The sequence below is a fragment of the Sinocyclocheilus rhinocerous genome, unplaced genomic scaffold, assembly GCF_001515625.1.
Source record: "Sinocyclocheilus rhinocerous isolate Xijiao unplaced genomic scaffold, SAMN03320098_v1.1 scaffold1164, whole genome shotgun sequence".
Classification (NCBI taxonomy): domain Eukaryota; kingdom Metazoa; phylum Chordata; class Actinopteri; order Cypriniformes; family Cyprinidae; genus Sinocyclocheilus; species Sinocyclocheilus rhinocerous.
Window position 1 is genome coordinate 1425678 of NW_015643253.1, and position 113294 is coordinate 1538971.

Here is a 113294-nt window from a genome sequence, read left to right on the forward strand (position 1 = left end):
ACTTACAAATGAGGACAATAGAAGCAATCAAAACCAACAAAAGAGCAATAATTTACAAGTGCTATAGGCCTATTAGTATATTATTATAGTGTTATATTTCAATTTCACAAAGAAACGTACAGTATTTTGTCCAAGCAATAATAAAAGGACACATTTAATTTATAATTTGTCTTGAATCTCATTTTGTAAAAAAAAAAAAAATTGTGAATCGAATCGTGAAATCAAAATCATGAATCGAATCGTGAGTTGAGTAAATAGTTACATCCCTATATTTAAGGATAATATATATGAGCAATTTCACAGGAAGAGGACAGGGAAAATCACCCACCAGTTATTGCACACCACCTCAGCACTAGAAAATTAAAATTGTCAGTTTATTCATAACATAACTTGCTTAAATTTAGTTTTCAAATTTGATCTTTAGGACTGAGTTACTACACTGTCATCTTACAAGCGATAAGATCTGATCCATTTATACCATGAAGTCAATAGTGGATCTACATTGGCTGCTATAGTAATGATGTAAGAGTTACAGTAGCATGATGGCAAGAGACTTTCATACAGAGTAGCTGTCAGTGTGGAAAGACAGTGTGTTAATTTTACTTCTGCCCACATCCATCATGATATCTGAACCAAATAAGGCACATGAGAGAATGTAAAGTGACAAAAATATTTAGAATTCATGCATGCACGTCACATTTTCACTCAATCTTTACTCACATAGCAAAATAAATGTAGACAGACACATTCCAGGCCATACTGCACACTAGGGCTGCACGATAAATCGAAATGGAATCGAGATCGCGATTCGACAGAAGCTGCGATTGTCATGCATATCTTTCAGTGAAGCACGGTTCTGTGATCAGCAGTAAATCTCCATCCAAAGGCCAGAGGGTGCTCTCGCGCTGAAACTCCAAATACGCCTCACAGAAGAAACCCAGAAAATGCCTATCGCTGCAGCTAAATAAACAGAAGATTCAACTGCTTTCATTGATTCAACGTGACTAATAAACACACGACTACGGCAAGATACGGTTTATCTGATTTCTTCTTATTATAATTTTCATTAAAATAAAGTATATTTATAATGCAATGCCTTTATCACTGCTTAAAGGGATAGTTCACCCAAAAATGAAAATTTGATGTTTATCTGCTTACCCCCAGGGCATCCAAGATGTGACTGCACACCTTGTATTTCGACTGACCAATTGCTTGGTGAAATCTAAAATTTATGACTAAGATGACGACAACCAAATTTCAAACCTCACATGGATGTTTAGATCAGGGTTTGTGAACATTGGATTTTATGGTGGTTTATGCTGTTCAGATTAAAAAACTAAATGGATTTGAGTTGGATATGCTTGGGAGTGCATTTCTTTTTGACCACTTTTTATTGAGAGGAATAGAGTAGTAAGAGGACAGGTAATGACAGGAAAAAGATGAAAGGAGCAGGACCAAGAAAAGTAGCAAGCCAGACGCAATCTTGCATCAGCCACACAACAAGGATTACATTTGTTGTAGTATGTGCACTAAGCTAAACTAAGCACAACTGCTAAGCTAGCTCCAACAGGGAAGTTAGCAGTTAACTAAATTTCTAAACACAGAAATACGTACTTACAATAATAACAGCTGGTTCTAAGTAAAACTATTACCAGTTTAAAAAAATAAAACAAAAAGTTGTTTGCAAACAAAGGCTTCTCCTGAGGTTTCCATCTTTTTAAAAAAAAAAACACTCTCTGGCATGTCAAAAAGCACCTTCTAAATGTCTTTGATAAAATATGAAACAAGTACAATGATAACAGTGGAACTGCTATTTTGAGTTTATTTGTGCGTGTCTCTTTACAATGATGGTGGTGGATGAGGAGATACCCCTGACAATGTAAAGCGCTTTGAGTGCCTAGAAAAGCGCTATATAAATGTAATGAATTATTATTATTATTATTATTATTTACTGATTTCATTAAGATTTGAAAATAACTTATTTTTATTCTAAAAACTAGGAAGGTCATTTAATTGCAATTTAGCTATAATTACACATCAACAATGTTACCATGTAAAACATCTATTTTTTTTGTCTTTATTTTATTTATTTATTTGTCTTTGATCATACTTGGTTTCTCCATTTTATACAAGTTTAAATTTATATTTGTCCTCGGCAGACACTTTTGTTAAAATAGTGTATGCCTAATGTTTTATGCAACAAGGCTGGCAGCAAAACCCAATACTGTGCACTACCTAAACTCTGGATTCCTTCAGCATTACTCTGCAAATAAAAAGCAAACTTTAAACATGATCTCACACAGCTATAATTAAAATTGATTGAAAATTGATAGACCCTTAATATAATTGTTCTGCCAATAACCCTCTGTAGAAGCACCTTTAAAGATTCCACCAGAGAGACAAATATTTAAACCTTTATTAGGTGCTACATAGAAACTCCTACACACCTGCACTGAAAAGATTAAGTTATGGGTAATTCATCACTTTACGAGTAACTGCCTTTCATTGAAATATATGTAATAGTAAAACCCAAACCATCCCTCCCACAAGCGACAAAAATTGGCATATGACTCCCCATATTTCCTCTTGCTCTCTGATACATACTCAGCAAAGCGCAGAAACCCGTAATATTCAGGTATGACAGATACAAAATTGAACTGAAGTGCGAATCTGACTCAGAGATACATTTAGAGAGTGCCTACCTAGAAGGAAATCACTTCAACCACGCCTGACGAAAGGAGTTTATATGGTTGTCTTTGAACATGAAGGCTGTTTAAAGGGATAGTTCATCCTAAGAATTAAAATTGGGTCATTATTCATTCACTCCAGTTGCATTTCACTTCAATCAGCTTGGTCGCATCCACAAGCTCAAGTTTACACAGACGAGCTTGTCCATGTCATCCATCCACAGTGAGATGACTGGTCTGTAACTACATAAAATCAACCGGCATTACATGGGGTCTGTAAACCCTCCATTAAAAACCACTGAGTCCGTAATGAGTGCTTCATTTGTGATTCGCAGCCAATGAGGTGATGCTACACGCTTTGTAATGAAGTTAAATACTCTGTAAACACTGAGAGGCTCCCTCTCTCTCATGGCCAGAAGGCAATCACAAACAGTTTAATGGTAGAAAATAAATCATCTACACATAATTCATCACCACTATTAACAAAATTGAACATTTTATTTGCTGCTAACTGATTGTATGCAGTGATTATTACTCTTTGGCTCATTGAATAATAAGCATAAGCATTTAATACTGCCGCATAATACAGTAACTGAGGACTTCAGGTCATCAGATTTTACTTCAGGGGACTGACTAAACCTAAACCAAAAGAAATAAAAGAGGCTACATCCAACAGAGTGAATATTTGGGATCGGCATCCATATTTAGATGTGACTCTCAAACTGCCTGAACACAACAGCAGTCAGGAGCAAGTCAAATATTGTCTCTGAACAATTAACTGAAGTCCCACAATAGCCATGAATAATGCCTGTGATCATAGTGACAGGAATTAAAAATCAAAGATGGTGTCTTTCATAACGCTAGAAAGTCTTATCACAATTGACAACATTTAATAAATGCTCAAATCAATGTGAAATCTATAAACTCAGTAAAATCTTAAGTATACAGTATATTTTGTTTGTTTGTCTGTTTTATTAGAACTAGCCTAAATGAAAAAGTACTAAAAGCAAGCACTGCATGTGGGTTGCGTCTCGACCACAAAATTGATCAGAGCAGCTCTGGTGGGAAGTCAGTGATTAGATCTAAAACCTTTAGATGACACATCACTTGTATCCTGTAGAATTACTAGATCACCACAAAGGAGATAAAAAGCACAGGTCACTCAAATTTACTCTCAAAAATCAGATATTACATATTCTGGCATAGTTTTATTTAGTTTCATCCTTTTTACTTTGATATTTAATGTAAAAAAAAATAAACTTCGAAAACTAAAAATATTATATAACGGAGTATATTCAGTTTGTTCTCTAGAGGATGACAATAATCTCAATGATTAGTTTTCTAAGGTATTCAGCACTTCCTTTCACTGACCCTTTGAATAAGAATTGTTAGTTTCAGGTCCTATTTTGTATCTCAATTGTGCAAAGCACCATTCTAAAACAGGAATGAAAGTGAAAAACAAATTCTGCTGCTGTGAGAAAGCCAGATTTACCACCTCTTTAATCATAGTGTACATTCTAAAGACAGGAGGGAGGATAAGAATGGAGAAAAAGAAACTGCTGTTCTCTTTCATTACTCCATGGCTCTGGCTGACCCACTGATTATAATGGCAGTGAATGAATGAATGAATGAATGAATGGCCAAAGGTGCAACAACAAAAGTAACACCGATCCCTTCTGTAATCCTGCTGAAAGAAAATCTCCCAACAAATAAACAATTGCATCTTGGTAATGCTCAATAAGGTGAAATCTCTTTGGTTTGAACCTACTCCGGGGATATCTACCCACCAGCATCCTCCTGCTTGGGAATTGTACTAAAGGTACCGTTTCATGCAACATGTTCCTGCGCCCCACTGGTCTGGTTAATGAGCATTAGCAATAAGTCTAGAATTTTCTGCGCAGACATTTATTCAGTTCTACCTGCTAAATGACCATCTTAATTATGCTGAATTAGAAATTGCATTTTTAAAACTGCCACTAATGATATAAACACTAGCGGGTGGGAAAAAAGTGCACATGGGAAGCTGATATTATTCAGTGTTTCCATCTCCTCCGGCTCAGAAAAATTAATTGAACAAGCAAAACTATCAGTATAATGATCTTTGGCTGTCATTCTTGTCTGTATGAGCTGATATTAATTAAAATATATTTGTACAATTCCTAAGTCTACAAAAATATCTACTGTAACATATTGGTAAGAAGATGCCAAAGGGGACTTTATTAACTATTTTTGTCCTAATTATAGGGACATTTCTCATATTGATAAAAGCAATTAATTGCTATTAGCTTTAATTACTGAGCATATCAGGATAAATATTTTTTATATCACTTGAAAGCCCCCCCAAAAAAATTTGCAATTCAAAAACCCATGAAAAGCCTTTTATATTTCTGTCATTGCAAATTATACTATCTAAGCACCTACAACCATAAATATCCAACCAAACATTACTTTGAGCTGTAATCCATTAAATGATGAGGGAGTGGATGAAGGTAACTGGAGAAGTGTGAGCATAAGCATACAAATTCATATCTAAAATGAGTATTAAGTCATTTCATCCAATGTCCTGCAGCTTTGAAGCTTTGATCTCATGAGCCTCTTCTTTAATGGACCAGGTGACTTCAGCTGCTTTAAAAGCACACGATTACACCACTGCTGTTAAAACCTACGTCAGTCTCTTAATTTCCAAAATTGCCTCCACTATACCAGATGAGCCAAACGACTTCAGCGCAGTGTTTTCACATTTCGCTATAACTTTGCAATAATTGCCCCAGTCTGCATTAACATCAAGTTACATTCTTGCTTTACTTTAGTCCATACCTCTGGAATATAAAGAGCTCACTACAGGACCACAGCATAACCAGTTACTGCAAAAGCAGGCAACAGAATTCAAGAATATATATGCTCTCAAAACAAGACAAGATCTTTGTTTGTGAATTACTGATTATTCACCCGTGTGCAACTTATGTGTACAACACTTACTTACTAGAAGTAAAGTGCACTTAATCACACTAATGCCTTGTTCAAGGGCTCAATATTGATAAGGTAACACCGCTATCGGGCCTTTTCCACTTCTATCAAGTCAATTAATTTCTTCTCATGTCATTCTACAGATTTCTTTATAGATTTCACAGATAAAAACTAGTTTCATTTCATTCACCACCGAGTCACCCTTAAGAGTGACAGTCCAGTCTTCAGTTGAAATTTCTTTTCTAGGTTCTGTTAAAACACTTATCACAAGAATAAGGATTCTCATTTTCAAACTGTCAAACTGTCACTCTACTCAGACTCTACTCAAAAATGTGCTTCACTGTCACTTCTCACTTACATGAAACCAAATATTAACCTTTCACAAAATTAGTAGTAGTAGTAAATCAATAAATAGTATTAATCATCAACTGAAAAAGCAGATGAAAGGAGATAAAAAGGCTTAAAGCTATTATAATTAAATTGAAACTAAACTTTCTGATTTCATATGAGAGTTTCTTTAAATCATACTAGAAGACAATATCTTCATATCAATCAACAAATACTAGCGTTATTTCAAATTATTTCACCTTGTGAACATTGGTGACATAACCGTGCCCTTTAAGCCATTATCTTGAAGAGGGGGAAGCTATTTCAAGGGGATTATATTCCCTTCCAAGAGCCCTATAGAAGATTTCAGCGCAAACACTGATCAGAATACGACATCATCTATATGCCAGCTGTCGTCTGGCTGATGCATTCTTCCCTGTCAGAGATGGCCGGGCCCGAGTAAGTTTCTGTCAGCACACGAGAAAAAACAAACAAACAAACCTGTCAAAGCAATGTCTGGAAGAAAACATAGTTTGGAATAAAAAGCCTGCTTACAGCTGACATTTGCCTCAAAGCTGATATCACACATCAGTGCCTGTACAGGGAAAATATACCCTTTGTTTTTGCAAAAGTGCAGTAAAATGTCACTCTGACATACGCTTGGAAGAGCAATCTCCAAATGCTAGCTTAAAAGTGTTTATCTCCAAAGCGAGATATGAAGCCTAAATTCCACTCAGAGTAATCTGGAGTGATTTTTGTGCGGAGAGGCAAAGCTAGTGAGGCCCAAATGAGACTGAACGGGCAAAAAAATTACTTCAAAAGATATAAACAGTTTTAAAAGCCTGCATGGTATTTAAACAGATCTGTGAGGCAAACAACATGCCCCTCACAACTACCAATCTATCAGCGTCTCTTTGACAGTGCATCCAGGGAGACAACACGATTAATGCATAATCCCCCCTACACTCTGTAATGGTATCTCCCAGTCAAATCATAATGGAACTACATGGGTCGTTCCAAAGAACTATAAAAGGGGTAACCGCACTCCTATAGTCACTGTAAACACCTCCCAGGGTCAGACTTCATTTAATCTTTCCCAGTTTTAATGCCCTCTGCCAAGTTGTCTGTGGCTGCTTGAGACAGGATTTCACAAGCCACTGTTAGTTTGGGAGTAAAGGTTTCAATTAGGGTGATATTTGTGCAGTGCCGTGGAGGGCAGAGGGACACTTATAACCTCAGTATTGTCTGCTTTCTTGTGCAAAGCTGCTGGAGGTGGTTGAGCATAAAAGGATCAAAAGGTTTTAGGACGCCAGCAGCACTTAGAGAAAAACACACAAGAGAGATCCAACTCGTTGCACAGTACATAAAGGGACGGAAGATGGAAAAAACAGCCGTGCAAACAAAGTGGGAGGGATTTTTGATGAGGAAATCATATATGGAAAGAAAACAATTCACAATCTTCACTTACTGTATGCATTCGAACAAGCTCATGAAGGAGGAAAAACGGGAAACACCCTAAAGGGCTGTTCACACTGAAAGTGACTTGCAACGACAAAAATGTAATTCATTTTCAATGAGACATGGGGTTTAAAGGCAACACAGGCTGTTGAGAGAATGCAAGAAAGTTGCAGTTCTGATGTGATGCGATGGAGCTATGCAATGGTAGCGCAGTGAAGTTCACATACAGCAATCAAGCAACCACTCACAACAAGTTCAGCAACCCTAATCTATTTTCTGTCAGTGTCAACGCAAGTATCCATATACATTTAGGGGTATTTCAAAGGATCTCACAGGCTTAAATTGAGATTTTGGAGGTAGGGAACACTTGGTAACATAACATAAAAAATACATACAAACACATACATGTGGATAAATATACAAAAATAGATTCGTATACATACAAACTAAAGCTGGACTAGATATATGCATCGAACAAACAAGATAAACTATACATTTACCTCAACAGAAGCATTTACACCTTGAGACAGACTTGCTTCAAGCCAGCAGTGTTTCAGCATACGTCTATGGTTGAAGGAGCAGCAAACAGATTTCTCTGAGTAATTAGTCTATGAGTCAGAGACCCGATTCAATCTGCTCCTTTTGCCCATCCTGTCTTTCAAAGACAAAGTAATTGACACGCTTGCGAGCATCTGAAACAAGTGTGAAGCCTTGGAGGAGACTACACCACTATACCTACTTGTACACACAGATGAGGGCTGTCAGTGGGAGTCTTGGCCCACACTGACGACAAACTGGCCCCTGGCGACACCTACACCCTGTGCACTATTGTCAGCTTCTGAACCTCTGTCAGACTGCTGGATTTTCAACTTCCAGTTGCATTTGTAACAGCTCTTACAGTATTAGGACTATGTAATGCATAGTACTTATTTAAAGCATAACACCAGAATTCAATATAATTCTGCAGGATTAGCTAGTGGGGTATTGGTGACCAGGCTAGAGGAGAAGGTAAAAGAGAGATCGAAAGAAGGGTAAAGAGAAATTGGTGGGGGGAGAAATACAATGAGAGAGTGTGAAAGGGAGAGGAAATGAAGGATTGGGGAAATGTGGGTGTTGAAATATATATTTTAGGCAGGCCCTACAGACATTCTGACTCTTCCAGTTAGCTTCAAAAGGTTCAAAGGAGTAAAAGAACCAGAAATGTAAGTAATCCTCACACTGTATTCCCCCTCAGGCACATTTAACCTCGGAAAAGAGGGTGAAATTCTTTTAGACTTTAGTGTAACAACCCATTAAATTACAATTTTTTTAACAAGATGTCTAGTACAAACATACAGCTGTGGAGACAGTAACCTGAAGTTGTCCGCAGGAGCCACACACGCAGTCTGCAGTTCAATTCTAAGCCTAGAATACTCATCACTTCTGGTGTTATGAACAGCCTAGAGTACAATTCTCAAGACTTGTGAGCTTCACAAAACAACATCTGACTAAAAGACTAAAAGCAGATTTAATGGTGAAAAGAATCGGACTCTGAGTTTTATTTCTTACTAAAGTGTATAAATGAACTGTGAAGCAGTTAAAGCTACACGGTAGATGAGAAAATCTAAAATTATGCAGAACAAACTACCATTTGCAAATATAATGTGCAATATTTTGTGGCGCTTGTTTTACCTGACTTATCGCTCGTGTTTAGGGACACTTTGGTGCTGTTTGTAAACATAACTGATACCTTAAATTGTGTGGCTTGTTGAGGAAAGGCATGCTATGACAGAACTGATGATAAAAATGTGCGAAAAAATTGCCATTTCTGAAACAAAAATATCAGAGACTTGAGGAAGGGCTCCTTTGATTGAACTTTTCAGCAATAATCCAGAACACATTGGCTATGTAATGGTGAATTTTAGAAAATCCACTTCTAATAAGTCCAATCGTTAAATCACATTATAACTAGTGCTGGGCGGTATACCGGTTCATACCGAATACACCCGTTATGTTTATGTTTATTTTTGTTATGATATGAATTTTTTAAATACCACAATACCGGTGTATGTCGCTTAAACAACGTTCGGAACGCGACACTGTTTGAACGCGGTGTTGCACTGTGGTGAGGGAACAGCTGTATGTGTTACTAAGCGTGAAAGTTCCGAAACTGAAGCTGTAGAACTAATAGAACGTGATGATTAGTGTAGATGCATGTTGATTTTATCAGACGATGCTGTGATTATAAATGAGAGTGACTCCTGGTTAACATGTATTAAAAGGGGTCGTGTTTAGTCACTATTTAGTGTGGTATTTTTTGACAATATTCACTCATCATGACAGTAAAATAGGGCATTCTAAGTCAATATACTGCAGTATTTCCTCTCTCAATCAGTAGAAAATATGGTTAACACCCAGTCATGCATGAAAAAAAAAATACCGTCATGTACCGTGAAACCGGTATAATTTTGAAAAATACCGTGACATAAATTTTTGGTCATACCGCCCAGCACTAATTATAACCTATAAATTACCATGTATTTACTTTTTTAAAAATATGATTTATTTTTCATATGATTAAAAAAAAACAAATACATAACCCTGTGTTGTCACAACTGACACAGCAATATTACTACTGGCTCAAGTGTGGAGTCTGATCAATAAACTTCAATGGATACTGGTCACCTTGGCAAATACAGAACATAGCACACCACTTGGGTTGATGCAGTAATCAATATTTCTAAACACTGGCATTTACTATTATTTTATCAGCCATTTGCATCAGACAGCTCAGATTTCATAGTATATGCATATCTGTATAAATCCTAATAAACAAGGGGTCTTATAGGGTGAAGATTATGCTAGCGCCAATATGTGTTTCTGGGTCACTTTTCCATTCCAGCTTAGTTGCAGGCTTATCCAACAAGTTTTATAGTGTATACATGCCCATGTTATGAAGTGAGGCATGTAATGGTCAATTAAAGAGGATTTAAACAATTAAATCTACTGAAAAAAAAAAACACTCAAAACTGATCCTGGTTCTTTTGTGCATTGTGACCAATGAGCATAAGCCAAACAAATGGAGTGACATAATGCTCCAATCAGGAGTCATATCTCATTGGGAAGTGTGCACATATTTAAATTATCCTTTTATCCTAGTCCCATCATACCACAGAGGCCATGGTTTCACTACAGATGGTGGATTGCCGTTCCCACTTAGCCCAACCATAAATATTAGATATGATAGTGAACTGAGATGTAGTAGCCTATGATTTACTTTCATGAGACACCGAGTAAGCAGCACAAAGGTAACATTTTACCCTTTCTGGAGGAAAGTTAATAATCCTGTTCTGAGATTTGTATTAAAAACATTACTGATTATCCACAATCAAACTAAAATCATTTATCAGTATTTGTTATGTTATATTGAACATCTACACATCATTACAGCTATAATTCAGGAAACAAAAATGCATAAAATATTTTTAGAGATTATAACTTATTAAACTGCACTTCAGAGTGCAAAGAAAAAAATTTGCAAATAGACTAAAAAAAATAAAAGTCTTAATATCTTACACTATTTAGTTTCGAGGCTATTTAGTTATCTACTGCAAAACAAAGCAGGATTAACAAATGTGTTGGAAAGATAGTGATATGAAATGCATCTGGGGAGAGGAAAAAAATGGTTTAAACAGGCACTTTATTTCCATTAGGTGTCTTTACAAGTTCATTCTCTTGCTTGAGCATTTGTGAATTTACAGCAGAGCAATAGAGGCTTCTGTCAGCGTTTTCTCTCCTGGTGAATAATTAGACACAAAGAACTGTGGTCCTGAAATCCCCCATCAGCTGCCAGACATCACTCATTCTCCCTGGGCAATAAGCAAGCCACCGTAAACAGTCTTTAGTAGGAGAATTTGTCATTTGTGGTGAAGGCATGGAGCGATGTACATGTACTGTATGTGAATCCATGTGAGTGCTGTAATTAAATATGGATGTATTCATGCATGTGGGCTTGAGTCACCATGAGCAAAGCTGTATGATGGGGCAACAGTGTAATTAGCACAAAGGTCCAAATATAATGGGCATACGCACAAACAGAGATACACGCACTCAAAAAGGAGATGCGCAAAGCAAAGTCTGAGTCTTAGTAATCCGGTGGCAGGAACGTGCTAAATCCTGACATCAGCATATCTCAAAGGACTGCATGCTAGCATACAGAACAGTGCAGGGGGAAAGGGGGTGGAAGAGCCCAGCGCAGAGAGTTAGCAGAGGTCAGCTGACATTGCAGTGTGCAGATGAGGAGGAGACGGCTTTGTTAACGTTCCAGGATACCGTGTGCATCTCATGCGGAACCATAACAGAACGTAAAGTGTCGCCGGGCTCAAAAGCACACAGCATGGTTTGATTAATGAGCAATCAGAGCATCTGCCAGAGACAGCTAACTACTAAGCTAATTCCAAATGCAAAGCTAAGTATTAAAAAAGAACAACTACAAGAGGGTTTTTTTTTCAATGTGTAGTATGATGTTAGCATGCTACTTAAGCACCAATGCTAAATTATCTAAACTAAATAAAACTAGTCAACACTTGACATGATGCATCAATCATTGCAACATATCCCTAGTGTCACTGTGCAACAAGAATTGTCCATAGCTTACAGAAAAGGTAATGACTCACTCTAGTGAGGCCACAGGAACCTCAATGTCACATTAACACAGCAAAGGCAGGCAGCCCCCTACAATCTCAGTGGACCATTATTGTTTCGACTAAGCCATGTAAACCTTGAGTCATCACCTGGGAGAGGCAACATTAGTGCAAGCTAAGTTGCTTTTAGTGCTTCCACATGCATGACACACAGCTGGTGTACTATGCAAACTCTTTGTCCTGTACTTGTATTTGCATACTTACAAAAGAAAACAGGTGAATGTCAGTAGGCTAAATCTAAAATGAGCTACTACTACACCAAACAGAATTACACAAATACTTTTCAAACACAGAATCAGAATCAGAAAGAGCTTTATTGTCAGGTATGTTTACACATATGAGGAATGTGTTTTGGTGACAGAAGCTTCCACAGCACAAACAGATTGCAGTGGCAAGACACAAGATAGTAAAAATAGAATAAGTAAATAGGAAATAATAATATACAACAAATATTTTATAAAAATACACAATATACAAAAATAGACAATAAGTTGTATTTGTGTGTACAGGTATGATATGTACACATGCAAGGGAATGTAAATATGAAGTATGATGTGTTAAATAAATAAATGTATAAATAGTGTTGTGCATTACATGTTTATTGTCAAGTTAACTGTTCATGAGATGGACTGCTGCCTGAGGGAAGAAACTGTTCTTATGCCTGGCTGTTTTGGTGCTCATTGCTCTGTAGCACCGACCAGATGGCAACAGTTCAAAGAGGAAGTGGCCTGGACATGAGGGGTCCAGAATGATTTTGTCAGCTCTTTTACTCACTCTGGATAAGTGCAGTTCTTGGAGAGTGGGGAGGGTTGTACCAGTGTTTCGCTGAACCAGACAGTTATTGAAGTGCAGAGGACGGATTCAATGACTGCAGAGTAGAACTATATCAGCAGCTCCTGTGGCAGGTTGAACTTCCTCAGCTGGGGAAGGAAGTACAGCCTCTGCTGGGCATTTTTGACAATAAAGTCTATGCGGAACTCCCACTTCAGGTCCTGAGAGATGGTGGTTCCCAGGAACTTGAATGACTCCACTGTTGCCACAGTGCTGTGTATGATGGTGAGTGGGGGGAGTGCAGGGGGGTTTCTACTGAAGTCCACTATCATCTCCACTGCTTTGAGCGTGTTCAGCTCCAGGTTGTTATAACTGTACCAGAAAGCCATCTCTTTAACCTCCTTTCTGTAAGCAGACTCGTCACTGTCCTGGATGAGCTGAAGTACACAATCAAGATCCTCATATAAGTCTGGTCTGTCCAAATGTTGCAGGATGTAGTGCAGTTTCATGTTGACTGCATCATCTATAGACCTGTTTGCTAGGTAAGCAAACTGCAGGGGGTCCAGTGATGTCCTTCAGGTGGGCCGGCACCAGTCTTTCAAATGACTTCATGACCACAGATGTTAAAGCAACAGATCTGTAGTCATTCAGTCCTGTGATTTTGGGTTTCTTTGGAAGGGGGATGATGATGGAGTGTTTGAAGCAGGAAGGGACTTTGCACAGCTCCAGTGATCTGTTGAAGATCTGTGTGAAGAAAGGGGCCAGCTGGTCAGCACAGGATTTCAGACAGGCTGGTGTAACTGTTTCCAGAAGACCTGATGCACATCCCTTTTACAAACCTGAAGTGCAGGAAGGGGGGAGAGGGGGTTGCTGGAGGCGTTAATAGATCCAAGGAGAGAAGGTCAGAATGGCTGTGGGGTGTGAGACAGGGTTTTTCAAACGTGCAATAGAACTCACTCAAATTGTTGGCCAGTTGTTGATTCAGCATAGTGCTGGGGGATGGGATCTTGTAATTGGTGATGTCTTTCAGTCCTTTCCACACTGTTGCAGGTTCACTGGCTGAAAACTGGTTTCTCAGTTTTTCAAAGTAGTTTCTCTTTGCCATTCTGATCTCCTGTCTTTCATTGCTAAGACTGTAGCTCAAACAGTAGAGCAAATGCCAAGGTCATGGGTTCGATTCTCAAGGAAAGCAAGAACTGATAAAATGTAAATGTGTACATTGAATGCATTGTAAGTCATTTTGGATAAAAGTGTCTTGCCAAAGGCATAAATGTAAATGAAGAGACTGTATGAATTAACACAATGTCACAAAACTGGTCTTTGCAACTTGACTATGATGCATTTTGAAACATTTTAGCATTTAAAACTGACCCTGATTCCTCTGTCAGCTGCTGTCCACCGCAATTTTTAAAACTAAAGCAGTGCTGTTGCACAGGAAGAAAAACTAACATCAGCTATCGCAGCACAAAGTTGATGTCGGCGATATCTGATGATCAATATTGAGCAGTCTGTTCTTGGCAGGCCAGCAAGCGTCACAAGGCTCTTCATCTCTCCCATGCCTTGCTGACAGCATCTCCTGGCATCCTTACACTTCCAGCACCGGGGCCAGTGTGCACTAAAACTACGATGCTCTGCGCCTCATAAACATCCATCATAATAAATAAAAGACTGATCCCACGAGTGTGGTTAATGCAAGAGGAGGAGGAAAAAACTGAAAAAGGCAGCAGCAAAACAACAGGCCAATGCTGATTGACCCCAACCTTACGCCGTGATGTCAAATCTATTATACGGTTGTTATAAGGGCAGTGACCACCAATCAAAAGCCACCATAATTATGCTGTTTATCAAACTGCACTAAGCACAACATGCATGTTACTAGCAGACACAAGGGCGGATGCACTGCTTTATTTTGGAAACCTGGGTAATTCAGTAGCCAGAGGGCTTGTTTAAGTGCAATGTGATTTGGGTGCATTTGCATGCAAGGTGTGTGCTCATAAAATGGAAGTGATTTTGTTAAATGCATGCATATGGGAAAGCCTGGGAGGAAAACACAAATATGCACACAATTTTTAATGTTCAAGATGTTACATAGCTCTAAAATTGGATGCACCTTGAGAATATTTTAAATCTTTGCACCAAAAAAACACTTTGAAATCATCAATGCATTAAAATGCGCAAACTGGACTCATCCTCCACTCCTTTCTGATCTACATTTGTTTCCTCTAAAAGACAGCTGCAACCTCTGGGTCACAAGCTGTCCCCTCATGTTACCATCTTGCTTGGAGTCAAGAGACAACTGCCTGTGTTCAGCTGCGTGCCGAGTCACCTTCTAGACATAAAAAGATGCAGGTTGAAAAGCCATTATGCTCTGCAGCTGGAATAAATGAGAATTCATGACAATTGAGAACAATTGCTAGTTGTACATGCATGAGAGAAATAAAATTAGATCAAGAGGGACTGAAATATTAGGTGCATTTGGCCCAGACTGCTATCAGAGTGCAAATGCAGATCTTCTTTGCTTCAAGAGGAGGTATTCCAAAGGCTTGTTAAGACCTTCAGTCACTTTTATCACTTCTTCCTTTCCCACAGTAATTTCCTTCCCTTCTAGTTAGCAGACATGCCAATATGTATTACTACTTAGTAGTACATGACAGCTTTATCTGCTTCACTTAGCAAAGACCTTCCACACTCTGACTCAAAATGTAGTGAAAACCCAAGGAAAAAAAGGGAAGGGGGAAGAAACCAAATATCAGGGACAAAACCAACAAGAAACAAATGACCTGGGTTGAGCTTTGCTATCAGGGGAAATTCTAGGACTTTCGTTGTGATTTCACTGGAATGGAGAGTGTTCGGATGAGAAATAGAGGGCAAGGAACAGCGAGAGAGGAACAGCACCCATGCCAAACACTGCCACCCTATAAAGTGTGCTTCTCAAACTGAAGGCTGGATCCTACCGAGGCTGCATCCTTCCTAGTTCTACTCTGCATTAAACGCTAGAATGAGACAATCTAGTAAATGCGCGTGGCTACATCACATATGTTCCCGCCCTCAACTCACCGGCACGAAAATACGAATAAAACTTAATTTCAGAAAAATATATTGAATTACAAATCTTTATATTATTTGGCTTTCTATTAATGCAAAACCATGAATCACAGCCATCTACAGTCAGGGCCGTCCTAAGGTGACACAGGGCCTGGTTCGAGGTAGGGAGCAGGGTGTCCCCCTCGGTCCGTTCGCAATCGGTTTCCGGGGGGGGTTCCCCCTTGGTCCTTTCGCAATCGGCGTTCCGGGGTGGGGGTCCCCCTCGGTGCGTTCGCTGTGGGGCCCCCTCAAGCGCGGGGCCTGGTACGACCGCACCAGTTGCACCCCACTAAGGACGGCCCTGTCTACAGTCTCCCTGTGGCTTACATTATTGGCAGCTTAGAGTTAAGTGAGTAATTTAGACCAAAACAAAAGATAACATATATGCTTTTATGTCCGAAAACATTATTTTTGTCTTACATTTCATAATAAATTCAGACAAGCTCAGTACTGGCTCGTTTTTCCTTTTTCAATTTTCATGTGTACGATTGTGGGTGAATGAAGGTCGCAAAGGATATATCCCAGGCATCCTTAAAAATTAGATGAATGAAGGATGCGAAACTAATGCTGCCTTCCAAGAATCCTTCCAATTGAGACGGCCTTCAGCGACATTTGATGACGTGGCAACCGAGATATGCAGCCTTCTTAGGATGCAGCCTTTCGTTTGAGAAGCACCACAGTCTATGTTGTATCCTGCACTGACTAGAAAGGAGGATAATAGTTTACATAAGGTTGGTAAGGATAGGATTCAGAATGAAATAGCCTCAGACAGCTATTACAGCCACTGTTTTTAGCAAACTTGAAGAGGTGTAAATTACCAATTTTTAAGGGGGCTGACAACTGAGTGCATTTGAGATTTTGAGGTGGACTAAGATTAAAGCAATAACTGTGTGTGCTATTCATGAAATGAAGATGCATATACTTGTATTTTCAAATGTTTGGTTCAACAACTACCACTGATAATAAACTCTTGAAAAGGGACATTATTTTTTTCCCATTTTCCCAGGCAAGTGTGAAAATGAATCTCAAGCTGGAGGACTCAAAATCACCCTTCATTTTGTCATACTCTCCTGACGGTTCAAAGAGCCCCCAGTTTCTAAGATGCCACTTCCGTATTGTGCCAGAAATGAAAGCCCCTTCCATCTGGAGAAGAGTTGATGACAATACAGACAACAGCGGCCGTCACATTCGAGTTCAACCTGTAATTAGCAATACCCACGCAAGGATCTGTGTGTGCCTCTGTGCTCCAGCTGAATCATTACCGTTTGATAACCTCAAAAGTTCAGGATGTAATTCTACCACATCTGACGTGTAGAGGTGCGGCTGCTAAAGGTGGAGAAAATAACGGCGCTGCTCAATATGAACAACGCAGTGGGGAGCGGCGGTATGATTTGAGCCTCCTGTTGGGCCTTCGTTCTCCTTCGGTTTTCTATTGTCTCACAAGTAAGCGTGGTAAAAATGGATTGAAGAGAAAGGATGGTGACATGAGAGAACAGAGCTAGTAACGAGTGATGGACAGGCTGCATCCTGCTTCAATGCGCTTTGATGCAGAACGCCCTTTCAGAAATCGACAGTCTGTGTGGAAAACTAGTCCTTCAGTGGGAACAGGTCACGGATTCTCTTTTTGCACACGAATTAATGAATTGACTCAGGGGAGCTTGACTTCAAAAGGATAATTCAGGTTCCTTGGAGGCATGCAAATGCGCAATATTAAAGGAAGAAATCCGATGAGATTTCAGAATATTAGCACATATAATTGTATGTATTTTCTGAGGTTAAACAAGCCGCATTTTAAATTCTGCCCTTAAAAATCAAATTAAAGGATACGCTTGCGGAAACCCATCTAGCCTTCCAGATTTGGAAATACTTGCAAATTTGGTATTCATTTCTCTTTCTCCCCCATCTCAAGACACTGATTGATCTCTGTCCAATTTGTTCTGGGTGGTACGGCACCACATGTGAAAGGCTTTTCACTGCAAGCAATTACTTGAGTCTCCTCAGTACTTGAGAGCAATGGACTTGGTACACACAGAAAAGGACAAGATGACAAACCCCTCCCATCTCAACAGTCAGAAGTCCAGTACAAAATCAATAGCCGTTTGAACTGACAATTGTGACAGTACAAAAGAGTTTCTACTTGCTGTTCTGACACTGAGGGAAGTAAAAAGAGGAGAGAGTGTCTACCTTTATGTGTGCCACTCCTCCCACATATATACAGGGTCAGACGAGTAAAATTAACCCACTACTGAGGAGTGAAGCAGAGTTGTGTGTAGTTACAAGAGGCTGATATGAGGGCATAAAACTCCCAGTGAGCTCTTAACCCAAAGTGCGGGATTCATTTGAAGGTGAAGTGTGTAATTTTTTCTATGTTAAGAATCTTCTATGCCAATGCATAGTGCACTGGGTGGGATATTCAAATAAGTTCTCCTGAAAAGTCAACTTCTGGCTCAAACGATGCAAAATTTAGGACAGGATTGACGCGTGATGTGTTTGAAAACCTGTTTGAAAAAATAAAAAGGTATATAATTCTACTATACGCCACTTGAGGCACAAAAATGGCACACTTTAAGGATACAAAATAAAAATAAAAGTTGTCATGTTTCTTGTGAAGTTGCATTGTAACAGATATAGAAACAGATCATTATTCTATATAGTGGAGTACATCTGAATGAAATGGATTATCAAAAAAAAACAGGGCAAGGGCGAGGACTGGTTCTACCCAACTGTTGTGGATTGGATGGAGGCAGACCTGAATGTGAGCTTGTAGTTGACTGTAAGAAAGAAGCTGGGTTTAAGTGGACTAAATGACCGGAGAAGTCGTTTCACCGGAAGATCTGAAGTTATGATATCTCCGTTAATAATTATGGTTTAAAAATGGGATGAATCATTCCCAGTAAGGTAACATATATTTAGAAAATAGATAGGGTGAAATTTCCTTTTTATGCCGTTTAAGGGACCCTTTATTCCATCCCTTTTCCAACAAGCCAAATTACGATTATTTATGCTTATTTATTGGCAATTTGTGCAAAGGCCATCAAGGCATCGTTGCATTTTAACAAGCTTTACCCACTCAAACACACAAGAACTCAGGTTGAGTTCATCTTTAATAAGACAGTAAAGAAGAAAACAATCAGCGAGTCACCTACCTTTGCCTCTTCCTTTCTTGATGATTTGGTATTGAGATAAATAGCTTACCCTGGGGTGCAACACCTGATTGCAGCATCCAGCTCTGTCATTCTGTGCTCACAATCACAACGGAGGGAACAACTCATTATCTCACCTGCACTGATAAATCAAACCGGTTATCTAATGCTCCAAAAGTGTGCCGAACAACATTTTCTGCTAATCAAATCAAAGGTCATCAGCAAAACATGTTCATCCACCCTGCAAGACTTAAGACTAATGCTAGAATAAATCATACAATCAAAGGTTATTTTTTAAATATGAATAAAAGGCCAGTATGTTTCTGTACAAATATATGCAAAAAAAAAGACAAGAAATCTTTATTTAATATTTTTTTTAAACTAAAGAAAAGTAACAAATTTATGCAAGTAGATTGGATCATGAAAGGTGTGTTTTTTATTACACTGCAGAATCTGAACAAAATCTCACCACTGTTCTTCATCGATATGATTAGGAAGGAAAAACAATAAAAATCAAGTCTTCTGTTTATTCCATGTTGCATGCTGACACATCCCACCATTAATCTCCAACTATTGATCCTACATCGGGGAGGAACGCTGGGGTCCAATTACAATCGGTTGATTGTGCTTTTGCATATTCCTCATGATGGCAACCTTTTCAAACTACCGTAATGAGTGGAGGAGGAGTTTGTTTTAAAGGTTGGTGGTCAATGAAAATTGACAGTTGATGTATTGATGACTAGCAGAGTATGTGAGCGGAGTGGAGTGGCATGTGGCAATAATTTCACCTCCGCACTCCAAGTATTCAACAATCACCAGCTCCTCGCTCCACTCCTCGCTCAACTGATCAGAAACACCGCTCTGCCTTCGCTCCATGACGAAATTAGTGGCTAAAGTATTTCAGTATGTTTTGAAATATCACAAAGTTCTGTTCAGAACTTATATTAAATGAAAAATAAATAGATAATACTCTCTACTATGGCGAAGCTGAGGGTTGTAGTTACTTCAGAAACAGAAAGAATATGCTGTAACTTTTCCGTTTTTAAGCTGATAGATCACAGGACAGTGTTGACAATTTTTTGCACTCCTGAATGTTTCTATGTGCGCACGATCTGTGCGTTGTGCGAGCTTGTATGTTGTGTGCGCACGTGCAGCAATGTAGCAGCACATTAGTTTAGAGCAGAGATTAACTACCTGTACAATAAAAACGTGAATTCACCCAATCAATATTGAGTATCCACATGCTACAAACAAACATGCTTGAGCTATAACCTCCCGTACTCGTCCATTGCCGTCATTATTATTTGAGTGATCCACATATCTGTCAAGCTAGCTAACGATGTTTAATGTGTGAATTCTTGATAAAAAGCAGTTATAGTATGGGCTGTTGGCATTAATTGTGCTCGTGATGCGCTCTCGGAGAAAGTGAAAACCACAGCGCTCAGTCTTTCAAAAAAATCCACTCCTCTCTCCAGTCAAAAATCACGCCATTCCACTCCGCTCACATACTCTGATGGCTAGACCCTTTTGGTGTAAACCCAAACACCTGAAGACCGAGGTCTGCTGGATGTCGCAAACACGCACACAAACACACACAAAATAAATTACACATAAAACTTGACCTCATATGTCACAGAAATATAATCCCCACGGGAACAATGTTAGTACCGTCCTAATCAGGAAAGTCGACCCTCGACAGGTCAGAGATGAAGTGCATGTTCCACAGCAGCTGAATCACACTCCAGCAAATCACTGCTGAATGTCAAAGCATTGCGGTTAATGTGTTCTCATGGTTACTTGGTCTCTAGTGTTTCTGGACACAACTAGACAGAGATAGTTGCAAAATTAATTGAGTATAATCAGGGCTTAACAAAAACAATTTGCTCTGCTGTCACAGCTGGGCCAGTAGTTCAGATTTTACTTGCCCTGCAAATATTAGCACTGATCTCAAACACTCACACAAAAAAACATGTATTTGAATGCAGCACTGGCCCAATGCAGCTAGCAGGCCCTTAACGCTCTTACACTGGCTTGGGGCCATCCTTATTGTTGAGCCCTGAAAATGTTTGCAAAGACCTCTGTGAGCGAAAAATCCACTTGACATTGTTTCAATAGAACCTCCTAGTTTTTCAACAAAATCCATATGAAACTTGCACACCTTTTTCGCCCAGAGCTATAGGGATCTTACATCCCACACGCCATATTATCTTTGTGAATTGAGACATGTTTGTACTTGCTGCTACCACAAATGACATCTGAGCTGAACAGCAGTTCTAGAGGAAAAAATAAAAACAAAAAGCAATTTCTCTTTTTCTGAAAGCAATCATTCAAAAACTTGACTTGGCCATGTTATGTTTCCATCATGACCTGAGAGGCTACTACCCCATACTGCTGACAGTGACAAACCTCTGGGAAACTTCTGATTTTGACAAAATAAAATAAGCACAAAAGGAATGGGCTGCTTTGAGAAATTTTGAAGGTACTGTAGCTGTATTTTTTATGCAAGTGAACAGAAATAAGGGAGACGTTGCATGGCTGCAGTTTCTCAGTGACGCCACAGTGAGGCTACTCACATCATTAACAGTCGGGTAATTTATCGCGGAGGAGACAGAGTCAATGTTGTCATGTTAGGCTGGTCAGGATACTTAAAGAAACAGAGAAATATTTATAGCACCACAGTCTGTGTTTACACTTTTCAAATGGCATTTCTATTATTATTTTTTACTTACAGTTGTCTCTAGATATGAAGCTGGGATAGTAGAATTTTAATATCAAAACAAATGACAAAAAAAATAATCTTTAAAACTATTTAGTCTATATAACCTCAAAAACACATACTTGTTTCTGTCAAAGGACTACCTGAATATAATACTAAAATGTCCATATCAAAGCTCATGTGGGTTGACCAGCATACATCTGATTGCAGCAAGATGGGGGCACTGAATCACCCTGTTTCAATTCCAATTCCACTCTCTCATTTCAGTGTTTCCAACACTGGTATATTGACTTTACTTGGTATATTAACGGCCGCCCAAGTAACATTTTTGCTTTTATTATTTTTATCCTCTTATATATTATTTGTATCCGCCCGAAAGAATGAAACCATCCGCGATCAACTAGTGGAAAATCTCCCCTTGCCCTACATGTTTGTATCTGCTCGTTCTGTGCACGAGAACCGTTTACTTCTGCTGACATTCCCTTGTGCGCTGCAGTGACGCGGTGGATATTTCACAGACAAAGAAAGGGCTCGACAGTGTGGACGCTTCAGTCACATTTGTGACTAAAATAGATGTGTCCAAACTGTAAAATGTATTTAGGAGCATGTGTGTGAATAAAGCCAAATCCCTCCGGGTGAGTTTTCTTAAATTTAATGTCATAAAAAGTCTTCAATACATGAAATGGTAAAACAAACATCTTAATGATCATTTTAAGATGGCTTATATTTTGGGGATGGAAAAACATAAATTGCGATACAGTTTATTGATTATAAAATTTTAAAAGGCTATGATTTCACACTAAAAAAAAAAAAAAGCGGGTCGGCATTGTTGCGCGTTCTACAGGCTCGCACAACAGCGCTTCAGACTGCTTCAAAATGATTATGCCAAGCGATTGCTTATGAACTCGAGTTGATGAATTATGACAATAATGTCTACTTTTGACCTTTATATAGCTAATGTTTTAAATGGTTGTAAGAATGTATAGTTTATCTCTCATCTGAAGGATCAACCCGCAATAATACAGATATTTCAAAATAAGAGTCATGCTGTATTTCGGGCTTCTTTATAATTAAGTCACACGTTATGGGGTTTTTTTTGGTGGGGGGGGGTAATCAATACATTATTGGTATTTTGGTTACACAATAGGGCTGCACGATAAATCACATGCGATATTTAACGCGCATCTTATCAGTAAAGCCGTTCTGTAATCAGCGGTAAATCTCCATCGGTAGTGTCTGGCTGGAATGCTTCCCCACAGGAAGAAAAGTGAAAGAACACTATTTGACATATTCAATATATAGATTTTACTAGTATCAGTAAAATCTGTGTCCCATTCACTGAGAGAGACACTATATGACAAAGCAAGGAGAACTCTACCATTTAAATGCTGTCATTTAGCATAATTTACAGTGCATAATGTGTGTATGTAATTAAATGTAATAGTAGCCTACGTTATTAAAATTAATTTAAAAATAAAAATATTGTAAAAAAAAAAAATCACACATTATTTGTTATTTGTCACATCTAGAAGACCATTTTTGTGCCATGGGTAATAGGAGGATTTTCCACCCGGCTACCACATTTCAAAACACAAGCATATTTCAAACCTGTGGGAAGCACTGCATTTTGCTTTCTCATTCTAGCCAGAGGAAATCACAAGTACGAAATAATGGTGAGGCAGTGATAAGCACGTATGAATGCACAAATATGATGCCTCCATTCCTCCCTACACACTTCTATAAAAATCCACAATTACCGATTTCAAGAGGCAAATATCATCATTCGGCTTCAGGTGCGGAACTGACATTAATCTGTTGTTCTAGCGGCTCAGCTGCTTCAAAACAGATCAGACAGCAAAACAAGTCTGTGCTTTAGTGAATGACTACAGGCCATTCCCCATTCATAACTAAGAGAGATAATGAAACAATATAACACGTCACCATCCCGTTTTTGCTTCGTGTTTATACGATCTTGATTACGGACTCATTTGTTTAATGCAACACATATGGACATTCAGCTCCAAATGCTGAAAGGCAAGCAGAGTTTTATCATGACACAAATAACAGCACTGGAGTCTTTCAATTGCTAGGGAAAAAAAACAAAAACAAAAAAAACAGCAGACACATTTTCCAAATTGCAAAGACACAATATAAGCTAAATAAAAAAATTTAAATAACAAAAATCAGTGCAAAATAGAAAAATCAAGTGGTCTAATATTGAAACCAACCTTCAGAGAGAATATTTTTTCCACACTGACTGAGACACAGTGCTGATGTTCAATATAAACACAATAAAATAAATGGTTACAGATATACATAAATATATATAACTGAATGTGCAAAAGCAAACAAGGTGGTTGTATTTTGAACAATTATGAAAATTATCTTCTCTGTTATGGTGAAAGGTTATGCGCTTTCCTGGGGATTAAAATTGTATCTCAAGTTTGCAGCAAGTAGACACCTTTACCAAATTCAAAATAACCTGAAGGTAGCATAAACTGCTTGATAAATGTCCTTTTTTATGTAAACTACAGTATCTCTGTAAAATGATAAGCATGCTTATAATCAATATGTTGAGGCAGACACTGCAAGAAGATCTGACTTGTGCCGCATCATTCAAACCTGCTCATATATCATATTTTAGGTACTTCTGACTGCTATTATAAATTGAATACTCTCATTCGATCCATCACCAAGTCCTGAAATCTGGTTAAATGATCTTATTAGCTCAGATGATGAATTGCATCTTTACCAAATGTTAGGATGGATACATTGCCTAGGTGCACAAACAAGCACACCTGTACGCTCAAGACCCAAGCATTAAATACAGCTAGATATCCTTAAATTAAATTATGGAAAGAATGATAAAAACGTAAACCTATTTGTTCCAACAACTGCAGTCCTGCAGCACACAGGAGAAGCAGCATCTAAGAGACATACAAAGCTTTACACTCCATGCCCTAGATCTCCCTACCCGTTCAATACAAAGACACAGAGGAGGAGGTGGAGGAGGTTTGCAAGCCATAGCAATTCTGCACCGATCCAAGGACACAGCATCATCCACAGCTTTCTGCAATATCCCTGTTTTATATGAGGGGGCTCATTCAGCCCCTGCTGTTTCCCCTCAAACCCAATTATAAGCCACATTGCCAGGCAGCAGGGCACCAGATCACAAGTGCCAGCGTGCCGAAGATGGCACTAATGCCATGCAAAATTTGCTTTTGCATGTGGATCTGCAGCATTCAGCAGCATTCCAATGAAGTCTAAATACTTAGCATTAAAAGTAAATATACACCTATTTAAACCATACTGACTCACACTGTGGCAGCTACATGTATGTTTTGTTGTTTGACTGCGAGTGGCTTAAAATAACCTTGTCTAATAAAATAAGCCTTTACGTTAGCATTCCAAACAGACTCTATAAAAAGGATGTAAATGCTTTTACACAGTCTCAAGGAAGCATGGCTCATGCACAAGCAGTTCTGAGGTGAAATCATCCATGACAACGGTGAAATGAAATTCATCAGTCCTGAGTCATGATGACAATGACCGAACGTTTACATTCAACACCTGAGAGAGCCATTTAAGTCATCTAAGAGATGCACTGCACACATGATCTCAAATACTTCTCTCCACACAAGATTTATTTATACCAGTCTCCAAGAACCACGTGTCAATGAAAATGCAAAGAATATGAACATCAGAGAATCCCCGCCATTCACAATTGCATAAAAAGACACAACCCATCCAGAACCTTTCCATTTTCTGATTAAAGTGCATATTTTGGTTAATCCTATAATTTGAGTGAATAAAAAAAATTCAATTATATTTATATATTAATTTTTCCGTGTTAATTTATTCAACCCATTACTGTTGCAACTGTTGCAATGAATTGCAATTTTTTTTTTCATGTTTGGAGGGAAATTCTCCTTGCTCCAAATCTTTGACTTTCAATAACAGCCTGTATCACACTGCACAATGCATAATGACATCTGCATGGATATAAATAATATGGATATTGCAAATAAGGTGTTTACATCACCCAGAATTGTGATTAATACAAGAACATACCAACAATCTAATTCAGATTTCTTGTAAACAAAATCGTATTTCTTGTAATCAGATTAACATGCTAACAATCATATTCCAATCTTAAGAAGAATGTTCTTGAGCGTATAAACACTGTCAACTGACAACTGTACTGCTTTAGAGAACACAGCCCTTTCCAAAGATGTACCTATTATTATCTAAATTAAAAAAAATAAATGAAAAAAAAACACTGCATCAATATTTGCCCTAAGTGCTGCTCCATATGTATAACAAACAATCTTTACACCGACAAACCACGTGTGCAAAGTGCAAACATATTTAACTGTCCTCTGAAACATGATCATTCCACTCTGCTTTGATTTGATTCATTATAAGCCCGTGCTCGGTGTACTCTGCCTGTTTGCTGTGGGCAAGTGCAAGACTTCTTCCCCTGACCATTCAGACCCCTTCCACTCGACATGCATGGCTGTGATGGATAAGATTTCATTAGGTTCTGAACAGTGAAATTCTGTCGCCGAATTCTAACGCAAAATCACCTGTGCGTGAGGAAAAATCTAAACCATTAGCGAACATTTCTATTTACACACCTTAAACGTTAAATAACAACGGCTACAGGCAGCAACGAGCTGCAATTCATGCCCTACGGCTATGGAGACTTTTAAAGCGAAAGGATAAGCCCATATGACAGACATACAATTACAGGACTAGTACAATCACACGATTCCATTGGTGTGTATTATACATTCGGTTTACGAATAGGAAATTAACTGTCACATACCGCATACACATGGTTATCAGCCAAGCCAAGTGGAAGCGACAGAAATGGCATGACCGTAGAGGCAACATTTTTAAAACGGAGTACTATGAACATATACTATCTATAGGCTACTATCAATATGGGCGGTGCATTGGCAACAACAGAGGTCCAAATGTATTCTACCAAAAATAAAGGAAGCAATAAAAGAGGAAAGTAAGCGTAAACAGCCTTTAAAATTTCGATTTAAGGAAAGAAACCGGTCGAGCAAGTGCATTACTACGGAATTCCTCACGGCGGGCGCGGTATTATCTCTCAATCCACTGATCACCAGGAAAAAAGTTGATACAACGTAGCGCCGAACGTTCCAAACATTTCGCGCCAAACATCAACAGTTATAGTGTAACAAACAAACCGCTAGACCATAACAATAAGCAGAACGCGCCCCTGAAACAACGCTCGTGCAAAAGCAAAACTATTAAAGCACTGCTTTTCATACCTCCTTCTTGGTCGGCTTGCAGGCAAGCGGGGATATTTTTCTTCCAGCCCGGCATTTCGGTGGCGTCGTGTGCATTCAGGGGCTAAATCTCAGGCGCATTTCACTGACGGCACAGGCGTGCATTTCCCCGCGCCTCGTCCCTTCTATTCACTGGCGACCGGTGTAATTGAACGCCGTGTCTCCCTCAGCCTCGTTGTGGAGCTGAGCTGGGGGTGTGAGCAGACACACGAACGTGAAGGTGCCCACTACAACCCACTACAATAAAGTCTTTCCCTTTCCTACCTTCCCCAAACCTAGAATTTTCTCATTATTTTGTCGCGTTAAAGCTTCACATTGCAGCCCTAGTAGGCTGCAAATGTAACCGTCACCCCACAACGCGTTTCTGTTGGTCTGTAGTCTAAATGAAGTGTAATTGTGTGCACTGGGGCTAATGGTCTATTCCACTGTTTTAAAAGTGTGTGTGTGGTCTTATTCATTCACATCTTAATGGGGTGGGTTGTTGATGTGGGTTTGAGGCAGTGTCAGAAATGAACTTGTTTATATTTGGAGACAATATTTGCCCCCTGGAATGGATTTTCTTTGCCTTTGTGAAGGTTTATTACTTTTCTAGTCACGTAAAACATAGTATGCTGTTCATTTAGGTCAAATGTTTCAACAGGATCAATTTAATGTAATACATTTTTCATCTGGACCATTAAGGCTGTTAATTATAAAATCAAATAAACAGCGAATGGGTCAATAACATTATTAAATTCATTTTTTGTCTGGATGTAGTATGCAATTCAAAAAAATACATTAAAATGCCATTCATAACATGACTTGATCTACTATGATGTTGCTTTCAGTTTCTGAATTAAAAGTCATTTTGATATGTGATAACTTAAAAAGAAAAAAATTGTCATTGGATATTCTTTTCTGAAATTCTTGAAAAATTTGTGTTGTTTTTGTAAAAGTAATTTTATTATTATGAAAAACATTTTGTTTTAAAATATTACCAATATTTGAAAACCTTCTGTCTGACATTTCAAAGTAAATGCCACTTGTTTTGACACAAGTGTTCAAGTGTTTGTATTCAAGATTCAAAGTATTTTAGTACTTTTTTACTTGATATTTTTACATTCAATAAATCAAAGTGTAGAAGTGGCACAAGAGTTATTCAAAAGTGTATTCTTATAACCCTCTGTAACTGTAAATGGTTCTGGATGGCTGTTCATTGCAAAGCATTATGTTCTCTTGCAGAAGTGTATAGCTTTAATGGAGTGCTTTTAGACAAGTGTTTAGTTTAACCTTACTTAAGTGTGTTTCATTCTAAACCCATGGCCAGATAGGCAAATACCACCACTAATGAATGATGTTCAGTAACATTAAATTCATTAAAGTGGCCTTTTTACACATTTTAAATATCTTTTTTCCATCACTCTTTATCCACCTGTGTGAACTAAAAAATTAGGAACATGATTTATATCTCAGTGTTTCCAGCATCTATTTGTAATTTATGAAAGCTGCATTAATCTTTCTACCAAACTGTTGTCCGTTGCATGCAGTAAGCATCAGCCCACCTTCAGTAATTGTGCAGCAGTTTACAGTTTCAACCTTTAACTATCTCCTGGTGAGTGGGTTTCGAGAGCCTATAATGTGCTGAACTCAAACTTTAATTAACCGTTTATTTCAGTGGGCTGGTAATTTAATTATATCTGCTTATGTAACATTTTCAGCCTCATAGAGGTTTTAGATGTTACTGGATTAAGGACTAAATATATGCACAGTAAAGAGAAAAACAAATACTTCAGTTAATGCAATCAGTTAAATATTTAGTTTTATATGAGTAAATATTCACATCTGATCCCAATCACATCTGCTGTTATTTTTAATTAAGTTCAACAGCACTAGATGAACAAACACTGGAAATACAATTATTAGTATTAGATTTTTACAAAAACAGTTGTATGAAAAACAATTTCCGGCATATTGTGCTTTTTTTTAGTTCTCTTTAGGGAGCACTCCTTGCATTTAACCCTACTGCCCTAAACAGCGAGTTGCTGTCTATGTTGGTGGTCTCCATTACCGCTGGCATAAAGCATCATGGCGCTTCATGCTTCTGCCAGCATGTACACATCTAATACACAGCCACTGAGAAAAAAGCATCCAGATAAATGTAGGTTAGGTGACGCTGCTTCTAAGTGGGCATTGTGACACATCATCATCGGCCTACTTTTTCTCAGACCCTGCTGTTTTTTTTATTCCTTATGTGTTCCCTCCCCCTTCTCATTACCTGTCCATCCATCCACCGGGGTGCCCTGGCGGCTTCATGCACGCCGGAGCGTAGACTACGGGGCAAGGCCAGTCTGTAATGAGTCGGGTCGGGCAGAGCTCATCCTCATTCTGAGTCCTTTCTTCCATTCTTCCTTTTATGCCATCCATCCATTCGTCCCTCGGGCTGCATACCGAGTAGCACATCATCCTCTGACATGATACAGCAGACAGGAAGTGGAAGGGGGAAGGGGGGTTAGCATGAGGGAATGCGATGCCCTTACTTAGTGGCTCCCAAGGCCTAATGGTTTTCACTGGTTGGTGTAGAGGTGAAGATGTTGAGAAGCAGGGCAGAAGTGAGGATGGTATTTTATTACAATTGGGAAGGATTCTACTTGGAGATTATATATTCAAGTGAAGGCCAAGCTTGATGTTCCTTATAGTTCCTATTAATATGTGTAGGTTTCTACTGTTGTTAAGCACATCGCACCAGAGGATGACTACTCAAGGCTGCATGTAAAATGCTGTTTTGTGACCCCAGTCTTTAAGGGGTGGTGAGGGGAGTCCAGAAAACTACATTTAGAGGTCTCGTCAAGGACGTTTTTTGTTTTCAGCACCTGTTTTTGCACTATATTTTCCAATACAGCACTTCAACATAAATGTAAGATTTTTTTTAGCTTACACTATAGGTTAGTGTTTGAACAAATGCCTCCTCAAGACAATAGAGAGTTAAGGAATTTCTGGATAAAAATGATGGTTTGCTTAGAGTTTTCACCTTGAGAGATTCATGCGCATCCAATGTTTAGATTGGTTAGTCATACCTAATCTGTTCCGTTAATGACGCATGATGCAAAATGTGGCACTTTTTGGGCCTTCATATGGTGGCTTTATAAAATTAATGAGGCGTAGCAGTTATTTGACTCATCCTATCTCTCATTACAAACCAGTTTTCATTATTGTATCGGACAAAACCCTAAAATTATTATCAAGGAATAGCAATTCAATAACACAGCAGTTCATAACAAAATACAGTTTTATGCATTGATTCTTAAACATTGCCATTTTATATTAGAATAGTAATAATGAGAAAGTCATAACTGCAAAGGGAATATCTGTTCTCTTTAGAAATAGCTTCATAATTGAACAGTGTTTCTCGTTCTTCAGAAGCACAGTGCTGACGACACGTCCTGAATAACGATTTCCAAAAAATGGCAAACATTTCACAGTTTTTCCATCATGGTCCAAACATTCCAGCTTTTACCTTCCAGGCAATTGAAATTGTCATCCACCTTGTCCATTATACGCTTTCATTTAACTGCAGAGGAAGACAGCAAAACAATTATTGTCATATTTTGATGGATATTAATGCAAAAATGTTTCTCAGAGACTTTAATGTGATGAATCACAGAGCGATGTTGCAGAGCTGCTACAAGAAGTGTGTATTTTAAATAAACTTTCGCTATTCAACCTGTCCACTGGAGAGACTTTAATGTGATGAATCACAGAGCGATGTTGCAGAGCTGCTACAACAAGTGTGTATTTTAAATAAACTTTCGCTATTCAACCTGTCCACTGTGGTTGTACATAATTGACCATGTTTAGCAATTATTAGAACACTCTGTAATTACCATGCAGTTGTTATGAAATAACAATCAGCAGGCATTGATCTTGACGTCTTGTCTAAGTATTGGCATGCTTGCATACCGAATGATGGACTGCCTCATTTGAAGGTGTAATCAAAAGACAAGCAGGCCGCCATTACTGCTCTTAACTGTCAATGTTAATAACAGTCATTCACCCAACTGTGATTCATGAGATGAACTTTCAGGCAGGACACACGGTTATACCCAACTTTAAATACACACCCAGCATGTCTTGAGTTGAATTCCCATTCACTCTCAGCAGCGTGCAAGGCCAGTGAAGCTCTCTGTACTGTACGTCTGTAGAGTTGAGCAGTCTAAAGAGAGGGGGCATAAATAAAGAATACAGGAAAGATGGTGAATGTACAGATGGGAAAAAAAGCGAATTTCTTTGCTCCTGAGGAGGTACCCGAGGGTCTGCCGAGGAAACTGAAATCGCAAATTCGCATGCAGGTCTTGCAGTAGAGACCGGCTCCCGCTGCTGCTGAGAAAGGCCAGGCTTCGCACCATGGCTGCCTGTGCACAATTTAATTCACGGCCCTGTGGCAGCTCTTTAAGTCTCACGGGGCAGTCAAAGGCAATATGATTTCTGCTTCAATCAGAGCGCTTTAGTGCCCATTACACTTCTTGTATGCATGGGCAAATAAAAATCCAGTGGCGGTGTACTTCCTCTTAGCAGCCAATAAGCTGCTGAGGGACAGATATTGAAAAGCCAAGATGAAGCCAAGGAGAAAATCAAGAGAAAGTGAAAAACAACTACTCAGGGAGAAATTAAGAACAAAATATTCAAAAGAAATTCAGCATCACCATGACTAGACAAGGCTATTGACTTTGTGTGACAGTCCTTGGAGTTTTTTATGAACAATATTGAAGCTCCTGGAAGACGTCCCTGCCTCATATACCATTTCTGCCTTAGTAGGAACAAAAGCAAAGAAGCTCGAGGTCCTCTGTCCTACAAACAGATTAATTCTTGTGGTTTCTGAAGCACTTTCTATCAAGGTGAAGCGTGATGTTGGGTTTTTTATAGCATAGACCCTTTCTAGTGGGCTAGCAAGAAGCTAATAATTGTCAATTATAACATTATATAAAAGAAATCCTAGAAAGGCATTAAAATACTGTCAAATTTTGTAATGAGAGAAGTTCTGTCAACATTGACATGTTCACAAAGATATATAAAATAGTCAGTACTATTTTCACACTTGTTTGGCACTGCTGGAGTGTAGAGAACAGTCCCTATGAGACCCACCGCTCTAGACAGTATAGTCACGCATCCTCTGCAGTGTCAGAAATGGCCGGCAATAATTTTGTCTTTATTTGCCTTCCCCATCTAAGGCTTGTCAAGTACCCTGATGTTCAATGTATCAAAATGACAACTAGCAGCAACTGCAAAACTTGAAGGCACAGTAGGGTTTTGTGCTGTGTTCTGCTGTAAGGCCTAGAAACGTCCAATGAAGAGTCAGCCGCTAATCCAAATGTATCATGACAACTCATGACATCATTGTGTGCTTCTGTACCTTTTAACCTCTGAAAGTTTTAAATGTACTGTCTGTGATGACTCAAAGTAATCTCCCCAAGGCCTTAAATCCATTAATGAATGCTCCATTATGAATCATGTTTGGTAGGATGAAATCACCTGAAAATGAAATTCTGTCATCATTTACTCACCCTCTTTTCGTTCCAAACTTGTATGGCTTCTTTTGTAAAGAAATTTTGTTAGGTCTTTTTCATGCAATTACTATGAAATGGGACTAACCTTAAAATAGGATGTAAAGACCCCTAAAAGCATTAGAAAATTCATAAGCCTCATCAGTCTTATGATAGCTTTGTGTGAAGAACAGACCAAAATCACAGAGTTACTGAGTTGAGAATGAAAAGTGGATCAGTTTAAGATACAAATCATTCTGACGGGTCTTGTGAACTGATTCATTTAAATAATCTAATTTAAAAGAATGATTCATACATTATTCTCATGAAATACTAGAATGGCTGTCAAGATTTTCAGCTAATTATTTAAATCAGCATTTTTTCAAGACTTAATGATTTAAGTCTGTTTGTCACACAAACCTATTGCATGACATGGAATATAGCGTTCAAGTCATATATACACTTTTTTGACGCTGATGTGATGGTGACATTTTGTCATTTTGGGGCTTGAAATCCCCAGTCCACATGCATTTGTATTATTTAAAAAAAGTGACCAGGATGTTCAATAACTCACCTCAAGTTATCATACGAATCATAAGTTCACAGAACTCCTTGCACAAAGAACACAAAGGCCCCAAGCATCTGAATCACTAGACGAGGAGATCAATAAATGTACCAGTACAACCTCTGAAAGACAGGAGACAAAGACCTGATGTTACGCAAGAACAGTGCAGCATTTCATTCACTGAATAAGCAATTGTTGAGAAAAAAAACATTATGTACTCAAACTGTCCTCATTCTCATCTCATTTTAATCAAGGCAACTATAAATTTCTTGATCAATTATCAATGCATTTATCATTTCTCTGTCTCATATATGGTTTTAAATGATTCTTTTTATTAATTAAACTTTGGAAAAACTCCTTGCCTTTTGATCTTCGTGGCTTCTTGATGCAAAAAAAATCTTTCAAATAAACTTATAAGTACCAGATAATTCAATAGCCTTTATTTACTGCTCAAACAAAAAACCCACAGCGCTCTTTGATATTCTTTACAGATGAATCCTTTGTGGATCTCTTATATGCTCTGTGTGACTTTGTGTGAGTATGTGATTGTTTTAGCAAACAAGGGATAGAGAGAGAGCACTTTTTAATAAGACAGTTGTTATGCAAGCACTACAAACATCAATTCTCAGAAGACCACCTGAATACAAAATGGTTGTTTCTGTCCCTGTGACAAAACAGTATTGGACAGTATTGTTCTTTAAAATAAGAAAAATGTTAAACAGTACAGTCACATATTGCTTTGATTCTTAGATATTTCATTGAGAATTTCTCTGCATTATTAAACTGGTTCATCTTAGTACAGAATGTCTTTCTGCCTCACAAACAGAATAAATATCCACTTCAACATATATTTCCAACTCAAATAGCTGTTAGCCAACAGAGACATTGCTATCAGTTTTAGAGACACTAAAGACCAAATTATGAAATAAAATATGATCACACGTGGCCTGCGGTCCTTACATTTCAAACCCAATTAAATCACCAGCTTTCGAAAACAGCTTTCTCCGAGGTCTTGCTGTCAACATTAAGGCTTCATTGGGTTCTTGTTTAATCAAATGTGAATTAGATTAAGCTCTTTAATTAGCTAAATGTGTTGAGAATAAGAGTGGGTTGGCCAAGAATGAGTCTAATTAGGCAAGGCCAAAATCTGCTGGAAAGAACATGACAATGTCAAGTGATGAATTACAGAGAACATGATTTTCTACCACCTCTGTTTACTGGATGACACTAAATTCATGGAGGTTTCTTAAATCAGGAAACATAAATTATTATACTACCCCATAAGGCCACGGGAGAGGATTTGTAAATAGTGAAGTGAAGCTGATAGGTCACGTGACAATGACAACATGGCGAATGTAGTATGTCCAGATTACATTCATACTACACAGATTCATACTATATAGAACATACTTTTTTAGCGGCCGCAAAGTAATTACTTATTTAGAATAAGTACCTACTCATGAGAGTATGCGATTTCGGACGCAGCCTAACACTTGATTTGTTCCCTTGATTCGTTCCTGAATGAACCAATGTTTTTGAACAAATAGTTTGAATGAATGATTCAATGTCTCAATCACAAAAACAGTCAATTACTGCCACCTACTGGCATAGCAATGTAACCTGCAGAAAGTGTCACTGACAAACACAACAAACAAGCAAGTCCCAGTGATATTGTACTCTTATATGACCACTCGACCATATGAAACGCTGCTTGACCAATTAGATCGGTGAACCAGAAATAACTTTTGCATGATTGTATTTATCCGACATAATAAATTCAGGAACGCCAATAAATGAGTGCCATTATTAGTTTTAGCCTTATTTTTTATAGCAACAGTGGAACAAATTTAAGTGTTGGGTAGGGAATAGGACCTGTTTCATCCACATAAGGACCACAGTTGGAGTTTTTGAATGTAGGGAACTAAATGTAATTAATAAAATACCCATATCAGTATAGAGCAAATCTGAATATTGGGAAGAACCTGTCTCCCTCCATGTCTATGGTTGTCTTGTCCCTGCATTGACCACTAAGCCATTGCCTCAAGGTTTAACTGAAAGTCACGTAAATTATATGGTAAACCCTTTCAGAATCAGTGTATATTTAGGTATCTTACCCTTGTTCAGGGGTCTGTACTTGTTGAAGATCGTTAATCGGTGACATGTATATGTTCACCATCAACCTGAGGTCTCGGAGCAGGTGGTGAGGTCAAAGAGGTTGTGCTGGAAGGTGCTTTATACCTTGCATTACATCCCCTTTGGGAGCCTTTGGGCTATTCCGTTGTGCTCTGTGTTTAAGGCATTGATTAATCAGAGAGCATGCCTGCAATGAGGCCACACACTCATACACCTATACACTTGCACTCGCTCCTTCGGGCTACCTCCCTTGAGGGCTCTGAGCTATTTCTCACTGTGAATCAGGAGGCAGAGAGAGAGGCCGTAAAGAGAGCAGCGGTGATGAAGAGCTAGATCAGACACTGTGATAGACAGACTCAAGGAGGATGATGGATGAGTGCAGAGACACTGTCTAAGAATACATGCGCACTCGCTCCTTCGGGCTACCTCCCTTGAGGGCTCTGAGCTATTTCTCGCTGTGAATCAGGAGGCAGAGAGAGAGGCCGTAAAGAGAGCAGCGGTGATGAAGAGCTAGATCAGACACTGTGATAGACAGACTCAAGGAGGATGATGGATGAGTGCAGAGACACTGTCTAAGAATACATGACCTTGTATAATTGCCCCTTGCATTTAATTTAGCTGCTGTTGACCAATCATAAACTGAGAGGCTCTTGACAAGTATGTGGTGATGGGTCAAACACTGAGGACATACGCCACATGTAGCGTCTGTAAAGGCTTTGTAAACGCTGTTGGAATGAGTATTTTAGGTCAGTGCCATATTTCAGTCTGATTAATGCTGCTGTAACAATGACTCTAATTAAGATAGTAATTCAGATGTGGATATAAAATACTTTGACTAAGCAGCTGTCGGAAGCAACATGGTGTCCATATTAAAAAGCAGAGTTTGAAGCTGTGAGTAATTTTACTTGAAACTGGAGAGGAAATATGAAGACAAACACTTCTGATGAGTCAATGTAGCACCGTGCGAATTGTCTCTCTCTCTTGCTGTGTCTCTTTGTCTCTGTCTGTCTTTCCTTAATCAAGTCAGCTGAGGTAAACAGTTTGATAAAGGTGAAGTGTGTAATAATGTGGATGTTACACATTCTCTTTAGCCCAGCTTAAATGAATAGTTAAACAAAAAAATGATGATGAAAATAACCACTTAAATTTCAGTTTCTTCCTCAATGTGAAATCACACACTTCACATTTAATAAAACAGAACAGGGGGTGATGAAATGAGCCATGTTGCTATTTCACAGTCATCCGTGTGCTTCTTTGAGATAGTGAGGATGAAGTAGAAGATCATGTTTGTATGTATAGGAGCCTGTAGTAATGAAGTGCTCTCCTGAGACTTTGCCTTGAGGCTCTTTATATTGAACAAATAACCTATTTTCTATTACCATGTATTCACAGCTGACATCCAATGTGGCCCATGAATTCCTTTTTTTTCTTCTTCAGGTTAATGCGTCTGTTACTTGACTAGCAATTTAAGTTGAGTGTTGGGCCAGGAAATTAATTTTAATTTTAATGTTAAGTGCAACAAGGGGTGGCCATTGCTTGAGTAGAACGCAATTACCTCAATTGAATAAATCATTAATGGTCCATAGATTGCAGTCCTTTCAAAACAAGAGGTAATTTGTAATTTCCAGATTGCATGTAGCAGAGAATTGGGGGGAAAGTTTGAGAAAGCAATTGAGAGCAGAAAAGGGGAGAGAGTTTATGCTGTAGGACAGAATGCTGGCTGACTTTTTAATATTGAAAATAAAAAGAAAGGACAATTACAACTTGATAATCGATTAAGGCTCCCCTGGGTTCATTGTAAACAGGTTCATCATTGAATTCCCTTTATGCCTTTTCAATCTTGTTGTCATTAAACTCCACAGAGCCATTGCTGCCTACATAATTAAATGATTTTTAAGACTCAAATTGCTATTAACCCACTTTTAGGGACATATTTTATCTAACCTTCATTTATTTATTAAAATCCATAATGAAATCACTTTTTTGTGTTTTTAGTCTATGTGTAGGTTTGATTGAACCTATTTGTAAAAGCATTGCTAGCAAATACAAATATTTAAAATGTAAAATTTTTGTTTCATGTGAAATCAGATTAAACTTTTTATGGCAAGTAATGCATTATGTTACTTTTGTGTTTCTTTTTGCCACCTGGGCTGGGCTTGATTATTTGTTTTTTTTAATAACAAAAAAACCTAAAAGTTATGTTTTTGGCAACTGTAAAGGTCCTTTCACACTAAAAGTGAAATTGATAAGCCTCAGCCTGAAGGACGTGCCTCTGCACCTCACTCCCATTTTCTCTCAACACAGGGACAGTCATGTGAAATCAGATTAAACTTTTTATGGTAATTAATGCATTATGTTACTTTTGTGTTTCTTTTGTCACCTGGGCTGGGCTTGATTATTTGTTTTTTTTTAATAACAAAAAAACCTAAAAGTTATGTTTTTGGCAACTGTAAAGGTCCTTTCACACTAAAAGTGAAATTGATAAGCCTCAGCCTGAAGGACGTGCCTCTGCACCTCACTCCCATTTTCTCTCAACACAGGGACAGGAGAGGTATCAGTGAATAAATGGGAAAACAAAGTAACTTACGTTACTAATTTGAAAAAGTAACTCAGAAATTTTGTCAAAAAATGTTACTCGAAAAAGTAATCTGATTACATAACTGTTACTTGTAATGGATTCACAGACAGCATCAACAGAGTGGATATTCCCTGTCCCAACTTCCTGTGTGAATAAGAAATACATCAACAGGGCTCTGTGCTTGTCAACATTTTTATGAAGTCTTCAGCATGCATGAAAAAGTCACATATTCATCAACGTATTTGCTTTTTGTAATCCATTTTATGTCACAATAGAAACTTTTTACGCACAGACTTGGAAATAAGGCCACAACAGTCTTTTCTTCCCCTTGCCCCTGTTTTGCTAGAAGCATCTGAGCGTTAATGCCCACAGAAAGAGGCATGCCAGAGCTATGGGCATGCTTTTCTGCTTCCATCACACATCAGTGCCTATATGAGGTAACATAATTGGGACATAATTTCCTGAAAAAGCCTTGGATAATCTTAGGCAATAGCATAAAGATTTATTTCAGTGCAAGGAGATGTTTCTCCACAATGGCAGGAGGTCTCTCTCTATCATTTCAGTTCAATGTCTTTCCAAAACACACACAAACACACATGCTCATGCTCCCGCTCTCATGACACCTACTGGAGCCTTGTCCCACTGCAACAGAGATCAATCAAAAGGCAGTTTGAATTCCGTACATACTCCAAAAAATTATATCTTATAATTCTTAAAGAAAACTAACAACAAATTCAACATCTCGATATGACAGGTTTCTCATAGAATTCAGTTTTCTGCATAGTAATTATGTATCACTGACATGTTTAAAATCTCAATATAGTGTGCTATTTAAAAGAAATGAAAAAGAAATTCACTCACTTAATGAGTCCTGAATGAAATTGCTTTATTTCGCCTATCATCTGTGCTTTTGCATGCAGACACACACTTTCTATCTTCTTTTTATTTCCTTTCTATGCCTTTGCCACCTGGTGTCGATCCAAGAGCCATTTTCCACACAGCTGTTGAGGGTATTCTGAGAAATCATAACTGATTTCATGGTAAATTGATTTGATGTTGTGCTTCAAAATAAACTGACGGATTGACAAGCATGAAATCAAAGCCAGATATTTATATATAATTTTCCTTTAGTCAGTGAAAATGTATATCATTACATTTACATTACACACAATAACTATTTCTACTGCTTTTTTATCTTCAGTTATTCTATGATTCATATATTTGCATGCATATGGAGGCGCAAGGGTGCATTTCACTGCATGACCGCGCTCTGCACCGCCAACAGTGCGAGGACTGTAATCCTAATTATACTTGACCTGTCTCCTACTGAGTCAAAAACAATGTGTAGTGCATCTACGGCTGGACGATATGGCCAAAATTGATATCACGGTATATTTCTTAATTTCGGTCGATACGATATAATTCCGATATCGATATGAACACTATTTATCTGAAATAGAAATCTTTTGTAACATTATAAATGCCTTTATCATCACTTTTGATACATTTTAAGCATCCTTGCTAAATAAAAGTATTAACTTCTATAATTTCTTTCCCAAAAAATCGCGATACATATTGATATTGAATTATTGTCCAGCCCTAAGTGCATCTAACCATACCATATATCGATCTCAGAGACAAATTAAGAAAGACATTGTAATGCTGAATGCATATTTTGGGACTGTAAGAGTGGGTCAGACAATGCTGAAAAGCAGTCTTCTGCAAAGACATCATGCAAATACACAAAATGCATCACAGAAAAACACATAATGTATCTCTGTAACATTCAGCCCCTTATAATCCAAGAACCACTAATCTAAGAAATTAAAGAATGTCTTGTAAGTGTTAAATTCACATTAGGGTCCAAAGGCAAAAGTCTTTTTTGCATAAAAAAGGCATAAGATTTGCTTTACCCCTCTGTTTTGGTATAATAATAACAGATGTGATCTCAGATTTTTGGATCACTGTAAAAAAATATGCATTTATATGTTATAGAAAAGACATAAAACACACAACAACAAAAAAACTAGAAAAAAAATAAATAAAATAAAGTGGAAAGAAGAATATTGCATGGGACAAAATGATGACAATTGCATAAATATATTCCTTCCTATTTCACTGTCTTACTAAAAGCATTTCAGAGCAGAAAACGAGGGAGGTGTGCTTACATTCCTCTTTGGGACTAGGGTAGGCTTTGAACAGTGACTCTGAATGAAGACATACATTGAAGGACAGGATGAATGTATCATAGAGGGTACACCTAACACTCGGTCCAGAAGTCAAACCTGTCTTAGGGAGTACAGAGTAAAGGATAATTGCTAGTGATTTCCCTCTTCTCTCTCTCTCTCTCTCTCTCATTTCATGTGTCACTATAGAGGTAGACAATATCATTTGAAAGCTTTTTGGAGTACCTAGTTATCAAGTGACCTCTCATTACTGATCCAAATAGTCAAGGATGGATCTGATTTCAATATAGTTTCCATATTGACTGTTATAAAAACTAACAAACAAACAACAACAACAACAACAACTGAATTTTAATGAAAAAGTGTTGTTTAATAAAAACATACTATAATGTTAGATAAAATACTGAAATTGTTTAGATCTCTGCATTTATATAAAGATACTGTATTGTTAGATAAAATAAAAGGCAATTGTTTTATATATATATCTCCAGTCAACAAATGTACAAATGTACCATATAATATAACTTGCGACCCTTCACAAACAAAGCAAACATTTGGCCAACAAGTTATATTAATTGTTGACTTTCTAATCTATATATTTACCCACTAACCTACAGAATTCTGGGACAGATAACAGCACATGTATGATTAATTTTGAGCACAAAACAATAAAGGGTTGTGTTAAATGATTTGTGTACAATCAAATAATATTTATAAGAACACCTTTACCTGTCATTACCACGAAAATGATGCCCAAAAGATGGAGTTCTCATGCTATCCAAGTAGGCAGCTCACAAGGTTTTGAAACACAGCCCCATTCTCACCCTGTCTTCTCACAGACAGCAGCGCCTGTGGATGCCAACCGCCGTTAAACTGGAAAGAAGAAGAAGAAGAAGAAGAAGAAGAAGAAGAAGACAGCAGCGCCTTTCTAGTCTGAGCTCCTCCCTCCTGTAGAAGCCGAGCCGAGCAGCACCTCCATTCAAACCCATCCAAACTCAAGGCATGAGAGTCTGCTCTTCCCCGCACAGCTGCTGCTGATCACCTACCTGCACAACAAACTCTGGATATTCGTCTTGTAATTTACAACCCCCTCAAACCTCCAAAAAGAGGCCAACTAAATCATTCTGGCCCTAAACTTACACACAAGTGGTTTTCCAGACTGCAAACATGGCGAGTGCCTCTTACCACATCTCTAACCTTTTGGAGAAAATGACATCCAGCGACAAGGATTTCAGGTCAGTCGTAGTGCAGATGCCTAGATAGAGTGTTAAGGAGTATGCATGTGTATTTATGGGGCTTGTAATGAGGTTTAAATGTCTTAATAAATAACGAATCGATCGCAGAAAGTTTTAGGCCGCGAATAGCGCGACTGTTGTTTAGATATAGCTGCTTAGCTTAGCATGTCAAACTCGTACTATGCGGGGCTCCATTTTTTATTTTTGTAGTTTGAAATTGTGCATGGGTAATATATTTATGGCTACAATTGACTATTTGAATTGTTAATTTGACATTGCTTGCTGGAACTGATGCTGTCAAAAAGTGTGGGTTTTAGTATGGATGGTAGCCAGCTATCCGCTAGTATTAGCCGATTAGCTTTAGCATTTCGTTTTGATGGCACTCCACACAAACTGTCATATCATTCGTAACGAGTAAGTTACAATAATTTACACCAAACCATGGGCGGAATGTCCAGAGAGTTGTAAAGTCAGTCCAATATGTCGTAATTGATGTGATTTATTCCCCTCGGGTTCATATAAGTCGGCTAATGTTAGCATAAGTGCACGTCCATGATATGTGCAAGGAATTAAACTACATACGCTACTTTTTGGAGAAGTTTGTACGATGTGAATTGCAGATCTTGAATTTAGGGGTTATTCTTTTTATTACGATCTCTGGATTCAGTGTTTCAGAAAACCTTCTCATTTTTACATTTGCGTACTGACATGTAGACTGACATAAATGCAGTGGTTGACTCTTGTCTTTGATAAGTCAGACTGTGTTAAATGATTTGTTTCAAATGATTACATTTGAAGAAGAAATTCTTTTTAAAAATGAATAATGATAGATAGTTTACTTAAATGCAATATCAATAAGCAAATCTTGCATGATAGTTACTTGTAGACTTTGTTCTGAGATTACTTGCCTGGTCAGAAATGCTGTCAAGGCCAGAAGCATGTAAATATGTTGATAACAGTTAAAAAGCATAATGATTATCAGGAAGTTTAATACAGTTACGATTAGGTCTATACAGTTACAATTTGTATTTTAGGCTGTCTTGCTGTTGGGGGATTCCCTTTTAATGATGTCAGTATATTCAGCAGTGACCACCAGGAGGTTAATGGTTTGTGAGTTTTATACATATCTGACAGGCCTTCTCAAATGAATTCTAATGCAGTCAGTCATCATATCATATTCCCAGAATCGTTCCTGCCTGTCATCTCCATCAAACCGTTTGCTGTTCTCATTCCAGCTCTTTCTGAATTTCACAAGATTTCACCCCCTGGGAACATTTTGCTTACACACCATTCTAGGTCTCCACTGCTGGTGTGTGCTGGCGTTCCCTCTCTCACCCTGCTGTTGGAGCGTGTGCGTCTCATGCATTATTCATTCTTTCTTAGGCTCTTGCTGGAATAAGAGATTCCATGCCATCAAATATATGCCAAAGCAGAAGCACTTAGGTCTGTATGTGTGTGTGTGTTTGTGTGAGAGAGAGAGAGAAAGAGAGATGGCATGTAATAGGGTATGCAGAAGGTTTTCACTCACATCACATGAGGTTCAATGCTGAGGCTTTGATGTTGGCACCCAAAGACAAGATTTCATTTTAATCCACTCCAGTTTCAGCTTAGAAGTGGATTATAAATTTAGCAAACCATGACAAGTGAGATGAAAAGGTGAAAATGCTTCAGTCAGCCCATTTGTTTTGAGACAATGCCAGCAGCCTCACCATACAGGTTGGTCTCACTTTACGGCCATGTGGGTGACTTTACATTAACCATTCTGTTAGTGCTGAAGTCAAATGAAACCCTCTAAGTGTGTCAGTGTGTCTGGACAATTGGGAACCCCTCTGGGGGAAAAAAACCTTGCAACTGCTAGTCATTGCTTGTGTAAAATGTTGGTTTTTATGAGTGAAACGGGATATGCAATGGAAGAAAATGTTGATGATTGATTTTTATCTATTGGCAATTGGTTGGATAATGAAAACACGTCTTTTTATGACGTTGTTGGATGGTAGGGATTGGTCACAAGTTATTAAATTTTGGTAGAAGAAACGTCTTTTTCTTCATAATAAAATGAACTGATAAGTCATTCACAATAAGTTTTTGTTTATTCCCTCAGATTCATGGCCACCAATGATTTGATGTCCGAATTGCAGAAGGATTCGATAAAGCTGGATGATGATAGTGAACGGAAGGTGGTCAAAATGATCTTAAAACTCCTGGAGGACAAGAATGGAGAAGTTCAGAATCTGGCTGTAAAATGGTAAGAATTTTGCCATTGTTGATTTGTTTCTGTGATTGCATGAACTTGAAAGTTTCTCTTAGTTCGATATTTTCAGCGTGTCCTTCATGAATTGGCTTCAGTTTGTCCTCTGAAAATGTTTTAATGTGAAATTGATTCATGCCACAGTGATTTAGTGAGAGGTATTGCTGTCTTTTACTTTGATTTATCTCTGTTATTAGCCTCTAAGATGATTTTTTCCCTAGATATTTTTGAAGGGATTGCATGAATAAGTCAGTAATCTCTCTTCATTTCATTCTGTTTTTTTCTGATGAAAAACAGGTTCGCTTATAGCGACTCTTTTTAAACCTTATGGAAGATAAAGCCATCTTGTAAATGGATTAACACTGAATGCTAAACAGAAATAACTTGCAATGTACCATTTTGTAGCAGTAAAAGTAGACGTTTTATGCAAGCAGTAGACAAATAGGAAGCATTTCAGAGGTTGTACTAAAAGTCCTTATTTCTTGCAGTTTGGGCCCACTTGTCAGCAAAGTGAAGGAGTACCAGGTCGAAACCATTGTTGATACATTGTGTACAAACATGTTATCAGATAAGGAGCAGCTTCGTGATATTTCCAGCATTGGCCTCAAGACGGTGATTGGAGAGCTCCCGCCAGCGTCCAGCGGTAAAACAACATGTTTTCTCTGTGTAACCTTATTAATGCAATCGTTTCCAGAGTTGTCCGACAAACATTTTTTTTCCCCCTCTATCATGTGCTAAAAAGACAGAATTCATTCACATGTGTTTGGCTATATTTAGTAGGGCTGTGTATCACCAGCAAAGTCACGATACGATACAGAGGCCACGATACGATGCGTATCACGATACGGGACTGTATTGAATTTCACCTCAGAAGAGTTTAGTAAAACAGCTGTTTATTAAACACTGCATACTATAGTGCCATTTCTAACTATTGGCAGAGCAGGCAGTTGACCTCTGCATTATGAAGGGCCTCCATAACTGTACCACAGTACAATATAGGTAATGGCATATGTTTCATGTTTACATTGGGCACTTCTAATATATTTAAAAATCATATTTACATTGCTGGTAGGTTATCATTGCACAAATTAACACTCTCTACGTTTAAAAAACGAAAAATTAGAAGAGTTCTAAACTAATGCGCTGTCTTCACTGTATCTAGCGCACACACGCTCAGTCACTCACACAGATCACGTTGCCGCACTCAGACATTCAAGAACAAACTTTTTAGCGCTGCCCCACAATTTTATCAACTAAATAGCTTAATCGCTCAAGAGCTACATTATCTTTCTCAACTGACGATACATCATCGTATCGATGTATCGAACACAGTACTAATATTTAGTTGTTTTCCTTCACCAGCTTGCCTGCTAAGTCCATTTCTCTATGGTTTAGGCTCTGCTCTTGCTGCTAGCGTTTGCAAAAAGATTACAGGCCGCCTCACAAGTGCCATTGCCAAGCAGGAGGACGTCTCAGTTCAGCTGGAAGCATTGGACATCATGGCAGACATGCTGTGCAGGTATGTCAGACGAGCCATGTGATGACTGCTGCTTTTGTTTAGATCAATTGTGCTTTTGAGTGCACATGGGTTCCTGCCAGGTAATTTCTGGATGTGTTTGTGCACATGCAATCTCCCCTCTGTGACCGTTCTCAGTTCACTGAGCAGAATATTGTTGTAAATCTTTCGGTTTAGAGGCCGACTCTCATCTCTGTTGTATGGTAACTAATGGCAGACTTTGAATTTGTCTTGAGTGATTGCATTTTTCATTTATATTTACATTCATGCATTAGGAAGAAGCTTTTATCCTGCTTGTGTGTTCCTTGGGAAATTGAATACACAAGCGTGCCATTGCTGAGGTCCTAAACTACCAATTAAAATGCATCGTGGGATAAAATGTGCACTTTTTTTATAATGTAAATAAAAGAAATTTGCTCTATATGTTATATGCTTTAGAAATAGTAAGAGTATTATTTTAGTATTCCATATTTCCTGTCTAATAAAGAGGCAAAATTTGTGGTCATTATGTGGTCTTTGCAACAAATTCTTCCTCTTTTTCTTACTTTGTTTGTGTTCATTCATCCAGACAAGGTGGCCTCTTAGTGAATTTCCATCCTTCCATTCTGAGCTGTCTGCTGCCTCAATTGACAAGCCCTCGCCTGGCAGTGAGAAAGAGGACCATCATAGCCCTGGGACATCTGGTCATGAGCTGTGGAAACCTGGTCTTTGTGGACCTCATCGAGCACTTACTATCCGAGCTCTCACGCAACGAATCTATGTCAACCACGCGCACTTACATCCAGTGTATTGCTGCCATCAGCAGACAAGCTGGCCACAGAATTGGTGAGGCTCCCCCTTTGTTACAGACCTCAGTTAACTTAATGTCTTCAGGGTTCAAGACCTCATCTCAGTTACTCTTTAAGTGCTGAAAGCAATTTTACTGTGCACTTATTGAAGCCATCAACTGTGATCTTCTCATACAGCTATTAGTTTCACCACTGATGCTGTAATTTAGCCTTCGCTGGAATGAGCTAAAGCAAACCAAAGCTGTCCTCAAAGATCTTTAAATGGTGTAATTATTACAATAGTTTTTTTTTTTTTTTGCAGAAAGCATAGAGTAAATACATTTGTGTAATGATATCTTCCACTCCTAATATTGCCTTTTTTTAGCACAGTTCTCCATGGCTTGATCTTGAAGGCTGGAGTCCTTTCTTATGATAGAAAATGTTTCGCTCAAAATTAATTAAATAATATAACACATTAAAGTTGTCCTTAATTATTCAAAATTTTGACTATTTTATACAATTCCACCCTCAAAGCACAGTTGTATAGGGAGTATAAGCTTGAAGGCAACTCTCCTTGGAATTTGACCGAACAAATTGCCAGAATTTTATTTTGTGACGAGATGGAACAATCTCCAGTACGGTCATTATTACACTTCACCTTGTCATCAACATTGTTCCATTGGTGTGCTGCTAAGGCAGGCCATTTGACACAAATGAAATGAAGCGAAAAGTCATTTAGGTTTGCTGCTGTGGTGCACCATTTCCCCCATCATCCAATTACCGCCGTTTGATGAAACAAAGACAGCTGCGATTAAGATGCGTAAGATTACTTCAGTGGAATGCACTCAAAGTTGTTTTGTAGCTATCTCTTGTGCTACTGTTTTAATTAAGTCTTTGTCATCTTAAGATTGTTTCTTTGATTGTGCTGAACACAGCAAGGCCTTTATCTGGCAGCTTTCCGAACTCATTCATATTTCTCAATGAATTATTGCAGTTTGATGTTAAGTTTTGTAACCCAGCAGATCTGTCTGATGTGTGTGTAATGATGGTAAATGACAACTTGTTGGTTTTATCTTGCAGGTGAGTACTTGGAAAAGATCATTCCGTTGGTGGTGAAGTTCTGCAATGTTGATGACGATGAACTGAGGGAATATTGCATACAAGCTTTCGAGTCTTTCGTAAGGAGGTCTGTCTACATCTCCATATAACTGTTGATACCAGATGATATTAAATTGATTCACATGATATTATAATGTATGAGTTATTTCATAATGACTACACTATTTTGTTATTTTTTTTGTGAGTAGTAGTATAGATTATAAGATTACCAACAAAAATATAGCAGATGATAAACCAAGTTTCACTTTTGCATGACTTGATGGGAACTGATATTTTGTGTAATAAGAAAAAACTCTTATTGACTATGATTCTCAGGTGTCCGAAGGAAGTCTACCCACATGTCCCTACAGTCATTAGCATCTGTCTTAAGTATCTGACCTATGACCCCAACTACAACTATGATGACGAGGATGAAGATGAGAATGCAATGGATGCCGACGGTGTAGACGAAGATTATCAAGGTATGAGGCGGGGCTCATTTCTCTTCTCTGTCTGAGGGAAGAAGGATTTATTCTCTCTCCTGAACCAAAAGTCTGTTTAGCTGTAAGTTACCAGCTCAGTTCATTAGTTCTGGTGTGTGGTAGCCTCTGCTGGTGGCATAACAATAATAAAAACCCTTGGGTTTATTTCTCCACGTTTTTGGGGAAAACCATTAGTGACTTTGAAAGCAGCATCTTGATAATGCAGCAGTCGGAGAGGCAGTCTGTCCCTGTATGAGGACTGAAAAGTTGGACATCTGTAGAGACTGTTTGCCAGACAGTCAGAAATTAGCTTGTTATTGGAATGAATGGACGATGGCGACTTGTCCGGTCTAGCAGCTTTGAATAATGCTTAAGCCTTCATAGCCGGTGAAATTGGCTCTGAGATTGGGGTTGGGGGGTACTGATTGTCCTGTAATGTCCAGACAGGCTTAAACGTTTGCCACCATTCCTCTGTTACCTTAGAGATTGTCAAGCAGGCACCTTTTGACTCTCCTAAATGCTTGTGCTTAGCATGTCATGCCACCTTCTGTGACACAGGTTGTGCATTTTCTGAATGAAAATGCTTTTATAACCATTAGTGCTCTGAAGCACAGCTGAGTTTGGATGTGCTCAGTGTTGCATGTTGAAAGTCTTGGAATGAAGTAGGGCTGCGTATCGATTCAGATGTTCCAATTCGATTCGATTTCGATTTTCAAGCTCTCAATTCGATTCGATATTCGATTTCGATTCGATTTTTTTCTTGTCCACAGTATCTTTGTCATCGTACTTGCGAAATCTAAAATGCTTCCATACCTCTGACTTTTTGTGTGAAGGCAGGGCTCTACGCTTACTTTTCTTTTTACCACATTTTAAAAAACGATATATCGAAAAATCAACTTTTTTGCCCAGCCCTAGAATGAAGTGTTTCATGTGGAAGTATGGTTGAAAAAATGCAGGTTGCAGGAGCAGTCCGTAATGACAAGCCCTGTCCAAAAGCTTGAGTTTGACATCCACTGCCTTCATGAATGCCTTTGTTATACTTGATCTTTTCTGGCATCAAAAATGTTTAATCTCAGCCAGTACTGGAGTGTTGTTTTCATCCATAAATCATATTCATACCTATTTGTTGTTTTCTTTTCAATAACTGATTGGGCTGACTGCGCACTAGCATGTAAGCAGCCTTAGGAGGCTCATACAGTTTGGCAGCAGATATGAGGGTACATTTGTTTTCCTCTCAGAAGCCCACGCTCTTTGTGTTGCTGAAGTAGGGATGTAACGGTATGAAAATTTCTTATCACGGTTATAGTGACCAAAATTATCACGGTATTGTTAAAATGTGTTGGAGATGTTCATAAAGTACTGACACATAAATCACTTAAAGTTTAAATGTGTAGAATCCACATAAGCTTGTTTTTCATCAACCGGTCAAAATTTACAGCAGGGCATGCAAATTCGGTCAGTTTTTGGCCAGACAGAAACTGCACACAGGCTGAATGTAAATATAAGTCTCTGTAAATCCACTCGCTGACAGCAGGTGGCGTTTGAGGAAAAGCTGAATTAGAGCTGTTTCCCGTAACCTCCGTGGACAAAGCAGTATTGCGATTAAGATCACTTCCTTTATGTATTACATAATCAAATCGTTTCTGAAGACAGCTAGAACCTTCAGAGGTACATTCATATAATTAATTCATATATGCATTTGTACGGGTTTTTGTGCTTTTACGGGGCCCTTAGCACTCTTTTAAAACCTCCCAGCTTTTCCGCCCTGTTTTCACTCAAAACGAAACTACTCTGTGTGCTGTGCGCACGTGAGACTGTTACTTAAAACTGTGCTTTATGCTGGACAGTATTTATTTATCGCGAGTTGTTCAAATTGCGGTAATCTAATACTGTTTTAATTATAATTAAAAGATGAAATGGTAATACTAACCGTGGGGAATTGTATCATGATTTATCGTCAAACCGGTAATCGTTACATCCCTATGCTGAAGCAGAGGGTTCAGGGGACAAACTTGTTGGCCTGTATGTTCAACAATGTCTGAGTGTTAACAGAAATTATTTTCAGGGCTGCTAGCTTGGAACTGAAGTACCCATGCCATCTATTGTGAACAATATGGATTGTAGAAGTTTATTCAAATAAACGACTGTGATTATGATATCATCTAACTCATGTGATCCAAACAGGAAGTGATGATGAGTACAGTGACGATGACGACATGAGTTGGAAAGTGAGGAGAGCAGCAGCAAAGTGCTTGGATGCCGTGGTGAGCACACGACATGAGATGTTACCGGAGTTCTACCGCACTGTTTCTCCAGCGCTCATTGCCCGCTTTAAAGAGCGGGAAGAAAACGTCAAGGCAGATGTTTTCCATGCCTACCTGTCCTTACTCAAGCAAACACGCCCTGCCCAGAGCTGGCTCTGTGATCCGGATGCCATGGAACAGGGAGAAACTCCTCTTACAATGCTTCAAAGTCAGGTAGGGAGAGATATACTTGTTTTTAATCTAGTTTATACAGACACCGATACATTCCTTTGTATCATTGCAATATACTGTGAAGAGTATTTGTAGACAGTAACAACATTACTTCATACTCTTGGGCTTTCTAATTATGTAAGTTTATTTATAAGGGTGATATTTTGTGTGCCTTTGCAGGTGTCCATGATAGTAAAAGCACTGCACAAACAGATGAAGGAGAAAAGTGTTAAGACCCGGCAGTGCTGCTTCAACATGCTGACAGAACTAGTGAACGTGCTGCCAGGGGCCCTGACGCAGCATATTCCTGTTCTCATCCCAGGTATGTGCCGCAGGCAAGCTACTAAATGTTAAAGGGGTCATATGATGCTTTTTTTAAAGATCATTATTTTGTGTATTTGGTGTAACCGAATATGTTGACATGCTTTAATGTTCAAAAAACACATTATTTTTCAAATACTGTACATTATTGTAGGTCCTCTATGCCCCGCCTCTGTCAAACGCTTAGTTTTCTACAAAGTCCCTCCTTCCAAAAAGCGCAGTTTGCTCTGATTGGCCAGCTGACCCAGTGCATTGTGATTGGCCGAACACCGCAAGCACTCGTCGGAAATGTAACGCCCCTTACCATAATCGCGAGCTTCATCTTTCAAAATAAATGTAAAGACATGATAAAGTATATCTCTTTGGTTTTGAGACTTTAGTCTTTGCAACTTCAGGGATCTTATCTATGCACAATCAGCTTGTAACACTCCAAAGAGAAAGGATAACTTGAAATCGCATCATATGACCCCTTTAAAGAGAGTAGAGTCATTCCATCCATTATCATATGCTTAATTCTTGACAAGGTTGATCAGCATTTTACCTGTGACATTTTTAAAAGCTCAATGGTGTAAACCTTAGAATGATAAAGATTTTTGTTTTGGTTGGAAATTGCATGTAGCCATTATGTTGTGCATTTGGAGTGACTTTGTAAATTTTATTCCATCTAGGAATCATATTTTCTCTCAACGATAAGTCAAGCTCTTCAAATCTGAAGATAGATGCCCTGTCTTGCTTGTATGTGATCCTGTGCAACCATCAGCCTCAAGTCTTCCACCCCCATGTTCAGGCTATAGTGCCTCCTGTAGTTGCTTGTGTGGGTGATCCCTTTTATAAGATCACCTCTGAAGCACTGCTGGTCACCCAGCAGTTGGTCAAAGTCATTAGGCCCCTGGATCAAACAGATGTTTTTGATGCCTCGCCATACATTTCTGACCTTTTTGCTTGCACCATTAAAAGGCTGAAGGCAGCAGATATCGACCAGGAAGTTAAAGAGCGAGCTATTTCTTGTATGGGGCAAATTATCTGCAACCTTGGTGATAGCCTTGGTGCAGACCTACCAGGCACTCTCCACATCTTCCTAGAGCGACTAAAGAATGAGATAACAAGGCTGACCACCGTCAAAGCTCTCACACTTATCGCAGGGTCACCGCTGAAGATCAACCTTAGGCCCATCTTGGGTGAGGCTGTTCCCATTCTTGCCTCCTTCCTACGAAAGAACCAACGAGCGTTGAAACTAAGCACACTGGCTGCACTGGACATTCTGGTCAAGAACTACAGCGATAGTGTAACACCGGCCATGATTGACGCTGTACTGGCTGAGCTGCCACCTCTTATCAATGAAAGCGATATGCATGTCTCCCAGATGGCTATCAGCTTCCTCACCACCCTTGCACGAGTCCACCCCGACTCGCTGTCTAAGATAAGTGGCTCTATTTTGGCTGAACTCATAGCTTTGGTTCGTTCACCGTTGCTGCAAGGTGGCGCTCTTAGCGCCATGCTGGAATTCTTCCAGGCTCTTGTAGCTACGGGAACTGCCAGCTTGGGCTACATGGACCTGCTACGTATGCTAACAGGTCCTGTGTATGCCCAGAGTACAGCGCTCACCCATAAGCAATCCTACTACTCCATTGCAAAGTGCGTGGCTGCTCTTACCCGCGCTTGTCCTAAAGAGGGCCCTGCAGTGGTGGGACAGTTCATTCAAGATGTGAAGAACTCACGCTCCACTGACTCCATCCGACTGCTGGCTCTGCTTTCCCTTGGAGAGGTCGGCCATCACGTTGATCTGAGCTGTCAGCCTGAGCTGAAAACAGTCATTCTGGATGCCTTCTCTTCAGCCAGCGAAGAGGTCAAATCAGCAGCTTCATATGCGTTAGGCAGCATCAGCGTGGGGAACCTCCCGGAGTACCTACCCTTTGTCCTGCAAGAGATCTCTGGCCAACCCAAGCGACAGTACCTGCTGTTGCACTCTCTCAAGGAAATCATCAGCTCTGCCTCGGTGGCAGGGATTAAACCGTATGTTGAAAATGTGTGGGCGCTGTTGCTCAAACACTGCGAGTGTACAGAAGAAGGCACAAGGAACGTGGTAGCTGAATGTCTGGGAAAGTTAACACTCATCGACCCAGAGACTCTTCTGCCCAGGCTAAAAGGCTATCTCTTATCAGGTGATTGTCAAACTCTGCCTGTTATTTCTGTATCAAAAAGACTTTGTTAAATTAAAATTGAATTACTATTTAGATGGTTTTTATATCACAAATTGTTTCTCATAAATCTCAGAGTTTTGATCGAAGTGTTCTCTTTTTCCCCAGGATCATCTTATGCCAGGAGCTCTGTAGTCACAGCTGTTAAATTCACAATTTCTGATCACCCACAGACAATTGACCCCCTTCTTAAAAACTGCATAGGCAAGTGCTGTTATCAGTTGGTTTTCTCCTTTTGGAAATATATATTTTTTGTCTCACTCCAAGTTCAAATTTTGAATTTTGTCCAGAACACATTTTAGAACTGGTTTTAATTTTAGTGTTTTTTTTTTTTAATACTTCTAGGGGATTTCTTGAAAACATTGGAAGATCCAGACCTCAATGTACGAAGAGTGGCTCTAGTTACCTTCAACTCTGCAGCTCATAACAAACCTTCTCTTATTCGAGACCTGTTGGATACAGTTCTCCCTCATTTGTACAATGAGACCAAAGTGCGCAAGGATTTAATCAGAGAGGTAATCTGCCCTTTGTCCACAGCCTTTTGCTTTACTGTCTTTTTAAAACCTCAAAGCTCAGTGACACCTGTCTCTTTCTAGGTTGAGATGGGTCCGTTCAAACACACAGTGGACGATGGTTTGGACATCCGGAAGGCTGCATTTGAATGCATGTACACTCTATTAGACAGTTGCCTTGATAGACTTGACATCTTTGAATTCTTAAATCATGTTGAAGACGGACTTAAGGACCATTACGATATCAAGGTAAGCCATCAAACTCGACCCATGAATCTTTCATGAGACACAGGCTTTTTGCCATGCAGATCATTTAGCGAGCACAGATGATGAAAGAGTGACTTGATTAACAGAGATTCAGTGTGCGGTCATCAAAGGCATAAATGCATAATGCAACAGGCATGGTCCAACTTTATTTTAAATGTACTTATTACCAGGTGTACTTGCATCATAATGAAGTGGGAGCATTAACTACTATTTTAATGCAATTGAGGACTTTGTGCTAGAAAATAAGTAGTTTTATACGATTCATTTGTTTACCTATACACTTTTAACAGGAATTATCAAATTATCATGTATTTACCTAGCAAGCCATGGGTATTTGATAGTTACAAGGAACTTTAGTGGGACCAAACGTATGTGCGTAGATTCATGATTCACAAAGGTTTATAGCTCTTTTTGCTCTATTAATGTGTTTACAGATGCTGACGTTCCTCATGCTGGCCAGATTATCTAGTCTGTGTCCCAGTGCAGTGTTACAGAGGTTGGACAGACTTGTAGAGCCGCTTAGGGCGACATGCACCACAAAGGTAAGCAAAATATTCCGCAAACACCAAAATCAGACATAGTGCAGTTTCTTTGTATGACATTAGAGGAAATCTGAATTGAGCTGCATCTGTGGTTTCCATAGTGGGTGAAAGTTTGAATTCAGTTTGCAATATTTGCCAATCCTGTTCCCCCTTTTTCTCAACAGTTCCTCTTTTTCTCAGTAATCACAGACTACTGGAAAGGTCATCAAATAGTGATGGCAATTCATTGGTCAAAAAAGTGAGAGTCCTTTGATTTCTAACTATGTTCTTTCTCAGGTAAAAGCCAACTCTGTGAAGCAGGAGTTTGAGAAGCAGGACGAGCTCAAACGATCTGCCATGCGGGCAGTAGTGGCCTTGCTAACCATCCCAGAGGCAGAGAAGAGCCCCCTAATGAGCGAGTTCCAATCTCAGATCAGCTCCAACCCTGAGCTAGCTGCCATCTTTGACAGCATCCAGAGGGACTCCTCCAGCGCCAACATGGAATCCATGGACACCAGTTAAACGACTAAGACAACGTATCCGTTACCGTCGCTCTTGAGAAAATCCACAAAGAAAACCAACCCTGGGGGACCCTTGTATTGTTCCATGCATTGCACTGAATCAAAAATAGGAGGAAAACAAAATCTAAAATTAAGAAAAGAAAAAAACTAATGAAAAGAGAGACATTCGTTCTCTTAAGCTTCAAAGCTTATTACCACATTCTTTGTTTTTCTATAAACAACAGGAAATCGCTTCAGTTGTTCATTGTTCTCCATTTTTTAAATTTTTTTCTTGTTCATTTTCATAATTCCAGAGGTTCTGTAGGTACCTCCACTCACAGAGGTGCAGAGGGACTTACTAGGTTACCTGAAAATGAATTGACCACAGTATTTGTGTTACCATGGGAGATTTGTTCTTTACATTCTAGGCTGCTGATGACTGAAATCGGGATCTACAGGGGTAAACAATAGCACTCAGTGAGTTTGAATCATTTCAGGACCATGTTTTTTTCCCGTCATGTTTCTTATCAGACAAGTTTTATTAGGTTTTTGTACGATTTGAATGTCATCTCCTCTTTTTACTGTTGACAACTTAAGTACAGAGCGAGATAAGTCTTCGAAATATTATCCTGAAGAGGTGTGGCATAGTTAGGGTATTTCATTGGATGAGTGACTGCTTATTTTTCCTTCACTGCATTTCATTACATTCCCACTGTCCGCAGAATTGCCAGTCATCTGCATGTGTCACACATCCAGAGAAATGAGCATTCAGCTGCACACGATTTGCATAATATTTTTCTTTTTCTATTTGATGACAGTTTTGTTTAGCTCCAGCATATAGAGGTGAAAAATAACATCAAACATTGTTATGAGAAAATATTGCCCTGTATGGAACGCACATATGTGAATAAAATGAGTGGAGAATATTCTCTCAGGTGCTCGACTGTATTCTAAAACCATAAGGGTGTTGTTCTCGCTCTTTAGATCCACTATTATGTTGCCTTGTTTGAACTTCTCACCTGTGAAATCATACACCCCCCCCGTTTAATTTTCCACAATACTCTTGTGTTTAGTGTGCAGGTCTCTTTTTAAGGATATCTGTATGTTGGGGAAAGGAACACCATCATAGATCTCCCCGTATAGGTGACCAATGGGTGACTGAACTTTGAATCTGATGCCCTGGAAAGCAGTGTGTAGAATACACACGGTCTAGGTTTATTTGTATAGTCATGTATGGACCGCATTCTACATCCATTAAAGTATGACCGTATGGCAATGTTGCTCCATAAGAATTCAATAAAAGGTCCATTGCCTGCATCTAAATGTCATTTTATGGTCCTTCAAGTTCAGTTAAGAACCATAATAATGGCTGATGCCTATTACGCACAAAAATGACAAGAGCTGTCTGAAATGGCCAGTTCCAATTTGCTTTACTGACTTTATAGGTGTTCTTGTTACATTGAGCACTTTTGAAGAAGAACTACTCTGGATTTGAAAAAGGTTAGTAGCATCACTTTTGTTTGAGGCTCTTTGTACCTCATCTACATTTCATTTAAGTTGTCTCTGAAATAATACATTTGGTTGCAGATAAATTCCGATCACAAGTCCATACACGTTTTCCATTATCTTTCATATTATTAATCTTTCATAAATGATTTTTTTAAAGGAACTGTTGTACCAAAAATTACATTCCATTCTCTAACAAAATCCAGCGTTAGAACATTTTCTGATGTGTTACTATGGACATATGACCCCCAACCCCCCTCCAGGCAATTTTATGAGCCGATAATGCATACTGCTATTGTTATTACTTCATTAATTCACAAGTTCTCAAAAACAACAACGAGCACATATGGGGCAAGATACGCCCAGTATGTATGCCCTCTACATGTTCGTTTTATTGAGAACTTTTGAAATAAAGTTATGACACGCCCAGTATGCTTTGTCGGCACAAACAGTTGCTTTGGAGGGCATGTTCTGTGGGTCATATTTCCATAACAACACAACAGAAAATGTTCTAATGCAGGACCTAGTCAGCTCTGCCGTCTGCCCTCACTCATTCCATATTGCTCATTAGAAAAACAAAGCAACACTGCAAAGGTCATCGACTCTACCTATGCGTGGTGAAGAAGCCCAGGCAATTCTTTTCTATAAGCTTACAAAAACTAAAATATCAGCATTGCAACATGCCATGGTGGACAAACAGGCTAACCTGTGAGCAGAAGAGTCAAAAACAGGGTTTTGAACTGCTTCTACCAGGGTGCTGGAAGCATGAAAGTACATTAGCAGTTTGTCGTCGCTTAAATTAACCCACTTCCAATTTGCACGCTAATGAGTCACGCAAATGCTATTAAAGGCCAATTTACAGTGGCCTGATTTGCATCAGAGGTGTGAGGGCTAATGCACAGCTGTGATAATTCGCTCATCAGGACAGATGTAGGCCAAAGTGTCCTCCATGTTAATGTTAATTTTAGATATTTCCATGAAATTTTGTATCACAGAAAGTTGTCGACATTTCAACCAATTCTACGTTTAAAAAGCTTGCTTTATAAATAAATAAAAAAAGACAATAAAAAGCCTATGGCACACAGCCTCCCTCTTCCAAACTGTGTATATGTGATCATTATCATTTTGAGCAAGCCAAAAAAGGCTAATCTTCATTATAGATGAAATGTGTTTTGTAATGATGACGAAGTGTTTGTCTGCACTGCCCTATGGGAGATCACAGCAGGAGGCCGTAAAAAGCACACTGCAGATTAATGCTTCCCTACTGCTGACAGATCCTTCATGGCCTGCTGAGCAGCTGCTTGTAGCTGCTTTAAAGCCTGAAGCTTAATGTTTCACCTCTAAGTCAGATTTAAACAATGCAAGGAGACCTCATCCCCTAAAGAGGAATATAACTCATATCATCTCACTAATGACACTTACACTAGCTACATGCAGAGTAAAGCCTCATGGCAAATGTCTGTATTTTGAGGCAGTTTCTCAGAATTGGAGAGCATGATTATTGTTGCTTTTTGGGGGTATGTCATGAGCTGATTCTGTGGCCAGGAAACCAACGTCAAAAGTTAAGTGAGTCCTCGTCTTTTACTGTGTTGTATAATAATCTGTATTATTTTGAGTCACTGTTTGTTTTGTTTGCTCTGATATTAATGGCCCTTTGCAAATCATTTCACAAAAAGGGGTTGTTCTCAACTCTGTGTGGGCTTCCAGGACAGAACCAGCCAATCAGCAGCTGAGAGCTTTGTTGTCTTTGATTTTGACTGGTCTGTTAGGGTGGTCATGGTAATGTCCTGATTTCAGTCGTTTTGACTGTCCTTAGTATGAGGCGGCAGCCAGCCTTTCCACTGAGCAGTCTTGATATTCTGCATGTCTGTGGTAAGTTTTACAAGATTTATCTTTAACAGATGTTTTTCGAAAGTCATCCTGACACCAAAACAGGATATTTGGCTTACTCTAAGGTACTTTTGTTGCACTTTCAAGAACTTCAAATGTTCAAATAAGTGTTTTTATCAGAACTGTGAGGTGCACATGACGGTGTTGCAAATCTGTGCTAAATGGTGTGTATTTTATTACAATATTATATTGTTTTATCTGTTGTTGGCTGCAATGCTAGAATACACTAATTTCTTTAGTTTCCATGCTAAATCATCTTTAATCTGTCACTGACAAATATCAAATGGAGAAAAAGGAAATTTGAGGTTTAGGGAAATGGGCAGGCAACACGCTTTATATTTCATGGTGGATTGTGTGTTTGATTGATATCTGAAAGCATGAGATTGATTTAAAACAATCCTGATGTATCAGTAGATGAATTATCTCCACTGTGGCCGAAAATATATTTTCAATGCACATGCATTGAATTTCTGCAATGAATCACCTATTTATATGTTAATAGACTTCTTGAAGACTTAATGGATTTCTTGAAATCCTGTTGGTAAAGATAAGAGCTGAATTATTGGTCAAGAATATCTTTAATTAAACAATTATTTATTGGAGGGAGAGGTTTAGTAGTATTGATTAAAGTTTATTTGGTAATTATGAATCTTGGATTTTTGTCTTTGTCATCTAACAACTTGTTCTCTTTAAGGGTAAATAAGAATCAGGATGGGCTTTTCTGTCAAAGGCTTTCCTATGGATGGGAATGGAGACTGGTAATATTTTCTGTGCTGTTAATATGCAACAAGAATGCAAATATTTAAAAAATAATATTTATGTTGCAATACATTCCCGTATATGGTTATAGAAACATTTAGTATGTTACAAACAGAACAAACAGTAAAATAACCATTTATATAGCTAACATCACAGTTGAGGTTACTTTCAAAGTAAATACATCAAATCGTATTTATATCACTTGCTCTGTCAACAGGCCCTCCAAAAAATTTAGGAAACACAGAAGTCAGTCACCTTTTCGTGATGTTTCACCTGTACCATCGCATTTCTCAGAACCGGCCTCATGCTTGCAACACAGGGTAAAACTACAGAATCATTAAGACCACTGACCATTAAACTCCATATTTGACAACTGTCCCTGGTAGCCATCACCCATAATAAAGCAATTTCAACGTATGTCCATTTACTTGGAAAGTATGCATGTAATAAATGGGATAATGTCACAAAATAAACACCTTGGTACATAATGAACCTATTCAACCTGTCATGATTTATTTTGCAATAATGACCTGCTGACTGTACATTATATCACACATGATATGGCAGCTAGAACATCCTATGGACATATGAGCCAATTCTGCTTGTTTTGCATAGGATGTTATTGCCAGCCTTCCCTGTCTCCCTGGTGTAAAGGGGCCACTCAGGGATGAAGATGACGATGACGATGTTCGGAGTCACAAGAGCTTGCCAGCGGTAATGACAGGATTAACCCTCCAACCCAGAGAAAAGAGGTCATACAGACAATCTAAGAATCACATCACATCCGGTTTACCCCCTCTCATAAGCGCCAGGTACTAAATACAGTTCATTCCATGTATATAACTGGTTCCTTTTGTAAGCAACATATTAACAAAATAATTCACCCTCAAGTTCTAAATCGGAATTATTCCTGTAATACAGACACCACTAATTGATTACCAGTGTCAATACTCAATGGCATAATATGCTCAAGTGCTGGTATAAACACATGATTACCAGGTGCAGTTTGATTGTGAGAGGCACTGGATGCAAAACTGTCCCCAAACTCCCACCAATCACTAAATCCAGGAATACTTGGAAGGAAACAGACCCCCCAAGACCACCTTGTAGGTCTGGATGCAGGTATTGCCACCTTTTTCCCTTAAAATGCTAGCGTATGCTAGTACATTTCAAGTACATTTTATTTTACTTTATAAAAATTAAAGTCACACCACTGTGGACTTAAAACCGTGAGCTCATAGATCAAATCAACCATCTATTGACTGGCCATCTAAATCCTGGCGATAAGAACAGGACTTTGCAGCAGAATTCAATGCCCTTAGCTTTTGGGCTGGAGGAATGATAAGTTCTTTCACACTTGTCACTGTGTAGGCAGGAGACTCTTTTTTCATGGTTTGACTTCATTCTGCATTTAGGGCGCTGTTAAATTCACAGAACAAAAATGAAAAGGCACAGTCGATATCTTGCCCGGCAGATATGTGCAGAGTCATTTTCTGCTTATTAATGATTTAAAGCCTGGTTAGTCTTGGCGTCACGTGGGCAAGTATTTTTCTGCTTTGCTCATTTATTTGAGGCTGTGAGGTGTGAGGGAGAGAGAGCAGAGTTCAGCGCTGAGAACTGAGGGAGAGCGAGGGCATTTAGATTTCTATTTACTACTATCAGCCCCCACAGCTGGGCTAATAAACTGAAATTAAAGTGTCCCAATAAAGTGGAATTACACAGAGCAACCAACAGCTCAGTCAGGTCTGCTCGTAAAGTGCAAAGAGTATGTTTAAATGCCTCACTTTGGTAGATATGGGACTTAAGAGCAATAAGGTTCAGATGTCTCTGCTTGCCCGGGCCATTACTGATAAATATGTTTAGTAACTGAAATGGTAATTGAATTTGGATCTTAATGTGATTGAAATCCTGATAACCTTTCCTGTAGTGGAACTTTCTGTGGTGCACCCATAGCCAACTGCAGACAAGGATTTGCAATATATAGTGATAATATGGTGATATCATTTCAGAAAAAAATAGAACGCTTTAGCTAAATATGTGATGGATGATTCTGGACCATTTTCATTCATTTCCTCTTGAAGCTATAGACTTTGTGTTTGTGTTATAGATTTGTGTCGCTTGCATCTGACCCAAGTTTCTGACATTCATACTAAAAAGGCAAACTCTAAACCTTTCTCTCTTTAATCTGTAAATTTCCAAGTTTTTTAGTGCATTGCTATGATGTTGTTAAAGTGTTATGGTTAGTTGTTCGAATGTTTCTAAGCCGGTACTAGAGGCATTGTTAGGTGTTCTGCAGGTTGCCAGGTAGTTGCATACTGGCCCCTCAAGTCTGTATGTTATTCCGGTCATTAGATATAAGACATTAGATACAAGTCTTTGGGATTTTTTCTCCTTATTTATTGTCCACCGGGCAAAAGTATGTTTGCTTAGAAAAGTAATAGCACAACTTCTTGAGCCACTCAATTTGAGTTATCATTCTTCTTTGTAGAACAACATAAATGATGAGCACATGAAACATACCTAAAGTTTTGCAAGAAACTAAGCAAGCGTCACTAATTACATAGCTGGTGCCAATCAAAGTGTGCATGCCTGTTAGTTTTATACTGTTTTTAAAAGATTGTAGTATTTAAATGTCTAATTATTCTTATTCTCTTATGAAAAAGGCCGGACAAAATGGAATTCAGTTCAGCTAAACCTATTCATGCAAAAATTGTACCTGTCAGGCAGACATCTCTCTCTGTCAAGGTGCACAGTGTTCAAGGAAATGGGCCCTGCTTGCTTCCTGCCAAAGCCTCTGGAGTGTCCCCGAGATCTCGACTCACTTTCCAAAGTCCTGTAGTGCAGGCAGTGTACCCTATCAGTCCTGACACCATGCAACAGATGAGGCAGACTGACAGAGCGTGCCAACCCCTGAGGTCTGTGATGAAAAAAGCACCAAACAGAGGAGTATTTCACTGCCCACTGGCGGCCCGCATGCTGGAGCCATTTTCTGGGTTCCAGGAGCATCTGTGCCGCCAGATCCTACACTCTCCACTACCTTATCGTGCAGCTCTGCCACAGGTCCACATTCCTTGTCACCAGGACCAGGTAGATCTGTTACCTGCACACAGGGGCCCATACGGTTCCCTGAGGGAACGCACTGTGGAGCTGTGCAACTCTCAAGGACAGAAACTTCCCAAAATCACCATGACTTGCCCGACACCTTCTCCAAAATACCTGTGCCGCACAGAATTTCAGATGCAGCTTGAAGGATGAACCAAGATGGCTGCAGAGTAAACTGACATGCTTAAAGGGACTTTAGTGCTGCTCAGTCCAGTTTAAAGTTAATATTGCTCTGTGCACAAAGGATTACAAAAAGATCACCAAAGTTCACCAAGATCACCAATTCATTTTGTTCACGTTAAGAGACAATAAAGCCAAAACAGATGCCTGTGCAATCTCTTGGCACTTTTCCTGATTGCTCAGCGATGGTTGGACTCATGGTCATAATGCTCTCCTGTGCACAGCTCAAGTTATTGCTGTATAACCAATCATCTTTCATCTAGTTGCCATGGAAGCCCTAAGGATCATTAAACCGTCGGAACTGGACCCTGGAGGCTGCACTGTTCTACAGGTACAAGAAGTGCCTCAGAGGAGCTTTATAAAGTCATGCCATACAATTTCCTGGGTGTTAGGATCCCCAGGTGTAGGAATCATAAGTCTGTCTTACTGAGGAGGAATGTAATAATTTTTCTTTCCCCCTCTTTCCATGGCCTTTCATTTCTTCTTTAAAATCAATACAATTTTCTCAGTTGAGTAGAATCTACTGTGAAATAGGGGGCCAAAGGCTATTTTTACATTTTCCATCATAGCCTGCTACAGATGTATCTGCCATCCTTTGGTATAAGAATGTGTATTTGTGTGTATGTGTACATGTGTATCTGCTAGAAGTAACTGTACCATTAATAGACCTATGAGAGAGTAATATTGACTTATTCAAAGAAGTCACCCTCATTACATCACCTATCATAGCAGAGGTTGGGGATAATTGCAACACTTTTACAACAACTTTGTAATCTTTCGAGAGTAGTACATGTTTAAAGCAAAATAATATATTACATTATAAGTAACATAAAATAAAATTATTTTATATTGATTAGATTATAGTCTGGAGATTCATACTTTGATGATATAATGTTCATTGCACATTTGATCAGAATTTTAATTCAATTAAATAATGATTTTTATTTTAAAAAGTGTTACTATTGGCCCCAACCTCATTGCCATCTATATTGTATAGTGAATATCAAGGAGGTAGAAAGCAATTGGTTTGTCTTGAAAATTTCTTAGCAGTGAATTGATTTCACTCTTTCTAAGGCTTAAAGAGAATTTAACTGAGGATATGTTGAATTTGTGTCATTGCTACCGCATATTTGCGATCTAAAGACATTTTGTGTCTCGGCCCAACCCTCTAATTATTTACCATGTAAAGCTGCCATGTCATTTAAAAGTCAGTTCTAACCAGAACGCTTTCATGATTCTAATATTTTACTTTTATTCAGACTCGTACTTTTGAAGAGGAGAGTGTGTAAGTGATTTCTAATGATTATCTTAGCGACAAGTTCTAAATTCAGTGGATAAATTCTAATTGTGCATTTAATAAAAGATTAAAGGGATAGGGGAACTTTACTTGTTCACATTATTGCTTAAAACAATGGTCCAATGACCAGCTTCAGTTTTTGACCCAGCACTGTGTTGTCATGCAGAAATAAAACACATATATGGGATGGTTAACCCAAAAATGAAAATTACCCCATGATTTACTCAGCCTAAAGCCATCCTATAGGTGTATATAACTTTCTTCTTTCAGACGAATACAACTGGAGTTACATTAATAAATGTCTTGGCTCTTCCAAGCTTTATAATGGCAGTGAGAATACAATCGGAGTTGTATTAAAAAATGTCCTGGCTCTTCCATGCTTTATAATGGCAGTGAATGGGGGTCGAGATTTTGAAGCTCAAAAAAGCGCATCCATCCATCATAAAAGTACTCCAGTCCACACAGCTCCAGGGGGTTAATAAAGTTATTAATAAATTAATACATTTTTGGGTGAACTATCCCTTTAAGTTAAATGTGTTTTTATATATGGTCCTTGTTGTTAATGCCAATATCAATAATGATAAAGTTAAAGTTATAGATAACTTATAAATTTGATTCAAACCACTTCATACAGCATCAAAATATTTTTTGATACGTGTATATATTTGCAGATTTACAGTGCCTTCTTAAACTCTGCCAACCTGTCAATAACAGTATCAATAAAAATATAAATAAAATTGAAAAATTGAATAAGTTTATGTTTATAACTAATCATTGCTGATTGTTTCTAAAATGCCCATATTTGAACTATTGTGTTGTAAATTTAAATGAGGTTAAGCTGAAATATGTTTGCATTCCTCCATCCTTGTGGTCAGCCCAGGGTGGGCCAAGCTCAAGATTGGGTGGACCACGCCCCCCTGTAGAGCCGAGTCTGTCTCACAGCGCTGTCAGGATGGCTTCCAAGTCTGGAACATCAAGGCAAAAAATGTCACAACGGTGAATTGCAAAGCATGCTTGTGATCTCCACTGCTACTTCACCAATGAGGTCAGAGCAGAATTGTCACATTCTTCGTTCTTCAGTCATAGCACATGAAATAGAGTGGCTCTGAGGTGTTACGAGGTGAGGGATGTATCCTTGATATTGAAAAGGATAGAAGTGCTTTCCAACGGCAGGAACATGTGTAACAACCTTAGCATGCTCATCTCTTTTCCCAGTAGTAAGCAAACCCGTCACACAACCTAGGAAATCAGCGGCCCAGGCTTAGCTTCATTGCTGAGTCAGTGTGTGTTTGTGTGTGTGTGTGTGTGTGTGAGTGAGCAAGCATGTGGCCTGTTTCGCAGGTCCTATTTCTCCTGCTGTGCTCGTGTATGGGAGTAACAGCTCCCTGGCTTCACGCTCCGATTATCTGGTCAGACATTACCCACAGCTCCGTCCCCCCCACAGCCTTGTCCCAGTACTGCCTGACCTTTTTCTCTCCAACTGAACGGCATTCTTCTCATTCCTAGGGAATAATGCCGGATGGGCCCTATGTTGAACACACTGACCCAACTGCCAAATGACCATATAAAAAGTTGGTACAATAATAACACTTTCTCAGGAAATCTATAAGCAAATATGATTAGTCTACTCCAATGGGAAAGTCTCACTAGGGGAAAATATGAGTAAATAAATAAACCTGTTAGCGACCATGTGTTGGAATAGATTTACCACTAGAGGGCATAACAAGCTTTTTCCTGGCAAACCTCAAGGTTATATTGTGCAATGTTACTTGTTAACCACATGATGACAGCATACATCTTGTATTTAATTAGCATATCAAAATAATAATAATAATAAATCTATACCTTCAGAATAACTCCTTGGCGTAATTACTAATCAAATATATGATTAACCAAATCAGCAGTGCTGTTGTGCCTGAGACAAATCCTTATTTTTCAGTAGAGGGGTTTGTGTCTCTCTATGTGAACTGATTTCATGTATTAAGGACCTTCTTAGTTTCAAGAGTAATTGGTAACACTTTACAATAAGGTTCAGTTTGTTAACATTTGTTGCATTAGGTATCACGGACATTTAAACAATTAAAATTTTTTACAGCATTTGTTAATCTAGATTAATTTATAAATATACTAGTTTTCTTTGTTAATTCATAATACTTTAATGTTAAATTATATACAACTTGCATTAGTATATGTAGAAATTAATATTAACTTAATTTTGTAGAAGTATTTTCCATTTTAGTTTATGACAATGCGTGAACTAATGTTTAAAAATTGGACCTTATTGTAAAGTATATTACTGAGTAACTTAAATACATCTGGTATATCTAACGAAGCAGCTTTGCGATATCGAATAGTTCATTATCAATAATTACTACTTTGGGCTACAGTTTAAGGATTGTCGATATAGATAAGCAAATGTCGATAACAGACATTGGATTAACCCATTCTTAAAACTTTTTTATTAAATTCCAAACTAAATACTTTCATAAAAACATTAATTTCTAAATCTTCTGATCTTTGTAAGATATGTTCGGCTGTAAGAAAAACTGCCTCTGCACCCTTAGATGAGTATTAAACAGCCCTGATAAATAAGCCCTTATTTAGGACACAACCAAAGAGACGATTATCCATGCTTGTTACTTCTGACGCAAATGACAGCTTGCCTCAATAGTTTCAGATAAGCTACCCAAAAGTTCTCTTGAAACATAAAAGGAAAGGACAAACAAGTTACAGCCCTCAGATAACGTTAAATGTTGATGTAAAGATAATGCTTATGGAGGAAGCACAAAGGAGTTAAAGCAAAACAGGAGGAGGAGTAAGTTAAACCAAAACAAATAGTCTGATGTGTACTTCATAAATTATCTTCTGAAAATGGACAGTTCTAACTCTAAATTTTGACTGTATGAGCTGTGTTTTAAAGTTGCTGGTAAAATGCTGCATTGCTGCTATATTGCTTAGCAGTCACAAACTCCCTACATTACTTTTTTGTGTCATTTAATGTTTTTCTCTGATTATTAATTATTGATCTTTGGTGTATTTTATTATATTGGTATTGGAATTTATAAAAAGATACTCAGTTCAGTGTGTTAAAGTGATTTTTTAGGCACAGTGCACTTACCTGGTAAAATCACTGTAGGCCCTTAACTGGGAGGAAGCACAAAGGAGTTAAAGCAAAACAGGAGGAGGAGGAAGTTAAACCAAAACAAATGGTCTGATGTGTACTTCATAAATTATCTTCTGAAAATGGACAGTTCTAACTCTAAATTTTGACTGTGTGAGCTGTGTTTTAAAGTTGCTTGTAAAATGCTGCATTGCTGCTATATTGCTTAGCAGTCATAAACTCCCTACATTACTTTTTTGTGTCATTTAATGTTTTTCTCTGATTATTAATTATTGATCTTTGGTGTATTTTATTATATTGGTATTGGAATTTATAAAAAGATACTCAGTTCAGTGTGTTAAAGTGATTTTTTAGGCACAGTGCACTTACCTGGTAAAATCACTGTAGGCCCTTAACTGGCTTATTTTTGTACTAAACAGACATTGTGAGTATCTAATGAAATATTAAAAATCATCTGGTTTGATTGTTACTGTGAGAAAGAAACATGTATGGGCAACAGCTGCAGAGCATTTACAGACATCTCAGTTATGTGGAGGTCATTCATCTGCCTATCAGATTTCTACTGAAATCTTAGGCTTACAGCCGCAGTTGCTACTTCAGCATCAGACCCCCCTCCAAAACTGGAAGGCCACTGGTATAGTTACTAGGGCACACGTTCCAATTCACTTACAACGAGGTGTCAATCCTGTGCGTATGTAAGCCGTTTGCTCAATGTCATATGATCTCAACCAAAGCATGTGTGTATGTGTTTATACACTAACTCCTACAGATTATTGCCTGTCTAAGATTATCTAAGGCCATAGTGAAGCTTTCACCACTAGTCTGTTTTTGCTCTGCTGTTTGCAATCTATAGTTTGAGCTCCTCCTCTGTCCCATCCAAAAGTGACATGCAGCCGCGTGCAGGAACAACACCTGTTCATGAAATACTGCATCATGCGATCTTTATCTCTCAGAGGGACCAGCACCTTCTTTTTGTGCATAGTGAGATTTTGCACTGTGCCAATATGTCCAAGTAACTTTCTATATTTGACTGCAAGCACAGCAGTGCCACAAATTACCACCTCGGCAGTCGGTATCAATTCGTGAAGATTACGACAGTGTCAAATCTGTTACCAGAAGACCTCTCATCAGCAATAACCAGAGAAAAGGTTACAGATGTTTCTAAAAGTAGCTGTTCTTCTTTCAATTAATTTTTTTTTTCAAAATGGAAAACGGAGATGAAAACAGAGGTGTTTATTTGATTAACATTAGATAAAGCATCAGGTATCATGGCACACACCTAACAATGAACAATGTCATTGTATTTAATGTCCATCAATAGCCCTTTCTATTGAACATGGCCTAACCTGAATGTGGCAAATGCTTTGCATCAGTCCAAAACTGTAAATGACAGTATGAATGTGCTTTTAATATTTTATAGGCCACAGAACAAATGGATGGAACCAGATAACCTCTCGCATCAATATACTACTCGGTACTATATGTAGTAATGTGGATGCATTTGTAGTAATTTAACATGTATTGTGTTACTTGTAGTAAAACCATATAAACTCCAAACTCATCAAAGTTTGGCACGGGAAACCTGATTCCCATTAAAAATAAAATCATTACACAAAAACAGAAAGTGTCGTCTATGCAAATCTGCTTGTTGCTGATAAGGTTTGTTTGCATCATAAAAATTAATGGATCATAAATTGAGGTCATAAATGTATATTGTTGGTTCACTATTCCTGTTTTGACAGGCACGGGATCACTTTGGTGGCTTAGAGAGTGCAAGTCTGGGTGAATGGGTTCATTTGGATCGCTCTGTGGATAGGGCCTGTTTTTGGAATCGCATCATTCAATAAGTTTCATAAAAGCTTTTGCCAAGACTGCCAAAGCAGATCCCCCCGTGTCTGTCAGCACATGCCAGGCGCTTGTCTTTAAACAGCTGCGTCCTCTATGACTTCCGCAGGGGCCTGATGCTCTGCGGGCCATAGAGAGCTGACCAAGCCATTTATTTAAGGACTCTATTTAAACGCATCTCCAAGTGAGCGTGCTAGTTAATTTCCACCATATGAATTTAACATAGGACTTTGGAGGGTTCACTGGGCAGTGGAAGTCTAATCATTGGCAGTGTAAGGTGAGAAATCACATGGACTAATCATTGGCAGTGTAAGGTGAGAAATCACATGGACTTGGCAAGACAAACAGCAATAATGTACAGCAGATGTCCTTTACGACCTCTCTTAAACAAAGGGCTTGATTTTATGTACATTACTAGATCTATTTTGACTGTAGTATGCTATATACTAATAAAGACATTATGTAAAGTGAGGTCTCGAGTAGTACCCCTCTGTAAATTCTTTATGGAGGAATCACTTGTCTTATAATGTTGATTATTACATAGTGAGGAACCATTGTGCATCCATAATTTTCGCTTTCAGTTTACCTTGTTTACAAATGGCAAGGATTCCTTTCACTCTTGACATCTGTGGCAGATTAAAATTGTTGACGACTTCCTTATTGTATCTATTTGATATTGACCCCCCAAAAAACAGAGTTAGGGTCTTTTAAAGCTGTTGTGTGATGTTCTTCTAAAATACATTCTTCTATTTCACTGTAATGTGTAGACTATAAGTAAGCCATTTGTAGGTTGATAGCCATAAAAAGTGTGAACACCATGGCCCTTTTAATATTTCTGTGTTTGTTCCAGCAGTCTGACATAGCAGCACTGTCTTAACCAGTGGCGTGAATTTGGAGCCAGACTTTCTGTTTGTCCAAACTGAATGACAGGGAGAGTATTAGTGAAAACACTTTGAAAGTCATTACTTTTGCAATTCCATTTGGCAACTAGTTTTACAGAAGCGACATTGCTGCTTTAGAGAGTATATGGCTTCAGCTTACACAATGTCTTCTTATAGCTCAAAAGTTCCAGCAAAATGTCTTGTACAAATCATAAGATCCATTGAATCTATCTGCAGAACTTCTTTCACATGCAACAGATCTTGTCTATGACAATTAGTTAGACTGTATTGAGAACACAGCTATACATCTGTCAAGGATTCAAAGCTGCGTGTGACGTTATTGTATCAACAGCTCACATATGAAGTCACTGCACTGCAGACTCAAAGCCCCTTGAGAGTCAGCATAACTAATTTAATTATTCACCAAGCCTCAGGATAAACAAACATTAAAGAACAGTGATAGAATGAGCGGGAAAGAGAGTGGAATACAGATTAGCCACCTACTGGGTAAAGCCTGCTGACTAAAAGAAGACACAATGTCCATGAAGGTCATGAAAATACATTTTATGTAACTAATTACCTGATATTTGTATGAGATACTCAACATTGTCATGACATCATCACCAGTGTTGGGCAAGTTACTCTGAAAATGTAATCAAATTACTGATTACTGATTACTCCTTTTAAAAATCATCACTGCAGAGTGAGTAAGCTCTACAAATTCTGTGGTTCATGAGCAAAGATGCCAAGAAAACCAGCACTGAGATGAAGCAGAGAGTGTTTCTATATAGCTTACTGATTGGATAAAAACTGTGGCCCATCCCACTTTCCTGTTAAAGACAGTGACGGCAAAAACCCTGTTTCAGTGATATCTGTTAGGGAGTATAGGGACAAGTGTATATTTCAATTAAAAATGCTTATAGAGTCTTGAAATCATTTCATCATAGAAAATCATGATAATGCATGCTAATTCAAGTCCAACTGAAACACTTGGTAACTTCATAACAGCCCTATTTTGTGGGTAAGTTCTTTGAGCAATTCAAAGAGTCGTAAACGACCACAGGGCTGTTGCATCATCAACAAAAGGTGTTTGCCCTGAAGGGCTATTTCAGGACGGGCAGTATTCAGAGAATGGCTGCACTGTTGATTCACCTGCATCTATACTGTGAGTCAGCTTTATAAAGGCCAATGAGGAGCCCCGAACCCCGTACAGCCTCTCAACCTGTCACTCTCCTTGAGTGTGTGTATGTGTGTGTGAGATCACTCCTGCAGAGGTAAACTAATCCTGCCCTAAAGAAAGCCTTGCACCCAGAGTAAAGAGCAGAGGGGACAGCTGGACGCAGGGTTAGTGAGTGTCTCACCGTGCCACGAAATGACTGCCAAAAATAAAATGATTTGTTTCTGGAGGTTAAGTTAGCTAGCTTTCTCCTTTAAGGCTGTTAATAGACGTGCAGTGGAGCAGAAGGATAGTTTGTCGGCTAAAAAGGCAGGTGAAAAATTATCTTCTTTTTTAAATTCTCCCTTTAACTTTCCGAAGCAGCTCAGGGGGACAAAGATAAAAGGTTTCTGGGAATTGCATGGTATTTGTGGGGCAGGGCATGGGAGGGGACAGTACAATGTAGCTGGAGGTATTTCTCAGCTGATCTGTACTGTCCGGGAAACAGGTCACGGTTACAACCTCTGACCTCTTAAGGGTGGACACCCAACCTGTCAATCAAAAAGGAAACACCACAACCTAAGCATATTAGTCTTAAATAAATAAACAAAACACAATGAACAAACATAGCTAAGCACTAAGAAGGCAAACCATACGCTTTGCATGTAGCTAAGCAACAAAACAGTGGGTGCTCATGGGAGAACATGTCGCACAGGAGAACAGTTTGGTGAAAATAGGCTGTGTAATCTTTAAATGTGAGACACTTCTCATTTGACTACATTGTGCAGTTTGTGATCAGTGTAATGAGTGTAACCGTATAATTGCTCTTTGTGACTCAGTTATTTTAAGCCTAGGGACACACCTGAGGTTAGTGTGACAGCTCGTATGTCAGTACTTCATGATACTGTTAGGTCAACACATGGTTGGGGCACAGAGGGTGTCTTAAAGGTGGATTACTTTTAAGCTGAATTACTGGACTCCTCACTGTTCAGGGAACAGGAAAACATTGGCCTGAGGTTCACGGAGGGTATCCATCTGTGCCCTGAGAATGACGTGCTACTATATACACGTCGTTTTACAGACACCATGCCCCCATAATCACACTGTGCCATCAAGCTAGAGATCATCAGCCTTTATGATTTCATAGTAACGACAGCACAGATGGTCACAGATGGCACGGTGGCATGGAAAGACACAGACCCTACCAACTTTCAGATTATTTTTTGCTTTGGACATCACACACTGTACATATGTGCACATTTTCACTTGGTACTTCATGATACTGTGAGGTCAACACATGGTTGGGGCACAGAGAGTGTCTTAAAGGTGGATTACTTTTAAGCTGAATTACTGGACTCCTCACTGTTCAGGGAACAGGAAAACATTGGCCTGAGGTTCACGGAGGGTATCCATCTGTGCCCTGAGAATGACGTGCTACTATATACACGTCGTTTTACAGACACCATGCCCCCATAATCACACTGTGCCATCAAGCTAGAGATCATCAGCCTTTATGATTTCATAGTAACGACAGCACAGATGGTCACAGATGGCACGGTGGCATGGAAAGACACAGACCCTACCAACTTTCAGATTATTTTTTGCTTTGGACATCACACACTGTACATATGTGCACATTTTCACTTGGTTTCCTTTTGTAGTTTTGAGATTAATTTTGAATGTCAGACAAATTGAAGATTATTTTAGGAATCAGTATTGTTTTAGTGGTGCTTGTTACATCCCCAGACTGTGCTGTGGATATCAATGAAACCTTAAATTTTGTGGCTTATATTTTTTTTCTGGCAAGCAGGTGAACATTTCAAAGACTTGCATTGAATGAAAGGCCTAAGCCATATCTAGGTACCAAAATATCATAGAGACTTGGAAGTGGGCTCATTTGCCAGTAAGCATCCACCCAGAACACCCTAGCAACCACAGTTTTTTATGTCGATACAATGAAGTCAACTCAACAGTCAAAATTGTTTGGACACAAAGTTCTTCAAAATTCTTTTGTTTTCAACAGAAGAGAGAAATGCATACATGCTTGGAATGACAATTGAGTAAACATTTTTAAAGAAAAATATATTTTGGGGTGAGCTATCCTCTTAGATTACTACTGCACATATTGTGCATACATTGTTTTTGCTTTTTTTGCTGAATGTTTTGTATAGTACTGAGATGTGACATTCTTGTAACTTAAGAGGCAGTTTGTGCACTTCTGTGAACTTACAAACCGAATGTCTTGGGTTTGAACACAATGCTCTTATATGAGCAACCCTCCAGCATTTAGTGGTGTAAGTTGAGAAGCAGAGAGCAGCTCGGGTGGCATGCATGAAAACCCTCTATTCCTCTCATGGGATTTCTGTAGTTTCTAAATTTGCTCTGGTGAATAAAATGTCCACGATGTGGAAGGGATTAGTTTTCCACCCAAAAAAAAAAAAATGGCCACCAGGCCGGATACACCACCAGATTATAGATTTATAGCCATTTAGTGTGAAGGACCATCAGTACCACACACAACTGGCCCTGAGGAGCTCTCATAATTTCTGTAAATCACATTTCTCCCAAACATTTGTTGTTTCTTCTGGTTGACGTTGTTGAAAGTGTCAGAGAAAGTCAGGAGGGCGCTAAAGTTCTGCTTATTTTAATTTCAGCTCAAAGCTGCTCCATGATAAGCCAGTATAGGCCCAGATGTATTAAAACCCTGCCATGCACGAATAAGACTCTGGTCTATCTGATAGTTTTTCTTTCTATTTGGTGTAGACTGAAATGAATGAAAATAAAATAATCTAAGAAGACGCTGATTTGAGGGGCTGGAACACTTTCAACCATGTTTTAAACTGATCCAGTGTTTGTTTTATGGGGCAGTGAGAGGAATATTAAATTATACAGTTAGCAAAGTTGTTTGGGTTTCATTTTTGTCTCTGACTACAACACCATTTTTACTTGTGTCTGGTTGTTTATTTAAGTTAGTGTGAACCTCTTCCTGTGGCAATGTGAGATAACGTGAGAAAGTCTGATTGAGCATAAAAATTCTCAGATCTGTATAAAGTGATAGATGAAACGGAAAAGCGTCATGGAAAGCACTGATTGCTTCTCACCGAGGGTCATAATGATAAGGAACCGGCAGCCTTAAGACTTAAGACTGATTTGGTGATCAATGGGTGAAGATTGAGATAATGTTGTGGAGTGCAATAACCCTTAGCTATTTTTGTGGCTCTTTTATATACGATTTTGCTTGTTACAGTCATTAGGAAAGTTTTATGTTTCAGTGTCACACAAAATTAAAATTCTATCATTCTATTTTTGGTTGAACTATTCCTTTAAGAACACTTCTAATGTCATGTGGTAGTCAATGAACAAGTGTCCCACACCACCATGCTGACATATAGGACCACAATCTGTCCCTTTGACCGATTACAAAATTGGTATTGACTTCGTAATAGGTTGTACATTCTAGTATTTGTAAGATATATTTCTTTTCCCACCAGATAACTCTTGAGTTATCTTTATAACTTTCATCTGCTGGCCATGGCAGTTTCGCATATGAAACTAAGGTACTTTTTATAAGTCGCTCTGGATAAAGGTGACTAAAAGACTTAAACCTGCTAACTAGTTAATTACTAGTTAACTAGTTAATGCTAACATAAATAACCATTTTCTGCAGTTTTGCTATCATTTATAATAAGTAAACAGATACGTTTCTCTTGACTGAATGAGTGCTGATGGAGAGACTGTTAATCCTGCTGTTTAACCAGTGTGATACAGAGTAGGTCTCTTCATGCACTGTCAAAATATAATTAAATAGAAGGTAGAAGGTCAAACTCAGAAAAAGGTGGTCCATAAGGTGGATCAATTACATAGTGACAGTACTCATTAATTTGGAAGGAGGAGTCAAGTTGAACGTCTTTCTCTTTCTAGCACACACACACATTTTCGTTTTCAACCTCATCAATTATTAAGGAGTATAATTTTACTTTGTCACACATCTACTCTGTACTCATGCCCTGGCCTTTTGAGCTTGGCTAACAGAAGGCTTGGGTGATCATATGTGAGGCAACAAGTCTCAAGCTCCTCATAATTACAGCTGAAAGCCAATGGGTCCCAACTGCATCAGCTGCTGTTTATTTGTCTTTTTTGTTTTCTCTTCCATGTAATGACACATTTTAACCAATAGAATTGAAGAATGAACAGGAAACCGGTTGGATTGTTAGCCTACTGGAGACGGTCAATGTCCATCAGTGAAGAATGAGACGAGCTGTGTTAAAAGCCTTCACTATGATACTGCATCTAAGGCACATCTTTTAAGGTAAGCAGAGGACAGTTTTAACAGAGGTGGTTTCAATAAATGGACTTGGTGTCAATTTGTGAATTCCAAATTAGGGAGCACTGAACAAGAAATCAATATGACTCTCTTGGGAAAATGCAAGAGCAGAAGATTAGAAGTGCTCATTTATTACAAGCACTGAGATTAACCATTAAGATTGAGGGCTCTGTCACACTGGAACTCACAAAGGCTGAACACTTTATCTTTACTGGCAATGCGAGAGACAAAGTATTTGCCTTAATATAGATAAAAATTATCAAAAGTTGTATTACTTACCAGTGGGATTAGCTCTATTTCAAGACCTAGTCAGTTGTCTAGCTAGCATTCTGAAGCAGCATCATAACTGCTTTGGATCAGTCTAGGCAACACATACAGGCATCATACAAATAGTTCTTCAGGATATTCCACTGTCAATTGCTACAGTACTGAATTAATTTAATTTAGTTATTTCTCTTGCTTCATTTACTATTCTGGATTATTATTTTTTTTTTTCAATTTGTACATTGCATTTTGGGAGGATACATGTGCCTTAGAATCCGGTGAAAACAAGGTATCTAAGGAGGCTGTATAATTGAGTTGATTCACTTTTGGACCAGCCTTTGTGTTGGGTGCACAGCTACTGTTTTAATGCATGCAAATGCTGGCTAAGGAGGCATCTCACTAGGTTTTGGTGAGTGATTCTCTACTCTAGTCATTGTATTTCAATAAGGAATTTTCTTCAGTTTTGATGTCACTCACTGGGCATGATGTTAAATATTTGCCTGCATTCTTGTTTGCTAAAAAACGAACATCAGATAAGACTCAGACTGAAAGGAAAATAATGAGATAACCAAAGAGAAAAAGGGCGCCACACCTCATGTGTTTATCTCCAGTTGATTATACTGTGATCACATCATCATTGTGGCCAAAACTGCACATTATGGTGACTCTGGTGGAATGAATAAGAATGTAAACACAGCTGAAGAAAATTCAAAACCTATTTTTTTTTTACCCCAGCAGGAATGGCTGTGGTAGTTCATAACCTTGTAGTGTCAATTCATTTTCTTCATTGAAGCATTTCAGCGGCTTCCCACCTGACACCAAAGTACAGAGTTTGTAGTCAGCTATGTTGTTCTTTTGCTTTGGTGCCGATGGAAGTTAGTTTGATGGATGCCACTTCCCGCTTTTCCCTCAGGTTAGAGGAATTTTGCTTATTTTTTATGAATGGATGGATTTATACAAGGCTCTGTGCAGTGAATGCCAATTTTGATGTGTATCATACCTCAGCATATATTAGCTGCTGCCTCTCTGGGTTATAAATATTAAAACATTTTCATCAGTTTTGTTAATGCACACATTAATTCACATTACACTGAAAATAATTTGACTTTCTATTGGGAAGGTTTTTGGACTTTTTGTTTGTTTGCTATTCCCAATAGCCATTCACAGTCAACATGACTGAAGAGTGACAGTTAACCAGCAGTGGGGGATATTTAAAAAGTGATGCTGCGTCTCAAGTTGGGGGTCTGGTGTCTCTTTTCAATTGTGCAGATGGCACTTTCATGTTAGCTCCACCCCCGCAGTGAGAGATCATGTGATTGGATGTTATAGTCTATTCATCACTCTTCTAATGAGCTGATTGGTCCACAGGTCTCTAGTTAACCTTGTTTGTAGGACAACATTTTGGGTAATTGAGCCTTCAGCATCATCAATCAAATTGATGAGAGCCATTTCAGCTTGGGCTTCTTTTGTGTTGGCTATGCCGCTGTGGTTATGCCAAAGAAGGTGGCATGTTACCAGCCACCGGCATGGCTACAATAGCCCTGAATTTAAATATCAAAAACAAATTGTAATTTGAACTAAGCCTGTTCCTGCCTTGTAAACTCTGGCTGATGTGGGATGTAAACAATACCTGTGATATTCAGGCTGATAATCGAGATTCATTGTTGCCAAGCAACACATTATTTGCACAGTCCTGGACTGGTCCCTGTAGTTTGTGTACCCGGTGTAAACAATATTACAGACGGACTCAATGATGGCTCTTTAAAAATGCACAATGCTATTGTGTGCCCAGAGAACATATGTGCAGCGTGTTGTGCTGAAATCCATCGTCCTGTACATGGTCTTTAAAGTGGCTCACACTGGATTACTGCAACAGACTAGGACAAATGTGTGCTTTGTTAGTTAGTTCCCTCTGTAATCAATCCATTTGGACACATTATACAGACCAGATGTTGCACTAGCAGCCATGGTGATAATGGAGGCAGGGTTTGACTGAATTTAGGATGAGAAAAGTAGAACGTAGTCAAGGTTTCCAATGTGGCAACAAATACAATAATGAACACCCCCTTCTTCAAGCACTATGCTGTTAATAGCCTTCCATCTGCATGCAAAACCATGCAGAAGGGTTTTGGCCAGAAGGGTTTTACCAAAGGCAGGAAATACTGGGAATGTGGGGGTCAGAGGCAAAGAATATTGGGAATGAGAGATGATTCCACCTTTAGCTTAAGGCCCCGAACCATTCAAGCATGTTGCCTGTGAGCTTTGAATCCAATGCACAAATGAAGATACATTAAAACCCTTCACCTAAGCAATGACAAACCATATCCCATTCATGCAAAGCATAAAGAAATTTGCAAAAAGCCTTATATTTGAAATGTCTTATTTCAAAGCATTTAGATTCTTCTGGCTGTTAATATGTAATACTCTGACATATATGTGAGTGAATGAGAAAACAGTGTGAAGTAGCAAGTGAAAAACAGTGATTTATAGATTTTGTAGGGTGAATCTGTTTGAGTCACTGCCTCTCATCTTGTATCATATTTGATTCACTGCTACTGTGAAAAGCCAAAGCTGATGATTTTTCAGAGGAGTTTCCAAGCTTTTCTACAAGAATCCACCAGATGGCTGTAAAAATAAACCTTGCTAAATATGCGCAGTGTGGGTGAATATATGACAGAGCTGACAAAAATATGCTCCATTGCCTCAGGGAACTTTCTTTGGGAGACGGATCTGTAATGTACACAGAGAGAGAAAGAAACACAATGTGAACGAGTACAGAAAGTGAACTTGTGTTTGTACATGTCAGTGTTGAGATTTTATCCTGAAGATCGCAATTATCTGGTCATGAGGTGACAGACATATTTTTCATATTTCAGATACTGACATTTTTTCTTTATATTCTCATGCAAGTCATGCTCAATTACACTCTTTGTGGCAATATAACCAGCTTACTTTTGAACAAGAATACCTAATGCATTATATTTCATAATAATTTGTGTGTACAGGAAAGTAGCTTGAGGTAATTCCCTGCAAACAGTACTGAAGTCTCTGTCTAAGTGTATTCTCAAAGGTATATATATATACTTCCTGTCTTTTGGTGTGATTGCATGTTTATATTTGCTCAGACAGTCTGCGTGGGCAGAGAGTGTGCATGCAAATATAGTCTAACGTGTGAACATGACTCATTTATTACGTAACCAGCCACCATTTTGTTGAGTCTCTCATCAGTCAAGCTGTGTTAGGAGTGTTGATTTGCAAGATAGCTCTCCAACCCAGTATCTATTGATTTTTTTGCCATTGATGTGAGGGGATGACAACAGATTGAATTACTAAACAACACACAGGCTCATTTCATAAACCTGACTGTATTATTAACCAGATGGAAATGGTACTTCAGCCATCTGTGCTTTTGTTTTGGCCCAAAATCCTAATCGGCCAAAAGGAGCCCAGGCTCTGAGATACACCTGCCACCTGTTTTTAGCTTTATGCAAATATTTATATGAATATTATAGATTTTACTAACCGTTTCTGCACTAGTAGCTGTCTGAAAGGGTTTTAGTGTTGGTGGATTATTTATTATATGTTCAAATATAATAGCAAGGAAGCAAAATGCACCTTTTTTTTTCTAACTAATGAGCTATGGACATTGAATGGATTTTTTGAGGTGACATTATTTACTGTTTAAGCTGTTTTATTAATGTGGTTGAAACACTGATTGAGCGATTACATGAGATATGATACATTACAAAAGTTGTACTTTTTCTTTTCATTCATTTTTCATTCGTGTTTATTTTGTGCTAACTAGTAGTTTCATTGTGCTGTACTCGTAGTCACATTACAGAAACAACATTTGTTTTTTTAATTTTACTTGAATTTTGAGACTTTCGTATCAAAAGTAACAAAGCACAAAGCTTATTGCAATTATTGGATGGCAGGTGCTCTACAAATGATGTTTAGGGAAGTTTTGTTAATGCATCAGCATAAAACAGCAAAGACTAAAAGACTGGTCTTGGGACTTAAGCATCAATATCAGTTAGCAATATAAGCACAGAGTTAATCAAAATAAAGACTGATTTTAAAAATGAGAAATCAATATTGTCAAGCCAGCCCTTGTGTCCACACTGGTGACATGTTTACCTTTTGTAGCTTATCCACGTTGTGTGCACGAAATAGACGCTGACACAGTCAAAACACACCATTGGAGAAGTGCTAACAGAACGTTTGTGACTTGAACGAAAATCACTTGGACCCTCCAAATCCATTTTGGCAGAAATAGAACATTTATTTTAGCTGTTTCAGCCAAAATATTTGATTGCCGAAATTTCAGTGCATCGCTAATTCACTTTTGATGTGATTGGGTTCTATGGCTATGCTTCAGCAAATGGGTTCTGTTAGCCCTTTATCAGAAACTACAAGGCAATAATGTGAGAATTAACATGAGCCCTAGATCAGTCCTTCTTGCACTCCCTGTTTAAAATGACCCAATCCTGTTATCAGAGGCCCAATTCCTTACATAGTGCTTACTGATGTTTCCCAGTAACTGCAGTGACAAATGCCATGACAGCCATCCCAGCATACCCTGCTCCCTTCCGACCACAGCCTGACATGTGACACTACATTAGCCCGCTTCCTGGGGGGATGGATGGGGGAGATGATTTGTGACTTGTTTTTATTTTGCATTTTACTTTTTTAGAGAGTGTACATTGTGTACGCTGCACCTTGCTTTTTTGTTTGTTTTAGAGGCTGAAAGTTAAGCTAGATTTGATAGTAAACTCTCTAAAATAACTGCCTTATATTCAGTGCTGTGCAAGAAGTTTTTTTTCTTTCTTTCAGGACTAGCAGATTGAAACTGAGAAAATATTATTATGTTTAAATGCTGAGCCTGAAACTGCTGACACAGACAGATTGGGGTACGTGATCATTATCAAAAACCTCAAATCACATCTTTTGGGATATCAGATACCACTTTTCAAAGACTGAAATAGGATGATCTGAGTTGATGAACCTCAAAACCACAACACTCACTCAGAGGAATAAGAGTGAATATCAATCATTGTTATTGTGCTTCATTAATGTTTAACTTGGTAAATACACTTAGATAATAATACAGATTCAATCACATCACATATAACCTAATCACTGTAGAATGTGCTTTGATATGCATGCTAGATATGCATTTCTTTTTTATCTGTGTTGATGCATTTATAGGAATGATTTACAAGCATCTGTGATGTTTTAAGTTTTTGTGATATTAGAGAAATCTTGGACATGATTTATGTGTAGTGTTGTGTTTGATGCAACTGTACTTAGTATATAAAACCATGATCCGCACTCAACAAAAATAGTCTTCTTTTTGCGTTTTATTTTACATGAATCAAAAGTAGGACAGAACACAAACGTTTCGGCTAAAAGCCTTCTTCAGTGTGTAGAAGATGCAACTGTACTAAAATCAAATTACGCAATCAAATTAAGCAACATAATCCAATATGTACATACATGGCTCTTGTTTGGGAACTAAATGTACAGTACACGTGGAGACAGTAATGTTATGCTGCACTCACTCCACCCTCTAGTGGACAGTAATTTCAACTGTCATGCCAAAATAACAGGTGCCGAAAGTGTAAAAGGAAATTAATAATTTAAAATGTTCATTTGTTACCAGTTGGTCAATAAAACCCAACTGAAAGTTACAAAAGATAATGCAATATAATTTACTATTAAGCTATTTAAGGCAATCTGGGTGTTACCTTTTATAGAGCTTTGACACAGACATCAACTTTCAGATGGGCGAACTAAATGTTCATATGATTAATTACCACACCCATGTAAGAATATTCACATGAAATCAAGAAAGTCTTTACTTTCATTTCTAGTTATGACTCTCTGACTCTGTGAAATACCAACTCTTTTTTTTAGACCCTTCAAACTCAAAAGTACATTTTGATCACAAAATTGCATGCTATTATTGTGTATGATTGAAACAGGATTGAAAGCATGAAAAAAGTACAGTATGCACATATTAACAAACTGTGGCATCAGGTGTGTTACTAAGAGAATTGTGCTCTGTTTGGGACTGTGATTGGTGGACTTAGCTCTGTGAGTATGGCAAGCCATTTTAACATGAATTCTTATGTTTTTATTTTAATAGTAGACTTGCGTTTTGTATCACTCATTCATTCATTCAATCATTAATTTATTACAGTTACCAGGGCATAATATAAAAGCTTTAAGCAATTACAGACTAAAACTAAGTACTGGTATTTCATGATTAAGGAATAATGTAATCGTAATAGATAATAGTCACATCTGGAGTAAATACCAGAACCAAATGAATGGTTACTAGTGCCTTTGTAACAGACACTAGTCACTATTGCATTAAAGGGGTCCTGTTATGCTTTTTCACTTTTTCAACTTTAGTTAGTCTGTAATGTTGCTGTTTGAGCATAAAAAAGATCTGCAAAGTTACAAAGCTCAAAGTCCAATTCAAAAGGAGATATTTTATTTAACAGAAATCACTTTTCAAAAACTACAACGAACGACTCGTTTGGACTACAACACATATTTTTGGGATGAGACCTGGTTGAGCTACACTAGAGAAGGCAACGAGTGTTATCACTATGTCGGAGACGGGCTAGTTTTCCCAAGGCAGACGAACTTAGAGTGGTTACAATCATCCGGGTTTAGATACTATTCATAGATAAATGTGAAAAGGGCTTGCCGCACGGGGAGGGGAGAGTAAAGAAGGTGGAGGCGAACGAGGGTGATAGATAAGTCCAGACAACACCCTAAACCGGTTTAATGTATATTCCGGTTACTGTATGTATGTGAGAGAATGCCACGGGCTGTGCAGAATTTCCTAGGCCCAAAAGTGCGGAGCAGCGCAGAGCCATTTGTGCGTCCTTGTTTGTTTTGCACGTTTCCAAGCGATGATAACGCGAATTCGGGTAGCGTTTGAGGAAACAGTCCCTAGAGTTTGCTTGCTCGCTCAGGGCTGGATGTAGCTGATTGGAGTAGCAGCAGTCAGAGTGGGTGATCACAGGGAGGAGGGGAGAGACTCTGAAGTGGCTTTTCTCTGTGTGTGTGTGTGATTCTCCAGCGGCCATGTTAACCAAGAAACCCTGCGCTGCTGCTGCCGCTGTCTACCCGACTGGTAAGGAACCCAATGCCCGGATCTGAGAGGGCGACGCCGGTCTCGTTTATTCTCCGGATTGGATTGTGGAGATGGATTATTTATCCGATTTAAATGCTCCATAACGCTTGTAAGGCTCGCAGCTTTTTCGTTTCATTGCTCGCCGTTGACTGCATGGTCGAGTACAGTAGCAATAAGCCCCGGAAACAGCATTGGAAAAGCGGCCGTTTTTGTATTTATTAGATCATTATTACTGTTGCTATAGAGACTAGATATAGAAACCAAGCGCTTTGGATTAATGGCTCTTAGATGTAATGGTCGTTTTATAGCTCGTGTGTCTGTATTAAAGGGTTTCGTTGTGCTATATGTTGATTTTCGTTTGTTGAGTGTTCGTTAAATGGTTTATATCATTCAGGTCCTCTATAAATTTCATAATTGAAATACAACTCGTGTATCAATACATGTAACGTCACTGGGCTATAGTTTTTCCCTTTTCTGGACCAGCTAGCCTTTAATTACATCCCTTGCCTTTTAAAAACACTGGCAGGCAATTGTGTAAACATTTTCCCAAATACATTTTTACTGACTTTCACAGGCAAAGGGGGTGAGATTTGCCAGCTACAGTCTTCCCCAGGACTGGGCATCGGGGGTCCCCGGGCTGGAGCAGGGACTGAAGCCACATCACCCGTTACATTACCACCACTCAGGAACAGCAACTCTCTCACGGTAAAATTAACCTTCTTGCTTGCACTTTCCACCATGCATATCCCCTTCTTTGTAATTTTGCTTTTTATAGTCACATGTACTCAGTCCAACACTTATTTAAAATATGATGTGGAAATATTAACTTTATATTTAGTTTACAGTTTATGTGTTTTCCCCACTCTTTTAGATTAATGTTAGAGATATATGCACATGAAGAAAACCATTTTCATTTCAATTAAAATTTATTTATATAGTGCTTTTCACACAAAAAAAATTGTTTCACTGCAGTTTTACAAAGAATATTTCCTTACAAGTCACAGTGAGCAAGATAAAGATTATTGTTAACACATTAACTTTGACAGCCCTAAAAATACATATTTATTAAAAAAATAAAATTTCTCTTTCAAATTTTCTTCAGACCCCCTTGCATGCAGGGACCCCCTAGTCTTCCATGTTTTATAGCATGTGTTGTTCAGAGCCCTGAAGTAATGGTCCATTCTTCACACAGAATGCAAACCTGTTACTTAATTTTGATCATTGCTTGTGAATATGTTAATTCATGAATGTTGCTATGCTTAGTGGAGTTCAAAATAACCAAGCTGAATGTCAGTATTTTGAGACGTTACATTGGCAATGCATGACAGAAAGGGTCTGACAGAAAAGAAAGTCTTACATGGATATCCAAAATGCATGTTTTAAATAAAATACATTTATTATGAGGAAAGGAATATGAGTAGTAGTAATACTGATCAGTGGCTCTCTGTCATTGGCTGATGTATTGTGTGGAGATGTTGCCATTAGTGGGGGATGGGAAATGCTGAAATCTGTCATGTAGTGAATTTCCTCATGTAAATCTATACATCCAAATTATAATACATTGAGTCTGCATGGCAAGGATGTTTTGCATGGTATAGGAATATAAACATGATATTCTAATATTCAAAAATAATCAATAATTAATCAATAATGAGTTTATTAGTTATGTTTAAAGAATTGCAGTTCATGTAAATGTATTTGACAAGTTATTCTGAATTATATACAAGAATTGGATCAATGCCATTTATGACTAAGTACCCGGGAGTTCTTTATTTAGCTGTCATTCTAATAGGGGTAAATATAGACACAGGCTCACATGGTAGGTGCATTTGTATGTCTGCATTCTCTTACAAGACAGAATTCCTGCCATATGTAATTCATCAATTTACATCTTAGCATTATATTTGCAATTCTAGCTCTTAAACCAACATATTTAATGACATTTAATTGATAAGATGCAAATACATGAATGTCAATATGTTTGCCCTGTTTCAGTGAATAAATGAAGACTATGCAGACCATGCTTGGCTTCCATTTAGGATTTTTTTCAGGTTTCTGAAGATGCAGAATAAGCTTCAAATCTTACTGGGAATTATAATTATTATTGCACCTTGCCCTCGCTTATTACTTGGTAATTAAGTGTCATGATGACCTATGACGTGACAATGCTTAAGTTGATAATTAAGTTAATGATTTTGAAGGGCTTGTTCTTACTTGGTTATGTAGCAGATTACATCAACAAATTAGTGCTGATTTTGTATATGGTATATAGAACTGATTATGTATAAGGTCTTAAAAACCCATTTCTGATGTGCTTTACAATTGCCTACAAAGTCAAATTACATATGGCATTTAGTAGAAAAGTTATGGACGCACTGTGCATTGAATTTTGGCTTCAAAGCTATTTGGAAGGTTACTTCGAATTATATGCTAAATGTTACAGATTGGCCAACCACTCACGAAAGAAGACATTCTAGTCTTCAAGTTAGGGCTGTCAAAAAAAATTTGAATTTCGAATATTCGTCGAATTTAAAATAAAAATCCACATTCGAATGCAAAAACGTTGCATTCGAATTCACACAGAACACATATTTCGCGCATTTTCTAGAAGGACATCTATCACCGTTGCACTCGTATCTCGCACAAAGGAGCCGCATGTTTAGGAAGCCATGTAAAATTAATGTAGGTTTAATTTTAAAAAAAACATATATCGAGACTTTATGGCGGGTTTTTTCACCATCCAACTGCATCTCATGTTTTTAAATGAAAAATGTACTCTGTGTGATTGGCTTTCCGCCCTTTGTATTAAACTATGCATACATACATGATGCTGTTTTGTTAATAGTTGTTTAAGCAACTTAATTAATTATATATGGTTTATAAACATTATTTTAAACATTATGCACTTTTTTTCACGGATAGTCATGTTATTTTATGCTTTGAATGATGCGCCCTCTTGTGGCCTAAGGAGAGAAGCCAAAAGCTTTTCTTCACCCTAACTGAAATTATGCATTTTAAATTTTAATATAATTCGAATTTTGATAATATTTAAGTACAAAATTTGAATTTAGTTTTTCAGCCATTTTGACAGCTCTACTTCAAGTGATATAGTAATTACAAGGACAGCAATAATTGTTCTGTCTTTATTTGTTCAAAATATCTGTCCTGTTAAATTTGAGTGTCATACCTTTCAAAGTCCAGTTAATTTCATTAAGGCCAGTCCCATAGCTTTTTAGTATTCCTACCATGCGGTATATGTACTTTGCAGAGTAAGTGAGCGTTAGAATGATTACCATGCTCACATCTCTCAGACCAAATGTGTCTGTTGATCAGCTCCAGTTGTGTCCTCTACAGCTGTCAGCAAGCATGCCCTTTGCACGACCCCCCACCTGTCCAGATCATGTTTGAATTAACCGACAGGGCAGCCAAGTACAACAAAAGGAAGAAATTAAAGCTTTATTCAGATTCACTCTTCCTATCAGAGTACCCATCTTTTGTACGATGCATAATCTCAATAGTCTGTCAGTGGGACACTTTTGCACAGCTCTTGTAGACATTTTCAGAAATTGTAACTTTAGATGTTACTTTAGAGTGTTTATTTTTTATGATGGCTGGTAAAATATTGAGACTCCCTTGCCTTACCTAGTCCATAAATCTATGCTTTATAGCATACACTTATTTATACCAGTGTGATTTATTTGACACTTAAATATTGGTTTATTGATTTAGGATTAGCTATTGGTTACGTTTATATTTATATTTGAATGATACACTTTTCTAAACTAGAGGCTTGTTGTTAAACAGTACATCATTGTCACTGCTCTTCTCTTGTGTGAGAAGGAAGAAATATGGCTGTATATTGAGTGTGTTAAAAGCAGATTGTATCAGAGCCCTTGGATTTAGAGTTCAAGCTGGGGTTTACTCTTTATCTTCAGTCAGAGGTGTAGAAACATCAGCACTGACCATCTGGGGGATTATAGATAGGTTGAGATGAAAAGGATAGTAAAAATCAGAAGTCTTGTATTGCACTGATATTATTTACACTTGGGGATTATCACTTTTTCTGCATGTGAATATGGCACAGCTGAGATTAGACAATAAAGTACAATTAAGTGGATTGTGAGCATTACCATTCAATACACAAAAATAAACACTAATCCATTAAAACTATCAGTCTGAAATAACAGGACAACAGCCATGTCAAGGGGAGTCATGTTCAAAGGTGTAAGAGTTTCTGTTTTTGTGTAGAATGAGAAGGTTGCCACAAACATCTGACTGAAGCAACAGGATGTCCTTGTAAAAACAAGATGCAGAGGTAATCACATTATCAAGGAAGCAAGCATCTTGCCGGGCAGGAGATTCATTAAAGCAGGAAATTCATGTCTAATGTCCTTGAATAAACAAACAAACAAAAAAATCGCCTCCCATAGCTTTGTGTACAAGTCAGAATTCCCCATCCTAAAAACAAGATACTAGATAACAACAAATAGCATTTGAATTGAAAGGTTAAGAAATTACACTCTACACCTCAGACACAAATCTTTTAGACCAGTTATGTAACATTTTGAAGTTGATGCAAACCATGATTTGCAGTCATGAACACATTGATTCTTTTACAAGAATGGTAAGATTTAATGATTAGTGATTTAATGATTTTGTGAGAAACATAAAAATGTCTGAAGTCAATGCATAGCAGGGGATAACATTTAGGATAAGACATAAGTGCCCAATCTGTTTTTATTCAGTACATTTTGTCTGTCAAGCCTTTCTTTTTATTCTGTAGATTATGTGTTGATCTCTGGTCTTTAGATTAGTTAGCCTCATTTCTCTTGGTCCTATAAGAACACACAATGAGCATTTAGTCGTACCTTGTCCAGGCTATGCTAAGCACAAGAATCTACTGTCTGTTTGTTTGTTTGTTTTGAATAGTATATGCAATACACATGGAATTAAATTTATGAAAGCCTATTGTAGAAAATCATGGAAAAATTGTTAGTCATTCTTACAACAACTCTGTAATCTGGCCTGAAGTGATCTCCCGTCCACTTTCCACTTTGTTGAGAGTCTGCTTTGAATATTTTGCTTGCTACAGTATACTAGACCTAGGATCTTTCTGTCAGCATTGACAGGGTTGGAATGACTTGGACTTTCAGTACCTTCAAAAGATTCCATAGCTGTCTCTCTTTTTGTGTCAAATCTAAATTTGGCATGCTATATCAGCTGTGTTTTCTTAATATATTTTGGAAACAATCCTCAAATGATGCCTCTTGTTTTTGTTTCACCTTATCCAGGCTGGAGGCAATAAGCACACAATGAATGACCATCTGCAAGTTGGGAGTCACCAGCAGATCCACGTTCAACAGCTGTTTGAGGAAAACAGCAACAAACGGACAGTGTTGACTGCACAACCCAATGGGTTGACACCCGTAGGTAGAACAGGTCTAGCCATGCCAGAAAAGCAGCAAGAAAGCAGCCAGTGTCGACAAGGCAGCTCAACTTCCATCAAATCAACTGAAAGCAAACCGAAGCCAGCACCTTTGACTCCTGAGCAGGCCATGAAACAGTACATGTCTAAGCTTTCAGTGTTTGAACACCAAGAGATCATCAGCTACCCTGAGATCTATTTTATAGGTCCAAATGCAAAGAAAAGACAAGGTGTAGTTGGGGGGTCAAACAATGGAGGTTATGATGATGATCAGGGCTCCTACATTCATGTGCCCCATGACCATATGGCATATAGGTATGAGGTACTAAAGGTTATTGGTAAAGGCAGTTTTGGCCAGGTGGTGAAGGCCTATGACCACAAGAACCACCAGCAAGTGGCCCTGAAAATGGTGCGTAATGAAAAGCGATTCCATCGCCAAGCAGCTGAGGAAATTCGCATTCTGGAACACTTGCGCAAACAGGATAAGGACTCCACCATGAATGTCATCCACATGCTGGAGAACTTTACATTCCGCAACCATATCTGCATGACGTTCGAGTTGCTCAGCATGAACCTTTATGAGCTTGTCAAGAAAAACAAGTTTCAGGGCTTTAGTTTGCCGTTAGTGCGCAAGTTTGCACACTCCATCTTGCAGTGTCTTGACTCCTTGCACAAGAACAGAATCATTCACTGCGACCTCAAGCCTGAGAATATCCTTTTGAAGCAGCAGGGGCGCAGTGGGATAAAAGTGATCGACTTTGGCTCCAGCTGCTATGAGCATCAACGGGTCTACACTTACATCCAGTCACGCTTCTACAGGGCCCCAGAGGTCATTCTGGGTGCTCGATACGGGATGCCAATCGATATGTGGAGCTTAGGTTGTATCTTAGCGGAATTACTTACAGGGTACCCTCTCTTGCCTGGAGAAGATGAAGGGGACCAACTAGCATGTGTCATAGAGCTGCTGGGTATGCCCTCCCAGAAGCTACTGGATTCATCTAAGAGAGCCAAAAATTTTATCAGTTCAAAGGGATACCCCCGTTATTGCACAGTCACAACCTTACCTGATGGCTCGGTGGTGTTGAATGGGGGAAGGTCACGAAGGGGCAAACTTAGAGGTCCACCTGGCAGCAGGGACTGGGTGACAGCACTTAAGGGCTGTGACGACCCCCTCTTCTTGGACTTTCTCAAACAGTGTCTAGAGTGGGACCCGTCCCTGCGTATGACTCCCAGTCAGGCCCTCCGCCACCCATGGCTCAGAAGACGCTTGCCAAAACCTCCCACTGGGGAGAAAACCACGGTAAAGCGGATCCCTGAGAGTACTGGTGCTATAACTTCAATCTCCAAATTACCTCCCCCTTCTGGCTCAGCCACAAAGTTAAGGACTAACCTGGCACAAATGACTGATGCCAATGGGAATATACAACAAAGGACAGTGTTGCCAAAATTAGTCAGTTGAACACTCATTTCTTTTTTTTCTTTGGAATTATAATATTGGAAATTGTGCAAAGCTGAGCATTCAGAAGTGTGGCATTTTTAGGAATAAGAGTCGTTAATGCATATCCACCATTTATGAACTGCTTCGTAGCACCTTTAGTTGGATTTTTTTCTAGGAAAGCTCAAATGGCCAAGAAAGGGGGAACAACACTTTTAAGTTTTTATCTCAGGGCTGTGTTGAATGCTGCTTTGAAGGAGCATTCATACAATCTGGTCTATAATAACAAAAAGTCCCACTTGGTTTAATACCTAAATCTTGTAAATGGCCTTGCCACAATGAAGTAATGGTAGGATACATTGATTTGTGTGCTTCTGAAATTTTAATCACCACCCCCAGATCCTGTCAGATAAATAGCGTGTTAATGGATGAGGATTAAAAATGCATTTTACTAAAAGCTATGCGATCTGAGGCTTGTTGCATTTCCCAGCATCATTGTTGTCAATATCAAGAATAGAGAATATAATCTAAGAGACTGGTAAAAGAAACAGACAGACTGTTATGAGGTAGCAGAGATAATTTTTACATGTTTACATGATAGATTTGGTTTGTGCCTATAAATCTCTTGACATTCCTTAAAGAAACTAAATGAGGAAAAGAGAGAGTGTTTTAGAGTGGTCTACACTACAGTAGATTAATGGCAAATTTAAAGGAATTTATGTGGTTTGATAGAAACTAGGCTATACTGTTCTCAGTAGTACTTGACAGGTGTACATTCGTGTAATTATAAGCTATTCGCTGGAAGAGTTGCTTTTGAACTTGTACTGTCCTGGAAGGAGAAATAACTGGTGCTTTACCTTTTTATTTATGAATTTTTTATAGCTTGAAACTTTGTGTTTTGAAATGAAACTTAATGCTCACTGAACAATCGTTGTTGTGTAATCTCAATGAGTGAAGACTGGTTAGTTTGCAAGTTAGGGTCTAGATTCTTTTTGTCTTGTCTCTAAGGTGAATGCTTTTTTTTGCAGTGACTAGGATTAAGAATTGAAGAATAGGAAGGCAGATCATTGCATTTACCTGAATGCAAGCAAGTAACAATGCTAATGCAAGATAAATATTTTAAGTGGACGATGTTATGGCAGAGCATGACACATGATTCAAGTCTTGAATCAAATTTATAACCACTAAGACAATACAGATGGCTACATTGCATATCCTCATATTGTTAAGTAATCATTGTGTGGACTTGCTAATATCAGGCCAGAGTTAAAATTCTTAAAGGTTGTTCCCTTTTTTAAATAATAAATAATGCTACAAATAAGTTATTAATAACACTTTTTTTCCCCAAATCCAGAACCATTGAGATTGAAAAAGAATATTTCACTAGAACACAAAGACTGGCCATTTTTGTAGCATTTGTGACATGGAAAGAATAATTTGACTGACATGGGTGTAAAAGCTTGATAAGTTTAACTTATTTATCTCGTTTTGTTGTCAATGAAGAGCTAATATAGGTGGAACCAGTGGCCTGAAAATGGCTTGTATGTCAAATGAGTGATTTATGGTGTAATGCACAAGAAATATATCTGCCACTATTTTGAGATCTTACTCTAGCAGGAGGTAGTCCTGCTTGCTTTCAACCAGTCACGGATTGTGGGGGTGTGGATGGAGGTCAAACTATGGGCTGTCAGGGAGACCAGCAAAGCTGTAATGCTCAAGTTGATCCCCCCCATCCCCAACCGGAGACTGGCACGGTGCCCTCCAGGCCTACTGCACACTGCACAGGGGCTCAGGGCCCTTTGGACACCCATAGTGCTTTATAGATGCAGAAGTTACTTGCTAACATCAGCAGGCATTTCACAATGTACTTTACACCTTTTTTATTGTTCTGTGAATTGACAGCAGTGTGGAATAATTGTGCCCTTAGGTTTAATACAATGTGCCTTTGGTTATCAATGCCATTCATTTTATTTCAAACAATGATTCTCCCTTCTATTTACTTTAAAAGACTCATGGTGATTCTCTTGCACATGTTTGAGCATCGCCCAAAGATACTTCCCAAACCTCATTAAATGAGACTTGGGAATAAGTGGCCGCACAGTTGAGGTTGTACATGCAGTTTGGACACTCAATGTTTTTTACACTATGATTTGAGAGGAGAAATAACTTTTGGGCCCTTTTCCAACAGGGATGTCTTAGTAAGAGACAACAATTACTACAGTGACAGAACAAGTGTCTTCACCACTGCATTCATGTCGTCTTAACATCAGAGTATTCAAGGACATACATTTGGTTAATTTTATTACAATAGAAATAAGAACACATTTTAATATTTTACCTCAGACTGTTGTAATATTCTTGTACTTTATGAATCCAGGGCATTTGGTATATACCAAAGTGCTTTCCTTTCTGTGTTAGTGGCTATGAGGGAAAAGAAGCCAGAATTTCTCTTTTTACCTGATCAAGAGGCCATCAAGCCACTCAAGGGCATGTCTTGAGATTGATAATCCTCTGTGGAGAGGGAATGGTGGGGGAAGAATGCTTGAGCTCTATTAGACAGTCACACCACCTGTTAAAATGTCTGACAGATGTAGCATACCTCCAAACCTCTGTTACTTGACATGGTTGGATGTATCTTCAGAGCAGTGAAAACTGCAACCCCAAGAAATCCACATTGAGTCAGTTGTCATCCCAGTGTGCAATACAGTGGTAGCATTGTTGAGGAAAATCAAACTACATGGCTGAAAGTTACATTTTAAAACCATGTGCTTTTTACGATTTTTAAATGTATGCCCTAACTTGAATCTAGCTACCCACTGTCAACTTAGGTCAGTTCTTTTTTTTAAACAAATCTTTAAATGGAGGAACAAAGTTGACATTGTTTATATTCAGCCACAGATACGTACTGTACATATGTGAATTTGTTGAGAATTTGATGTGGATGTGTACATATGTATAATGTTTTCATTTTGTGAAATGCTGCTGAAAACACTACATATATTGCTGTAGTGGGGTTTTATTGTTGCCGGCCAGTTTAATGATACTGTATGTATTGTACAACTGACGGAAGAAGAGTTTTTTCTAGTGATCATTTGTTAAATTTTATTGTTGTGGCTGGAATATATTAATAATAAAAGTTTTAATGTCCATCTTTACTAAATGCTTTTGTAGTGACGTTATTAAGCAATCGGAAAAACCTAAAATCTAAGCCAGTAACTAATAGTTTGTTCTGTATTTCAGTTCAGATCATCTGTGTGACAGAATGCTTTGAACACACATTAGCAATTTGATATTGTTGGTATAAAAATAGTTATTATAGTTATCGTTCTTCGTGTGAACTGCCTTAACCCCAAAGAGGTTTAATAATTACAATAATATAATGTTTGTTATTGGCAGAGAAAGTAAATTTCTACAATAATCAAGTCTTTGGAGCCAGGTGGTCCAATCAATTCTGGTGCAGCTTTGACCAACTTTACCATAGAAAAAGATACATGTAATTTTGACTTCTTGTCAAAAGAAGATTTGTTTAAAGGGCTGCAAATGGATTTCTAAGAATCTGGGCATCCAGTAGTCCATATTCAGGTACATAGTTTACAAACTAAGCTAATTCTGCAATGGCATTGTTCTTTCTAGGAACCTCAGATTGACAGTTGATTTGTAGGCAACAGTTGAGTTTGATAGTTCACTATAATACTGTTCATTCATTTTTGATAAATATTAGACATGGCTTTGGCTAATAAAACTGTGGGAGGAGAACTTCTGTGCATGTCAGCATTATTCATAAAAGTACAGTTCAGAAGTATCTCAGGACTGTAGTGAGCCCTTTTCATCTGTATCAATGCAGAATTCTGTATGCATTGCTGTGGTTATCCTTTAGGGAACTTTGGATACCAAAGAGAGAGATGTTGTCCATGCAAACACTCCATGTGTGTGCTATTAATAAACTGTTCAAGTATTGAGAGACTAGAGTTGTTTTACCTGTAACAAGCAACACAAAACCACTAATGAGCAGCAGCCTGTTGTAATTTTTAGAGATTTGGACTGTGTGGATTTATTTTTGAGGTTGTTCTGTGCACAGCATGGCTGCATTTATTATTTACAGGAAGTTTAGAAACTCCCACTTATAAATGGTAAGACCACGCAATGACTGTGTTTCTGCTACTTTTTAGTCATATCCTGAGGCAATAAAAAATAGAGTGGGCAAAATTGATGCCAAGAGTACTCTAGTGCAAATAAATGAGTCATTGGCATAGCGGAGAGAACTGAAAGCTGCTTCACTATCCTACTGTATTTCATCTGCACCAAAAGGTGGGAGAACATCTGTGACTCCTCAGCTAATGTCTAATGTACCAATTTGTGGGATGTGTTTTGATGGAAACTCCCCTGTCTTTTGGTTATTATCAACAACCAATCATAAATATTGCAGTGTGGTATCTTTCTGAAGCAGAGAAATTCTGAACTTCTTTCATTGGCTTTAATAAAGGTGTTCCTCAGTAGAAAGTCTTGGCATCAGTGAAAATGTGTTGTCTGTAATGCTAATGAATTCAGTGTTGACATGAATGGAAAGTGCTGAGAATTTGTGTGCTGGGTCTTTTATAAGACTTGAGCAGGAAGTTGTGTTGCTGTCTATGCCAATTATGGTTTAAAGGAAGAGTATCATAGGCTTTGCAAATGCTTTGCAGTGCTGATAGATTGGGCTCCTAACATGCCAGTTCTTTGATCAGGGGCCAGTTGCATAAACATAGACACTATGTTAAGACTGTGTCTTACAAACTAATTTGACCAACCAGCAGTTAGCCAAGGGGTAATCAGTGTTACTTTTTGGATTCACATTAGACCAATCTACCTTTTTGTAACTGACTTTAAAAAGTTATGACCAGTCTTGAAGAAAAGAAATTAGATTTTTTAAGACTAGTCTAAGCAGTTTATGCAACCCGCCCCAGTTCCGACAACAGGCTACCTTTTCATCTTCTAGGTCATAATTACAATCATATATATTTTTGTTATTAGTGCATGATATCAGAAATTAGTCTTCGTCCAACATCTAAGCCATTCATGCTAGGTAATTCAAATAATGGATTGAAAATATCTAGGTGTCTTGAATGTATTCCTTGTAGAGTACACAAAACACAAAAAAATTGAGGGTTTAACAAAGAATGTTTTACTGTATAGAGCTCTTGAGTAGGCTATATTATGGTGCTTTGTAGACTGATAAAGTTTGATGTATTTGTTGTATTATAATTTCTTCAGATTAGTGCATCAAAAGCTACTTCTTTGAATCTTTCTTGATCCTTCCAATACTCTGCAATGCCATCTAGTAACACATAAAGCTGACAAACCTTATTTCAGAATATGGGCTCTGCTGAACAAACTACAACATAACTGAACTAAATCAAACTTTCCAGTTTATTTTAGGCTAGTTAAATGACTCATGAAATAAAGCCGAGTCAAGTATATTAGCATAACTCAGAGACAGGAGGCAGAAGGGATTTTCTGTCTCAGTGCAGTTTTTTTGTTGTTTTGGCTGATTGGCCTTTCTTCGTTTTTGCTGGGCAAGCGAGTGTGGGAAGAATGCCCATGTGATAGGCCTCTGTAAACAAACAGAGCTGGTGATGTCATATCACTGGAATGAAGAGGAATGCATTTTACAGACTGAGGGTGCCATGTATAGGGTATTCCCCCAGAAAGCAAGATGAACCATCACTGTTGCCTCCTCTGTTTAATCATATCCCTTTACATTTCTTTATAATAAATGCTTTTTAAACATATAATTGCTGTTAGATGTTTTTGAGATTGATATATTAAAGAAACATTTTAATTTAAAACATGTATTGTTTCTCCAAATAGTGGTTGTGCATTCAGATGACAAAAAATAAAAGCTCACATGCTCCACGTATTAGAAAGAAATTGCTTAAAAAATAACTTTCTGGCTTGAAGCGATGTAATGAACCACTTAACTTCATTCCCCTTTGAAAAAAGCATAAATCATCTTCAGGCAGTTTTCAGTGGTTTTTTTGCCTGAAGAAAAAAAAAGAACTTGTATTTCAGGATCATGCAGTTCTTGTCAGTTGCTGCCTACATCAAATCTATGAGTAAACAAACTCATTATTGTATTGACAGCATCCATAGGGTCTAACTCTCTTAAAAAGTTTTACCCTCACTAGATGTGCTTTTTTTTCTAACAATTTTGAGATTGTTATGCATACTGCGTTTGCATGATAGGAAACCAAGTTTAACCTTTCAGTGTTTTGTATTTAGTTCCTATCTCATGAGGCGCAGAAATATGACTCCTGACAGTATTCCTGGTGGTCTTGTCTGGACTGCGATCTCATCCATGGACATTTATGCATAGGTAATTATTATGCTGTTCATTCTGCCAGCCAAATAGCTCTTTGGCCTATTGGGGCATGAGGAACAGGCTTTCTAAGAAGCAGAGTAAATGAGGCTTCTCTGGGGCGGTCTCTCCAAACTTTCAGCTGGAGGGAGTGCAGCTCCTCTTCTTTGAAGTTAACTCATCTGCTTGAATATGAAGACCCTTGGAGGTCTCTCGTGGTCAGACAACACCTGATACCACCCTTGGTCCTCACATCAACTGGATGATATGACAATGATCAGTGTCTACAAGCCAAACATTGCTGAGAGGACCAGGATTCTCTGTCCTAAAGCCTTAGCGTGCCATTCAAAACACCACCCGTATACTGCATCTCCTGTTAACTTACACATGATGTGTTTTCATCATGCATCATTACACAGCTGAAGTCTTGCACCAAGAAATAATCTAGTTATGGACACAAATCTACCTTAAAATAAGTGATATTCATTTTTCACTCTAGTTTTAATATGCAAGGGTCTTCCCTCGAATTTACATTTGGTGGTCATGTTTGGGTTTAATGTATGTATTAATGAAGATTTTTGGAAGTACAGTAATGCAACTGCATTCTTAATTTAGTAGGGGCTTTTTTGCCATGTTTAACAAAACTGCATGTACAGGGCTGTACAGTGCGACATATATGTCGCACGTGCTACGAAAAAACTGGTCTGTGCGATGAATAAATTTACCACTGTAGCACGCGTGCGATACAGTTTTGCATGTTCATAACACAGCCGCTTAATAGTGTGAAGTGATTTCGTTGTGCTTGTTTGTGTGTGTGTGTTTAAGTGATGAACTCCATTACTTGTGTTTGTTTTCAGACATGATAACAGACGTTTTATACTTGTGCTACAACTTTTTGGCCTGTGCTACAAAACTTTCAACCTCTGTAGCACCAGTGCTATGTGAAAAAAAAGTTAACGTACAGCCCTGATGTATGTTGTTTATGAGGTGTGATTTGAAATTTGCAAATGTTTTTCAGGATTGTGTTGATTTCATCAATCCAAATAACTACTCTTAAGTGATAACAGGATAATTAACTCTCGATAGTAATGGAGAAGCTGGCAGCCTGGACCATCTTCCTCACCATATTAGGAATGTGAGAGACTGAGAATAGGGAACCGCCATGATTCGCAGGAACTGTTAAGTCAGTTGAGTTGAAGACATGCTATTTTCAGCCATCAGAATCCCCGAGAGGGAAGAGGAGCAGCTTTGAATCGAGATCAGAGTGCCTGCATTCAAGTGCATACATCTTGACCTGTGATAGGGCATGCTAGGATAGTTATGTGGTTCTTTGAGTAGTTTCTCTATCGTTCTAGACTACAATAAAGGTGTAATGGTTGTAATTTAAAATATTATGGCAAAACAATGCTTAAATATTTGTATATTTGTAAAAACACTGCTTTAAATTACAAATTCTGTCATGAAAATCTAGATGGGGCAGGCTGATGGGTTGTTAACGCAAATTGATGATATTCACAGTGTTAAACTACTTGGCACAAGCTTGGATCATGTTGCATATGCAGCCAATGAGCTTACTGCTTTACATTTAAATGGCTGGTTGGCATTCACTAGAGCAGTTCGCAGCGCGCTTTCAGAGTTCCTATGAAATCCTCCACCTTCCCCAGCTCCACCTGTACAGATCTGCTACGGGTTATTATATATGCTATTTGTGCAGCAGCAGTATGTCTTAAATACTCACATCATTGTATCGGCATATGTATTGGCAGTAGCAAGTTCCTGTACTTGCTTTGCAGCAGCAGCAATAATCTACAACAACAGCAATAACCAACAGCAGCAGCAGCAGCGTAGCAGATCTATTCCACCAAAACCAAATACATTAACACTGTCATATCCATTACCATGCTAAAATCTTAAGAGAGTTATCATGATAAAACTATAATTATTATATACAGAATACTGTGATCTTCACTTGCTGTATTTCACTTTAATACTTATCTGCACTGATATACTGGCTTTTTCATGGCTTTGCATTTCAGTCGATTGAAAAGTTGGAGGAAGGGGAAGCTTTCTGCGATCGACCATTTCATAAGGAGATGAAAGGTTTGAAATGTGTGAATGGGCACTTTCCAGCATCACAGGAAGCCGAACAAATCTTTTATGGATATTGTAGAGATGTGCTGTATCAGCTGGCTGAAGATGATGTTCAAGCAGTTTAGCTTCACATCTGCCTTCTAATGCAAACTGTATATTGTTGTACATTGTATGTTGTTGAACAGTATCATGGTATAAATTTACTGTTTCTCGGTCACCATGTTTGTGGTAGAGGTCATTGCACTTTGCCAATATCTTTATGTAGGTACCATTTAACCTGTTCAGCCAGATGAGAAAAGAGTTACGTTCTCTCCTACCTTAAGATAATCTTGACCTCAACTTATGTGTGCACAGCAAGTAGACATTGGAGAGAGAGCAAAGGAAGAGAGGGAAGGAATGGTATTATAGAGGTGATTAGATGCTTAATGCTGCTGACTTCACAGTTATCTGAAGTGAAGGTAAAGTGTATTGATGGTAATAATGATTTTAAACCTGCTGTATTTGCTTTGAAGAAATAAGTAGCCTGCCTTGTACCTCACTTGTAAATGAAGGATCAGCTTACTTGTGTTCAGATTTATCATGCTGGACAGAATATAAGTTTGTTAAAATTCTGAGTTTCTCTGACAGATTCAGTTTTATTTAATAGTGTGATGACTTTGTTGTCTTCTTAAGTGTGCACATGTATCTGTTTTTAACAACATATAAAGAATATACGTAATGAGATGCACTGAAATTAGTTTTGTGACCCAGGATTGTTTTTCAGTCTATATTTTAGTCTATACTTGGTTGTTTTACTCCTCACATAATCTTTGGTCATCTTTTCCTTCTTTGCAGTTGAAAAGCAAGAGGTTAGAACAGGGGTCACCAAACTCGGTCCTGGAGAGCCGGTGTCCTGCAGAGTTTAACTCCAACCCTAATCAAACACACCTGAACCAGCTAATCAAGGTCTTACTAGGTATACTTGAAACTTCCAGGCAGGTGGGTTGAGGCAAGTTGGAGCTAAACACTGCAGGACACTGACCCTCCAGGAAAAAGTTTGGTGACCCCTGGGTTAGAGGATAAATCCCTAATGCAATCAACACTAATTAATGTAGGCAGGTCACAGGCCGTCATCAGCTAACCATTGGCTTGTAAGGCATCTATGAAGCAGTAAAAGCAGGAGACAGCAGGCTGCAAAGTAGCTCAGCATGGTGTGACTACTATGTGTTCACTTTATAAATGATCTGTTTTGTATGTGAAAGTGTTGTGGAGTATTCTTAACAGGCCTGTGGAGCTAGACTTGGTGGAAGCTGTGAGCGAGGTTTGGATTCCTCACCCACAGGCATCACAGGACTCACATTCTTCTACAGTCAGCCTGCCAATGTGAGTGTTTCTGTCCCCCTCAGTCACAGTGGACTTGAAATCAAATTAGTGTTTACCTGTTCTTCAGAGACAAACAGCAAGCAGCTGTTTCTGTACAAAGGTGCTGCACTGCATGACCCTGTTATATTTGGCCTCGGCCCTGCTAACTGTGTGCCGTTTTGATAAGGTACACTAGGTCCCTAGCAAGGTTATATAGACTTTTGTGCTGTAAAATTTCTCTTTTAATAATCATAATAAAAATATATTCAATATTTTTAGGAAAGATTAGCTCTTCTATCATAATTTAATGTTCTTTGCCGAGAAACTATATGCATCGTTCATGCATTGTAAGCAGACAAATGACATCCATACAGTGCACTTGCTTTCAGTTGAGAACCTCCATTCCTCTGAAGAAAACTTCCAACTGCAGACAGCTGTTAATGTTAATGACCTAGCAGAGAAACTACACAGCCATTTACTAGAGCAATGAAATGCACTCACCATCCAAAAGTGAGCAGAGCTTTATTGGATTTTGAAGTGGATGCTGAAACAAGAGGTGTCTAATGAATAAGTTGAACCTTTGCTGAGGATTCAGCACCAGAGACAAACCAGGCACAAGAGCCCCCAAACAAGCACATTAGAAATAGCCATAATGCCTTACCATCCCTTACCAATTCACTATGCTTTTTCAGGTCAGACTGGGATTGTATTTAAAAGATAAACCTATTTCCTGCCAAAATTAGTTGTCATTTAAAAAGGAGGTCTAATGCTATTTCATGCATTCTTACTCATTTACACTGTTAAAGAGTTGGATTCTCATGCTAAACATGACCAAAGTCTCAAAAAATGAGTTGGACATATGACGCAATATTTCTGTACCAAATACACTCCTTCAGGGTTAGTAAAGATTTTGCAAGTATGGCCCTATGGGCACTTCTCCTGGGAGAGCGCGCACACACATCAACAAGAGCTACAGCAAGAACACAGCCATCAACGTGCTTCATTCGGGTTATGGAAGTCGTTGGCAGCGCTGCACAGGACTTGCTCAAGAAGGATTTGTCGTTTTGTTTTTAGACTACAAAATCAACAATGTCACCAAAGAAGAGTTTTTTTGAGGGAAAGATAACCTTGTTCAGCTTCCCAAAGAGCCCAGCATTAAGGGAACAGTGGATGCAGTTTGTTTCTCTGGGTCAGCAACGGAGTTGTGCAAGTGTGTTTGTTTGTTCTCTGCATTTCAGAGACAAATGTTTTATGAACAAATTAAATAAAATTTAAGTAAAAGTTTTTGTTCCTGTTTTATGTCGATGTCAGCTTGCAGACAATCGCTACGTGACTTTTGTGACTGTTTAGCTCCGCCCATGGCACGCCTCCACCACTCTACTGTTTAGAGAAACAGTACAGACAAATCTGTCTTTTATAAATCTGATAAAACTAAAGAATCTTCAGAGATATGAAGGATGCAATAATACTCTATAGGTACTCAAGATTAAAATGATATTGGCAGAAACTGTGTGTGTGTGTTATGTCCCCTTTAAATTGAGACAATTTATTGTTGTTGTATCAGCCATTGCATTAAAAATAAGGACAAAGCCACAAATCCAACCTTGCTTTTGCATGGGCCTGTTATTCTTTAGCCCAAGTAAACTGCACACGTGTGGGAGCCCTTTTGTTAGAGTTGCATGGCAGAGGGCCTTCTTTGCATGCCAGCTCCACTCTCTTGTTCTTTCATAATGGATAAACTGGCAACAGCAGTGCTGCCAGCTTGACTCAAACAATAGGTAGACAAAATGGAAAACTATTTATTTTGGCTGTGTATTTGTGTGAATGGTTGAATGTGAAGCCTGGGATATACAAGTACACCAATGGTTCATCTGTGCTGCAGTTGACAACACTTGTTCTCGCCTTGTCTTTCCCTTTTTCACCCTGCCTGGTCTGTCATCTTCTCCTGTCTTTTTATCTTTTAGATTTGTCCCGTTTGTCTCAGTGTCATTCGGTCTTGTTCTTGCTTATTTCTGTCTTGCTTATTTCCTCTCTATATCAATCTCCATTTGCACCTGCCTATCTCTCTCCCTCTGCCTGGACAGCCTGAGCTCCCAAAGCATCCTTTTCTGTTGGCTCAATTCCCTGTTGTTCTAAGCTGCTAATAGTGCACTTTCCCCAAAACTATTTGGCCTTTTCAGGGCAACAGAGTTCCATGTCAACTCTGGAAAATCTATTTATTGTCATGTTAATGCCACTTTTATCAGGACTATTTGTCTCTTCAGTGAATCACTGATCAAAATCACTTTATTCCTTGCTTTGCACGTTTCACTGCTTTATTATACTTTTACAGAACTTTTACATATACTTCTATTAATATCATAGTTATTAAAGCTGTAGTTTCATGACAGTGTTATTCCCTAGGTCAGAAATAAATAGAAATCTCTATAATGTGTGCATGCTGTCTCATGTGAGTATCTATCAAGTCTGTTTATATAATGGCACGTTACAGAATATTTTTTCACACACTCATACCTTAAGATCCACATCTTTTACAGACTTTTATCAGTGCTTTTTATGGTATTGTGTTGCTGTTCTCTCTCTCACTATGCTCACAGGGTCTAAAAAGTAGACTCCACTAGCCACACGGCTTGCCACCAGGAGGCTGACAAGGCCCAGGTGTCAGTGTTAATTAACAGCTTTTGAAATAGCCTCTAGTCCTTGGGCCTGGCTATCGCTGTCTATATAGGGGAGTGAAGTTTATGATATATTTGCACATGGCACGCACTATGGAGCCTCAGGTTCAAGTTTCTTCTGCCTGTAGCCCATGGGTCCTATTTAGGCCATTGGCAGAGTTTGAAATTTGAATTTCGTCATCCATAAATCTTTCATTCTGGCCACAGAAGGGGCAGGTTATACATGCAACTGGTTCCCTCATTGTTGTTTATCTTTGCCCAGGTCCCCCAGGGAGCAACAATGGGCTGGAGAGGGATGAGACCTCATAACGGGCAACTGTCAAACAGAGATGAAAGCTTTTCATAGAAGAAAGGTCCTCTCTGTGAGCTGAGGTGACATGGACATCCCAGACTGCCAAGTCCTGAGCCAATGCCACAAACACAAAACAATCTATTTATCTTCATTAAGTGGTGCAGAAAACTAGCTCTAGTAACTTCAAATCACTTTAGTTTTTTATTTTTGTTATTTTGCTTTTATTGACGGAACAGTATAGGCATTAAAATAGTAGTATCATGACATGGACCTGTGTACCAATGAGCTAACGGCTCCTAAAAGCATTTGCATAATCCACTCCACCACAATTCTGATTGATTATCTTTTTTTACTTGTTGAGCTGCTGTTAATTTCCAGTTGTCTGAATTCAAAAGCAGGCCATCAGATTTGCATCACTGTGACATCTTATCCTGTGTAGCACAAGAGTACCTGCAGTTTTCTATTATGAAATGCATTTCTGTGACTTCTAATAGATCAGGACACTTAAGCCCCATGGGGATGCACAGGTCAAGTGTACCCAGATAGGCACACATACTTTTCACCCAAACAATATATGTCTTTCATTGCTGCTTGTCTTTTAGCGGGTATGGGTATTATTGGCATCATTTTACTAGCACGTCGTTCTCTGGAGAAACGTGACTCCAATACACAATTAGAATCAGGGCAGTAAATTGTATGTTTGTGTCAAAGCGAATACGGCCAAGACACAGTAACAGAATGAAGACTGTCATACTAACACCAAAAGGTCACAGAGATTGGTGCATAGTATCTATGTGTGAAAGGTCAAAGGGCATTTGATTTGTCAGATCAACAGAACATATGCCATCTGTGAAGTATATTCTAACTTAATTATGTCCATATCTGAATCACTTGCCTTGGCATATTCATAATATCTAACTGACATCAATGTAGAGTGAATTAAGTGTTTTTTAATTAATCTTTTCAGTGAATCAGTTGATTCAGTTCACAGAACAATCTGAATGATTTGTTCACAAATCAAACTCTTCCAGTTCTCAATGACTGAATGATTAGTTCAGAGTGGTTAACAGCTCACAAAATAATGATTCTTTTATCACTACTCTCCTGTGGATATGTGGGTGAGTAAATAATGACATATAACTTTAAATGGAAAGCTAATCTACATCTAAAATATACAACACTAGCCCCATACAAAGCAAGCCATTTCTCTATATCAAAACAACGTTCAATTACACAGATTGCTAACTGTGGTGTACTGATTTTATAGTATTGGATTAAATAAGCACGTCTGTGTCTAAATGAAGAAAGGTGCCCTTTCATTCATTTCATTGTCATTCTGTCATGTCCTCCTCCTCTGTGATTTTTAGCTGTGTAATTGCAGAATCAAAGTGAGGCATTGTGTATTGAGCTAATCTGATTAGCTGACCTCTAAGCAGGTACAGGATGAAGCTGTCCTAGGATCCCAGGATACTTTGGAAATGATGCGTCATGGAAACATGCATAATTTGGAACATTAAAATATATATATAAATAGGCAGGATATTGTGTAAGACATAAATGTGAAATAATGATGCCTACATTGTACCTGCGGCCTGTAAATGTTGTGCTATTTTATGTTTTTTTTTTTTTTTATATACATTTAATATAGATGTTGTAGGTTTTATATACTGTAAGCTGAAAACATGTTTTAGCACAGTTTATCAATCACTGTCCTCAGTTGAGACTACATGGTACATCTAAAGATTGTGAAGTGAGTTGGCCTGTTGATATCATTGCAGTTCCTGTCCAGTGTACATTTCAACAGAGAAACCGAAACAATGACCTCACCATTTGTACATGTCTGGTTGTTGAAAATCATGCCCAGGGCCGTTTGAGAGATCTGAATTATTTGGTACTGTATGCCATGGGATTGTCATTCCTGTCTCTTATACCTGTTTGCCATAGATTAAAAAAACTGATGGCTCAGTTTTCTGGGTTCTCCAGCTTTCTTGTCCTTCTTTTCTTGTTATCATCATTCTGTTGATGGCTGTAAGTTTTGCACGTGATCCATGTAACATCTGTCTCGGATCACCTTACAAGTCCTGTCTAGGAGAATAAATTTGTTGGGGTGGAGGTAAGGGGATAAGAAGGGATCACCTTACTGCTCTGTAGTGTGGAAGTTCTTGCTTGCTCAACTTGCCATTTGTCAAATCGCTAAGAGGCAACCAGGAGCAAATTAATTGTTATCACTTATGCTTCATGTTGTGGCAAAGAATGTAACCTATGTTATAAAACTGCTAGTTTGACCAAGTGATATAATTTCTCCTGAGTTCCCTGTCAAGGGTCTGGCCTGCCTTCATTTAAACATTCTAAAGCTGTCTTTTTGCCTTTGAGGTCTGATGTTAAGCAAACAACTCAAGTGTAAGAAAAGGGAGACACAGTTAAAATCTACTGACAGTCAATCTGTGCCTGAGCTTTGCTCCTGCATGTAATTAAGCAGATCTCTTTGACACTGTACTATCCAGACAGATTAAGAGGACAGCAGGGAAATATTGAGGTCTATTTAACTGTCAGACATGTAACAGTTACTGACCAGTTTTGTAAATACTTGCCCTCAAATGTGAATTGCTTTCATTATATTTTGCATTTTTGGAATATTCAGATATACTACTCGTGGTCATCTGTTAGGATAGGTCTTATCAATGCCTCGGTACTTGTCCAGCCCCACACTGTGGTGCTGTATTGTGGTGGCATGTGCAACAAAAGTGCCCCAATCTGATAATAATGTGAATGAATTCATAATCCGAATGAAAAGGAAGTGGTACATTTATATTTTATGTTTTTATATTTTTAACTGATGTCAGACAAAAGCAAATGATAAAAGAGAAGTGTGAGCAGATGATTTAAAGCCTTTTGTTTAGTAGACTAGTCACTTCAGAAAGATCAGGAAAAGTCTAATAATCCACAAGCTACAATAACCAATGAAAGGTAGATGAGACTAGACTAGTTTTAGAATGTCCTGTGTGTACAGAAACAATGACTGTCAGCGAGTGAGTCAAGATCCACGATGAAATAATAATAAATGCAAATAAGATGCACAAAAAGATACAGTAAGGATATTAATAAGTAATCCTTCAGTAAGGATATTAAAAATGTTGGGGTGCCACTAATGGCCAGTGTTTATGTACCATCTGTGTCCTAATTCAAAATCAGGTGAGAAGCCCTGCTGTAGAAAGTAGCATCATAATGTTTTTTTTTTTTTTTGGCTTATTCTAAATTTTGGCTTATGTGTATTTGTCATAAAGACGAACCAAACATGATGGTCTGAAAATATCTGTCTATGAATGCCTAGATCTTGTGTTTGGCATATCTAAAACTTCAGTTATATTTAATTCTTATATACAATGAGATAAGCTCATATCTCAGTGTCCATGCCATGCCTGATTCAAGCTAGAACATGTATTACATACATCATTTTGTACGGTATGTTAACCATCAACTAACACCAGTCCTCTCAAATAAACAATGGCCTATATTTGGATAAGCAGGCACCATGCTGACCTTGGGTGTCTCTTTGTTTGTCATGAGTGATGATCAAGAACATTTGTCAAGAGATGGATGTCATGGTATGCACAGGTATATCTATATAATCTCAGAAATCAACACTGATGCAAGTAAAATGTTGCTTACTGCTCTCAATGAATAAGCACTACACCAGGCAAAACCTCTGCAGTTCCTTCCTAATTTGTTGTATTGCATTCTTGCTCTACAGTGCAGGGAGGTGAGTATCGAACTGCAATGCAGGTGAAATAGCCTTTGAAGGCAATATCTGCAATGACCTCGCCTCACATAGGTCAGTTTTGCACACCAAGACCTCTGCTGTCAATCCTTGACATGGCATCAGGTTTCAACACAGGGATTACTAGAAAAAGATCTGTCCTCCCAGGATAGCACAGCAAGCTTATATTTAGCCTGGCTTGATGCGTAGCCAGAATAAAGCCAAGTCTTCTGGCCACTGACCGCCCCTTGCCCCCCTGATGCTCCCAGTGAGAGGACTGCGGTCACACCAAGTGAGGGCCACTCAATAAAGTGTTTGAAAAGCAGTGAGCTCCCAGTACACAGATTTTTCGATTTCTTCCTGTCATCTTATGTATAAGACATTGTTCTTATATTTTTACATAATAGTATCTGCTGCATTGTGCAGCCCATTAGCCATCGCTGATCTAGCAGAATGTCCAAAGAGAGTGTGATTGTTTCTGCATGCATATACAACCATTTTTAGACAGATAATTTAAACCGCCCACTTTGGTGGCAAGAACTCAATAGCTCTTTAACTTAAGAAATACCTTATTGCAATCATTCTAATAAGTTTGAGCATTTTACAGTTTTTTTGACTAGCTTGAATTTCATATTTATGCTCTTTTTCCAATAGGTATGTGTCAAGGTTCTTGTACAGTATTATAGTAGCTGGCATGGAACCATTTTAGTTTACATTTTTGTATTATACTTAATCAACTTCATATTTCATTTCTTGTTTTCTCTTGACCCAGACATATAGGTGGCACAATTATTCTCCAAGAAAAAACTGATACTTCTAGTATTCCCACTCGGGCACATTTGTGTCCCCTCTCTCACCTTATTTGTTTTCCTCTGCTTTTTTCCATTGAACATTCTTAGCTTGCAAGTACTCTCCATGACATATAAACAGCTTTAAGTTTACCCTCTAGTAAACCAGTTGAGCCAGCATTAGAACCTACAGTCATGCTTTGAGCCTTATCACTTTGAGTCTGTCATGTTTGCATGTGACAGGATGGACCTTTTTTTTTTTTTTACAGCTGGTTATTCATGGCAGTTTTCCCATGCTTTTTACTTGAACATCTGATCTATTAGTTAATCAAAAGCTTCATTTATACATTTAAGCATTTAGATAAAAAGCGTGCATATGTTTGATTTGATTTTTCTTTTCATTCAAAAAATGCTCGGTTTTCACACATTTCAGTCATGGGATTTTGTAAGATATTGGAAAGAATTACTAAGACATTCATACAAGTAAGTAAAGGATAAGGGAAAAAAGTTACAAGGAAATTACAGTATTAAGATGACAATAGATCCTTTGAACTAAAGAGAAATAAGAAGGAGCTACTCTTTAAATATTGCATTGACAAAAGGTCAATCTCTAACAAAATTACAGTGCTTTAAAGAAAACCAAAGACCAAGAATATCAGAGCCCTTCATTAGCTAGTAAGATCAAGGTCAGTCTGTCCACTATCTTAATTTGGTCCGTGGCTGCCTCATGTCTATGTCTGTGAAAAGGGTTCAACAGGTTCACCCAACTGACCAGGGGCAGGACATTCACCCATTCAATGGAACAGTAATATGATACTACTGATCTGTCTGAGGGATTTGAGCATAACGCAGAATCCCAACAAAGCAAATCCCATCTTTGCAAAGTCACACAGGTGTCACTGTTCCCAAGTGACTGTTACCAGCCAGGGATGAGTGATTTTTTTTTTCAAAAGGGTTGGATCCCTTGTGCTTGCGGGAATCAATAAGCACATCTTTAGAGCAGGGCTATTTCTGACTGCACGTTGGGGCCTGGCCACATTCCTTGCTTCACACACTCTGTCCGCTATTTCATAGGGGTGTCATTTGAAAAACATAGGGATGTGTTGTCTAATGAGGACACTGTTCATTCACTGGCTATCACATTGAGTATGTTTTAATGCATAATCATAAAATGACTATTCTTAAAGGAATTATTCGCACTAACATGAAAATGTGTGTGGTCATTTATTCACCCCTGTGTTGTTCCAAACCTGTATAACTTACTTTCAAATAAAACTTTCAAAATAATATTACAAAATAAGACATTTTGAAGAACATTGTGGTCCAAACAACATCGAACCCCACTGACTTTCATTGTATGAACAAGAAAAAATCTAGTTTTTATGCTCCACAGACAAAAGAATTGTACACAGGTCTGGAATAAAATGAGGGTGAGTAAATGTTACAAAATGTAAATAAACTTGCCCACAAATTAAATTCACTCATGGTCATGTAAAAACATTTTTACTAGGCTCTATCCTTAGCTGATTGTTGATATTTCTGAGGTTTCATGCTAACTCCTGTCATATGCTTAAGAGCTCATAAGTCTACATCACTATGCGGGTGGTCAGTCTTGTCCACCACACAAAAGTGGGCCTTGGTCTGATATGAGAGACCCTGTGACCTAGATTTGGCAGATTGGTTAAGTGAGAGCTCTTAAATTTCAAGTGACCCAATTGGCTGCATAAAATATTGTCCCCTGCTGGCAAATGATTGCCCTCTGGCCTCATGAGCATGTGTAATGGATATCTCTTTATTTTTTGACTGATCATTTCTGTATGAAAAATGTTGAGTTCTGCTGTGATTTGTGTCTTAGGCCTCTCATGGCGCTATGCTTATTATTTGTTCCTATCCAAATACACTCTGGAATGTTGACACCAGTCCATGTTTACGACTCTGGAGTAATAAACAGGATGACTTTTATGAATTTGCAATTAATATAGAAATATGGTATTCCATGACCTCTATGATGCACATTTGTTTTATTTTTCTGGCTTTACATTGCTAGTGACTACCATTGCTGCACACATGGACCACGAACTTCTAACTGGCCGCTTGCTATTGTTAGTAGCCTCGTGAAACTTTTAACCACCTTTTAACATTTTTCACACATCTGTCAGTAGGAAGATTCCATGACACTGGTCCTCTAAATATAAAGCCGGTTCCCAGTTCCTACTCAGGAATAGCATGTTTCCATCAAAGGCTGGCCTCTGGTGCACGACTGGAACAGATGCAGCTTGTACTCGCTCTCCATTACACAAGCTCTTTTGGGGTCTTGGTGTGTCCCTATAGGTTTACAATCATCTATCGGCACTTTTTTGGACAGTCAGCTCACTTGAACATGACAAAATAAATCCCAATTGCAGACCAGAAAATATGAGACAGTGTTGCACCCGGTTACTTTATTCACCTGGTCATGCAAACACTCAATGTGGCCTTCTCATTCCCTTGTGGGTTGAACTTTTATATTTCAATGATTCATTAAATGCAAAGGGTGTGATATTTGTGCTAAAGCAACCCTATTATCTTTGGTCAGCTGAGCAATCTGTGACTCAATGGATTTGATTTATTTGTAAATTTGAAACATCGGCTACTAGAACATTTAGAAGAACATTTAGAATAATATTTTAAAGGGGTCATATGATGCTGCTAAAAAGAACATTATTTTCTGTATTTGGTGTAATGAAATGTGTTTATGCGGTTTAAAGTAAAAAAAAACACATTATTTTCCACATACTGTACATTATTGTTTCTCCTCTATGCCCCGCCTTCTGAAACGCGTCGATTTTTACAAAGCTCATCGGTCTGAAAAAGCGAGGTGTGCTCTGATTGGCCAGCTATCCAGTGCGTTGTGATTGGCTGAATACCTCAAGCGTGAGACGGAAATGTTACGCCCCTCACCATACTGTGTTGATGCCGTGTCCGGCCGGAGCAACGACACAAAAACATGAAAACCCATTACAAACGAGGCATTTGTTGCATCCAGTGGGGACATAATTACTGATTATAATGACTTATACTGTCGTTTTACGCGTTGCGTTGCGTTGCATTGCGCCGCGTAAACATAAAACCATGTCTGCATTTGTGATCAGAGAAATGACAAACAACAAGTGCTACTCTAACACTGCCCAAAACTCGCGTTTGAATCATCAGTGGCAAATCCTTTAAATGAAAACGTACTTACGTGAGTCAGAACTGCCGGCATTTTAGTCTAATGTTACTCTCCCAGGATCAGTAAACAGTCCTCCATAAAATGTGCCGGCAATCCACAGCACTAAGTTGATGTATTTCCTCAGCAACCAGCACAGATCAGCTCTAGGCATGACGAAGCGGATATCGTCCTCTTTTGGAAGACCAAACAAAGTAGTTTCGCTTTCACAACGAAACGCACAGCGTCTTCACGACATGGTGGCAGCGGCAACAACAATACTACAGCAAGAATAAAAGTTACGCCTTCTTTCTTTGCGTGAACATTTGGGCAGCGTTATGCAAATCTTCCCACATAGTGAGGTAGATATGTGGGGGCGTGTTCGAACGAGCCGTTTTAGGTAGGTGTGGCTGACTCTTAACTTTTATAAAGAATATCTCTTTGGATTTGAGACTTTAGTCTTTGCAACTTTACAGATCTTCTTTATGCACCAAGAGCTTGTAACACTCCAAAGAGAAAGGAAAAAATGAAATTGCATCATATGACCCCTTTAACATTTAATAGTTTATTAAATAAAGGATTGTCATATGGTTCCAATTGAAGTATGCTACATGAATTGTATAGTTGAGAGATTCATATTGCTATTTTTTATAACAGCCCAGTCAGAAGTAGTTTAGTATCTTTATCTATTTACAGTAATATACTATATTTCAGTTAAACTATCAGGTAGTCTTGAGTGAACAGGTTTTTTCTTTACACAACGGTTACTTCTCTCTGGTTTCAAGAAGGCCCCTCTGCAGGGGAGTACCCTATTATTCTCCTAAAAAAAAGACATTTAGTCATGTTGTTATGAATATCAATGTAGTTTATATCTCTTCCAACGGTAAGCTGAGGACACTAGAAACCAATGACCCATTTAACCTGCAATCTGGCAGGAATATAGTAACAGCTTTGTCCAACTTTAACAGACTTTTATTTCTCAGTTTTCCTGCTGCATTTACTGGCTTCATACACATTTCTAAAGGTGACATTAAACTTTTGGCCATATTACCCTTCAAAAACATTCAGTCATAAGCATATCTTACAAAATATGCATAATATTTTAATTAAATGTCTTTTTTATTCATGTTATGCTGAAAATAAGTTTTTCCTCTTCAATATTCTGAAAAGATGTATTATGATATGACTCACGCTTTGGAATACAATATGTCTGACCATTTAAGGTCAGACATAAAGGTTAAGTTATAAATGCAATTAAAGGATTGTTGGTATGGGGATTCGCTGAGTGGTGCAAAAGTCTGATAGATCACTAGCCTCAATAGTGACTGAAGGCTAGAGGTTTGTATGAGCTCTACAGAGTGATTTGCATGAGTTGTACAAAGCTGTCATATATGTGGCCAAAGACTAGTTTAGAATTTCATACTTGACTCTCTTGTATCATTCTCAGGATGGATAAGATACCCAGAGGAATGCATTTGAAACAGATGATCACTCTCGGAATAGAGTAACAGTCAAGGGGCAGTTTCAAAACAAGAGTGCTTGTGAGAACTGACCGAATCAGCATACAGGGCATAGCCTACCATGACACTGAGCATCATCTGGTTTCATCACAAATCATTTCATCCTCCAGCTATCCCATTCAGGATGGCGCTCTAGCAGTGCCAAACAACAGACTGATCCGAGTTGCTTTAGTACTGGTGGGTGCTTTTTACATGAATGGCACGCCAGTAATGGATCCTATGTGGTTGAAGCTACGCTTGGGAAACCACAGTCCCTGTCACTGACAGCCTGTGAACCACAGGTCTGAGTAAAGAGCGTCTTTCCATGGGATGGTATTTCAGCATGCCGTTTTGAAAGGCAAGCTCGATAGTGGTCCTCACATGGTTGCGGTTGCAGAGGCTCAGCTTTTGGCTTCAGGCAAGTCCCCTCATGGAGGGTATACCCCAGCTAAGCCCATGGTCCTACCCCCTTTCTTTCCTGACTCCAGATCCAATGATTGCATGGGCTGGCAGAGCCTTGGAGTGGAACTGTCAATCAATAAACTGACTTTGCCTCTGACAAATCTCATTAAGGCTCATGTTCTGTTCTCATCTACATGGCAGACAGAGCTGTGATGCCTCATATCCTGCATGCCCTCCTTCTTAGGCACATGTTAGATGTAATGTGACATTTTAGTCCACGTAAACATGTCAAAATATAGTGGCACATTTGACAACTCCTAAAACTAAGAAACATAATATCCATTTGTTTTAGTTGCAACTGCCATACTTTTAACCATCAGAGAGCATTAGCAGAGAATTCCCAAAATCCAGGAAGCAATATCAAGAAATATATAATTGGTACTGATCTATACTAAGTCCCAGGTAAAAAGAAATATATACAAATCTGAAGTCAGCTCAGACTATAGATTTGAAAGGGTTAATACTTCAGACCATTTTTTGACTTTCAACTTCTGACCATTTGTTTAAAATGTTTGCCTGTAGCTTAATTGCAAGAGCAAAAAACTAACAACACTAAAGTCATGGGTTTGATCTTGAAAGCATCTTAAGTCATATAGAAAAAGTGGTCTGCAAAATGAATACATTTTAGTGCATATGGAGAGATGAATGTAACATTTTATCAGTTTATCGCCAGTGACCTGTATTTTACTGTAGATAATTATAATGCCACCCATCTCCCTCTCAAATATTAATCTGTTTTAGAAAGCACATGCATGAGCCATGTTCCCTCTTAACCCTTACGTACACACACCCACACCCACACACACATTCATACATATATACTACCTCTCCCATGCTGTGAGGCACTGTTTGATGTCTCTGTTGCTGACATCTAGTGACCAGGAACAGAAGCTCTGTCTGAATAAATCATGTCTTCTATGTGTTGCCCACAGCTGATTGACTAGCCTAAGGCAGAGAACTATGCATGCACTGTAAAAAAAAAATGCATCATGGGTCTTGTAATTTTTCATTTTACACAAATTAAGGTGATAATTAAAAATTAAGTATTCATCGGTGAATACATAAATGCTTGTGACTTTTTAGCTCCACCCACGGCACACCTCCAGGAGCTCGACTGTTTTCAGAGAGAAGTGTAAAGCTGTATTTGTCTTTTATAAATCTGATAAAACTAAAGAATCTTCTGAGATATGAAGGATGCAATCATACTCATGGTACTCAAGAACATGAGATTGGCAGAAACTGTGTGTGTTATGTCCCCTTTAAGGGCTCCCTAAATCGAGACAAGTTTTCACTGATGGGTTAAACTGCCTGTTTCTTAGCATCCACCTTGCAGTCAGCAGGAGGAACTGGAATAAATTACTTGATAGTTCGATACTGTCCAATCTTGAACAGAACAATAACTATAGTGACAGTACCAGATGAAATGCAGAAAAGCACACTATGCTGCTCTACTGTGATTATGATCTTAGCAGATCATTTTAAGCGAGTACACATGTTAAATTGATGAATATTTTAGCACTATTAACACTATTAACTACAAAGATAGAGCGAAGTTCACCTGTTCCAGTCTGATGGTTGTGTCCACACTGAAACACCTTCTTTTGTAAACACTGATGTTCACATAAGAATCAGACAGTTTCTACAAGCTAGGACAAGTTCTTCAGCCAAGGTGAGATTATACAGGTATACAAAGAAAGTCCTCCTGTCCTGTAGACAGATGACAGATTAATAACTAAATCAGATCACAGGCCTAATTTGTTGCTAGGGTATCATTTACATTTGTGTCCACAGCAACAGTTAGGACATTAGAAAAAATAATCTGACATTCACATCCCTGTAATTAAGTATTTATTTTGTTTGATATCTCACGTTGCACAGTGAATGCAGTACTTTAATTTCCCTGTCCGTCTAAAATTAAATCGAATTTTATATATAAAAAAATCCTAATCGAAATCTTCAATTGTAAAGATACTATACAATTCTACTAGGTGGGAAGTGGGCCCTTCTGTGTGGGCACTGAACCCGTAGCCATGCTCTGCTGGGAATGATGACTTAATGGGACACTGTGTTTCTATTTGCATAGCTAGCAAAGCTCCAATTTCAGGATGTCCTCAAATAATCGTGCATGCCCAGTCTAATGTAATGCTTGGAATAAAAGATAAATGTCAGACAGACTTTTATTGTTGTCTGTAAATATTAGATATATAATACAAATTTTGCATTTAAATTTACATTTATACATTTCATCATAACACCCCCC

General features: G+C 38.5%; 3 protein-coding genes and 1 long non-coding RNA gene across 5 annotated transcripts; 3 read left to right on the forward strand and 1 right to left on the reverse strand.

Moving 5' to 3' along the window:
* Positions 1 to 30628: 30628 nt before the first annotated feature.
* LOC107757276 (uncharacterized) lies at positions 30629 to 40922 on the reverse strand. The gene is made up of 4 exons (XR_001641920.1): positions 40864 to 40922; positions 33247 to 33359; positions 31254 to 31345; positions 30629 to 30703 (listed from the first exon to the last, which is right to left on the reverse strand). It is a non-coding gene; the product is annotated as an uncharacterized LOC107757276 (long non-coding RNA).
* A 143-nt stretch (positions 40923 to 41065) lies between these two features.
* Positions 41066 to 55199, forward strand: cand1 (cullin-associated and neddylation-dissociated 1). Its single transcript, XM_016574708.1, has 15 exons — positions 41066 to 41369; positions 43471 to 43614; positions 44106 to 44260; positions 45013 to 45136; positions 45702 to 45958; positions 46981 to 47086; positions 47335 to 47480; positions 49665 to 49957; positions 50135 to 50276; positions 50944 to 52437; positions 52582 to 52677; positions 52819 to 52988; positions 53070 to 53234; positions 53687 to 53794; positions 54071 to 55199. Exons 1-15 carry the CDS (start codon positions 41302 to 41304, stop codon positions 54293 to 54295), a joined length of 3693 nt encoding a protein of 1230 aa, XP_016430194.1. The 5' UTR covers positions 41066 to 41301; the 3' UTR covers positions 54296 to 55199.
* A 2389-nt stretch (positions 55200 to 57588) lies between these two features.
* Positions 57589 to 62171, forward strand: LOC107757230 (uncharacterized). Its single transcript, XM_016574644.1, has 6 exons — positions 57589 to 57651; positions 58364 to 58427; positions 58646 to 58748; positions 59044 to 59240; positions 59428 to 59550; positions 61092 to 62171. Exons 2-6 carry the CDS (start codon positions 58381 to 58383, stop codon positions 61681 to 61683), a joined length of 1062 nt encoding a protein of 353 aa, XP_016430130.1. The 5' UTR covers positions 57589 to 57651; positions 58364 to 58380; the 3' UTR covers positions 61684 to 62171.
* Positions 62172 to 81421: 19250 nt separating this feature from the next.
* Positions 81422 to 91751, forward strand: dyrk2 (dual-specificity tyrosine-(Y)-phosphorylation regulated kinase 2). Of its 2 annotated transcripts, none has more exons than XM_016574710.1 (3): positions 81422 to 81857; positions 82323 to 82453; positions 87040 to 91751. In XM_016574710.1, exons 1-3 carry the CDS (start codon positions 81842 to 81844, stop codon positions 88630 to 88632), a joined length of 1740 nt encoding a protein of 579 aa, XP_016430196.1. In that variant the 5' UTR covers positions 81422 to 81841; the 3' UTR covers positions 88633 to 91751. The 2 variants fall into 2 exon arrangements, with proteins under 2 accessions (XP_016430196.1, XP_016430195.1); XM_016574709.1 differs by having other exon boundaries at positions 81422 to 81748.
* The last annotated feature ends 21543 nt before the right edge of the window (positions 91752 to 113294 follow it).

Excerpts from the sequence above, each read along its gene's own strand:
- cand1 (XM_016574708.1), top strand. The coding sequence starts at position 41,302 with ATGGCGAGTGCCTCTTACCACATCTCTAACCTTTTGGAGAAAATGACA. Across the intron at positions 50,277-50,943 it reads TATTCCTGTTCTCATCCCAG|GAATCATATTTTCTCTCAAC; the intron begins GTATGTGCCGCA and ends TATTCCATCTAG. Across the intron at positions 53,235-53,686 it reads AGGACCATTACGATATCAAG|ATGCTGACGTTCCTCATGCT; the intron begins GTAAGCCATCAA and ends ATGTGTTTACAG.
- LOC107757230 (XM_016574644.1), top strand. The coding sequence starts at position 58,381 with ATGGGCTTTTCTGTCAAAGGCTTTCCTATGGATGGGAATGGAGACTG. Across the intron at positions 58,749-59,043 it reads CCTCATGCTTGCAACACAGG|GATGTTATTGCCAGCCTTCC; the intron begins GTAAAACTACAG and ends TGTTTTGCATAG. Across the intron at positions 59,551-61,091 it reads CCTTGTAGGTCTGGATGCAG|GCCGGACAAAATGGAATTCA; the intron begins GTATTGCCACCT and ends CTTATGAAAAAG.
- dyrk2 (XM_016574709.1), top strand. The coding sequence starts at position 81,700 with ATGTTAACCAAGAAACCCTGCGCTGCTGCTGCCGCTGTCTACCCGACT. Across the intron at positions 81,749-82,322 it reads TGCCGCTGTCTACCCGACTG|GCAAAGGGGGTGAGATTTGC; the intron begins GTAAGGAACCCA and ends TGACTTTCACAG. Across the intron at positions 82,454-87,039 it reads GGAACAGCAACTCTCTCACG|GCTGGAGGCAATAAGCACAC; the intron begins GTAAAATTAACC and ends CACCTTATCCAG.